Source organism: Temnothorax longispinosus, chromosome 9 (assembly GCF_030848805.1).
Source record: "Temnothorax longispinosus isolate EJ_2023e chromosome 9, Tlon_JGU_v1, whole genome shotgun sequence".
Taxonomy (NCBI): Eukaryota; Metazoa; Arthropoda; class Insecta; order Hymenoptera; family Formicidae; genus Temnothorax; species Temnothorax longispinosus.
The window spans coordinates 9,606,996-9,728,891 of NC_092366.1; the positions used below are offsets into that span (position 1 = coordinate 9,606,996).

The 121,896-nt window shown below is 36.3% G+C and overlaps 4 protein-coding genes and 1 long non-coding RNA gene across 30 annotated transcripts in view; 3 read left to right on the forward strand and 2 right to left on the reverse strand.

Annotated features, from left to right (window-relative positions):
* Window positions 1-1,193, forward strand: part of LOC139819442 (uncharacterized) — a 3,343-nt gene extending 2,150 nt beyond the window's left edge. Inside the window, exon 2 of the mRNA XM_071788783.1 lies at window positions 1-1,193. This exon is cut by the window's left edge and continues 1,475 nt beyond it. The gene's annotated coding sequence lies outside the window, so the exon portion shown is untranslated.
* Window positions 1,194-18,115: 16,922 nt separating this feature from the next.
* On the forward strand, window positions 18,116-21,853 carry LOC139818841 (uncharacterized). Of its 5 annotated transcripts, none has more exons than XR_011733536.1 (6): window positions 18,116-18,275; window positions 18,367-18,954; window positions 19,024-19,264; window positions 20,494-20,649; window positions 20,979-21,090; window positions 21,204-21,853. It is a non-coding gene; the product is annotated as an uncharacterized lncRNA (long non-coding RNA). The 5 variants fall into 5 exon arrangements; XR_011733535.1 differs by having other exon boundaries at window positions 18,118-18,502; window positions 18,764-18,954; XR_011733537.1 differs by having other exon boundaries at window positions 18,118-18,330; window positions 18,764-18,954.
* Window positions 21,854-41,294: 19,441 nt separating this feature from the next.
* Window positions 41,295-43,337, reverse strand: LOC139819254 (uncharacterized). Its single transcript, XM_071788458.1, has 2 exons — window positions 41,806-43,337; window positions 41,295-41,743 (listed from the first exon to the last, which is right to left on the reverse strand). Exon 1 carries the CDS (start codon window positions 43,057-43,059, stop codon window positions 42,031-42,033), a length of 1,029 nt encoding a protein of 342 aa, XP_071644559.1. The 5' UTR covers window positions 43,060-43,337; the 3' UTR covers window positions 41,295-41,743; window positions 41,806-42,030.
* Window positions 43,338-48,590: 5,253 nt separating this feature from the next.
* Window positions 48,591-121,597, reverse strand: Cyt-b5-r (Cytochrome b5-related). Of its 5 annotated transcripts, none has more exons than XM_071789214.1 (8): window positions 121,378-121,596; window positions 114,240-114,376; window positions 104,028-104,278; window positions 103,131-103,398; window positions 102,590-102,881; window positions 102,190-102,405; window positions 101,536-101,808; window positions 48,591-48,714 (listed from the first exon to the last, which is right to left on the reverse strand). In XM_071789214.1, the coding sequence occupies exons 2-8, from the start codon at window positions 114,313-114,315 to the stop codon at window positions 48,606-48,608; spliced, it is 1,485 nt and encodes a 494-aa protein (XP_071645315.1). In that variant the 5' UTR covers window positions 114,316-114,376; window positions 121,378-121,596; the 3' UTR covers window positions 48,591-48,605. The 5 variants fall into 5 exon arrangements, with proteins under 5 accessions (XP_071645315.1, XP_071645314.1, XP_071645317.1 ...); XM_071789213.1 differs by lacking the exon at window positions 48,591-48,714 and adding an exon at window positions 89,508-89,726; XM_071789216.1 differs by lacking the exon at window positions 48,591-48,714 and adding an exon at window positions 89,508-89,722 and having other exon boundaries at window positions 121,378-121,595.
* On the forward strand, window positions 50,491-100,192 carry Mhc (myosin heavy chain). 18 transcript variants are annotated; one of them, XM_071789208.1, is made up of 27 exons: window positions 50,494-50,561; window positions 53,589-54,013; window positions 58,327-58,470; window positions 60,325-60,481; window positions 60,757-60,989; window positions 61,466-61,529; window positions 62,177-62,275; window positions 64,254-64,357; window positions 69,159-69,296; window positions 69,831-70,100; window positions 72,976-73,146; window positions 77,934-78,113; window positions 78,473-78,894; window positions 80,441-80,558; window positions 82,504-82,767; window positions 86,021-86,230; window positions 90,821-91,194; window positions 91,482-91,710; window positions 92,301-92,584; window positions 93,628-93,706; window positions 94,225-94,954; window positions 95,072-95,433; window positions 95,565-95,960; window positions 96,054-96,398; window positions 96,635-96,883; window positions 97,653-97,717; window positions 99,172-100,192. In XM_071789208.1, the coding sequence occupies exons 2-26, from the start codon at window positions 53,807-53,809 to the stop codon at window positions 97,689-97,691; spliced, it is 5,868 nt and encodes a 1,955-aa protein (XP_071645309.1). In that variant the 5' UTR covers window positions 50,494-50,561; window positions 53,589-53,806; the 3' UTR covers window positions 97,692-97,717; window positions 99,172-100,192. The 18 variants fall into 18 exon arrangements, with proteins under 18 accessions (XP_071645307.1, XP_071645308.1, XP_071645304.1 ...); XM_071789206.1 differs by lacking the exons at window positions 58,327-58,470; window positions 72,976-73,146; window positions 80,441-80,558; window positions 97,653-97,717 and adding exons at window positions 58,117-58,260; window positions 74,146-74,316; window positions 81,343-81,460 and having other exon boundaries at window positions 50,491-50,561; XM_071789207.1 differs by lacking the exons at window positions 58,327-58,470; window positions 64,254-64,357; window positions 72,976-73,146; window positions 80,441-80,558; window positions 97,653-97,717 and adding exons at window positions 58,117-58,260; window positions 66,663-66,766; window positions 74,146-74,316; window positions 81,343-81,460 and having other exon boundaries at window positions 50,491-50,561.
* Window positions 121,598-121,896: the final 299 nt, after the last annotated feature.

Genomic DNA, 121,896 nt, shown 5'->3' on the forward strand with positions numbered 1-121,896 from the left:
ACCTCGAAATAACACCTTGTACATACTGTTTATACAATGCGTAATATTACAAAAAGGCGTGATATCTGTACAAAATTACCTTTTTTAAAAAAAAGGTAAAGAAAGGCGCCAAGTACACGCATAGTAGTGTATATGTTGTTACCTCGAAAAAAAAACAGTGGTACTATTATACCTCAAAAAAATCTAAGTAACAAGTGGTAGACGTAATCTTTGTATTTCGAAAAATCTCGAAAAAACCTAAGCAGTAGTATCTTTACCTCGAAAAAACCGAAGTAACAAGTGGTAGACGTAATCTTTGTATGTATCTCGAAAAATCTCGAAAAAACCTAAGCAGTAGTATCTTTACCTCGAAAAAACCGAAGTAACAAGTGGTAGACGTAATCTTTGTATCTCGAAAAATCTCGAAAAAAACTAAACAGTAGTATTTTTATTTCCAAATATGTTGTTACCTCGAAAAAAAAACAGTGGTAGACGTGGTAGTATTATACCTCAAAAAAATCTAAGTAACAAGTGGTAGACGTAATCTTTGTATCTTGAAAAATCTCGAAAAAACCTAAACAGTAGTATTTTTATTTCCAAAAAATTATTACTCAAGTGATACACATCACAAAATTACGTTACCTTATCAAAAATGAGTCGCGCTTCAAGTGATCTATTATTTTACAATTACAAAAAAGAAATGATATCTCTTTTTAAATTACAGCGCCAATTACAGAGAACATACACTGAGAAAAAAAATGTGTCAATCCCAAGAAATATTTAGTCCGATACGTTTAGCTAAACATTTTAGTTAGTTAACTAAACATTAGTTGAATTAATTAATTCTTGATTAAAGAAACGAAATAAATTGTTGAAACAATTAATATTTACTTAACTAACTAAAATGTTTAGTTGAACGTATCGAACTAAATATTTCTTGGAATTAACAATTTTTTTTCTCAGTGTATTTTTCGAGATACAAAGATTACCTCTACCACTTGTTACTTAGGTTTTTTTGAGGTACAATATTACCACTGCTTTTCTTCGATTAGAATAAAAGATTGAATCATGAAGAATTACACAGAGGTAACAGTACAAAATACAAATATTTTATTAAAATATTTAAACCCAACAAGGAAATACAAGGTATTTAAATACAAAGTTTATATATGTATTTTAAAAGATTTAATCGCATCGCAAAGAATTACAGAGGTAACAGTACAAAATACAAATATTTTATTAAAATATTTAAACCCAACAAGGAAATACAAGGTATTTAAATACAAAGTTTATATATGTATTTTAAAAGATTTAATCGCATCGCAAAGAATTACAGAGGTAACAGTACAAAAAATAAAAATATTTTATTAAAATACATAAATTTTTCTTGTCAAAAAACTTGGCGCTGCTAGAGAGAGAAAGAGAGAGAGACCTTTTATCCTATACTTAATCATAAGCCGCATTATTCGAGAGAGAAAGAGACCTTTTACAAATGTAAATATTACTTATTCTATACTTATTCTATACTTAATTCTAATCGCTTTAAAAATATAAACTTATCCTAACTTATCCTATACTTCATAAGCCGTCATTCACCGTCACACACACACACACACACACACACACACACACACACACACACACACACACACACACACACATACACTCGCTCGCACATACACACCAGGCTGACCTAATTTTGAGGTCTAGCAGCGCCAAGTTTTTTGACAAGAAAAATTTATGTATTTTAATAAAATATTTTTATTTTTTGTACTGTTACCTCTGTAATTCTTTGCGATGCGATTAAATCTTTTAAAATACATATATAAACTTTGTATTTAAATACCTTGTATTTCCTTGTTGGGTTTAAATATTTTAATAAAATATTTGTATTTTGTACTGTTACCTCTGTAATTCTTTGCGATGCGATTAAATCTTTTAAAATACATATATAAACTTTGTATTTAAATACCTTGTATTTCCTTGTTGGGTTTAAATATTTTAATAAAATATTTGTATTTTGTACTGTTACCTCTGTGTAATTCTTCATGATTCAATCTTTTATTCTAATCGAAGAAAAGCAGTGGTAATATTGTACCTCAAAAAAACCTAAGTAACAAGTGGTAAAGGTAATCTTTGTATCTCGAAAAATACACTGAGAAAAAAAATTGTTAATTCCAAGAAATATTTAGTTCGATACGTTCAACTAAACATTTTAGTTAGTTAAGTAAATATTAATTGTTTCAACAATTTATTTCGTTTCTTTAATCAAGAATTAATTAATTCAACTAATGTTTAGTTAACTAACTAAAATGTTTAGTTGAACGTATCGGACTAAATATTTCTTGGGATTGACACATTTTTTTTCTCAGTGTATGTTCTCTGTAATTGGCGCTGTAATTTAAAAAGAGATATCATTTCTTTTTTGTAATTGTAAAATAATAGATCACTTGAAGCGCGACTCATTTTTGATAAGGTAACGTAATTTTGTGATGTGTATCACTTGAGTAATAATTTTTTGGAAATAAAAATACTACTGTTTAGGTTTTTTCGAGATTTTTCAAGATACAAAGATTACGTCTACCACTTATTACTTAGATTTTTTTGAGGTATAATACTACCACGTCTACCACTGTTTTTTTTTTCGAGGTAACAACATATTTGGAAATAAAAATACTACTGTTTAGTTTTTTTTGAGATTTTTCGAGATACAAAGATTACGTCTACCACTTGTTACTTCGGTTTTTTCGAGGTAAAAATACTACTGCTTAGGTTTTTTCGAGATTTTTCGAGATACATACAAAGATTACGTCTACCACTTGTTACTTCGGTTTTTTCGAGGTAAAGATACTGCTGCTTAGGTTTTTTCGAGATTTTTCGAAATACAAAGATTACGTCTACCACTTGTTACTTAGATTTTTTTGAGGTATAATAGTACCACTGTTTTTTTTTCGAGGTGGTATTTTACGTTGGATGTAAACTATTAAAGGGAATACAGCATTATGCAAAAAGTACATCTCGTTTGTGTCGAGAAGTGATGTATAAACATATTTATGCCAACTAGGTCCATTGACTGGTGACACGAAATTATAAATTAATGTATCCTTGTCTCTCCTACAAGATAAATTTACTTAAACATAATTATGTATCTACATAATATTGTACATTATACTTCTTTACATGTCACAGTCACACGAAGGAAAAAATTAGCTACCGTAGCAAAAAACCCATAAAACATCCGTAGCATCGTAAAATATAGACAACTAACATTTTTTTGCTACGAGAGTTATTATTTAGCAATAGTAGCAAAACATGTTTACTTATATATAAATATTTTACGACTAGATTTGCTGCGGATGTTTTATGGGCTTTTTGCAAGTTTTTTCCCAACGCTCACACTTCGGAAACCCCAACCGCACTTCTAACATATTATTTATAAGTATAATATTAATTATTTATAATTTATAATTAATACAGGTTATAAGGTTGTTCCTGTGGCACTTCTGACCGTTTCAAAGGATCCAAATAAAAAAAAAATCCATATTTTATGACTCCCATTTTTCATGCATTTATAATCATATGCTAATATTTATATGTGTGTGTGATTACAATAATACCTAATTGTAAGTAGTTATAACGTATTTAAATACACATATTCGTCCGAGCGTGTTTCATGAATATGCCCCCCCCCCCACAATTAACTACAGTATTTTAGAATAGTTTTATTTGCGATATTCTAAACAGATAAATAATAATAGCAACTGAATACTAATTCTTTTATTTTTTCGGTCTATTAACTTTCATATTTAATTGTTATATTATATTCATGACGTTAGTTTCTTATAAGCATTGAGAAATAATATTAGAGTATAATAAGTCATTAAAAATCGTGTCTAAACAACAATCTAAACAATTTATGAGGTTGAACCATTATTATGCCATTATCTGGTAACAATGTTCAAAATAAAAGAAATACATTTTTAAGTAAATTAGCTACGGAGATGTTGGTCAAGTACCTAATCATACCTGAATCGATTAAAGACGTCCCACGCACTAGTGATTAAAAAATTACCGCAACGTTGACGGGTACTATATCTGTTCCGAAATCGGGATTATAACGATAAAATTTTGTGATTCTAAGTAGCGAAGGCACCATAAGGCCTAGTGGCTCAAACATATTCTCTATCCATCCGACAAGTTGTTTATTGGTGCTAGAAAAAACTGAAACAAATCTTAATAATTCATTATTATGTAGATTCGCATGAATTAAACTTATTGTTTGCTAAACGCGACATACGCACACACACATCCGCGATTGTTTATTATTATTTTACAATTTTAGACTTTCACAACACATAATTATGCAAAGCAGTTAAAAATTATTAAATATAAATGTTATTTAATAAATTCTTTAGCAAGAAAACTGCTAGTTTTTATAATTATGCTGTTACCTATTGCAAATCAAAATATTCCTACTGGAAATTGTCTCCGCTCTCGTCTCTGAGGTCTTCCGCAATCGCTTTTGTGAATGTATATGTATTCGACTATCGTGAAATGATTCTAGTTATAAACGATAGTTTATCTTTTATTATTAATATATTTAATTATTTTATTTATATTGAACGATATTTGCTCCTCAATTATGTTTTCGTGTAAGTAACGTGTGAACACGATACGTATGAACAGAATAATGTAATAGTTGAAGAAGTTACAAAGCACTTGAGCCTAGCATTATGTGGTGTATTTGCAGCAGCATTTGTTGTAACAATAGCGTTAAGAGAAAGTCCATTTAATAAAAAAATGTACTTTTTTTTAATCAATAAAGTATTATTAAAGGAAAGTTGATATTGAATTTGGCGAAAAGAATTCTTTTCTAATAAAGTTTGAAATTTAGTGAGAAATATCCGTGGTTGCTCTAACTTCCGCAAATTTGGAAATTTCGGACTGTAGTATAATGCGGCATAGTAACAGATCTACCTTCGGTCGCGGAATATTTTTGTGCCCGCTTCGCGACAAGAGCATTGGTCATTTGTTAAATAGTTTTTTGTTAAAGAGGCAACACGGCCCGGCAACAGGCAAACAGGCTCAGAGCCGTATTCATAGTTGAACCTCTAGTCGACACTTAAGACGATCTTGACCAAGGCAGTCTTATCCAATCCAGACGTCTTGATGTTAGCAGATGATTTCATAGTCGTAAAATAAGATGATCTTCGCAAAGAAGATTTTGTACGATTGTCATCAGTGATCTCAGACGGGCCCGCTTTTTCGCGCATGCGCCGCGTGGAGCTGGTAAATTCCAATGACGCATATACGCATAATATTATGGGCGGCAAAGTTTTGGCGGGTTCCCGTAGAAGAATAGGTTAAGCAGGTTAGATGACTAAGTAGGTAAGTAAATAGGTAAGTAAATATATTATGTAAATCGTGCAATATGGATGTAAATATCACAAAAGGAGCCAAGAAACGAAAGATTAGAGATTTTAATCAAGCATGGTTAGATGAAGACGTTTTTAAAGGATGGTTGGCTCCCCATCCCGAAGAAAATAAAGCTTATTGTAATGCATGCAAAAGAACCATCAGATGTTGTAAAACAAATTTAGTTAAACATTCACAATCGGTCTCACATACAGAAAAAATAAAAGATCATAATCAAAGCTCCGATAATATTAGAAGCACTAATTTTAAAGATAGAGTAAAACGCGCGGAAATTAAGTTAACAGCATTTTTTGCTGAGCATAATATTGCTTTTCAGATTGCAAATCATTTGATTCGTTTATTAAAAGATATTTGTGTAGAACCTGAAATTGTACAATCTCTTTCGCTTAGTCCAACTAAATGTTCTAATATTGTAACGGAAGTAATTGCAAAACGCGAAACAGAAAAACTCATAAATATTTTGCAAAATCGCAAATTTTCTATTTTAATTGACGAAAGCACGGATATAACCGATACAAAATTTATGTGCATTCTTGTTCAATATTTTTCACCTATTGATCTAAAAGTAGAAACAAAATTATTAGAATTATTACCATTAGATGGTGCAGATTGTTCTGCAAATAAAATTTTTGAAGCGTTTAAAACATTTTTTGAAAATAAAAAAATTCCATTAAAGAACATTGTAGCTATGGCAAGTGATAATGCATCAGTTATGACTGGATGCAATAATTCCTTTTTTTCTCGTTTAAAGTCTGAAATTCCAGGATTAGTATTATTAAATTGTATTTGTCATTCCTCCGCGATAGTAGCCAGTAAAGCCTGCGGAAACTTGCCTCATTCGTGTGAAAATTTAATTAGAAGCGTTGCTACATATATTTCAGGAAGTGCAAAGAGATGTGCAATTTTAGGTGAGTTCCAAGATTTTTATAATTTAGAACGAAAAAAAATTCTTAAACTAGCTAACACAAGATGGCTTGTACTAGAAAAATGCATTGTAAGAATTTTAGAATATTGGGAAGTCCTAAAACAATATTTTACCTTACCCGCACTTCAAGATGAATCACAAAACGCGAAAAATATTTATGAAATGTTCAATAATGATTCAATAAAAGCTTATTTGTTATTTTTAAAATATGTTTTAAACTTTTTTAATACCTTTAATGCCTTTTTTCAGTCGCGCAAATTTTTAATTCACAAATTATTTAATACTAGTCAACAATTAATACGTCAAATAGGTTGTAATTTCTTAACTTCGGAGGCTTTGAAAGACATTTCTACTTTAAACGTAGACAATGAGATAAATATTAAGAACTTGATCGACATTTATGTGGGACCCGAATGTGAAGATTTTTTGGCAACACTATCTATAGAATGCGCCCAGGAAATTCGATTAACATGTTTAAACTTTTATAAGACAGCAGTTAAAGAATTATTAAAACGTTTACCTATTAAAGATAGCTTTTTTGAACAATTATCTTTTTTAGAAGCAAAATTTGCACTTTATGATAAAGGCAGAAATAAATTTAAAGATTTATCTGAGATTGCAACGCGTATAGTAAATATTAATACTTCAAAATTAACATTAGAATGGAACATTCTGCCAACAGTTTTTGATGATTTAGAAAAACAAGAATTAGCTTCTTTAGAAGTAGATCACATGTAGAAAAGAATATTAAAATTTGAAAATTGTACTGGAGAAAAGATGTTTCCAACTTTAGAATTGCTAATCGAATCTGTTTTATCTTTTCCTCACTCTAATGCCGAAGCCGAGAGAATATTTTCAATAGTTACAGATGTTAAAAGTAAAAAAAGAAATAGATTATCAGATAATACTCTTTCCACAATATGTATAATTCGATCGAGTTTCCAGGCTCAAAATATTAATTGTACAAATTTTGAAGTCGATTTTGAACATTTACAATTACACAATGCACATAATTTATATTCGAGACAGTCTAGTTCATCTGATGGTACATAATATTTCTTTATAATTTCTTTTTTTTTACATTGCATAAGATTTAAGCTCCAATTTTTTCCGTTTTTGCATGCCATACCACATTTTGCTTACCATATCACATTTAGTAAACATTACCAACAATATATATACAGTATATTATATACACCATATATATTAATGAATATAGTTTTGTTTTTTTACAGATTATTTATATAGATATACACAGTATTAATTATAATTTTGTTTTATCTTGATTGTAAATTTTATGTGTTTGTGAAAGAAATATTATATTTTTGTTATAAAACTGTTAGTATTTTCACAAAATATTTAAATTTTATTTAACGTATTGGTGATTAAAAATTAGTATAAGTACATTGAAATATTTATCACATATATTTATGGTATCTTTTATTTATTAAGCTTAAGATTATTAAAAGAATCATAAAAGAAGATTATTTAAAAAATATTTTATTTATTTTAATTTAATTCAGTTTAATTTCTTAAATTAAAGATTGCAGAGTATTTTGTTTTAATATTAAAATTTTATTTGTTATTCTACGAAAGGATGTATTTTTGTTGTATGAATACTGGTAAGGTTTTTGGCAGTTTTCCTTACCCTCGCAACAAATGTTGGTATTCTTTATAATTTCTGCCAAATAAAGTATTGGTTTTAGTTTATATAAAAGTGTCTTCTATTTAAATAATTATTTAACACCTTTCCTTCCTTTTCTTCTTATTCTTTGTATCATCTTGTAACTGCGTTACAAGTAACGCGTTACTTCTAAACCCTGATTTTATCATTTGTACCATCAACAAATTGACATATTAAAATATTTTTTATAAATTATGTAATAGTGCATATATCTTGTTTTTTATTCATTATTCAAACATTTATACATAATTTTTAGAACCAATCCTACAAAACAATCATACAGGGTACTATATGGTACTCGTTTTTCCGCGGACTAAGTACTTCACTGAGAATGTTTTCGTCGCGCATGCGCGAAAAAGCGGGCCCGTCTGGGATCACTGATTGTCATATGTGCTTTGGCCCTAAGTCTTATTTGATTCGAGATTGACTTGGCGAAGATGTTCTCAAGGCGATGCTTATTCTCGATTCGGATATTTCCGTAATATTTCCGTTAGTTCCTCCAATGGAAATATTGAATTCAATGTGCAGTTATTGTTAAATTAAGACGATCTTTGTCGAAACATGTTCGATATCTTAAGCAATAGCTTCTTCGATATATATGTAAAATTACGTCCCACACAGCACATGTTTCAGAAAGCTTTCCGAAAGATAACTTGGAAATTAATATTGAAATGTAAAAAATTGAAATCATTCAGAAATATTTCTGAAACGTTTCATCAAAATAATATATATCATTGAAAGCTTTCCAAAAGATAACTTAAAAATTAATATTGGAATTAATGTAACATTGAAATCATTCAGAAGTATTTCTGAAACGTTTCATCAAAATCATTAATGACCCTTTTCACTGGAATATTTCTTAAATATTACAAAACATTTCAGAGAAATATGCAACGACGCTGGCTAGGCGGCGCATAATGGTAAGACTAACTCGCAAGTAAATTTCAGTTGGGATCTAATATAAGCAGACCTCCGGCGAAGCAAAATCATGACTATAATCAAGAATATGATTTATGAAGGACAGGAAATTGTTCCGGATTACCCAGTATATGAGAAAAAATATCTGAAAGATTTCCCATATATTTCTGAAACATTTCAGAGATATTTCCGAACCATTTTAGAGATATTTCTGAAGCATTTCAGAGATATTTCTTAAGCATTTCAGAGATATTTCTGAAGCATTTCTGAATTATTTCAAAGATATTTCTGAAGCATTTCAAAGGATGTTCTATAGGGACAGGTCCAGCCAAAAGTCATGAAAATCTTAAAAACACCGATATTAAAATTTTCTAGAGATCCAAAGACAAAAAAAATGTATACAAACAGTTACGACAAGTCTAATAGAATGTAAAAATAGTATATTTAGTGACTGTAAATAACTGTCAATACTATTTTTTTTTTTTTAAACAAAATCTCGGCAAAATACTTTTTGACAATAAATTTGCCCTAAATTCAACTTAAAAAAATTAAATCTGTAAAAAAATATAAAATAAAGTAATTGCTCTAAACTCGTAATTTCAGTCATATTTAATAATATAAATTAAGTATATCTGTATAAACATGAAAATTATATTTTTATTGTAATGATATTTGCTGTAAATATCCCAGTAAGCAAAAAATCATTATTACAATGTTATTGCAACGATATTCTAGAACTTGTAATGTTGTTAAATATGTAGTTCTTAATGTTGTATGGAACATCATTATATATGAACATACTTTGACCACAATTCCGAAATTTCAGTAATGTTGAAATGGGAGTGCCATAACGTTGCAAATAACATTGCGCTAAGGTTTTTCTATCTTTCCTGTAATGTTTTTGAGATAAAAATTTAAACGTACTATCAACTTTATTACAATATTATATTAAGATTACCGTAATATTAATTCTAACATTTATTTAAAGTTCTTATTGATGTTTTATTTCTATTACAGGCAAGGTTTTCAATAAATATGCAATAGTAATAAAATATCTCAATATTTATTGTTTAATTAATATTTAGATTGCTTTTTTATAGACCAGGCTTGGACAACTTGAGCTCCAGAACCACGACACTTCTTTTCTATCCACGGAAAGTAGTGTCGTGGCTCCGGAGCTCGAAGTTGCCCAGGCCTGTTATATACTAATCTGCATTAGAGAATAATTCACTAATTATCATAAAAAAGTTTTATTTATATAAAAATAATATCTATATACCATATATTACAGTTTTCAGTTTATCACAATAATATCTTTGGTGAAGATCACTGATCCAAGCGGAAGGTTTTGGGATAAAACTCATCTTTCAAATAAAAATATTTGTTACTATAATATAATCACTCGCGCGGAGCCACGCAAGTAAGATAATATATTTATCACTTCCTGAAAAATAAAAGTAGAATTAAATTAGTGAAAAAGTTACTTATAAATTATAACGCGGCAAACTATAATGATTTTATTTTATGGAGAGTATATACCGAAATACATTACATTACCTTTTTAATGTTTTTTTCTTTCCTTACGGACGTTTGCGAATCTGAACCACTCCATTACAAAGTGTTCAAAATCTTTTTTTGTATTTCGAAGGAATATTGCTCTAAAAGCTTCTGGAATAAGAAAAATTCAATACAGTTTATTGTTAGATGAAAGAAATAAATAGATAATGTCAATTTAACAGCAATTAAAACTTATGATAATTATTGAAATAACACAAAAGTTTCCGGAATAGTTTACATATATACTAAATCGATCAAAAGTATTAGTTTATGGATATATATTTTTCTTTTATTTCGTAAGAATTTTTAACGTGTATGTGTGTCCTGCTTTTTAACGATAATTGCCACAAAAAATAGGAGACAATTTAATAAATTTTGAGACATAAAAAATAGCATTTAATACTGCAAGTAATATATACATCTCTTAAAAAATTACTTACTTTTAATGCTCAGAATTGTGTGTGTGTGTGCGTATCTCCAATTTTATAATTATTTTTTTGGCCAGTCCATGAACACATAGATGCTAAGTCATCAGAAAATGTAGCACTCAAACTTCTTCTAATAAAATCTTTTTCATGTTTCCCTCCAATTAACATAACTTTGTTCACCTGAAAAATTTATACTTGTAATTCTATATAATGCAGTATATTATTATAAATTGCAAGAAAAATAATTCAGAAGACTTTTAAAATATAATAACACATATTATAGGATATTATAGAACATATTAAAGGACATATATTATAGATATAAGTTTGTAAGATTAAGAGTCAGAGTAACCATTTTTGGTTTTGGACGCATTGGGTGCTCCTCCTCAAGATTCTATTTAATGGTTTTACACATAAAACATACAGTTGAATACATTATAGAGATTAATACAAATACATTTTGATTTTTGAAGGACATATGACATACCATATTTGAAAACTTTACCGACAAAATTCTACCTTCTTTTAGAAAGTTTACGTATATCGTATTGGTTGCATAGAATTACAAATCCTTTTACATAATAAAAATAGGTGTAAATCAATTAGAACATTTGCTCAATATATCACAAAAATGATTAAAAAATGTCAAAGTAAAGATCTCGAGCTCTGTGAGTGTAAATATTTATCTGTTACAAAAATTGTACAACTTTTACATATTATCAGTATGTTTGCTCCGTTAAAGAAAATTGTAAAAAAATATTACTGTACCATTTCCATAAAATTTAAAAGCTTAAAAATATATGAAAAGTTTGCAAAAAGATTTTTATATATAAATACTTAAGCTTTCTGCTAAATATGGTAAAACAAAGCAATACACATTTATACATATATAGAAGATCTATATGCATAAAAGACTTGAACAATATAGTGTGAATGCGTTAGTACTTATTTGATATGACGTTTGGATGATTTTGTCTGTATGTTACTGACACTTTTAGAGTTTTTCATCTATTTTTTCATCTAATAAATTGTCATAAACAAAAAATATATGCATATGTTACGCCACAATCAAAATAACTATAAACAAAGTAGATATATCAGATAATGCGCAATTACTGTCTTTGCTATAGGCACTACATTGAAAATAATACCAAAAAATCAGTAAAAATTACAAGTACTGGTGATCTCTTTGTCGACTCTAAATTGCAAATATTATATTTACTACTCTTGGAGAGAAAGGGAGAAAGAGGGAGAGAGAGAGAGGGAGGGAGAGGAGATATCTCTTACAGTCTTTTCTCTTAATTCTTAAATTTTCAAAGTCTGATTTTATTGTGTAAATTTATATCTACTACGATTATGTAACTACTAACCGGAAATGTTATTTGTAAATGTTTATAGACTTAATTATAATTGTGATAAGCAGCTTTACTTACAACTTGCATGAAAGCTTCTTGATCAGTTTTTAGCATATCTTCAAAAGTCAGAAAATTGTCAATGAAAGATAAGGGGAGATTGTCCAATCTCTGTATCTTGTACAATACTTTTCTTAGAATATTGCTCAGCCTCGCGGTCCGAGTACATCAAGAATATGTTCGATCCTTAATACTTGGTATATTTCTTTTCTTCTGCAAATCTCTCTCTTATATAGGTCGAAAAATAGATCTTAAATCACCAGCTACCTATTTACAGCACATATAGATAATTGAGTTCTTATCATTAATATGCAAGTTTTAGAATATAATAATACTTACCCATATAAAAATATTGTATACAATTAAAAGCGCTCAACAGCACAAGCACAAACATACGTATATATGACACACTCACGCATCATACGTATGTAAGATAATGCGACTACAGTCTCCAGAACTATTACTGCATGCTTCCGATTGGCTGTCGCAACAAGCGTGCGTCTGCTTATGATCTCGACGCGCTCAAACAGCTGAAAATAATCGGCAGTAAATTGCAAGAAAATAGCAAATAATTCCACTATATAGCTTCTACCGATACCCAAAAAACGTTATTTGTAGTTAACCTAAATTATAGGTTATTTTATAGATCATCATATCAGCTACTATTCATAGCACGTATGGTTAATTGAGTTCTTATTATTAATATACAACTTTTAAAATATAATAGTTACTTATATATAAATATACTGTAAATAAAGAGCACTCCGCACGCGTGTATACGCACTCACGCATCGTACATAAATGTACGCATCATGGCTGTCGCGATGAGCGTTGCGCACAATATAAAACAATAACATTCTAACAACAGAAAATTAATATACTACCAACGTTATTTTCAAGTCCAAATTACAAGGAATTTTGAACTGTTGCATTAATCTCAAATAAATGTCAGAGTAACATTTGAAAAATATTTTCTGTAACGTTTTTAAAATATTTTAACAACATTCAGAAAAATTATATTACAAAATAATATTTTTCAAATATGTCTATAATATTATTAAAAAACGTTTAAAAAATACACATAAAGTCAATATTTCTAAACGTTAATTTAATGTTCCTTGCTTACTGGGAGCACTCTGCACTGCTCGATCCACACGCGTGTATATGCACTCACGCATCGTACGTAAAACGCATCATGGCTGTCGCGATGAGCGTTGCGCACAATATAAAACAATAACATTCTAACAACAGGAAATTAATATACTACCAACGTTATTTTCAAGTCCAAATTACAAGGAATTTTGAACTGTTGCATTGATCTCAAATAAATGTCAGAGTAACATTTGAAAAATATTTTCTGTAACGTTTTTAAAATATTTTAACAACATTCAGAAAAATCATATTACGAAATAATATTTTTCAAATATGTCTATAATATTATTAAAAAACGTTTAAAAAATACACATAAAGTCAATATTTCTAAACGTTAATTTAATGTTCCTTGCTTACTGGGAGCACTCTGCACTGCTCGATCCACACGCGTGTATATGCACTCACGCATCGTACGTAAAACGCATCATGGCTGTCGCGATGAGCGTTGCGCACAATATAAAACAATAACATTCTAACAACAGGAAATTAATATACTACCAACGTTATTTTCAAGTCCAAATTACAAGGAATTTTGAACTGTTGCATTGATCTCAAATAAATGTCAGAGTAACATTTGAAAAATATTTTCTGTAACGTTTTTAAAATATTTTAACAACATTCAGAAAAATCATATTACGAAATAATATTTTTCAAATATGTGTATAATATTAAAAAACGTTTAAAAAATACACATAAAGTCAATATTTTTAAACGTTAATTTAATGTTCCTTGCTTACTGGGATATTAATAAGCTACGTAGCTAAATGTGACAACACTGTACAATCCAAGAGGTTGAGAGGCCTGTTTTCACACACACGTCGTACTTACACAAATTTAATTAATGCTATATTGGAGATTAGTGGAAAAGCTTGTTATTTTTTGAGCAAACATACTTTATGGACGGAGCAGCTGATTGCGGTCCCAGGTAGCAAACACAAGTCATTTTGACCTGTCAAATTTTGGTCCTTTACTGACCATTCCTGACGTCACTAACTGGCGGCATAATGACGTTAAAATGACGGTCTAATGTCACAGACAATTGACGTCATCGCGGATACGTTATTTTGACGTCATTTTCTGACGTCTTATTGACGGCAAAAATAGGTCCATTGTACAACATACCGGTTTCTAGAAATGTTTTTTATGAAATTAAAATTTTAAAATGTCTACTTGATAAACGTTTATAAAAAAATGTTCTTTTTCTTTATCTAAGAAAAAAAAGCTTTTTTTAACTGTTTCGTTACATGCCATGTGCGTATAGCCGCTCTCAAGGCGGTCACCTATCCTAGTACAGTACCGCGCCCAAGTCGCTTGACTTCGATGATCCAGTGGACAGTGACAATTTTCTCATTCTTTTTTTTTATTTTATCTGTTTATTGCACACCATATAAACTGTCGGGATTACATATATTTCCAATAAACAAGAAAATTCTTATGAACTAGGGTACAATCAGTTTGGCCCAGCTTGGGCTCTCGCAATCGAATACATATTAGTCTTTGGTAATAGAAAATAAACGATATCTTATTGTGTTGTAACTCAATTTAAAAGTTTGCTAGAAAAAGGTGAGTAAAAAACTAGCTATTTTAGGTTGATCTTCTCACCCTAATGGTTCCTTATTAACTGTACTTGTCTATAACAGGTACATTTTTAAAGTGTTCAAAAATCTTGTAATGATAATTTTCTTGATAGCTATAACACTGTATGAATAAATAGTTATCATAAAACTATAATCACGCAACTACATCCACTTATACCATAAATTCGCCACTTCAATCATAAAGTTGCGAAACAAACATATTGTAGTTAATTTTGTGGTTTTTATTTTATTATTACTTTATTATACAATATTAAGAAGTAAAAATAGTTATATTACAAAAAGACCTTATTTAAACGACTTTAAGACGTCTTTAAAATGACGTCTTTAGATGATCTAAGAAATGACGTCTTATAAACGTCCATTATTAGTCGCCGATGTCATAGACCAAAAATGACTAAAAATAGACGTTATAATGACGTTACGGAATAACGTCAGTATAATGTAATTTTTAAAGACATAGTCGCTTTTTGGTCATTTGACGTCATTTGTACAAACATGACTAGTATTTGACGTCAAAATGACTTGTGTTTGCTACCTGGGATCCTCCGATGACCTTGACTTTGACATATGTTGTCAAGGTCACTCTCCTAAGTGACCTTCAGAGCTGATTGAAGTTTGGAACGTTCTTGGAGCGATTATTTAAAAATGATTTGGCCCATTTCTCCTTTGGCACAGAGGACCGTGTGAGTGCCGCACACGAAATACAAAATAGAGGAATACGATACACCCTGCGGAAGACACCTTTATATACAAAAATCCTACCCCGAGATCACTTGAAAAATTCTGCCCTTGCTAAAAATGGTTTGGCCCATTTCTCCTTTGGCACAAAGGACCGTGTGAGTGCCGCACACAAAATACAAAATAGAGGAATACGATACACCCTGCGGAAGACATCCTTGTATATAAAAAACCTACCTCGAAATCACTTAAAAAATTCTGCCCTTGCTAAAAATGGTTTGGCCCATTTCTCCTTTGGCACAAAGGACCGTGTAAGTGCCGCACACAAAATACAAGATAGAAGAATACGATACACCCTGCGGAAGACACCCTTATATACCAAAAACCTACCCCAAGATCACTTAAAAAATTCTGCCCTTGCTAAAAATGGTTTGGCCCATTTCTTCTTTGACACAGAGGACCGTGTGAGTGCCGCACACGAAATACAAAATAGAGGAATACAATACACCCTGCGGAAGACACCCTTATATACAAAAAACCTACCCCGAGATCACTTAAAAAATTTTGTCTTTGCTAAAAATAGTTTGGCCCATTTCTCCTTTGGCACAGAAGACCGTGTGAGTGCCGCACACAAAATACAAAATAGAGGAATACGATGCACCCTGCGGTCACCCTTATACCAAAAACCTACCCCGAGGTTTTTTGTATTTCGTGTGCGGCACGAGGTTTTTTGTATTTCGTGTGCGGCACTCAGGAGGTCCTTTGTGCCAAGGGAGAAATGGGCTAAACCATTTTTAGCAAGGGCAGAATTTTTTAAGTGATCTTGAGGTAGGTTTTTGGTATATAAGGGTGTCTTCCGCATGGTGTATTGTATTTCTTTATTTTGTATTTTGTGTGCGGCACTCACACGGTCTTCTGTGCCAAAGGAGAAATGGGCTAAACCATTTTTAGCAAGAGCAGAATTTTTTAAGTAATCTCGGGGTAGGTTTTTTGTATATAAGGGTGTCTTCCGCAGGGTGTATTGTATTCCTCTATTTTGTATTTCGTGTGCGGCACTCAGGAGGTCCTCTGTGCCAAAGGAGAAATGGGCCAAACCATTTTAGCAAGGGCAGAATTTTTTAAGTAATCTCGGGGTAGGTTTTTTGTATATAAGGGTGTCTTCCGCAGGGTGTATCGTATTCCTCTATTTTGTATTTCGTGTGCAGCACTCACACGGTCCTCTGTGCCAAAGGAGAAATGGGTCAAACCATTTTTAGCAAGGGCAGAATTTTTTAAGTGATCTCGGGGTAGGTTTTTTGTATATAAGGGTGTCTTCCGCAGGGTGTATCGTATTCCTCTATTTTGTATTTCGTGTGCGGCACTCAGAAGGTCCTCTGTGCCAAAGGAAAAATGGGCCAAATCATTTTTAAATAATCGCTCCAAGAACGTTCTAAACTTTAATCAGTTATTATTTTAAGTATTGAGAGGCATAAACAACCAATATTATGTCTTTTTTTTTTAAGTAGAGAATATCTCGTTTTGCGTGAAAGTTGCTGCTTTACCAAAACACAACATTTAAAGCAGTAAATTGTTGATAAATTGAAGTCTTTTTGTTAAAGCAGAGAATACCCAGTAAGCAAGGAACATTAAATTTACGTTTAGAAATATTGACTTTATGTGTATTTTTTAAACGTTTTTTAATAATATTATACACATATTTGAAAAATATTATTTCGTAATATGATTTTTCTGAATGTTGTTAAAATATTTTAAAAACGTTACAGAAAATATTTTTCAAATGTTACTCTGACATTTATTTGAGATCAATGCAACAGTTCAAAATTCCTTGTAATTTGGACTTGGAAATAACGTTGGTAGTATATTAATTTTCTGTTGTTAGAATGTTATTGTTTCATATTGTGCGCAACGCTCATCGCGACAGACAACAGCCATGATGCGTACATTATCCTACGTACGATGCGTGAGTGCGTATATACACGCGTGTGGATCGAGCAGTGCGGAGTGCTCTTTATTTACAGTATATTTATATATAAGTAAGTAACTATTATATTCTAAAAGTTGTATATTAATAATAAGAACTCAATTAACCATACGTCCCATACAGCACAAAAGTTTTCAGTTACGTTGCAGAAACGTTGCAACATTTCACGTTACAATGTAATATTGCAGAAATACTACAGAGACATACAATTGTAATATTTCGCCGAAATGATTGCAGAAATACTACAGAGACATACAATTGTAATTTTTTGCCTGAAATGATTCAGGCTGCTTGCGGAAATGTTAAATACGCAATATTAAATGTTGGCCATTTTGAAATTACGAAGTTGGCACGAGTGGCAGGAAGCAGTGCCGCAAGCCGCGAGTGATATGGTGATGATCGAGACGAGTGGAGACGAGTCGAGACAAAACAATAAAGTCAAATTACGGATGTGGCTCACTGTTAGAGCCATATTGTCCTCGGAAAAGAGCAATTAAACTAAGAAGAAGAAGGCTCACTGTTAGCTGGTACTGTATTTCATATCAGTGGTGTTGCTCGAAGTAACGGCAGCTGAATTACGCAGTAAGTATGACGAACTAAGGTTAAATTGATTTATAGAGCTCGGAATACTAGGATAACCGGGTACCCGCCCGCCCGCCTGTTATCTTTTGCACATACGGTTCCGCACCGGTTCCGCTAGTATCCGCATATTCAGGAACCTGTACGCACGAGTAAACTTCTTGGCGAAATTAAGGTTAGAGTGGTGCTACTTGTTCAAAACTTAATTAGACAAACTAATCAAAGCGCGACATTAGCGGTATGCGGCTGTTCTGTTCTTTGTCAATGCTGGAAGTCGTTAAACGAGCACGGCTAATATGCTATGAATAGTAGCTGATATGATGATCTATAACCTATAATTTAGGTTAACTACAAATAACGTTCTTTGGGTATCGGTAGAAGCTATATAGTGGAATTATTTGCTATTTTCTTGCAATTTACTGCCGATTATTTTCAGCTGTTTGAGCGCGTCGAGATCATGAGCAGACGCACGCTTGTCGCAACAGCCAATCGGAAGCAGTAATAGTTCTGGAGACTGTAGTCGCATTATCTTACATATACGTATGATGCGTGAGTGTGTCATATATACGTATACGTTTGTGCTTGTGCTGTCGAGCACTTTTAATTGTATACAACATTTTCATATGGGTAATTATTATATTCTAAAACTTGCATATTAATGATAAGAACTCAATTATCTATATGTGCTGTAAATAGGTAGCTGGTGATTCAAGATCTATTTTTCGACCTATATATAAGAGAGAGATTTGCAGAAGAAAAGAAATATACTAAAGTATTAAGGATCGAACATATTTTTGATGTACTCGGACCGCGAGGCTGAACAATATTCTGAGGAAAGTATTATACAAGATACAAAGATTGGACAATATCTCCCCTTATTTTCCATTGACAATTTGAAGATATGCTAAAAACTGATCCAAAAGCTTTCATGCAAGTTGTAAGTAAAGCTGCTTATCACAATTATAATTAATTCTATAAACATTTACAAATAACATTTCGGGTTAGTAGTTACATAATCGTAGTAGATATAAATTTACACAATAAAATCAGACTTTAAAAATTTAAGAATTAAGAAAAGACTGTAAGAGATATCTCCTCTCCCTCTCCCTCTCTCTCCCTCTTTCTCCCTTTCTCTCCAAAAGTAGTAAATATAATATTTGCAATTTAGAGTCGACAAAGAGATCACCAGGACTTGTAATTTTTATCGATTTTTTGGTATTATTTTAAATGTAGTGCCTATAGCAAAGATAGTAATTGCGCATTATCTGTATCTACTATGTTTATAGTGATTTTGATTGTGGCGTAACATATGCATATATTTTTTGTTTATGACACAATTTATTAGATGAAAAAATAGATGAAAACTCTAAAAGTGTCAGTAACATACAGACAAAATCATCCAAACGTCATATCAAATAAGTACTAACGCATTCACACTACATTGTTCAAGTCTTTTATGCATATAGATATTCTATATATAAATGTGTGTTGCTTTGTTTTACCATATTTAGCAGAAAGATTAAGTATTTATATATAAAAATCTTCTTGCAAACTTTTCGTATATTTTTAAGCTTTTAAATTTAATGGAAATGGTACAGTAATATTTTTTTACAATTTTCTTTAACGGACCAAACATACTGATAATATATAAAAGTTGTACAATTTTTGTAACAGATAAATATTTACATTGACAGCTCGAGATCTTTACTTTGAAATTTTTTAATCATTTTTGTGATATATTGAGCAAATGCTCTAATTGATTTACACCTATTTTTATTATGTAAAAGCATTTGTAATTCTATGCAACCAATGCGATATATGTAAATTTTCTAAAAGAAGGTAGAATTTTGTCGGTAAAGTTTTCAAATATGGTGTCCTTCAAAAATCAAAATGTATTTGTATTAATCTCTATAATGTATTCAACTGTATGTTTTATGTATAAAACGATCAAATAGAATCTTGAAGAGGAGCACCCAATGGGTCTAAAACCAAAAATGGTTACTCTGACTCTTTTTACAAACTTATATCTATAATATATGTCCTTTAATGTGTTCTATAATATCCCATAATATGTGTTATTATATTTTAAAAGTTTTCTGAATTATTTTCCTTGCAATTTATAATAATAAACTGCATTATATAGAATTACAAGTATAAATTTTTCAGGTGAACAAGGTTATGTTAATTGGAGGGAAACATGAAAAGAATTTTATTAGAAGAAGTTTGAGTACTACATTTTCTGATGACTTAGCCTCCATGTGTTTATGGACTGGCCAAAAAAATAATTATAAAATTGGAGATACGCAATTCTGAGCATTAAAAGTAAGTAATTTTTTAAGAGATGTATATATTACTTGCAGTATTAAATGCTATGTTTTATGTCTCAGAATTTATTAAAATTGTCTCCTATTTTTTTGTGGCAATCATCGTTAAAAAGCAGGACACACATACACGTTAAAAATTCTTACAAAATAAAAGAAAAATATATATATCCATAAACTAATACTTTTGATCGATTTAGTATATATGTAAACTATTCCGGATACTTTTGTGTTATTTCAATAATTATCATAAGTTTTAATTGCCGTTAAATTAACATTATTTATTTCTTTCATCTAACAATAAACTGTATTGAATTTTTCTTATTCCAGAAGCTTTTAGAGCAATTATTCCCTCGGAATACAGAAAAAGATTTTGAACACTTTGTAATGGAGTGGTTCAGATTCGCAAACGTCCGTAAGGAAAGAAAAAAACATTAAAAAGGTAATGTAATGTATTTTGGTATATACTCTCTATAAAATAAAATTATTATAGTTTGCCGCGTTATAATTTATAAGTAGCTTTTTCACTAATTTAATTCTACTTTTATTTTTCAGGAAGTGATAAATATATTATCTTACTTGCGTGGCTCCGCGCGAGTGATTATTATAGTAACAAAAGGGTCTTAGGTTTGATCTCGACTCAGTCTGCATCCCGCATATACAGTCCTCGTTTAACTTGTTTCCCTGTAAGGGGTTGATTAAGAGGAAGTAAATGGTTTAAGGATTGAAAGACCTGTATGTGGTTTAATAATCCGTTTTAGAAAGTTTGTAGAATGAAAAAAAATACATAGGTCTAGGCAATAGTAAAAAGAAAATTTTTATACATTAGAAATAGTGATTTGTGCTATATGATCTAAAAGGATAAGGTCGAAGGCACTAACACCCTCATTCGAGGGGACACATTTCAAATAAAAAAGGAAGATTTTGATAAAATTATTTGGTTTGACATTTTTTCTCAATATTACGTTTAGTTTGTATTCAAGGATCAACGACGAAGATGTGGAACCACATCTGATCTTGCCTTAAAATGCATTTTTTCCTGGATTTGAGACAGAAATCTGATTTTTTTATTTGAAAGATGAGTTTTATCCCAAAACCTTCCGCTAGGATCAGTGATCTTCACCAAAGATATTATTGTGATAAACTGAAAACTGTAATATATGGTATATATTATTTTTATATAAATAAAACTTTTTTTATGATAATTAGTGAATTATTCCCTAATACAGATTAGTATATAACAGGTCTGGGCAACTTCAAACTCCGGAGTCACGACACTCCCCTACTTTCCGTAGATAGAAAAGAAGTGTCGTGGTTCTGGAGCTCAAAGTTGTCCCAGCCTGGTCTATAAAAGCAATCTAAATATTAATTAGACAATAAATATTGAGATATTTTATTACTATTGCATATTTATTGAAAACATGTTGCCTGTAATAGAAATAAACCATCAATAAGAACTTTAAATAAATGTTAGAATTAATATTACGGTAATCTTAATATAATATTGTAATAAAGTTGATAGTACGTTTAAATTTTTATGTCAAAAACATTACAGGAATGATAGAAAAACCTTAGCGCAATGTTATTTGCAACGTTATGGCACTCCCATTTCAACATTACTGAAATTTCGGAATCGTGGTCAAAGTATGGTCATAATGATGTTCTATACAACATTAAGAACTACATATTTAACAACATTACAAGTTATAGAATATCGTTGCAATAACATTGTAATAATGATTTTTTGCTTACTGGGTACTTTATTGCGCAAGAAGTCGCTGCTTTACCAAAAAAAAAAATTATAGGACGAAATAATAGTATACATATATTATATATATAAGGCGGAATTTGTTTTAAGAAAAAAAATACATTTTTAACGAAAGAATTGATGCTTTCTTTCGTATTATGCGTAGAATGTATCCGCTGTAAAATTAATACACATAATAAACACTAATTAATTACGAGCACTGCCTAATTCATTATGTATATATATAAACAAGCTTGTAAAACGCGCCACGAACCCATGTGACAACTCGTCTCGCGTGGAAAGTATATGCGTGAACTATTTTGACATATATATTAGTCATTTATGCCTTCCAATACTCACATATATTCAATATACAATTTATCAACAATTTACTGCTTTAAATGTTGCGTTTTGGTAAAGCAGCGACTTTCTCGCGAAATAAAGTATTCTCTGCTTTAACAAAAAGACTTCAATTTATCAACAATTTACTGTTTTAAATGTTGTGTTTTGGTGAAGCAGCGACTTTCTCGCGAAATGAAGTATTCACTGCATTAATAAAAAAACTAATTTATCAACAATTTACTGCTTTAAATGTTGTGTTTTGGTAAAGTAGCGACTTTCTCGCGAAATTAAGTATTCTCTGCTTTAAAAAAAAAACGTAATATTAGTCGTTTATGCCTTCCAATACTTAAAATAGCTGTTATATTTTTCAAACTTTTTTTGTTAATAACTGTTTAACGAATAACGACCGCCGACTAAAAACTTCTGAAGGTCACTCAGGAGGGTGACCTTCACAACATATGTCAAGGTCAAGGTCATTGGCGAGTGGGGTTTTAATATGCATAATTACCTAAAATTGTATGATCACATTATTATCAGCTATATAAATTGATAACAAATTATATATCAGTTGTACCTGAATTTTTTAAATGTTGTTAGCACGCACAAAAGAAGGTGTAATCTGTTAAATTTTTGTCTATATTATTTATTTCTCATTTATTTTATATTTTTGTAACTAAATATTGCTTAATTATATTAAGTAATAATGTGAAATATTGATGAGGTACGATTTAGGCGGTACGTATTCGGCCACTCTTCTTTACTTGTTATGTTAATAACGAGGTTGTAAAAGTGCTGATAATAAACATATTTGTCTCAAGAAACCTTGAGTTCTCATTTCTCCACGGAAACGGCCTAGGTAGCACATAGTAGTTTCATATACATTTTTTTGAACGTATACATAGTTTCATAACCGTAAAGAACCATTAAGAAACGATTGTACAAAAATGTTTTTAAAACCATGATTTAAAGAAACGTATTTTTTACGTTTCTACAGTTAATAAAAATATTTGTTAAATTTTTCCTTCCAAAATTATAATTTGCTTTATCTATATACTAGCTGGTTACCCGGGCTTCGCCCCGGAGGACATATGTAATAAGACACGCAAATAGTCTCTCTCTCTCTCTCTCTCTCTCTTTTCCTCTCTCTCTCTCTCCCTCTTCCTCTCTCCCTCTCTCCCTCTCTTTCTCTCTCCCTCTCTCCCTCTCTCCCTCTCTCCCTCTCTCCCTCTCCCTCTCCCTCTCCTTCTCCCTCTCTTTCTCTCTCTCTCTCTTTTCTCTTTTTTTCTCTCTCTTTCCCCCTCTCTCCCTCTCTCTCTCTCTCTCTGGAAAATTTCGTAACCAATTTCCAAAAAAATATCGGTTCCCAAAAAGATCGGTAACGAAAAACTATACAGTTTATAGCACTCCCCGGGACATTCTACCCCTGTTTTATATACAATTCTTTAAAATTCGATCAATTATTTCCCGAAAAATTCGTCAAACTTCTGATACCAGTTTCCAAAAAGATCGGTAACAAAAAATAGTACACTTTATAGCACTCCTCGGGAAATTTTACCCCTACTTCATGTATAATTCTTTGAGATTCAATCAATTATTTCCCGAAAAATTGGAAAAATTAAAAAAACCGGTTTCCAGAAAATTGGCAACAAAAAACTATACACATCATGGCACTCCCTGGAAAATTCTACCCCTGTTTCATATACTTTTAGTAAAAATTCGGTCCACTAACGAATGAGTAGTTCGAGGACAAATGGACGGACGGACGGACGGACAGACAGACAAACAGTCGGGTTTTATATAATAGTATGATGATAGTATGATAATAGCATCAATAGCCTTTTTTGAAACATTTAAATTTATATTGCACAAATTATTGCGCAAAATAAATCATTTTATCCATGCGTCCACTTATTTTCTTAAATTAATTTTGTCCTATCGGTCTTAATCTATTTGTCATCGGACAAATCTCAGTTTAGAAAACTTCCAACAATTGCAAAAAAACGTTTTGCTAACTAAACCATTGAAAGTACATTTATATGTTTGTTCTGGCCATTGAAAGTACATTTATATGTTTGTTCTGTTTTGAAGAACTTCCTGGTGCACATCGCAGTAGTGTAATACCTAAGTTAGAGTGTGAGACAAGTATATATTTTGTTTCACTTTAACTTATTGCACGAATGTGCACCAGTTCAGGAATTTATTCGAAAAAGAATAGACGCGCTATAGATGGTATATGCATAATAAAGCTTCTAGAATATTCTCACGCATGTTTCAAAGACGTCATAAACACGTTTAAAAGACGTGAAAAGTAGGAATTTTAAAATTTCTTTATCATTAAAAAAACGTTTTTATAATAGTTTTTTAAACGTTATTTTATCAAAAAAGAAACGTTTCATCGAACGTTTTTCGAATGGACATTTTTACTCATGAAAAACGTTTCTAGAAATCGGTTATAAAACGTTAGGAAAAACGCTTATAAAACATTTCTGAAACGTGTATGTGCTACCTGGGGGTCGCTTAATCTTTAAAACAGCAAGTTCTCTTCTACAGTCTTCAGTCTTCGAAGTGATGTCAAGTCAAACAGATATTCGATCTAGGAAATTAAAAAATTAGATATTTATTTTTTAACTTCTATATAGTCTGTATTAACTTCACATATTTTATGAACAGTGAATAAAACATGGAAACTGAAGCACGCAGAACACCGATACAAAGCTTTATTACGCCGAACAGTCAGTATTTATTACAGATATTTAAGGTTGTATGACCCGTAAGATCTCTGCCAAAAGTTTAAGAAACGTAACATAAAGCTAATTAACATATTTAAGAAGATATTCTTTACTGGAAAGTAATATTTATATTAATATTTTATTAAAATAACGGTTGCCTGTGTTTTTAAGAGCTATAGAGACATTTTTATGCATATTTTCTCGTATTTAAACTTTCACTATTAATGATTTTTAGAAAGACTGTACCTGACTTGCAACTGACACAAACTAAAATCTGAAAGTGTGAAAATCTTTAAAAAGTAACAAAACATAGTAATTACTGTTTAAAAATACTAATGAAATTATATTACGTTATTTATTTACGTCATTTATTAATAAATTAAATACAATAGCTCTCATAAAAAAGTATTTTGATCGCGACAACGTCGCATTTTCTGTAAGTTGGTAGCATTGATCTCACTCGACATCAGCTGCGTGAACGCGAAGTGTCCTCCGAGCACGTGTAAAGCCCCTTGCACAATGCCAGGCAACAGGCAATAGGAACAGGGAATAGAAATCAGAAATCATGTATAAATGCAGAATAAACAGTGACACAGGCAATAGACACAGAGTTTCCGTCACGTTGGAAATTCTGTGCCTATTGCCTATTGCCAACCAATCATAGCATTTGAATTTTTTAGGTTGTAATTAACGATTTTTTGGTTATTTCCTGTTCCTATTGCCTGTTGCCTAGCATTGTGCAAGGGGCTTAATATACAGACGCATCGTTTGAGGTTAGTTTTTGCTTGCGTTACAAAAATGCCAAAAGTAAAACGTTACATGTGCCATGGAATTGTTACAATCATCTGGTGTGGTTTCGACTCGTGTCTTCAAATTACGTTTCACAGTATTTGTCTGTGCTAACCGTTGATTGTACACTTTTTCAGTGACAACTTTTCCTTTCCACATGTAACGTTTTACTTTCGGCATTTTCGTAACGCAAGCGAAAACTAACCTCAAACGATGCGTCTGTATATATTACACGTGCTCGGAGGACACTTCGCGTTCACGCAGCTGATGTCGAGTGAGATCAATGCTACCAACTTACAGAAAATGCGACGTTGTCGCGATCAAAATACTTTTTTATGAAACCGATTGAAACGGATTGGTATTCAACAATGTAATTTCAATCAGTTCCTATCGGTTTGAATCGTTATGATTTCATAACGATTATACTGATTGCAAGAGGAATCTTTTAAAATCAAAAGGAAAATATTCTAAGCACAAGCATTTTTACAATTAGAGGAATTTCATCTTGCATCTATAGTACGATCTTCTATTCTTAATATCAATTTTTTTTGTTAACAAACCAAACAAATTTTTGAATTTGCTTTTTCTATAATACATTTGCTTAAATGCTTTTAAAATCAAAAGGAAAATATTCTAAGCACAAGCATTTTTACAATTAGAGGAATTTCATCTTGCATCTATAGTACGATCTTCTATTCTTAATATCAATTTTTTTTTGTTAACAAACCAAACAAATTTTTGAATTTGCTTTTTCTATAATACATTTGCTTAAACGAAGGCCCCGGATGAGGAGCACACTTCGTAAACAAAAAGGGTTATGTCAGAAGCCCTGCTAGTGAGCACGCCCTGACTGGCCCTGACTGGCGAACACTGGAGAAACCCTGTCGAGATGCTCCAGATATATGAGTCGATGTTGAATCTTAATTACGCGCAAAGATACTGGCGATGCAGCGCGTAGCGGGCGCGAGCCGTACTCTCGCCCGTGCCGCGCGCGTCCCGTCGTACAGCCCGCGCTCCAAGTAAACATATATTCCTCTTAATATGTACAAGAGGAAAACCGTTAGAATAATATCTAATAGATTTTTGTTGAATAGTCCACATTATTGACAGAGGAATACTCTTTCTGTAAAAGTTTTCGCTTAGAATATGGGATTACAGGAAATTTCACTTTGTAAATAGAATACTTTTTTTTGGGTGTGGAAACGATTGAAACGGATTCGTACTCAAGGATGTAATTTCACTCGTTTTCTATCGGTTTGAATCAGTCTAAATTGTTATGATTTCGTGAACCCCGAAATCACGAAATTATAATGATTTAAACGGATTGACTGACCAAACTGATAGAATCCGTGAATTCCGGATATATAAACAGGATTATTTACTACTTTATTATAATTCCATTCTTTGTACTACAAATTTATTACAATGTGCAGTATTTATTTAACCCTTCGAAAACACACCTTTTTTTTCATTCACGGAGAACACTGGGTCAATCTGACTCTACACACATTCTGATCGTCCACCATTTTAAATTGACGAGTGCGATTAGCTTGAAAAAATTCCCAGATGTACTTGGAACATTGTTAAATCAATTGATATAAATAAAAAGTGCCATTGGAATTATCCATCCACTTCCGCGAGCTGGGAGTGTGGCGGCTCCTGTAATCCGGCTACTCGGAGGCTGGTTGTGTTGGAGGGTCTGAGGTCGGGGGCACCTGCTGGTACGGGGTTCACGTTGACTGGGCGTCCGCACTAAGCTCGCCATCAATATGGTGCCCCGGGACCAGGCCGTCGTGAGCGAGCGTGGCATAGCAGACAGCGCACTGATCTGCTAAACCAAAGATCTCAGGTTCGAATCCAGTCCTGGTAGAACCAAAATAAATAAATTATATCGCTTGTCTCTCCTCCTCGACGGAATGGCAGCCCGTCAGGAGTATCTCTTGCCTCGAAACCCCTTCTACCTTGCCGTTCGGATTCGGCATTAAACTGTATGTGTAGCTCCCATGTGCTTGTGTACAACCTGTGTGCGCACCACAAGCACATGACTTTGGGGGAGGCCTAGGTCCGACTCGGACTGTTGCACCTACAAAACAATCTGAATATAGTTTTATATAAAACTGTTGCGCCTAAGCTCGCTCGCCACGAATACGACGTGCCAGTTGGATGTCTTTCGGCATGATGGTGACTCGCTTCGCGTGAATAGCGCACAAGTTCGTGTCTTCGAAAAGACCCACGAGGTACGCCTCGCTAGCTTCCTGGAGAGCCATCACAGCAGAACTTTGGAAGCGGAGGTCAGTCTTGAAATCCTGAGCGATCTCACGAACGAGTCGCTGGATATATGGGAAAAAAATTTTTTTTTTTTAATTTTTTAAAATATGTAAATAATTCCAACGGCACTTTTTATTTATATCAATTGATTTAACAATGTTCCAAGTACATCTGGGAATTTTTTCAAGGTGATCGCACTCGTCAATTTAAAATGTTGGACGATCAAAGTGTGTGTAGGGTCAGATTGACCCAGTGGGTTCTTTTGAAGAAAAAAAAAAGTTTTTTACGAAAAAAATTTTATTTTTTTATGTTTAATATTTTTGGCTAAAAATTTTTCTGGCAAAAAAAAAAGAAAAATGGGTCAAATTAACCCTGTGTTCTCGAAGGGTTAAATAAAAACATTTTACAGTTTTGCAAATTCATGACTTTACCAAAAGGAAATCCTGTAGTAAGAACTCCATTACGTAAAAATTATGTGTTATATACAATTTTAATGATTAAAGCGGATTTAATCCGATTCACATAGCTACTTTCACTACCCAATTTAAATGGATTAAGCGCAGATACGATTGAAACCGATTGAGTAGAATTTAGATGAATCCGGAAATATCGCATTAAATTCGAATCCGGTGTCGTATTAAAATTTTACGATTGATGCGGATTCAATACGATTCATGTGGTCACTTTATTCACCTAAATAAAGTGGATTGGCATTAATACGATTGAAACCGATTCAGTCGGATTCAGATGAATCCGGAAATATCGCATTAAATCCGATTTCGGTGTTGCATTAAAATTTTACGATTGATGCGGATTCAACACGATTCATGTGCTCACTTTATTCACCCGATTAAAATGGATGTGCATTAATACGATTGAAACTGATAACGACGAATTCAGATCAATCCGGAAATGCCGAATAAAAACGATTCCGATTGATTTGTTATTAGAACCGATTCACTTCCAATCGGGCATCCGATTAACCGGATTGAAAACGCATTCATTCCGATTCAATTTCATCAAATTTAATACAAAACCAATTGGATTTAATCGGTCATTTTCAGCAGGGTTATATGGTACCCATGTGACCAACGGAGTTTGCAGGTTAGGTTAGGTTATTTGCCGTGTTATGATTTTTACGAGGGCTAACGTGTTTTCGGAAGGTGAAAGTGAAATTTTCTGCGCGTGGAAATTTTGTAATATCTGCAATAATATTTGCTCTCCAAATCTCGAGGTACGTGATTATAAAGAGTAATGCATGCTGAACACGAATCCAGTGTAGTTTTTTCATTATCGTTGATGTCTAATATTTCGTGGGCGATCAAACCTGAAACTTGTGTTTGGGGCTTATCCGTCAGTAAGCACCCGGGGCTGGTCCGGCAGTCTCGTCACTGTGGCGCGCCGGGCGCACGACTTCAACTCACGGCGATTTCAGATTAGGTTTCCCTCGAGCGTGATTTTGTCTTCCCTTGCACGTGCGTCAGTTTGTATAGGAGGGAAATGGTACGCACGTATCGTCGCAAAACGGGTGTTTTGGCCGACCGAAAAGATGGCGGTCCGTTGTTTTCGAGATCGCTCGCGCTCACGGCACGTCGCGGCGTCGGCGAGGTACGGCGAGGCACGGCACGGCACGGCTCTGAGATTCCGCGATTTCCGCGCGAGAGTTGACATGCCGCTCGCGCGGTAGATCGTCCCGGCCGCGATCGTCGTTGTTGGTCGTTGTATGAGTTGTATCAGTGACAGTCGCGCGTGCGACCGCATCGTTCAGCGTTCGCCGCATCGTCTCGGTGTCATTGTCGCCGCCGTTGTAGTGGTGGTGGTGTCGGTGGTGATCATCGTCGTCGTCATCGTCGTCATCGGCGCGTCGAGGAATCGGCGCGAGGACGCCGTCGAGTTGGTAAAATGGTCGCGCTCCACCGCGAGCTTTTCTAACCCCCCTGTCGCTATTTATCGCTCCCCCGCGAGAAACGCGGCTTGGTTAGGTTGCTCGAGGGCCCGCGCTGATCCTATGACACCGGAACGCCGTCACGCGTGTTCCCCGTGGTTGCCCGCGTTGACAATGTGACGTGTCGTTAGGGAGTTTACGATTTGGTTAACCAACAAATTGTCAGGATCTGTATTCACGTGCCTAAATTGTTTTATGGAATAGGTAAAACAATTATTTTTTAATAATGTTTCGCATAAAAATTTTAAATAAATTTTTATATTTTTCTCTTAAAAAACAGTTATTAAAATGTATCCTATCATTTTTCAGGATTAGATGTGCGTATATGTATTGAAAATGCAGTGTGACGGTTAAGCCGCGGGAGGGGGGGGGGGGTGACGGTTAAGCCCCGGCATTTTTGAGATTTCAATTTTTCCACCGTTGTCGTTTTTGCTCTATACCGGTTAAACAAAGCGACGTAGATAATAATGTCCTATATAAATTTTGTAGCTAAAGGTTCACTCTTTACAGTGGTATACCACATTTAACTAAAATTATTTATTTTGTTGTTAAAAATTGACACAGAAAAAAAACTGACGTTTTAGCCCCAGTCTCCCCCTATCGTTCATTCTTTAAAAACGTTTTTGAAATACAAATATTACAAATATTTTGTCAAAAATAAATTTGATAAAAACGTCTGGAAATAAATAAAATCAATAAAAAAACTAAAAAAAATTATTAAAATTTATTATTTAAAAACTTTTGTTGTAGAAAATTTTTACATAAAATTTGTAATACGTTTATATAATGTTTTAATAAAAAAGTATTCTCTATATAATATTTATTTTAGTTCCCTCAATAAGATATTTATTTCTCAAAAAATAAACGGTCCTTGAATTTTTTACACAAAGTATACATTTATCTTTAGACACGTGCACACACAGAAAAGTGTTCACTTACGCTAATACTTGTGTAAGTATTGCAAATATGATGGTTATTATACAATGACTCGTATATATAGTTTTCTAGCAATTCAGATATCGAACACTCTGCATTTAGAAATTGTACATTACGTTTACGTCAGCATGATGACTCAATAAGACAAATATTCAAATTAAATATGGTCGAATTTTTGTTTTTAATTTCTGCTATAATCGTATTTTTTTTTATTTATCAACTTTTACATCAGATTACTATTTAGCTACTAAAAAAACTTTTACAGAGTTTAGATAACATAATTAAAAAATGTTTCAGATTTTCAATGATTGTGTAGTAAGTCGCAACTTTGACATAATAGAATCTGCGTTAATCAGTAATATCTTTTAACTATAATCGACACCATAATTTTTTTTAAGGGCTGAAAATTCTTAACAACGTACTTAATTTTGATTGCAATTAAACTTCTCCAACACGTCATATATCGTAGTTATAATATGCCAAAATGCACTAAAATAATCCATTTTTGTTTCTTTAACTGGAAATTTCTCAAAATTGCGACATGATAGAACAATTTGGCAAGCGGGATCGTATTCAGCGTTTTTGTTCTTGTGCTTTTTTTTATTGAACAGTGCAATATTTTTAAGATAATTGATGCTATTTAATGTTCAATATTCTTAAAATGTCTTTGAAGCTAGTATTCGTTTATTATTTGTTCTCTCTTAGAATATCCTACCAAAGGATATCTTAGGATTAAATTGAGATGTCCACAAAATTTTAATTATATTTATTTTGGATGTTAATCTTGAATTTCTAAAGGGCATTTTCAAAGAACATTTTATGTTATTTGATACATATACTGATACAGGGTGTCATGTAAATAATATCCAAACCAGTGTTCGTGAGCAGGTAAAGCGGGTAAAACAGAATTGAAAAGTCTTTTATGTTTTGTAAGTTTCTTAATAATTAATGAGAAATTAATTAATACGATAACGCGAATCACACAGGATGCGTCCGTGCGATTCGACGAGAAGCTGCAGCTCAACGTTCACGTTGTTAGGCGTGTGACGAGGCATTGCTATTGGGAGGAGCACTAAGTAAATATATATAACAAAGGCTATACATAAACTTCATTCGTGAACAGCCATTGTTATTTATTAAGCTTTCGCTAATATTTCGCGTGTAGCAACGCGATACCCTGTATATACATACACGTACGTACATACATACATAAAATGTATATTATTTTATTATTTTGTTTTATATATAGGTGGTACTGGTTTTGTTGGAAAAGTCTTGATTGAGAAACTGTTACGAAGTTGCCCCGATATCTCAACGATATATCTGCTAATACGTTCAAAAAAAGACAAATGTCCCAAAAGCCGACTGGATGAAATGTTTGAGAAACCTGTGAGTATCTCGAAAACGACATCGAAACATGATGTACATTTGTAAATGATCGTTATTTAAATATGTAATCCATAGATTTTTAACCGAGTAAGAAAAGAAATACCCAATTTCCGCAAAAAAATTGTACCGATCATAGGCAATCTTGACATAGAAGACTTTGGATTGTCAGAAAGTGACAATAACACTCTGATAAATCATGCGCTCCGCCTAACCGAGTAAGTAAGGAAACGATGAAAGTAGTGGTATTTCACCGGCGATGTTGCCATCTCCCACTTATGCTACACCTCTCATGTCTCCTTACAGTGCCAGACTAGAGTCAAGCTCAACAGGGTCTTCTTTCCCCGCTAATTTTTCCAAGCCCGTTCCCGTAATTAATTCTGATTACTCATTATTATATCGCCTATACTACTACATCCCTTATAAAAATTTTTCACCGTTTTTGGACCGCGAGATCGGTCAGTTTGAGTATAGTAAAAACGTGCACTTGGTTCAATGAGTACGACCCGTTTTTGGGGCGCAAAGCGGCCCTTTTGCTTAAAAACGAGTGGTTAAAGTGGATTGCGTACGAGTATATCTGAGTAGCAATAACGTATTCTTATGAGTATTTTTGAGTGGTAAATACGTGCTGTGTTTGTAGAATAAATGTACTTCAATTTAGAGATAAGAAGGAGATAAGAAGTGGGAGTCTTTCAGAATTTATAAGAAATTTCAATAGATAGAAATCGAGCTGACTCGAAATCCCCCTGTATATTATACATATATGTGCCATAAGGGTTAAAATCGGGCGAAATCCGCGGATATTTTCTTGTGAGTAAAAAAGGAATGTACTAACGTATTGTCACTCATCAACTGAAAAATGAGTATTGAAAACGGACAACCTATTTCGTCCTCATCCTTGTGAGTAAAAAAGGAACGTATTAACGTGTTGTCACTCATCGATTGAAAAACGAGTATTAAAAACGGACAATCTACTCAAAAATACTTATACGCATACTCGCGTATACTCATCATGTTCTTTCGTAGTAGACTGCGCATGCTTGAGAGTGCAAGAAACGGACATAAAAATGATAAAACGGGCTAAAAACGGGCTAAAAACGATCTAAGGTGTAAAAGCGGTGAAATACCTTTGTAAGGGATTCTAATACAATATAAAAATGAATTGCATATTTAAAGAAGCACATATATTTTACATGTATCTAATTATATTTATTGATACAATTAAAAATAAATTCTGTACCTTTTTCTACTTAAAGCATGTATATATTTATTATAGGTATCTATAATTTTTCACTTAGCAGCAAACGTACGGTTCAACGAGAACATCAAAAGTTCTACGATAATAAATGTTAATCCTACCGCTACCATCTTAAAACTTGCAAAGCACATGCTAAATTTAAAAGTAATTCCTTTAGCTAATATGTGTTCCGGTAATAATAATAAGCAAAAATTATTTATATTTTGCAATTTTTATTAATTTTAAGAAAGAAACATTAATTACACTTAACATTTACCTTGCAGTCGCTTATTCACGTGTGCCAACAATTTATGCGAACTGTCATGTGGAACATATTGAAGAGCGATTCTACTCATATCCCATTAATCACAAAGACCTTATCATGTTCACACGTTACTTAAACGAAAACGTAATTGAAGAAAAAATATCTAGGTAATCCTTTGATGCTTAATATAGTAAAATAATTACATATATTAATAATATAAATTAAAATACATATACATATATAAATAACATACACATGGCGCAAAATGTCGAGATTTGTTCGGAGCCACAAAAGTGGCTTCCGCTGCAGGAAGCATACGGTCAAATAAAAGAAATTTTTTTTTCTTAAATATATTGCATTTGGAAGTTTTTGCTGAGTGTATTTGAAGGTGTCGCTGATTCCAATTTTGACCTTAGATTTATGAAATTTCGAGTCTAAGTGCAGTATTGACATGAATGAATATGCTCATGACTCATGCAGAGAACGTGGATATGCTTATGTCTTCGTGGGAAATACTTCAATACACATGTATAATGTACAGTCATCGGCAATGAATGGAACAACTCAGTGTGTGTATTAATAGATACAGTATTTATTAAATATCACTAACGTTTGATCACACTCAAGAGTTACAAAATATTATGTAAGTTGGCAATTGAGTTGTAACATCTAAATCGGATTTTTTACAAGTGCATACTGTGCATAAGTCGACAAATAAAATGCAGCCACTTAAAACCAACGACGTTATGATGATTTTCATTTTAGATATCTGTTAAAACGGTTCTTTTTTTATAAAAACTGTGAAAACGATCTTGTCTTGTTCAGAAGATGAAACAAAAATTCGACATTAGATGCAACTTTCAGCGCAACTTTCGTATCGACGTCAACTGTAGCCTCCTTAGCGCTCGCGTTGAAGACAACGAACCGAAACCGAAGGACGCGCGTAACTAATAATAAGGGTGAATTCTGATGGAAAAGAAATAGCGGGACGGAATCGTAACGGAAAACAGATATAGCGGGGAGTAAGCCAATCAGATTAATTTTGTTTTAATTTCGTTCCACTTTTTCGTGGTCGTGTTCCGTTTCTCCATGGCAAACATTTTACGCTTAGACCTTATATCTATAAGATTTATTATTTTACGGAATTAAAACGGAATTACTCTGACTAGTTAACTCTCCACTATACTACATCTCTTTCCCGTTGAAAGTCGAACTTTACATGTTCTTTTAGCCTTATTTTAGAAATTATTTTTATATTTTTTAAATTACAAAAATGCTTTTTTTCTATGTTATATCCTGGTCACTAGAAGGTATAAATGATGGACGGTGTGAATGATTCTAGCTGTTTTAGGTATCTAAAACACAAAAACCAAAAATTTTCTTATTCGAGAGAAGTGTGGCTATCGTCTAAAAGAATATGCAAAGTTTAACTTTGTTCGGTTTTTGCGTTTTCCTACAAAAAATTCCTTGAAAAATTTCCGCGGTGAACGTGTCCGCGTTTTAAATGGAGCCTTAGAGTTCGACAAAGCTATAACAGTGTCCTAACTCTTATTGTAGGAACTCTAATGGAGTCTATCCACTGGCGCCTCCACAAAACACGCACATTGAACTATTTACTACGTAGTCACGTATATTCCCGATGAGTAACACGTCATGTTCACGGTCTTCGATTCTGTATAATACCGTGCTATATTCACAAAATGTAATTGCTTAACAATGCTTTGCAAAAATGATAATTGAAAATGTAATTTATTAGCATAAAAAATAGGTTAAATCGCATAAAAGAGCAAATATCTAAATTTTACTCTTTATACATAGTCGTGGTTTTATCGCAAAATTTCATCGAAAAAAATTAATCTCATCTTGGAGTGCCAAAAAATAATGTCTCTTGCTTTATGTATTACTTTTGTCCAGTTAGTTTTCTTGTTACAATGAAGAAATTGCAAAAAAATCGGTTTTAATGGAGAATAAATTGATTAAACACACACAATACATATAAATATTTCTCTATAACATACATCTTTATTAAAAGAGAAAAATAAATAAACGAGAGTGAAATGAAAGAAATATGTTTGGAGGCAACGAGTCAAAACGTTTGACTGTAATATGTAGGAAACTTTGTAGTAGCAAATTAAATTCTCATTGACATTGAAAATGCTACGTATTTATTTTCTACGTAGCGAGGTCTCACGAGAATACAATTTGAGATGACAGGTACACGCCGAAATGTGCATACTAGCGAGTATATCCGGTCATTGATGGCCGCAACGACCGACATGTCGACACATCGATTTCGAGAAGGAAGGAAAGAAGGAAGAAGATTCACGTCTCGCGAGAGGGTGAAGAAAAGAAGGAGGTCGAGGAAATTGCATCTCTCGGCGATGATTGTGTTACTTGACGTCATTCGCTCGCTCGCGCATAATTGGCCCAGGGCGGATAAATGTGCATGTTAACGCGACATGCACAAATATACGCGTCACGGGAACGCGAGACGTACACGAATAAGGCGACGCTCACATCGCCGCGATCACCCAGTTGCATCCAGCTGCGAAACCGGAACGACATCGGTAAGAACGAGGGAGTGTTGCGAAATTTCGATTATTATTACGTTCGGCGTTAACTGAACCGTTCATCGTTAGCGCCTAGACATTTCCGGGCGTCACGTCTGGATATTCGTGCGAACGCGATACAGAAGTACTGAACAAGAAAACGTTCTAGTCTTGTGCCTTAATCCTATTCTCTTCAGTAATTGTAATCTCGTGATCAAAGAATATCGCCTTGCGTGCTTGCGTTATAAACGTAAAAATAAACTATAAAATGCTAATGAAAATAGAAGTAAAAAAATATACAACGGAAATGAAAAGGCGTTCCTGTCAGCGGAAGTCCCTGCACGAAAATTCGTTAAGTTATAAGAGTAAAAGTTGGAAATTCATCAAAGTGCCGTTGATGGGAATGAGTTTATTTCATTGAGCTAACATATCCTTTTATTCTTTAATAAAATTTATTTGGATATATTTTATTTATTTAGATTATTTAGATATTTGAGTAATAAGTTTAAGTTTAAGAATAAGGTAGGAACGCGGAGGTGCCGAGAACAGAAACTAGGTAAACGACACTTTGAAGATGTTCTCATTTCTGTTCTTGCTTTTCCGCTTATGCCAACCCGACTTACAAGAATTATTGAGTCTGTAACTGGGTCAGATAAGAAACAAACATTTGCTTGAACCTTTCTCGCTATTTCTGTTAAATTCATGCACCCGAAGTTACGACCACATTTTATGAAACACAGTGTACGATCGCGGGAAACGTGTTATTCGGTTGCCTTAGCCGGCGGCATTCTGCACTTCGACATAACGATGATTCATAGAAGGCGATAGTGAGCGCGAGGAAATAATTTCAGAGGTAAGGGATTCCATAAATAAGAAGCAGAAACCGCGCGCCGAAGGAAAGAGAGCCAGGGAGAGGTAAACCGAAGCTCAGCTTAGCAAGAGCGGCCTAAGCTGCTATATTGTCGCTGGGAAACGAAAATAGCTGCTGTCAGCCCCAGAAGCAAGCCATGGCGGCGAATAGGTGAGGCGGTGGTGTGGCGTTGGAGGACTAAGGTAGCATGGCGGCATAGTGTGCGACGGCGAAGAAGGTGCGACGAGGAGAAACAACGAAGAGGATGTTGTATAGGATCTGGAGTGAAGAACCCGGCCGAACGGACTTATTCCCTCTTACGTAACCTTTCTTCCTCTTCCTCCGCCTTTTCTTCTTCGTCTTCTTGCTCTCTTGTTTTTCTTCTTCTTCTTCTTCAAATTTTAAAGCTAGCCTCGAAGTTTGCCTTATGCACGCGAAAGATTGAATCTGACACAATCGACCAAAAACTCAATAACTCATAATAAAAATAAGTACTGAGAATAAGATTTTCGAAGGAAATAAGTAATGTTTGTAAATTACATCTGCCGATCCATAATTGAAACCAAGGAAACTATAGTTAAAACGCGGATATATTTTCGCGGAGGAATTGAAGGACTTGAAAGCTACACTAGATATAGTTTTTCAACGATATCGATAGCGGTTTAATGAACAGCAATTTAAGAATTTCATCCGTATGTAACGTAATACAATGTAATTCAGTGTGACTTATCTCGTCAGCACATGCCGTTCGAATGCCAGCAAAAGTCATTCGGATTCATTGAGCCGTCGTCCATCGGCGGAGTTAATTACCGGAGGTTTCGCGTATCCTGTCCAAATATCTTTGCCCGAATTAGACGGCGGCGTCGGCTACATTAGCGAATATATCGCAACATAACTCGTAATTATTATCGCGGCGGGACGTACAGGTGACGGATGCCAAAAGATGAGTCTCCCCCTCGGCGCCGAAGAAGGAAACGCGTCGACGTTCGCCGTCGCGACGGCCGATTAATAACACCAATTTGCGATACCGAGCCGCGCAAGCCTTCATCTAGCCTTCATCTAGCCAACTTAATTTCCGGTCAGGTGCGTCTTGAAAGAAGCGAGAGCGGAGAGCGGCAGAAGCGGATGAACCGGTGCACCGCGGTTCCGGTGAACTTGCACTTGACGCCGCGCGCGTCCTCGACCGATCGTGTCCCTCTTCGATTTTCATGCGGGGAGACAAAGATTCGCGAACGTAGATATACTTCGTGCGATTGTAACGAGCTCTAGGCTTTCACCGAGTTTGAAAAGCAGGCCAGAATGCTGATTTTATATATTCGCAGAATCTGCAAATAATCCCGCTGTCAAGACAGAGACTTGTTTGCCAAGGCTGAAGTAATTACAGCAACAAATTTTTGTTCCCGCGAATAGGTTTGCTCGACAAGGTCTCTTTGTTTTTTTAGCAAAGCAGATTTTGTTAGGTATTTCCGCGACAGCGAAATTTCTTTTTATGTCGGGTGACTTTCCCAGACAACACGCTTGTCCAAAATCGTGCTGTCTGGGTTTACTTTTTGATCGCTGTTCACGTGTCGGTCGATCGGCTGGCCATTTCTCACTCGGAGACGTCGTCGCGTCGGTGCCGTTGGCGACGCCGATGATCGTTCCTGGCGTAAGATAACGTTCTGCCGCGACACCTCAGCAGAACGACAGGCGCAAAAATTTGGCGCGGACCAAGGTATAGGATCGGCCGTACCATGTTCTCGTCCGTCGTCATCGTCGACCACTCCGGCCGCTGATTGCTCGCGGATACCATTTCGCGGCGCCAATGCCCCGACCGGCGATGAACGACGTCTCGTGCACTCGCGAGAGAGCAGCGAGAGAACGCCGATTTTAACCGCGCCTCGCGATAGCGATAGCGCGCATTCCCGAGCAAAGCTATCTCGGTAGCTGCCGAGCGTGCGCTTGGCATGATTCGACGGAGCGGAGTCCGCGAGATGTTGCCGCCGCTGCTGGTCTAGCAGACGGTATTCTTGGTCCTCCACTTTTACAGGCCGCCGAGCGAGCTTCCTCGTAGGAATCGCGGTCAAAGAGGTTTTCGGGAAGGTCCGTTTCGTCTCAGGCGGCATCGTACTTGGGCAGATATTTTGTATATTCGAAGTGTTTTGACACACGTCTTAGAAAGCTTTTATTACACACCTAATGAACCTCGTTCTCAGAACCGCGGTACCTATAACATGTCAGCTCTCGGGCGATTTCGAGAGGGATTAAGTACGCTTTAATGGATACCATCTTCAGTTACATTTTACAGCTGTTTTTCGGTCGAAAAAATCGACCATTTTGTGTCGCTTTTGACGGAATCGAGGAACTTAAGGGAAGAAAGAATTGATATTCGGAGAACATCACTCATTAATGTTCGCGAGTTCGTGGTCTGGAGTCTTGCTTACTTTCCGCAACCTTCCGTGTAAATATGAGCCGTACAACAGTTTCAAATATTTTCCCAAGTCGTTTCGCCTCACGTTTATTGAATCGAGCCGCGTCGTAAACTCTCGGGCGCTCTCCTTTATTGGTGAGCGAGGTGCGAGCGAGCGAATAAGATCATCAAACGCGAATATAGCGGAAATATACGAAGCGCGTAAACTAGCGCGCGTATATACAGGGCGACTCGCGGCTTAACTGGAACGTTAAGAGTATCAATCGTTTAAAACCTAAGATCTCATTCATTTTTATGTCACAGTAAAAGTTTTACCGCGTAGTTTTCTATGAGTATTTTATGCAACAAAACATTTAAAGCCAACGTATTTGAGACATGAAAAAGAAGTCTATATATTTTGTGTTGAGTTGTCCTATTTAAATAAATTTCGATGAAATACACGTTTCGATATCGATTTATTATTGCGGTCCTATCGTGGAGCAAATTTTAATATCGTAAAAAGACTATGTGGTCATATTTTTTAAATCCTTGAAGGTACTTTTAGTATAATACTTTTTATATATTGAACAAAAAATGTATTCAATTCTTAACATTTTTAATATCTAATCATTTTTGTTAATAATTGATGTGAAGCATTGAGTGTCCAACTAGACTTCATTCAATTTTGTTATAAATGTTCTCAAAAACTCACTGATGAAAAAATTACATGTTGACATTACTTATAAAAAAGTTTATATTTTAAATTTTATACAATTCTTAACATTTCTTTACAACCTCTTTAAGTAAAATGTAAAATTAGGAAAAGAAATAATAAGAAAATATACTGTAACGTATAACTACATACAAAATAAAATAAAATGTATATAATACCTATAAAACAAGAAATAAAAAAAACTAGTAATAGAAATAAATTATAATTACAAGAAGATTTACCATTTATAAATTGAGTTCATCGTTGACTTTTGAATTTAAAAACCCCAGAAAAAAAAATTATGAAATTTCATAGATTTATTTCTATAACTCATTTTAATATAGCTTACGTATCATGGTAAAAACTTTTTATGTGGAGCTGGTTTGTTTCTTTAGTTTTATTTTCTCGGACGTTCATACGTTACAGAAGCTTTTAATATCTTCTACCCGCTATTGAAAGCGATCCAAAAACTAAACGATGCGATAAATAAAACACCAAGACGTCCCAGATTAACGACGAATTATTTGAATATGATTCAATGTACCGCATTTAATCTCTTCGTCAATAATTGCATGCCTCTCTTGCTCATCTCGACACATGATATCTCCGAATAAAATATGCAAAGTGAGTAGATTTTCATTTCAAACTGAATAAAAATAGAAATTGTAAAAATAAGAAAAAAAATCTAATTTTTGTTAATAATATATCTAGACTCGTGAAAATGTCATCTATACAAACGGCGATGCGAGTCAAGCGCGGAACATGGTGCGCAATAAAAATTAAAACGTGTATTTACGAGTAAAAAACGTTTTGGCTCTTCCTTTGAGCCATCTTCAGCTTTATTAGCACACACAGGAAATTATTTCTGCAGGGCTCGAGGTAGCAAACTCCCTTCCTGGAGAGATGTCGTGATAAACGAGCTGGTACACACGATTATGGTGGACATTACCACTAAGAAACGGAAAAGGCATTATATCGTTAAAGGAAACAAAAGAAGAAAGGAGAGAGCTCACCTCAAGTTCTGCAGCAGTCAAAAATACAATATATACAATATGCATTAATTAAAAAGTCGTAGAAAAACGGTGTGGATACGGAGAGTCGCACATCTCGGAACAGAAACGAGAATATCGCAGTCACACACGTGTCGGTAGAAAACGAAGTGAGAAGCGGGTCACAAGTATGCCGGTCGGAAACGTAATTATAAACAAAATAACCAGCCGAATAGGGGAAACCAAAGGTTAAGCATTATTTATGACAGACAGGTATGCGTGGTGTAAGCAGTCGGTATCCGATTGTAAATTCAAACTATGGCGCTGTTGTCTTATGTATAGAACTTCAGAAATAAGTCGCTTGTGGTAGAATCTTTCATGATCTAATATCTCGACGCCATCCCAATCAAAATCGTGGTCATTCTGAATTCTATGATCAGTGATCACGGAGTGGGAGGAACCATTTCTATTGATGTGGTTGCGATGTTCAGATATTCTGGTTTTTAGTTGTCTACCAGTTTGACCCACGTATGATGCGTCGCAATTCCGGAAAAAAATCTTGTAGACGACATTACTCGTTGCAAAAGTCGGAAGAGCATCCTTCTGAACTTTGATAAATTTATTTAATTTATTAACACTGTAGTATGATAAGTGAGTATCTGAATCCCTGAAAATATCTTTGAATTTGATAGAAATTGAAGGAAAAAACGGAACAATAAACCATTTTTTAAAAGCAGCGTCATTGTTAGTATCATTCGGATTTTGTTTTTTGGTTTGTTTAAAAAAGAGACTTTTAAGACGTTCGTGAAAAGTGTTAAATATAAGATCTAAAGGGTAATCATTGTTCAGAAGGATGCTAACGATAAGTCCTAAATTTTTCTCGTGAAACTTCAGGTGAGAAAAAAAAGCTCGGTTGATGAGTCCCATGATGGTACCACGCTTTTGAGACGAGGGATGACAAGAATTGTAGTTTAAATAACGGCCCGAAAAAGTGGGCTTATGATACCAATCAAATTCGATAAGCACATTGTTGTTGATAATGGTGGTATCTAAAAAATTTAGTTTTTTATTACCCACCTCTATAGTAAATTGTGAGCGTGGATGGAACGAGTTAAATGTTTGCAAGGTAAAATCGACCATATCGTAGGGTGTGGCCATCGCAATGTCATCCACGTATCTGTAGAAAAACGGTAGAGAGAAATTGAGAATTCCAATCGCCCTCGTCTCAATATCTTGTAAAACTAGATCCGCAAGGTCGGGAGACAAAGGAGAACCCATGGGAGATCCGAAATTCTGTTTATATATATTATTATTGAATCTAAAAAAAGTAGAGTCAAGAATGAGTTGTACGGCAAGAACGAATTCGTCTTTAGGAATGTCGCAGTTTTTTAAAAGATGTTTCCATTTATTGCAAATACTGTCAATAGCCAGATCAGTGGGAACGTTTGTAAAAAGCGAAACTACGTCAAGGGAGACAAGAGTGTAATTGTCATCTATGCTTGAACCGTTCAGGTTATTAACCAGTTGAAAGCTGTCTTTAATGTGACTATTGGCTATAGGAATACTCGAAGAAATTATGTTGTGTAAGAATCTGGCTAAATTGTGTAAAGGACCGTCAATGGACGAAACTATGATTCTTAACGGGTAGTTTTATTTGTGGATTTTCGGAAGTCCATAGGCTCTCGGAAGTACTCCATCACTAACATAGAGGAACTTATAAGTAGCGGGTGTAATGAATTTCAAATTCTTCCATCTAGTGAGCAATGTTCTAACACTTCTTGTGAGGGAAAGGATAGGATCTTTTTTTACTCTGGAGTACGTATTCGTGTCTGATAAAAGCAACTCCATCTTATTTATGTAATCAAGAGAGTTCATGGCTACGGTTATGTTCCCTTTGTCGGCTCTGGTAAGGATAATATCAGGATGATTATGGAGAAAAGCTTTGGTTTGTGATAACATTTTACAAATGATTTTGTCCGAGAGAGAGGGAGAAAAACGAGAGTCTGAATTAATCTCGTTAATGATGGGAATCGAGCGGTTTCTAATGAATGTTTATGTAGGAAGAGGAAGACTCTTAATATTATTTTCTATGCTTTTAATGAACTCAAATAAAATTTTTTGTTTATTGTGATAAGGGAGTGAGAAATTGTAATTTTTTTTCCTCTCTCAAATTGTCAAAAAATCAGAGGTAGAGATTAGAATTTGGCTTCTGGATCGCTCGGAAGAAAGAAGCAAAGACGGGACACTCCGCTAGAGCATTTCGAGATAAGACGTGACTCGACCTGTCGCGTGGGAAGTCGCCAAAGTATGATTCAGGTAGACGATACGACGAGGGTAGGATTATCCAGAGCTCTGAACACGTCGCCCGTTGCCATTACGTTTACGCTTGTGTAATGCCAAATTCATGATCGCCGCCGATGACTCAAGCCTCAAGGCTCCGTTCACGTTTTCGGCGAGGCAAGGCAAGGCAAGGCGAGGCAAAGCTCGCTTCGTTTGTGCCCGGTCTCTCTCTCCTTCCTTCTCTCTCTCTTTCTCTGTCATTCTTTTCTCTCTGTCTCTTTCTCTCTCTTTCGCACACACGCACGACGTTGGCCCGGTTTATCTCCGCCGATCCCGAAATAATCTTTGGATTCGGTCTCTTCTGCTCCTTGCCTCGGTCTTCGCCGTGCGTGCGTGCACGCGTGTTTCGAGGACCCTCCCCTCGTACCCTTCTTCATATCCGACGTCCTCGTCGCGCATACCTACGATCTCTGACTATAGAAGTGCGAGCCGCTAGAAGAGGACTACGTTCGGAACCGCGACCAACATCAGCCGACGTCATCCGAATCGATCGCTCGTGTTAGAGTAAAGTGGAGCAAATTGCCGAAAAATTATGGGCGGAGATGTCAAATAGGGAATGCGAGAAGTAGAGTACAAATTTATTTAAGGCACGCGATGCCTATTTGCAAATAGGGTAAACTCGGGTAAGACGGCCATACAGGAAAGATGGCCAACCTACGTTATTTCAATTTAGCTCGCCATATGCATGAAACATTCAATGAACATGAGTTGGCCATCTTTCCTGTATGACTATCTTACCCGAGTTTACCCTATTTTGATCAAAATATAAACACATATGTTACGAGTAAAGACGAAGCAAACGAATTTATTTTAACAATCTATATATATAAGTACCGTCGTCATGTATGTATGTCTGACCGCAAACTACTCATTCGTTAGTGGTCCGAATTTTTGCCAAGGGTACATGAAATAGGGGTAGAATTTCCCGGGGAGTGCCATAAAGTGTATAGTTTTTCGTTACCGATTTTCTGGAAACCGGTTTTTTTAATTCTTCCAATTTTTCGGGAAATAATTGACCGAATCTTAAAGAATTATATATGAAGTAGGGGTAGAATTTTCCGGGGAATGCCATAAAGTATATAGTTTTTTGTTACCGATCTTTTTGGAAACCGGTTACAAAATTTTTCCAATTTTTCGGAAATTAATTGACCAAACTTAAAGATTTATAGATCAAACAGGGATAGAATTTTCCGGGAAGTACTATAAAGTGTATAATTTTTCGTTACCGATCTTTTTGGAAGCCGGTACTGAAATTTTTTTAATTTTTCGGGAATTAATTGACCAAATCTTAAAGAATTGTATATGAAGTAGGGGTAGAATATATTTCTCGGGGAATGCTATAAAGTGTATAATTTTTTGTTACCGATTTTTTTGGAAACCGGTTCAGAAATTTTTCCAATTTTTCGGTTCAAAAATTTTATTAATTTTTTGAGGATGGGTTTAATTGCCACTGGAAACCAGTTCGTCTTCTGTCTGTCTGTCTGACCGCGAACTACTCATTTGTTAGTGAACCGAATTTTTACCAAAAGTGTATGAAATAGGAGTAGAATTTTCCGGGGAGTGCCATGATGTGTATAGTTTTTTGTTACCGATTTTCTGGAAACCGGTTTCTCATATAGGAAGCTTTGTTTTCATAAATTTCGTATATGAACCTTTTATTGCGTATAAAGTTGGATCTAATTAACCACATTTAAATGAATTATTTATGAAATAGGGGTAGAAGAAACCAAAGAAAAGATTGGTTTTGAGTTTTTGATGCTAATAAGTTCAGATGTATAATTTTTCATTACCGATCTTTTTGGAAACCGGTATCCGAAATTTTTCAAATTTTTCGGGAAATAATTGACTGAATCTTAAAGAATTATGTATGAAATAGGGGTAAAAAGAACTAAAAATTTAGAAAAATTGCTAATAGTAAAGGGGTTTCCGATTTCTGTAAAAAAAAATTGCATGTGATTGCTCCAATTTTTGCAAACTTTGAGATATCAAGCTGAATTTTTTTTATGGATAATTTTTTGATACCGATTTTTTGGAAACCGGTATCAGAAATTTTTCCTATTTTTCGGAAAATAATTGACCGAATCTTGAAGAATTATATATAAAACAGAAGTAGAACTTTCCGGAAAGTGCTATAAAGTGTATAATTTTTTGTTGCCGATCTTTTTGGAAGCCGGTTACAAAATTTATCCAATTTTTCGAGAATTAATTGACTGAATCTTAAAGAATTGTATATGAAGTAAAGGTAGAAAGAACTAAAGAATGTAATAAAATTAGAAAAATTGCTAATAATAGAGGTTTAAAATTTTTGTTTAAAAAAATGTACGTGATTACTCTAATTTTCGCAAATTTTGAGATATCAAGCTAAATTTTTTAAATAATTTTTATTTTTATTTTTACTTTTTTGTTACCGATTTTTTGGAAACCGGTTTCATAAAAATCGGTTATAAAAACTACTATAATATAAAACCCGACTGTTTGTCTGTCTGTCCGCGAACTCATTTGTTAATGGACCGAATCTTAAAGAATTATATATGAAGTAGGGGTAGAATTTTCGGGGATTGCCATAAAGTGTATAATTTTTTGTTACCGATTTTTTGGAAACCGCCGGTTCCAAAATTTTTCAAATTTTTTGGGAAATAATTGTTCAAATCTTAAACAATTATATATAAAATAGGGGTAGAAAGAACTAAAGAATGTAATAAAATTAGAAAAATTGTTAATATTAAAAGGGTTGCCGATTTCTGTTTAAAAAAAGTGTACGTGAAAATAAAATAAAATAAAATTAAAGAGAAATAATTAGTAGCCTTACAGATATTTCAGGCATTTCTTTTATAATTTATATTTCTTTATAATTTACGAAGCTAAATTTCCGCCTCTGAGAGTACACGTAACAGCGTATGTCTCTCACTTGAATTCCTGTGCTATCTTTCATCCGCTAATTTTACACTCATCGTGAGATAAGTCATATGTGACAACAAGGGGATTAAAGGGAGACGGGGGTGGGCTTTAAGATTTTAAATGATTCAGAGGCTCTGCTCTTTTTGCCTCGCTTAGCGCACACGTTTGGCACGCACCGCGACTGTCCGATCGTAACTATCGTGGCTCTTCTGGCATGCCGACGTCGGTCACCCACGCCCGTGGAATAAGAGCGTTCTAATGACGCGCGATCACCCGTAATGATTTTACGTAATTATCGAGCGAGCAATCGGGCCTTGAGCGTTAGATAAGCGCCGCATGAATGAAAACTCGTAATGTCGTAAATGGAAATATATCTAGTATCGAAAAATAATATTTTAATACAAATATATATACAAATAATATTTTAATTATACAAATATATATTATTAATAAAAATATATCTGGTATTAAGAAGTTAAAATATATAAGTTAAATTTTAGTAAATAATGTGAATATATATATATATATATATTTATTTTACATGAAAAAATACGTGGGTGTCAATTTTACTAATTTTTTGTTCATTTTTTTTCTTCTTTTATAAAAAAAAATTTAACTACAAAGATAACAAATAAAAAATGTTCGCGCAAAATTAAATAAAATTTCGAAAAAATATTTCATATAATTAGTTTTACATATATTTATTTGTACATTTATTCATTTTTATTTGAATTGAATTTGTTTCCACACACAAAAAAGATCTTTTTATTTTCGAATAAAACAATTGTTTTTAATTTCCCGAATTTATAAAGTTATGGACTTTCAACCTTCTGACATCGAACTAGGTATTCGAATGGAATTTTATGTTCTACAACCACAAATCTGCATTTTATGTTTTATCCACTCTCATCGATTATCACGTCCGGTTGACGGAAGACGGGACTCATTAGTTTCTCAATCGACCTTACGACGAATCATCGTCCTCCGCGCGTTTTCTTCCCGTCATTAATGAGGACTGGAAGAAATTCAATTTCTCCGCGAGAAAATTGCTGCACTGCATTAAATCGTTGCATCTTGCAATCACATGATGGATGCAGAGAGAAACGCTGCGATTTGCGTCAGAATACACTCTGAAAAATTAGGATATTATGCTAGAATTATATTATCTAATTTATAAAATTTGAAATTATATATAATACTTGACGATTAATATAATACTTTACGATTAATATAAAAGTTTGGGAAGATTATAAAAATAAAAGATTGGAAAATACTTTTCGGTGATTATGTTGATTATGACTATTTTCTTCTAATTATTAAAATAAAAAACAAAATTTTGGAACTATCTTTATAAAATAAAGAAAAAGTACTTTTTAAAAGTTTTTTTTACTCTTGTACACAAATATCGAAATTTAACATCTTTGAAATAATATGTTAATTAACATTATTTTACTATTAACATTGTAATAGAAAAAACTTTATTTAAAAAGATAATCATAAAACAATCTTTTATCTTACCTTATACGTTTCTTGGATTTTATAAATGTCACAATAATATTTTCTCGCTGACGTCGATAAGAATCTGTTTATACTGCTTTGCCGTATACGTCTTTCGATTGGCGTCTATTTCGATGCACTTGGGCGCATCGTGTCGATCGGGACGATGACGGCATGGAATTCGGTTTATAGCGCTGCCTGGCAAACGTAAATATTATTTCCGCGGCGGTTTTACGTGGAAAACGCCAAGGCCCGCCGCGACCACTGCGCGTGTACGAATTCGTTTACGTTCTGGAGCCCGCTTGAAGGGACTACAGATCAAATTAATAAGAACAAACGATTACGAACAAACATTTACAGATTCAACGAGCGCTTGTAGCGATCGCTTTCCCTTTGATGTAACCCGAAAAGAGATAGAAACATTCGTCGATCGTATAAATCTGGGCTCGTTCATACTCGCGGCGAGTCATCCATGCATGTTCATTGAAGCTAGCGCGTTCGTTCGCGTTCGTTCGCGCTCTCCACTCGGTTCACTTGAAGAGAAAAGTAGCTTCGTCATTTAACCCGTTGATCGCATATATATGTATAAAAATGCTATAGGCGCCCAAGTCTTAGATACCTCGATCTTTTTTTTACAATCTTTATTGTGGTTCCACGCATTCTCTTCGCGGATATTTGTGTCCGGATATCAATCAAATGTCTACAATATAGTTCACCAGCGATTTTTTGTAAAAAGAGGAAAAAGAAATTAGAACCGCAATAAAGAAAAAATTAAAAATTTTTTTCTTACATTTAGAAAAAATAAAGGCAAAGTTTTGAACTTTATTTTATTTATGTTAAATTTGTTGAAATATATGTGCGAACTACGATTATCATTTAATATTCTAACGTATGTCTTATTTTATTTATTTGATAACAGTTTTAAAAAATTTTTTAAGTTATACAAGTATAAAACAAAATATTCTAAAGTATTTGAAAATAATATATAAAATAAAAAAATAAGAGAGAGAATCAGAGTAAACAAAAAAATTATTTGTCTATTATATATTATATATATAATTATTTTAGGAAATAATTCAAAAAATTATTTTAATCTTAATAGCTTGGCAAAACGCAGGATATTCTTTTGAAGTCTCAAATCGTCCAAGAAGAAGAATGATAATTTAAATTTAAAAAATGTATAGCACCGGTCCACACTGGAATCGTGCAACGAATCGAAAGAAGAGACGTTTACGCGGCAGTTCGATCAAAAATTGTCGACATCGAACACAAGGTCGGTCGGAGTACAACGAAAAAAGAAAAAAAAATGAGGATATCCATCGATCATCTATCCCGACTGACTGACTGTCCGATCCGTTTTGACGTAACGGATCACGAGAGAATCATCGTTCACCGGCGCGCACCCCGAGTGATGCTCGCGTCCACGTGCGCCCTCCACGTGGTGCGCTCCTTTTTCCCTTCCTCCTTCTTCTCTCTCTCTCTCTCTCTCTCTCTCTCTCTCTCTCTCTCTCTCTCTCTCTCTCTCTCTCTCTCTCTCTCTCTCTCTCTCTCTCTCTCTCTCTCTCTCTCTCTCTCTCTCTCTCTCTCTCTCTCTCTCTCTCTGTTCTTCTCTCCTCCTCGACGACCACCAAGAGCGATGGAGGAGCCGAAGAGAGAGCCGAGCGAAGCGAAGAAGCGAGCGCACCCTCCGAAATTCCGCCACCTCTTTCTTCCATTTCGAGGTCCGCGGCGGTCGCCATGGCTGGGGGCAGCCCGGGGTACCAACCCAGAGGGATGGCCGAGAGAGGGGGACCGGACAGCGGCGCGGCGTCTCGCTCCAACGTCTATTTTCATCTCACTTGCCGGCGTCGCGGCCACCCCCCTTGTCGCGCCGCGTTCTCGGTATCATCGTCCGCCTAAAAAGGTAGATTGGCCGTGGAAGTAACGCGATATGCGATTTGTCGGACCGTACGGCCAATCGACCGCGGCGTTACACTCTAGGATCACGTTGCACGCGCTTATATTGGGAGCCCCCGCTCGTTTCCCCGACAGAACGGCTCTCTAACGTAAGTGCACCACGTCGCGTCGCGTCGCGACGCCGCCGGCTTCTATTATTTTTTTTGTTCTCTTTTCTTCCTCTTCTCTTTCCTCTCGATCGACAGAAGACGAGAAAGAAACGCGAAAATACAGCGAGGAGAAAGGAAGTGGGTTCTTTCGCGTATCGGAGTAATAAACGGGGTGTAACCGCGGGTCCAAGCGTCGTCGTCACGACACCGCATCATCCACCGGAGCTCGCACACTTATCTCGCCGCGCTCACTCACAGAGAAATCAGCGGCCGACACGCCGACAAATCCACACATACACGTGTGTCACACGGTACCGGTGATAAGGAGCGGATTTAAGGGTGAGGTTTGAGACCACAAGAAACTCGCGAGAGGACCGAGTTCGGATGGTCGTGCTCCTCCTCTTCTACGAGAGGATCGCGTGTGTGTCTGTGTGCCGGAGAGATCGGGGGAGGAGGTCGCTAGGTGGGCGGAAAAGTGGGTTGGCGATCCGGGTCCCGGTGATCTTCCGAGGGAGTGACCTTCGACCTTCATCGACTTTTGGTGAAGTACTCGTGTGAGAGTCCGACGAGGTGCGACCGGAAGGACTGTGCCGGAAATATCTTACAATTAGAGGAGCTTTTTTTTACCTGTGTGTGCTTACGGCCCCCCGATAACGGTGTGCGGACACAGTGTTGCTTCTTTTCATCTCTTCCTCTTGTCCTTTTTCATCCCCGGGCCTACCTTTCTGCTCTGATCCGATCGGATTGGAAAGAAAAGCGAGTTCGAGTTCCCGGTGTCGATCGGGAAGTCGACCGACTTCCGATCGGAAGATTTTATTCTTTCGATTGAGCCAACATGATGCAAACACCAGGAATACCATTGTGCGACGTCATCAAGTTTGATAAGATATCTCCCAGCATTCACCTCCAATTTGTTTTAAACGAGTGAAAACCTATTCTTGTTTACGCTGTTTTTTTTTTAATTTTACTTATTTTTCTTCTATATTTATTCATGGTTCACAGTACTATATCAATATTTAAACAATTATTAGATAACAGTCAATAAAATTAAATCTGCTTATTAAAAACCGATTTGCTTTCTTAATTTAAAAAATAAAAAAAAATTCTACTGTTAGTAAAACTTTAAAGTTTTATTTTTTGTTTTGATTTAACAGGAAAGCGAAGTAAAACTTTAGTTTTTTTTTACTTTCATTGAACTATAGAGTAAAACTATAAAAAAATAAAAATTTTACTGTTAGTATTTTAAAGTTTTTTTTGTTTGATTTAACAATAGAGCAAAATTATAAAATTCACCGTTGTACCTTGTGGTTGTAAGAGATATCATAATTTTTTCATATAATTAATGAGTTATTTCGATGAAAACTTAATCAAGAAATGGGAAAAACAATTTTTATTATTTATAAGCAAAGTTAATTCGACTGTTATCGTTTAAAGGGCTGAAGAATGAGATCAGTTTTTTTCTATGTGAACTATTTCTGCTTAGAAAATTTATTTTCAAAAAAATTGCAAATTTTTCCAGTAGATTCTTCACTTATTAGTGAATTTTTTATCTGTTGGATAAGAAAAAATTAATAATTTCGAATTTAAAGTTTAATGTTTTCTTTCTTTTTCTCTGTTGCTTCCTTCTTCACCTAGTACTATTCTCCATGATTCACGTTTCTATGTTTCTATGTTTTATTTCTTTTATTACTTAAAGTCCGCATGGTTTCCCAATATTCATTAAGTCCTAATAAACTCACGCCCGGATGCCTTCGCGTATTCTTCATGTTTCGTGTACGCTTGAAGAAACGAAAATATCGGACTTCTTGTAACGCGATACGTCGCTCTTTTTGGTCCGGTCACCAGTGCCGCTTCGTGCCTGTTCCATTTTGTATTCTTATCCGATTATGCAACCCCATCGCACTCTCTCGACTCTTCTTCGTGACTCCTCTCTTGTGATGCACGCATAACCGTCGCGTTGAGTAGTAGTGTCAGTGATATATCGCGACATCGTACCAACCTGCTTCGAGGTGAAGCGTGTTCGATAAAATGGATCTTTACTACCTTTGCAACGTCTTTCTATAACGTTTCAGTGAAATCAGGAAAGAGAAAAGCCGGCGGTTGTCTGCGACGAATCTAAAAATCATTAAATTTCACTTTACGAAACTACGAGACTGTAATATCAGTCGAAGTGAATTTTAATAACATTTGCCTTAGTTTTTGATATTAGGTTTTTTATTGATGAATGTCTGATTTCTCATTCGGTTCTTATGACAATGATTTTCTAACAATAATATTACGAACTAATTGGGTAATGGTATATAAGAGAAATATGTGCGATTGTTAGATATTAAATGTGTCAGATCTCTGTTATTATTAATTTTTACAGATACTTTGACTAACCTGGAATTAAATTCTTTTTTTATAAATCTGTCGATAAACGAACTTTAAGTTACAAGTGGCTGAGACAAACAGCTTCTTGAGAAATAAGTTTTGGAAATATAAATAAATATCTATTTTTATATTTATTTTATAATATATTTATTATTTTTGTTTAGTTTTAAATAAATATTATTTAAACAAATGTTTTTAATTTAGAGATCAGTTAAAAAGATATATCGAGAATTGTGAAAAATGACAACAAGCATGTTTCTTTAATATTTTTATCGCAAAATAATAAGCTCTGAACTTATGTAATTCACAGAAGAAAATTTTCATCAGATCTGAAACGTTTATACAATATTTTTCATTATTTAATATTATTATTTTGAAAAATGTGTATCTATTAAATTCGATTAAAAATAAGATTTACGCGTATGTTAGAATCTCAGTTAATCGAGATAATAATTGACTGTAATTCTTTTTATATATTCGAAGAGAAATCTTTCTGAAAGACGTAAAAGGGATTGAAAAAAAAATTAATAGAAGAGATGTAACATTTTCTTGCATCAATCAACTGATATAGTCTAGATATAGACAGCTGTAGTTTCGTGAAGTGGACCCCGGACAACCGGGTGCGCCGAGATGTTCTAACCGATCGTTCCCCAGGGCCGCCCAGAACGTGCCGCCAGAAGTAGTCCGTCCGCCGCCGAACCAACAACAAGCCCCCGAAGGCAAACGACAGGAAGAAGAGGAACGGTCTTCCCCTCCCACCGAAGAAGAAAAAGAAGAAGAAGAAGAAGCAGCAGCAGCAAGACATCAGGAGGAAACCCGTGAGTGCTACGGCATCAGTTTACCGCCAGTAGAGCCGAGAAGAAGAACCAAAGATGCCAGCCCCGAAGGCCCAGGAGGGAGAGGATCCCGATCCGACCCCATACCTCTTCGTCTCCCTCGAGCAGAAGAGGATCGATCAGACGAAACCTTACGACGCGAAGAAAGCATGCTGGGTGCCCGACGAGAAGGAGGGCTACCTCCTCGGCGAGATCAAAGCCACCAAGGGCGATGTCGTCAGCGTTGGCTTGCCTGGCGGCGAGGTGTGTAATACTTGCCATGTACAAATGCATTCCTGTGACTCGCTTTTCCGATTCCCATTATTCTAAAAAGTCACTAGATTGCTCGGAAAATAGCTGACAAGCGATCCCGATAGGACTCTATATTTGAGTAATTTTATTCTGTCTCTTTGCAACAGGGAGAATTAAAATTCATGAGAATAACAATGTGGCTCAGGTGTAACATTAAACAGTATGTGATTCTAAGAAGAGAAAATTGAAGTCGAAAAAATCAGCTATTATTTGGGCAATTTTTCTCTTTGAGATATCTAAAACGTCTACGCGATTTTGTTAAACACTGAGTATACGAAAGATACCGAGATTTGTTTGGTCAGATTAGCAAAAGTTATTTACCAACTTACTCGAAATTCCCGGATGCGATTAAAATTATATTAATGCTTTGAAGTATCTCTTTTCTGAATGAAATTATGCTTGCATCCCAGACTCCAACAAAAAAAATGGTATTGTTTGTCAAGCTGGAGTTGTACTCAGTGTTTCAACATCATTGAAATAATGATACACGATATCATTGTTTTACCTTTTAGATATTTCACATATGATAGAGACACAAAATAATATACTAATTAGTTAACTTTAATCCTGATTTAATATTTTTAATTGAACAATTATTTCAGAGATTATATTTTTTATATTTTACATTAGAAAATACAACACAGTCATAATATTAATAATCTATTTCTATTAATATGCTCAATTCAGATATTTTATATTATCACGTACGCTAGAATTTCAAAGGTAAATTTTAAGAGATGCTTTACTACTTTTACAATTGTTTCTATCTTTTCTAACAATAATTTATTAAATAGTACATACGTCAGATAATCATAATTTAACAAACAAACGATCAGTCGTGTCACATCGAAAGCATCATCGGTCTGCCCATACATCTTCCTCTTCTACTGTCCGACAGCGCTTTTTCTATTGTACAAATGCGTCTTCAGTCGGGAAATTTATTTCTAAACACTTCAATGCGCGATTTTACATTATTAATTATTATTTAGGCATTAAAAAATTCTTCGCACTTTACATAAATTTTATAACATGACAGATATCATTAAAAAAAAATTAGCTAAGATATGAACTCAGATTATCAAATAAAGCTGTAAGTCAAGCTGTGTTATCTAAAAGAGACAAGTATAAAGACATCAATTACAAAATTGTTCGCTAGATTCCATTTTACCATCGCCTCTCTCTTTCTCGCTCTCTCGAACTAGACCCCGAAAGTGACGTAACAGTTTTCGCAAGCGCGATTACGCCGAAAATGCGTTCACGCGGGACATTCGCGTACATTCGAAGAAGAAGGCGTCAACGGCGAGAGTGCGTTCCGATTTCGCCGGATAAATTCGTTCGCTCGCATTTTTGGGGTGCTGAGGGGGCGACGGAAGGGGACGTCTGTTTACGGCACGGCGATTTCCATCGATCGCCATGGAAGGATCGAGACGCGATCCCTCCCTCCGCCTGGGCGATTTTTTAGCCGGCTCGACCGACCGGCTCCGAAAGAGAGACAGAAGGAGAGAGAGAGAGAGAGGGAGAGAGGGGATTCGCTGGCTTCTATATATATAAAAAGAAGGGAGAGGTACGGGGATCTCGCTGACGATCTATTTTCAGAGAACAGAAAACCGACCGCGAGTTGCCGCGGCCGCCGTCGTCGTCGACGATGGCGAGGACGACGACGACGACGACGTCGAGCACTTATGACCTTCTGTCACCCAGTCGTCCGAAGGTGTAGGCTTTCTTTTCGGACGGAAATAAAATCCCTCTCGAGCTTGAGACCTGTCAAAAAGTGCATTACGTAAAAAAGCGGTTTTCTGCCACTGTTCTGAAAATATATAACGACGACCTGTCTTCGAAGCGACACGTTTTCCCGCTGGAATCTTTTTCTCGCTTACCGTAGTGATCTAAAGAGAACAAAAAAGTCAAAATAATGTTTGGCCTTTTTGTTCTTCTTGGGGAGAAAGAGAGAGTTTACAATCGAGATTATTTTTAACTCAAAATGTATAATTACATATTATATTTTCGTTTTAACAATCTAACTTTTTGGAATCTAATTCGAAATAGAATTGAATTTTGTCTGCAAAAAAGGGTACATGTGGCAATAGTAAAAAGCTTCAAGATACAAAAAATAAAAATATACAGAACGAGCAGTAGCAGGAGTTTGTAACTTCTTAACGACAGTTTCGGTATCGTTGCGCAGGTGATAAAAAAGCTGCGCAAGAATACCGAAACTGGCGTTAAGGAGTTACAGAATCCCTCCTCAGATGTACATTAATAAAGTTAGCGAATGCGATAATTGATAAAATTCCTGAAGAAAATTGTAAATTTTTACATGGGAAATCCTAATTCTTTGAAATCTTGCGTAATTAATTTTACATTCATTCCACCTTGCAAATTCTCTCTTTGGAGAGTTTTCTTTTTGTCGATAGGTAAATCGAGAAATAAAGTTTTTAACAGTAAGTGAAAGGAAGACGTATGATTAATATGTATATAAAACTGCTCGATTATTTTCCACCAAATTTACAGACATCATATTGATACTTTCGGACAGACTCTAATAATCTTACCTAACAAATCGAATAATTTCCAGCATTTTTAGATGCTTTCAGAATTTTTTTTCTTTAGGTACGTGATATTGTTTTAAAGGGAAAATTATATGCATAAAACATTTGCTAGATTTCTATATCATTTCATCCTTCTCTCTCTCTCTCTCTCTCTCTCTCTCTCTCTCTCTCTCTCTCTCTCTCTCTCTCTCTCTCTCTCTCTCTCTCTCTCTCTCTCGCATTCCGTGTTTGAAGGATAAATAAACCTCGCTGTACATTATTGATTATAACTTTCCACGGAGCACATTTCAAACGCGTGAATAATTTTGTTCGTAATTATTGTACCGCTCTGCTATTCTCGCTCCCGAGACAAACTCGTGAACAAACAGCCCCGATATCCGTATCCCCGCGTAACGCACGTCGATTACATAATGGTTCAGCAAACTCGTGTCACCACGCGCGTCGCCTCGTTACGACTGTAAGCCCAAACGCTATTGTTAGAATCGCCGTCGCTAGCGCCTGGCATAATAATAAGCCGAAACTATACTTCTCGAAACGCGGGTCAATGTATTTTTAGAACAGCAACCGAACGCGAGGTCCGAGAAAAACGCTGCGAGAGAGAGAGAGAGAGAGAGAGAGAGAAATGAAGAGATAGAGGTGTCATTGATATCGCTGCCAAAAAACCTTTTTACGCAATGGAATCGTTGGGGGAAAATACTGCGTCTTTTTCCGCCTCTTATCGAGATTTTTAACACAGTTTCCCAAATATAAATTAACCATTTTCATAATTTTTTTTCCAACTCTAATAACGTACGAAAATCAACACATTAGGAATTAGACGGAATCCATTTTAATGTTTCCATTTAGCTATGTTCAAAAGTTCAAAATATCTGTGATAATAATATGGCTGTTAGATAATCATTTTACTTTGTTATTTTCTTATGTCATAATTAAATAACAAATCGATTTAATTACATTCATAAATTTAATAAAAATTACTTACTTTTTATCTGTTCAACAAAGCGCACTTTAAATGTTTGCTTTTATTCTTAAACTTCCTTTTAGCATATTGCAAATATTCCAGTTACAAGTACTATGTCTAATTTTAATTATTCCTATAGTTAAATCGTAAATTAAATACAATGTGAGTATATATTATTGATATGTAATTAAGTTATTAAATGTATTATGTACATAGAAGAATAATATAGAAGGCGGAGGAAAAACTGTTTTATTTTATTAATGTATTGGAAAGATTTTTCAAACATTTCCATTTTATCAATTTCTATAATTGCTCATCAATTCAATTTAACCTTCTCTTTTATCTTTGTAAATCTATAAGATTTAGATATTTTGATTTTTTAAATTTAAGACAAAATACGCCTTTTATAAAGATAATACGCAAGTTCCAAAATATGTTCTCCATCTCTCGCTTTTAATTCCGAGAGATTGACAACATGATCGTTCGTTTGGTAAGTAACGACGGCAAGAGAAAAGAGGGAGAGAAAAAAAAAGAAAATGCTCGTGCAGACGAAACAGTTCCGCAAGGACCAGCTGTCCCAAGTGAACCCGCCGAAATTCGAGAAAGCCGAAGACATGGCCGACCTGACCTACTTGAACGAGGCGTCGGTGTTGCACAATCTGAAGCAGCGTTACTACGCCAAACTAATCTACGTAAGTCGATTGTCGTGACCGTACGCCACTAACGGCCTCTTCTTTCTCTTTGGGGCTCGACGATAGACCAAGGACTTCAAGAAGGACCAGCTGCAGCAGGTGAACCCGCCCAAGTATGAGAAAGCTGAAGACATGTCCAATCTGACCTACCTCAACGATGCTTCGGTCCTCCACAACTTGAAGCAACGTTACTACGCCAAGCTCATCTACGTAAGGCTCATCTTCGCTCGCAATGGGGAGATGCTCGCACCCTTCTTTTGAGGAGGGCTTTGTCTGGCTTTGTCTGGCCTCGAGTGTCCCTCTTCTACTTGCGAGCTGCCTTAGAACTTTCCCTGTGTCTCGAAGGACCGGTTCGTCGCTCAAAACGCCAGGACGCGTCTCGCGACGTCCCGATGGATCCTTCGACTTCACATTCCGTTTGTCATCCAGCACGGATCTTGTGCAGGAGCGTCGTCATAAAGCAGGACAATCCGTCACGACGTTTCCTGGTGTCTCCATATTTTTTTTATCGACCCTTCTCCCGTTCAAACGAGAATCTTTTGTCCGTTCGGTGTTTTCGCCACCAGAGAATGCATGATTTTTTTTGTATTTATTTTTTTTTATTTTTAATGAGAGGATGACGCCGTCGTTAAAGCACCATGACGTGCTGCGACGTCTCCTTGGTTTTTATTGATTTTTTTATCACTTTGACTTTTGTATTTACTCCAGACTTCTGTCTGGAGATGCATGATTTTTTTCCTTTTACTTTTAAAAGAATGAGAGAATTGTCGCGCAAAGCACAATGACGTGCCGCGACGTTCTATGATTTTTTTTCACGTTTGCGAAAGTTACCCTTTCCCTTTCGGATTGGTAACTTTCGATCAGTGAGAGCGATCACTTTGTGTTGGAAAAATGCCCAGCAAGGAATATTTTATACTTTGCCATTTTCTCGTCCTTCACCGCAGAATGCTCATTATTTCGGTTTAAATTTCCACAACATTCTCTTCGTTTTAATTCGCACAAGATGTGCAATCGATTCTTCTTCAATCATTCTATGTTTGTTTCCTGAATGTTACGTCCATTGTATTTAATTGAGTGCGCTCCAGAATCCACGTGCTCACAAAGTGGAGATCCCGAAGGATACTCTCGTTTCGAGACACGAGTCGCATCCATCACGATGGGAGACGGGCTGTTTCTGCATCGGCATTCAACTTCTGTTTTCTTTTGTGTTTATATACATATATAATATGTACGTTTTGTCGATGGCTACGTTTCGATATTCACTGCCAGTACTAAAAATCTATAATATACGTGATGTAAACTATAGACTTTCAGTACTCGCAGTGAATATCGAAATACAGCCGATGTCGTCGATATTGCTGGATTATTTCGTCATATTAATGTAACGAATTAATATTTGTATAATAAGTTACAATAAATATAATTAAATTATATTTGCTAATTTTCTTTTGCACTTAAAAAAATTGTATGAGCTTTATAAATAATATCGATTTATATATAATAATTTTTGTGGAAGTTTGGACAAAGAAATAATCAGGCACTATCGACGATGTATTTTACAGACAAATTTCAGCTATTTGAAATTTGAGATAAAATTCCAATTATGTTATTACGAATAATTTCATATATTATATAATATTATACGATTTAATTGGAGAAAAGGGCTTTCTCTAGAATTATAATATTCAAAACTATAAAAAAATCTATGATTTTATTTTATTCATTATAATTCGTTATATTTGTTATAATTGAAGGAATCATAATTAGAAGTCTATAACATTTAAATTTTACCCTTTCATATTGTATTCATAAGTCACGTTGATTGTGCGTGATATATATAATCCTCTTTATCGAGTTCAGGAAGCTCGAATAACTGGAATCTGTCTGCAATTTCTTATGCACGTTATCATTGGATCTCGTCCAACGAGACAGATCGCACGAAAACCGAGAACCGAGAAATGTTTTGTCTTGGCGAACCGCAAAGACCGGCCAAGTCACGGAACGTTACTCGAAGCCTCGACTCGATCGATCTTTAAATGATCTTTAAATCGTTTACCTTTCCAGACCTATTCCGGCCTGTTCTGCGTGGCTATTAATCCCTACAAAAGATTCCCCGTGTACACCCATAGATGCGCCAAATTGTACCGCGGCAAGAGGCGTAGCGAGGTGCCGCCGCACATTTTCGCCATTTCTGATGGAGCCTACGTCAACATGCTCACCAGTACGTAAAAAGCCATAATTATGAAACAGTATTAATTACAATGCAACATTACAATACCATTGAGAAAAATTGTTCACTTCCGAAAAAATCTAAACATTTAATTTGATTATCCTAATAACAATTAAACTACATTAATTTTTCTTAATTAAATAGGTTATTACATAGAGCAGTCATGTTCTTTTTTTTACAGGAGATATTGATTTGTAAGAGACACGATTTTTTGTTGATTTTTATGTCATTTTATGTGAAATCTGTGCATCTCTCATTCCCGACAGACAGCGAGAACCAATCTATGTTGATCACCGGTGAGTCTGGTGCCGGAAAGACTGAGAATACGAAGAAGGTAATCGCGTACTTCGCCACCGTCGGCGCCTCGACCAAAAAAGAAAAGGAAGACACAGGAAGTCAGAAGAAGGGCTCTCTGGAGGACCAGGTCGTCCAGACCAACCCTGTCCTGGAGGCCTTTGGTAACGCCAAGACCGTCCGTAACGATAACTCCTCTCGTTTCGTAAGTGTTTCTATTTTAACGCGCTTCATATACGAAGCGTTCAATAGGATAAAATAGCCATTACTATATTTGGTCGAGATAAATAATTGCGGGGAAGTCCAATAACGATTCAAGAGACCTAAATGAAATAGAAAACAGCTAGTTGCGAAATTATTGTAGATCTCTTAATTTATAATTATATTAAAGTAATTTATATATTAATATAAAAATTACTATATAAATTAATATGTTATTATAATTGTATAATTATGCGCAATTACTATTTTATTATTTTGATACTATTATTTTAATTTTGTTATACCAGATTTTTTGTCGCATCTATTTCAATCCAAGAATGTAGGAACACTTGGTTAGAAATAGAAAATGTTGTTTACGACGACAGATCGTCGACCGTGTCCGAAAGCTTATATATAATAGTCAAAAGATCGCTCGTTTAATCAGATGGATTAATTGTGCTTCTGTTTCATCTCGAACAGGGTAAATTCATTCGTATTCACTTCGGTCCTTCCGGAAAGCTGGCTGGTGCCGATATCGAGACATGTGAGTATCTCACACGACATATTTTCGAATTGCGACGACTCATATCCCGGAAAAAGAAATCGTCACGCACGTTGTTAATTTTACGCAATTAATCACGTCCGGCGTTTTAGTAGTCACGTCAAGGTGACGGAAGGCGAACGCGTTTATTATCGTCGCGACGCAAACGCGCGCCTCCGTGAGGCGCAGTTGGCGTCGATTCGCGATTTACACCGTCCGCCGTTCTTCAATTGCGCCCGGTTATTTTTGCAACCGCTCCATTTCGTACCGTTTGGCTTAAAATCCGCTCGCGTCATCGTCGTGATTCTCTTGCTCAATCTTTGCGCTATAAACGAAAATGTATGCGCGACGCCGTCTTTTTTCGCACGATTATTTCTTCGCTGTAAGAAGAAATTATTTTATTCAATTATCAACAAGCACCATTAGTTTTTATTTAAAAAACTACTTGTATGCAAAACTGATTTTTTAATTATTACAGTCTTAATTAAAATTTTCTCTTTTCATATCTTTACAAGAAATGGATATTATATATTCTTTTTTTTTTTGTAGATATTTGTGAATCTTTTTGTAGAACTTTTTCTACAGACGTAAAATATATTATGCTTCTTCATGTAAAGTATATATTTAAAATAATATTCTTCTTTCCATAGATCTGCTGGAGAAGGCTCGTGTCATCTCTCAACAAACCCTCGAGCGTTCTTACCACATCTTCTATCAGATAATGTCCGGATCAGTCAAGGGACTGAAGGGTAAGATCATTAATATTCCGCGAGAAAGAAAATTAAATCCAAACAGGATTCGCGCATCGATTATATTCTCGTCCTAAGATCATAATTGACAAATTATTGCTACCTCGAGAAAAATGAAAAGATTAACACAATTATTTATACATAAGAAATTGCACATATTGTGCAATATCAATAGTAAAACAACAATATTATCAATAAAAAAATGAATTGTTTTTGCTAGATTAAATGTAGATATATATGATTAACCATCTTCCAGGCAGAGATAATACATTAATTTTCTCGAGGTAGCGATTATTTTCCGGAGCGTTCGCGACTATTCTCGCTGATAACGAGATCAGATCGGGAAGATGAGACAGGTGCTGCAGAGCTTAGAAGATAAGAAAGGTTTCGCGCGTGAATGATCCGGGGGTGTAATCGCCCGGAGGGTTGCCCTCTTTCCTTCCCGCGCGTCAGCAAAGTTTCTCACTGTCGAATTATCCTCATTCCACACAGCCATGTGTCTCCTATCGGACAACATCCAGGATTACTACTTCGTATCTCAGGGCAAGACAACGATCCCGAACGTTGACGACGGCGAGGAGTGTCTGCTGACCGACGTAAGGACCTGACGATGACGTTTATCGCAGGATTCTCGTGTTTACCTTTACTATCCTTGTATGAAACCTTAGACTCGGTTGCTGGCTACTGTTGGCGGTTTTCTTGGATTAACTGTATATCACGTTCCCTGGAGGAATTGTAGCGGGCAATACATAACGCCTTCAGAACGGGGTATTGTGGGAGAAACGTATCTATCGAGGTCGATTTTCTCGATCGGATTTTGGATGATGTGATTTAACATTCACTGGTAGTTTTATATTGCGTTTACTGTTGACGTCGATTTTTATTAATAATTTTAAATGGAAAAAAATCTAATCACACTTGGTTATGAATAGCTTCGAAGTAAAGAAATGTGCAAGATTTTGACAAGCTTGCTAAAATTCTAATCGATAAAGAAAGATTTTAAATCGAGGAATTTATAATTTTGAAATAAATTCAATTTTTTAAATTAGAGTTTTCTAATTTTAAATTAGATATAATTTTTAAAAAATTAGATTAGATATAATTAAATTAAAATCTAATGTTGCTGAAGAAAATTTAAATTAAAGAAATCCTTATTCGATTGAAATAAGTTTTATTTAAGATTACTTGGCTTTATTTTCTCCGAAGAAAGATGGAACAAAATTATTATTCTTAAATAGAAATTCGACAATAGGCACGTATCTCTCGTAGAATAGCGTGTACAGTAGTATAATAGATCTCTCCGGCGTGAGAGAAAGAGCTGGGACCCATTGTATATAATTTTATCCTCCTAGCAAGGCGTAATCCGCAAAAGGAGTAGCGGTATTTTGCAGAGCTATACCGTAGAAACGTATTTTTAATGTAGTATTCTGAGTACCAAACGTTGACATCGTGGACGAAGAAACTATTTCAAAACTGGTGTCCAAATTTCAGAAACTTTTATTTTCTGAAAATCCGATAAAGTACACTCATAAAATTGACGAGGAATTTAGAACAGAATATTTTTCAGAAATGTATAATTAGAAATAAAGGCAGACTTTGAAAGTTCTAAAAAAGTTCTTTTTGATCTAAATTTAATTGATTTTATTATTAGAATATCGCAGTATGAATTCATAATGTAAATAAATAAATAAATAGTAACATTGTTTGAAGAGGACGCAGGCATTTTGATAGTTTCTTCGTCGAGCTGATGAACCCCTGATGACCACAGGTGGCACCTCTTTGATGTTGCCTCCTCCCCAGCAGTGTTTCCTTCAATTTGACACAGAGAGAACCCGCGGACTCGCAAAGGTTCATAGATACCCTGTAGATACGACCCCCCTTTAGGTAGTACGATGGAAAGCCACCAGGAAACATGGCCCGCCATCGATTGTTTTAACCACCCGCATGTTTTCTTTCTTTCTATCCGGTCACCCTGTAGAGATGTGTCTGCTGTCCAACAACATCACCGACTACTACTTTGTATCGCAAGGCAAGACGACGATTCCCGGCCTCGATGACGGCGAAGAGCTTTTGGTTACCGATGTAAGTGCAACGACCTGGACCAGCCGGCGTCAGTGATCGCGCCAGCAAAAGATATTCCTTTGAGATAAGAGTAATTTAATGGATTTTTAAAAGTTATCACTTTTTGTTTAGACTTTTTATATTCTTTATAAAGAATTATTTAACACATTCTTAATAATATCTTCACATTTTTTTGACGTGTTGTTGTATTTTATCAGATTTCTCATGCTCTTCTGTAAAAGAAAACAGTTTTTTAAGTTATTTATCTATATGTTAATTATGTCTGTTTCTGAAATTGGTATAGTTACGTCAGTTTCACTTGCACACAAATCTCTCTTTTTGAAGCTCGCTGGTCCAATTCTCTAAGCACTAGCTCCTCTGTGTACGTAATTGTCGCCTTCCCGTATAGCGACCGCTTCCGGAAAAGTGTCATCGCTCATTGAATACTACGCCGAGTGACGATCCTTTTCCGTACACTTTGAATTTTTGTGTCGGCTTCTACTTACATATTCTGTATTTTGTTACACAAAGATGTTTATCTGTGCTATTATCTCTTCTTACGTGCTATTTGTACTTTTTTCAATGTTTCTCTCCCTCTCTTTCTCTCTTTCTTTCTCTGTCTCTTTCTCTTCGCTCTTTTCATTGCAGCTCTTCAATGCGCCACGTGATTAACCGGACATATTCTTACAGCATCATATGCGGACATCTGTATATCACTATAACTTCTCACCTTCTTTTCTCTGTCTTTTTTTTCTCTTCTCTTCTTCTCTATCGCACTATCATTTTTTTTTTCAGCGAGTACTCGCCGCCAATAACTTGCTATTGTTTTTTTCTGTTGCGAGCATCGACGACACAAGTCACTTTTCGACCCAAAGTATCCAAATTCATTCTATCTGTTGTTTCTATAAGTAATTATTGACCGATTCAATCGTTAGTAAAATTATTCGCTACTTATTTCGTAATAATTTACGAAAATCAAAACTTAGAATTAGACTTAGAATGTCGACGATGGTCACGATCGCTCGCTTGCCGATCACGAAATCGAGCGTCGATAGAGAAAAATGAACGAACTAATACAGAAATGACCATGCTGAGCAACCGAATCGGCGACTACTGGTACATTAGCCAGGGTAAAACCAGAATTCCGGGAGTCAACGACGGCGAAGATATGGAAGCAACGGACGTAAGTCCAGCCCCAGGGTGTCTTCGAGCCTCGGCGAAATTCAGACTCCCTTGTGATTTCTTATGAAATTGTTTAACAATATTAACTCGTATTAGATCCATTTCTTATTGCCGAAGAAATATATTAAAAATCTTAGTGAGAGAAAGAGATAACTGTGATTATACTGTTCAAAAACAATTGAAATCGATTATTTTAATTGTTACATAATTAATTTACAAAGCTGCAGTATTTAAAAATAATTAAACATTTATTTTTTTTATTCGGATAGCTTAATTTTAAACTTTAATGTAGCTTATGTAGATAAAAATTATTCGTCTGCTTTCCGTATCATGGAACGAGCAAGGTGATGCTGAAGTTTGGCCGAGGATTCGCCACCCCCCTCGCTCCTCGCCTGCGATAGCTGCCTGCCGCCGCAATCGGGGCGCGGGGAGATTGGGAGCGCGAGACTTTCTCACACTGAAGAAATGTTCTCTTCCAAGAAACTTATCGCCCCCGTTTACCCGCTCCCCGATACGCCCATCTCACTATTACCGCCCGACCCGTATATGCCAGGCTGTTGAAAAAGCGCGCTCGCAAATGTCGTAGTAATCTCTTCGTCTTTTTCCGCTCTTTCAAGACTCAATCGTCGTCCAAAAAAATCTTTTTTGTTAAATGGAAAAATTCCAAGAATTCTTTAAACCCCAAAGCTATAATCTTAATAACAAAAGCAAAAGATATATTTTTAAATTTGGAATAATATTAAATAAGAAAGTTTTTTATTATAAAATCATGAGAGAATTATTCCTTTTAAATTATTATCCAAAGTTTTTAAAAGAGCTATCGTTATTCGAGAAAAGATATTTTCTAAAGAAACATTTCTCTAGAAAATATGTTGTGTTATTAAATATATAAAAATCCAAGACTTAAATCTTTAAGAATCTTTTTGGAGAAGATATAGTCGAAGGCTTTTCTCTCGCGATGGATCTTTGAGTCTCAGAAATTGACAGCACAATTGATTTGACGATCAACTCTTGGCGTTGCAAGTCGACGACCGCTGATTGACCAAGGATGGATCGAGAGCCAGATTGCGAGGATTCTCAGAAACGAGATTGAGACTGAAACAAATTCTTAAACTGCAACTTTATTTTCCGAAATGTTTCACAGATATGTGTTACTTGTCCAACAACATATACGACTATGTCAACGTGTCCCAAGGAAAAATCACGATCCCCAACGTCGACGATGGCGAGGAATGTTTGCTGACGGACGTAAGTCCTTAGATATCACCCTGGTTGTAAAAAAGATGCCCCTCTTTTGCCCCTGTAAAAGTTCGATCCCGTATCTTTAGATCATATGGATTATATAAATCCATTCATCTACTCAGCGACGTCGATCAAGATGTCTGAATATTTAATTAATAGATCAAAAAATAATAGTCATAATGAAACTTAATAATAAAACGATAAGGATTTGTTAGTATTGAAAAGATAAATTTTTGTTTTGAGTTTTTGAAGATTGACGTCGTTGTTGTTTTTCTGCCCCAGATATTGGTTTATACAAATGCGGACGATAATGAGCAACAATATATTTTTAGAAATTACTGTAAGATTATTAGTTCTTTTAAGGTTCAATAATTTTTTTTGTTATTTAATTGTTTTTAAATTAGATTGTTCTTAAAAATAAACTTAATCGTTGGATATCTAATGATATAATAATTAATAACATTAATTTAATATATTTAACCTTAATATGTTTAATATTGTTTTTGATATTTTTTATCTTTTATTTTTTGATGCAAAAATATCAAAGTAAACAGATTGGAAATATTTATTTTAATTCATTAATTGATTTGGATACTTAAACAAGTCTAAAAATTCGATGAAATTGATGTTATATTTTTAACACAAAATTAGTATATATATATATCTCTCGTATAAACTCGTTACTTAACATAACTTTACTTTTATTACACGTTCTTTATATTAATAATTTTTATAAACAGAGTTTTAATGTTATTTAGAAATTTGAAATTAAAAATATAAAATCAAATTACATATTACGTATGTATGTAATCAATTTTTTATAGATGGATTGTTGTTGCATTATTGATTTCTGCGCAACTACTATGTACAATATTTTCGAGTTCTCTTCTGGTAGTAGTATTGCCTCTCCCCCCTTCCCCCCCCCTTTGTTACCCTACTCCAGTTATTTAACTTGGAGCAATTTAAGAAGTCTTAAAAGAAGTTCTCTACCATCTCGATTTCGATCGAGATTCAGCATTATTTCGAATATCATGTCCCAGTAGTTTGCAACTCCGTAGTAGTTGACTCCTCCGCCCCTTCCCCTTCTACAGTAGTTACTGCTCCTGTGAGAAGTTCCGTTTTCACACAGGTTGAAGATCTATCAAAGTTGAACTTTGATAGATTTGATTAGAGACGCAGCTCGAGCAAGCGTTTCTTCATCGATCGAGTGCGACGTTAAATTTCGTGAAGAAGATCCAACCTGCCTCTCAAAGGAACGAGGGGGTTGGAATCAAAATCGCGAGGAATCGTTCAGGCTGACCCTGAAAACTTCTTTACCACAAAGAAGGCAGTTTGCGACGAGTGCGATCTAGAGATCAAGCTCGCAATTTTGTCTTCTTCTTCGTATTTTCTTCTTCTTCTTTTTCTTACTCTTTTTCTAGCACTTCGTGATCTTGAGAGATTACGTAGGCGGTGTTAATTCGCGTTGACACCCGGAGCTTAAAGAAAAGAAGCTATCGCCACGTAACACGAGCTTCGCTTCCGCTTTTTGGCTATTGCTGCAAAAACGAGCTTCGCTTCTGGTCGGTTTCACCAACATCAGTCGACTTTCTTTCAGAATTATACAACTGGAAATAAACGAGGAAGCGATTGATTCGCGATTAAAGTTGAATTTTTACGATCGATTAATTTTAATCCTGGTTCAATTAGTTAAGAATTAATTGATCTACGATTGCAATAATTGATAGTCGTCAAATTCAAGAGCTTAAAAAAATAAAGTTACAAAATTAGAGAATGTTTTGGAAACATTCTTATACAATTTGTCAGAATTTCCATTTTTTTTAAACAAAAATAAGTTATTCAATTGCTCGTAAAATAATTTAATTTTAATTGACACTGTGGTGAAACCGAGCTTTACGCCACGCTGACTTTCTTTCTCTTTCTCTTTCTCTTTTCTTTCTTATACAGCTTCCACGCACATAGCCGAACGATTTATAACATAAGTTATATTGATAGTTCATTGTGCTTGGGAGCGTTTGTGTTGTCCTTGTTCTTCCACTAATCCTCGCTCGTATAATACATGTAAGTTTATCGAAATTGATAACGAGAATCATCAGAGGAGTGATTAGGGATCGTCGTTCTTTTTTCCGATGATCCCTTTTCTGAATTTGAATCGCAAATGAACAATTATATAGTATTATTAATTATATCCCAGGATCTCTGAATTCGCCAATAAATGTATCGCTCGGTTTTTCGTCTCTGATAAAATGACACAGAATTCTAAACGACAAAAGACGTGTAAAATATGTCTGAAAAATTTATAACGTTTTTCGCGAATCAACTCCTCGTAATTAGAACAATCTCTGACGCGAGAACATCGGCAAGACGACGGTTTAACGGGGCTTTTTTTCGATAACAGCAAGCTTTCGACGTGCTGGGCTTCACCCAGGAAGAGAAGGATAACATCTACAAGATCACCGCGGCCGTCATGCACATGGGTGGCATGAAATTCAAGCAAAGGGGTCGTGAGGAACAAGCTGAAGCTGATGGCACTGAAGTACGTACCTTTGTATTACTGGAGAACTACTTGAACTATAGAGACCATAATTATCATTAACATAACGATTTAATAGGTTTTTATTTATTTTTCTTCTTCTTTTTATAGAAAGTAATTTTCTAATTAAGAAGACTAATCCAAACCAACACCCTGTAGAGCCACGAAGTCATTTTTCCTCAAATTTCTAAATATACCGTTTTTATCCCAAGAAAGATTCTAAAACAATTTCTGTAAATTTAGAACGTTTCTAAACATTTTTTGGGATTCTCTTCTCGATGCTTTAAGCAGAAAAAATTAAAACATGTACGGGCGCGTAATCGATTTTCCCAAACTACATTTTCACACAATTATAGATATCCCAACATTTCTTTTTCTTATAGTACCTATATATGCTGAAATATGTGTTTTTCTTCAGTCAAAAGTTACAGGCATTGAAATATATTTTCATCAAAACGCTATCGTCATTTCGTTGTTCTTTTGGCGTAATGAGAAGAAATAATCGCTGCAAAAAAAAAATCATGTTTTGCACTTCAGGAAGGTGAGCGCGTGGCTAAACTGCTTGGCTGCGACTGTGCCGATCTTTACAAGAACTTGCTGAAGCCAAGGATCAAGGTCGGTAACGAGTTCGTCACCCAGGGTCGTAACAAGGATCAAGTAGCCTATTCCGTGGGCGCCATGTCAAAGGCGATGTTCGACAGGGTGTTCAAGTGGCTGGTGAAGAAGTGTAACGAGACCCTGGACACCAAGCAGAAGAGGCAGCACTTCATCGGTGTACTGGATATCGCCGGTTTCGAGATCTTCGACGTAAGTTTCCCCCGAGCCGCGATCCACAAATATATAGACACACATATATGCATATATGCAACGTGATCGTCGACGATTTTTGCCCAAAATTCTCGCAAAAATTTCAATAATTTACATTCCGTTATCTTGTCGTCAATTAGACTTTTTGAATAATTAAAAAATTAATAATTCGTCTTATACAAGGTACCCTAAAAAATTTTGTATAATGACAAAACAGTATTTTCTATCTATATTTTACACAAGTTAAAAAATGCAAATTGCAGTTAAAGATAAACGATTCTTGCAAACTAAGTTTTACGAGTGCAAATTTAATTTCAGGTGAATTTTAATTGATCAAATTTATTTGCATTTTAATTGTCTAAATATTTAATATCAAGAATTACCAGAAAGAATTTTTTTACCATTATTATATAGTTTTTTCGGTGGTCTCTGTATAATATAAAAAAAAAAGAATTATAAGATACAGAAAGTAAATGCTTGCGAAACTTTCGAATCGTCGACGTGAACGAAAATATAATCGAATACACGGAAGAAGAAGAAACCGAGGGTGCGAAGAACTCTTCGCACTTTCGTCCCATACTTCACTTTTTCCCACGACGAAGTAAAACAGGAAAGAAAGATACTCAAAATCGAGCGTGACGAGAAGTGAATCGTGATTCACGAGACGTCTCACGAACCCCTCCGGTCGAACGAGTCGCCGAGAAATCTCCTTTGAAAGCCCGTAATCATATATCTCGTTACCCCGGTATCTCGCAGTATAATGGGTTCGAGCAGCTCTGCATCAACTTTACCAACGAGAAGTTGCAGCAGTTCTTTAATCATCACATGTTCGTCCTCGAGCAAGAGGAGTACAAGAAGGAGGGCATCGTCTGGCAATTCATTGACTTTGGCATGGACTTGCTAGCTTGTATCGAGTTGATCGAGAAGGTGAACGATCGATCCGCCCTCCACTCTTTCGTTTTTTCGATCTCCCTAGGAGGTCTATAGATCTTTTTTAGGTCCCGCACGTTAATCTTGTCGTTAATCTCGATGAAGTATGAATTTCTCCAAAGGATTGATTTAGATCTTCATAGACTGTATTCCTCTCCTTAGATATGTATCATCGTCCCTTGGAGGTTGCCATAAACCTTCATAAACGTAAACTTAGACCTTAGTTAAACCCCTGAATGAATTTGTATCCTAAATGGGAGAATTTTATTTTTATTGAGTAATTTCATCAATGATTCCTTAATTGTCCCTTTTGGGATATTGTGAAATTCAACTGGATATTGTGAGTTTTGGACTCCGTTGATCTCCTGAATGATTCCGTACTGCCCTGAACAAACTGTGAATTTTTATTAGATGTCATGAGTAATTTGTATTAATATTCTCACAATTTTATTATTTATGATATCATCAATTAACATAAAAAAAGCAAAGGGAGAAAATTAATATTTTTTTAGTTTTAATATAATTAATTATAAATTATTGTATTATTTGTTTTCCTGAGAAGCGCATGATTTCGAAAAATCCCTCTTCGATTGCCCCGAATATTTCTGCACGCCTCCATAGAAGTAGCGGAATTTCTCTGATTAGATAGGGATCATTTTATCGAGAATGCTCTTAGATGCTCTTAGATTCCCCGACGAACGCTCATTCGCTCTATCTGGTTCAAAGTGGGACAGCGTGCAGGTAAAGGGATAATTTTTTTCATTCGTCGAAGGGACATTTATTGTCATCATTATCATCATCGAAACAGTGGACTTCACGTAGAGTAAACATGACGTAGAGATGATTAACCACTCGTCCATACCCTGCCCCCCCTTTTTTTAAATTACGTACGTTTAATTACGTACGTTTAACTGTCCATTTAGCAAACAGGACGGTCAGGATCGTGCAGCACCGTGTCACCCTTTTACGGTGGTTTTCCTATTGATGTAATTGACAGAGTTGGTAACGGCAGTAGTTGTTGGCCGTAGACTAATACTGTTAGACCCTGTATATTTAGCATTCATATAGACATCTAGTCACAGACACGAGAACTAACAAAAGTTCAAAACTAAAATCGTACACGGATATATTTGTATTTATTATACAGATTAAATGTATTTATTGTTTTATTGTTTGTCTATGATCCGACGTCTTATATACTATCTGAAAAAATCTACAAATTGTCCAGATTATTAACAATATTTCGACAAAAAAGATCGGATGAATAAATAAGATACATTTTCAATTGACTTTGAATTTAGCATAATTTCGTATTTTTGAATTTTGTTTGATATTCCGTGTTCTGTTTTACGAATGAATCGACCAATATCCTGGACACGAATCGAGACACTGGAACATTCTCTGACATGATAAGTTTGAACCCTGAAAGAACGACCTCGTGCTAGGTCGCGATGCGATTGATACCAATCCGTCCCAGCAATAAACGGTGCGCTACACCACCGATTTCGTATTAAGTGCTCTGTAAGAAAATTCCTTCTAATGAGACTTTGATCAGCCCGAAGTTTCGAGTCGATCGACAATAGAATTTGAATTTGTTTTTTTATCAATTTTACAATAATCTTACAATTAGTAGAAAAAAATAAATAATATAATATTAATTAAATGATAGAATTATACCCTATCTTAAATCTTGGTGAAGAAGATTATTCTTTTAATGTGTGTTATCAGTTACATCAGAAAACAGCTTTATCAAGAATATTTTTACGTACGTTAAAACCGTCTTGAAACTTCGGGTAATTTTATAATTCCAACCGTGTGTAAGAAATTCCTTAAAAGAAACAGGACACAAAAGAAACACGAAAGCTAAAGAGAAGTGTTCAAGAAGGAAAAAAAGAAAGAGAAAATGACATACACATACGCATGCCTGTTTCTTGCTCTTGAACAGTTCAACAGCTTCGAACAGCTCTGCATCAACTTCACCAACGAGAAGCTGCAGCAGTTCTTCAACCATCACATGTTCGTCCTCGAACAAGAAGAGTATACAAAGGAGGGCATTGAGTGGGCCTTCATAGATTTTGGCATGGACCTGCTCGCATGTATCGATCTGATCGAGAAGGTACATTAAGACGGATCGATCGATTCCTGGCTGGTAAAAACCCAGACAGACGGGCACGGCCGGAAGCAGAAAAGAACGAAGTAGCTCAAGGCTGAATAACGAACGAATGACGTGATACAAGAATTGAAATAGTTACTAAGCACGCGGATATCCCTGACGATTTATCACGGATCAGAGGACATTGCTACTCTAACGCTTACCCCCTAAAAACAAAGTGATCGTCCACTGTTTTCTTATCGTTAATCATTTATATTCATCCCTGATCCTACTTTCTCCTTTCTTTTTTTTTGTATCATTTTTGGATCCTGCGGTTTCGGTCGCACGTAGCGCTTTCGAGAAGCAAGCATTCCTATCGTATTCCGCTTAGGCTAGTTCTACTTTCCTCCTCTACGTCAAAGGCAAAATTTTATCAAAAATATTAATGCCGAAATCTTGTACAGTCTAATTTTTGCCGAGGAATATATTGATTTTGAATTAAAAGGAAGTATATTGGTTTGTGTAAACATATTTTTTATCACTCATATAGTTTTGTGAGAAATTATGAGAATTTCTCATCAAATATCATAAAAATTAGATTTTAAAAATAAGAATTATGTCATTGAAAACGAGTAAAAAAACGAGAAAATTTACTCGATTTATTTGAAAAATTTATTTATAGATTAAAATCAAATGTGACAATCTTCCGAGTAATACATTTTGTTCTTTCTCAAATATCAAAATTAAAAAAAAAAATTAGAAATGTCAGACTCAACACACACATATGACACACTTATTTGATTCTGTATTTCTGTCGGAGTATTTGTGTCACTGATAATGATTTTTGTCTCTCTCTCTTTCTCTCTCTCTCTCTCTCTCTCTCTCTCTCTCTCTCTCTCTCTCTCTCTCTCTCTCTTTCTCTCTTTCTCCTTCCTCCACTTCATTCTGTTCGGCTATCTACCGTCTTCTGTCCCCATTCTCGTTCCCACGCCTACGCATTATGCAAATGCAAAAAAATGGCAGTACAACGGCTTTGAGCAACTCTGCATCAACTTCACCAACGAGAAATTGCAGCAGTTCTTCAACCACCATATGTTCGTTCTCGAGCAAGAGGAGTACAAGAAGGAGGGCATCGATTGGGTGTTCATTGATTTTGGCATGGACTTGCTAGCTTGTATCGAGCTGATCGAGAAGGTATTGTCAGTTATTCCGAATCCAAGGTTTGAAACACATCGATCCGGCACTCTGGGAGTTGATCGACCCCACGGACGACGAACGAGCGAGACATCGAGTGAGCTTGAGCGAACCGATTTCCGGAAACTTCGCAAGAATTATAAGCTATCAGTGTTGCTTCCCCGGTTAATGTTAACCGGGTTTTCACGCTTATGTCTCTATTGTAATCTCTCCGGCTCTTCGAGGATGACGAAGACGCCGATCGCAAGTCTTCCGAAGGTACTTAATACGGGTACCTGAGCCACTCTTTCCCATTCTTTGCCCCCTGATGATGTCCCGTCACATCCCCAACGGCACTAATATCGTGCCCGTGAAACATTTCCACGAAATCGTTCAACGGATTGAGCGACAATCAAACATCATTGTCTTCGACGATCCACCGCGCGGGTCCGGTTCGCAATCCTGAAGAGACCGGGACGAACCGTGAAGTGAAAAAGAGAAAGAAACATTCGGCGTATCAACGAAGCTTATTGATATAAACTTATTGTGCCGAATCAATTACGATTGACATATTGTAATCGTAATAATATTATCAGACTTCAGTAAAGCTTCCGCGATGAGCACTGAATGTCAACCTGTTAAAAATTTGAGAGCTCGATGATTAAGAAATACACCGTTCAGCGTGACATTAATCAACGAGTTTTAGAATAAAAATTAGATACGAGGTAATTATATATTAAAATTAAGAAATTAGCTTGTTTGGAAAATGATGGTTAACTCTCAATGATAAATAATGGATCCAGCGATTGTGTTCTCCCCTCCCCCTCCCGGCCCCATACAAAGGCACATTGAGTGTCGATCCTAAAATTCATCTTTGAAAGTTTACCCACTTAATTAAATTCTATTTAGGTAAACTTAGCTAACACAGACTGTACAGTGTTCATCACGATACCATTTTTAATTTACCACACAACGACACAAGCGAGTGTCTTTTCGATTCGTGCGACGAACTTGACAAGCATAGCTAGTTATTTTTATTCAAACTCAATAATGAGATTTATCTCAACATACTTATATAAATTTAATTATTTATATACAATTGAGGTTAATTGTTATTCACGCGTGTGTAATATTTAATTACAATCTTAAATAATTCTATTCAAAGATTTTGATGTTTAAACATGTCACTACTTAATGTTTTTAATTAGGAATCTTAAAAATGATTTAGAAATTTTTCGAGTTTATCGCACATTCGAGAATAAATCCTCAAGGGCACATCGAGTGCACCCTGACACCCCTGACTACCCCAGTTACCCCTCCCTCTGTTTGCCCCGGAATCGAACGATGAAAGTTACGGGTCGAAGTCATCGGTCGAACGTTCTCCACTCGCGTCATCAGGCAGCACTAATGACGGGCTGTTTCCACCTGTTTCTTTTTTCTCTGTTCTTCGCTTAAACCCCCCGTACGCATGGGTCCCCCGTCCACTCCGCTGCGCTACTCGGTCGAGCAGTTCAACAGCTTCGAGCAGCTGTGCATCAACTTCACCAACGAGAAGTTGCAGCAGTTCTTCAACCACCACATGTTCATCCTCGAGCAGGAGGAATACAAGCGCGAGGGCATTGAGTGGACATTTATTGACTTCGGCATGGACCTCCAGCAGACTATCGATTTGCTCGAGAAGGTATCACCCAACCAAGGCAGATCGACAGATCGCGGGCCCGATTGCCAAGGAGACGCGAGATTTCTCCGAATAGCATACACGCTCGAAACATACTACGCTGAATGTGTTTCCTGTCTTGACTGTCTGCTCGATCGAACACTAACACCGTATCTTATCGTCACACTTTTACTCGAGCTCTTACTATCTTTTTTTACCTCTTGTTGCATCAGTCGAAAGGTGAAACAATTTGTCTACGCGATGGAATCCATACAATATTTAATTACATTTCTTTATCTAGATTACGTAATAAAAATTTCCATTTTCTCTGATCGATCGATCGATCGATTCAAATGATTTTGAATGCCGCCTTCGATTGCGCCGCGAGAGGTTTCAACTGATCGAAAGATCAAAGGACCCTCCGACTGGACACGGATGCTGTCCTGCCGATCACGCACCTCCTCGCTCTGTTTTCTTCACTGTTTTTCTCTCTTTCTGTTTCTTTTTCTCTTGCTCTCTCCCTCTCTTTTTCTCTCTTCGCCTGTGTGCCTGTGTGCATCGTGGTGCATGAACGAATGCAGTACAACGGCTTCGAGCAGCTCTGCATCAACTTCACCAACGAGAAACTGCAGCAGTACTTCAACCACCACATGTTCGTGCTCGAGCAGGAAGAGTACGAGCGCGAAGGTATCGTGTGGACCTTCATCGATTTCGGCATGGACTTGGAGCCGACGATCAATCTGATCGAGAAGGTAAAGGGACGGGTCCGCGCAGGACACGGACTCGATGTTCTGGATCACCCGGCTGTGATCCAGTAACGCAACGATTCGCAGCTTGAGTTTAGCTTGCCCGTTGAGTTCGCAACTGTATTGCCGATGTTGTGTGCTTCTCGCCAATATTGTGCTTCCTTGCCTGTGTGTGTACTTAATTACGTACGTATCATCGTTTTTACACGCCGTGGGTCTAACGCGTGAAAATTTTGGTCGCGGACTTTTCATTAGCTTAACTGTTTTTTATGTTAAGGAATAATCACTTTAAGATTTTTTTTTAATTTGACGCTGAAATAAAAAAACGAGCCTTTTAAGCAAATTCTTGTATTTCTCACGTTTAAATAAATTTAGTTAAAGTTTTTGTGTCTTTTTATTTAGATAAATTTTACTCTTTTTTTAAACAAAGAGTGTTTAAAATTATAATATTTTTGTATAAAATCTGGATTTTTTTATTTTAAATTGAATTTTGACACTCACGATTGAAAACTTACGCGGTGGACCCAGAACCCAGAATATCATGTACATTGCTCTAACTTGTAATGAGTGAAAGATCGATGTGTCGGAAAAGATAATTGCGCTTTCAAGATGTAGAATTTTACAGACAAAATTAAGTATCCGTGATGCGCAATAATCATTACCGAGACATTGCACCGGTAAATCCACATTGTAGAATTACAGATAACGCAGTACTAAGAGTAGCGTTGAGATTTTTCTTTTGTACGTAGTCTGCAAGATTAATTATTAATCGGCAATTAATTCATATGAATCTTGTATCACGCTCGAAAGTATAATTGATTAACCGTCGCAAAAGTAAAGGTACATTAATGGCACAATATCGAGCAATTAAGTATCAAGCAGTATCAAGCATCAGTATCAGGCAAATAACAAAGTATATCAACGAGGTATTTAGCACCTGTTTTCAGTAAAAGTTGGGGCACTAACGAGATTTGCTACGCGCGAAATATTTTGCAGACACTTTGTTCCGCATATCGAGAGAACGCCTCCATTTCTTTTTTTTTTTTACTGGTAGAACCTTGGCGCTGAGAATCAGTCTCGCGATTTAACAAGAAAAATGTTCACGTATAATTAACGGTGAGAAAGAAAATGACAATTATCTGTACTTGCGTAACGCTACTCTTGGAAAATGCGAAACTTGTCGAGACGTAACAGATCCTGATGCGTTCCTTTGTTTCTTTTTTTCCGCGACACAGCCTATGGGTATCCTCTCCATTCTTGAGGAAGAGTCTATGTTCCCCAAGGCCACCGACAAGACCTTCGAGGAGAAGCTGAACAACAACCATCTCGGCAAGAGTCCCAACTTCCTGAAGCCCAAGCCGCCCAAACCGGGCCAGCAAGCGGCCCACTTCGCTATCGGCCATTATGCTGGCAACGTACGAATCTCTTATCTTTATACAAAAAAAATGGCCTAACTTTTACAAAAAAATTAACACATTACCTTATTTTTAAGAAAACGTTAGAATTAATTTTTTGCTAAAAGAAGATAGTATTGATTTTATTTTTAGGCATACCTAATATATTAAGACTCCATTTACTTTACTTTGCACAAATAACATTAGCAGTTACATCATTTTAAAGGAGAAGAATATCTTTGCAAGAAATTAATTCTGTAAAATTTAAGAAGCTTAGTTTGACCTTCCAATAATTTTATTTATCAATTTTACTTATCGCACACGTAGATTCTCTATTATTCTTAAGAGGAGACAGAACTGAAAGTTTCTCCCGGTTTCAGGTACCGTACAACATCACCGGCTGGCTGGAGAAGAACAAGGACCCGCTGAACGACACGGTAGTCGATCAATTCAAGAAGTCCACTAACAAGCTGCTGGTGGAGATCTTCGCTGATCATCCCGGTCAGTCCGGTGACGCTGGTGGCGGCGGCGGCGGCGGCAAGGGCGGACGTGGCAAGAAGGGCGGTGGTTTCTCCACTGTGTCGTCCTCCTACAAGGAGCAGTTGAACAACCTGATGACTACCCTGCGTGCCACCCAACCCCACTTTGTCCGTTGTATCATCCCCAACGAATTGAAGCAGCCGGGTGTGATCGACTCCCATCTGGTCATGCATCAGCTCACCTGTAACGGTGTGCTTGAAGGCATCCGTATCTGTCGTAAAGGTTTCCCCAACAGAATGGTGTATCCTGATTTCAAGCTACGGTGAGAATCCTCTTTATCTTTCTTTTGCTATTATATAATTATATGTTTTTGGAAAATTGGAAAGTCGACGGCTCGAGGAATTAATTTTTTTTTTTAATGAGATTAATTTTTTTTAAGATGTCTTTGTTTTTTAGAAATTGAAAGTACAATCTGTAAGTTTTATTTGATATTTTATAAAAATTGTCTATTATCTCGATCTTCAAGCATTCGCAATAATTTATAGTTTACAGAAATCTGTGATGTCTGTCGAGTTCTTCTGAGTTTACTAGGCTCTAATTATTAAGAAAATTATTTTGTTACTTTTTTTTCATTATATCAGATTAATTTTTATATTATTACATCAACCTTACTATTAAATCTCATAATCGACGTAGCAAGTTTTTCTAGTCATTATACTATTTAATATTTTATTACCGATAACTTCTAATGCAATTATTTAATTTAATCAGCTTCTTTATTTCATAATGAACAGGATCAGTTGGAAATGACAGATTTCAGAATGCTACGGTACTAGAACAGTTATTTATTTGGAAAAATTTTTTTAAAATATTCAAAAAGATTGTCTTTTTATTTCTTTTCTCTTTTTCTGCATATATTTTTATAATTTCAATTTTTTGCGAAAAACGACATAACTTTTCCGACCCATTTCTTGCGCGAACGGGAGCGTCGGGAAGGATTATTCTCCTCAGATTCGACGCAAATAGTAACCGGATTTTTATGTTGTGTACCGTGTAGTTACATGATCCTAGCGCCGGCCATAATGGCGGCCCAAAGCGATCCCAAGGTCGCCGCGGCTAAGTGCTTCGAGGAGATCGGTCTCGATCCGGACAGCTATAGGATCGGTCACACCAAGGCTAGTTGACGTACTCTCGATAGGAATGGATTTGACAATTCCACCGTCCCATTGTTTCTAAACTAGTGGACTAGCCACTTTTCACACCCCACATTCGAGGAATTAGAGACAGATTTCTCCACGTGGATGATCCGGAGGTTCTTGTTCAGGAATCGCGACAAGAATATTTCTTCGACAAAATGCCAAATATCAATATTAAATTATATATTAATTTGTTGCCTCGTTGGATTTGAGATAGAATCTATGTATTTAAAAGTTATTTTTATAAATCAGGGAGATTTAAGGATGATCCACAATGGGATATTGGCTCGTGAATTCAGCACGTTGCCCCCCCCCCCCTCATAGAATGCAATATCAAATGTAAATATATTCGAATGTCATTCAGTTTTGCCCACCCCATGAGTCGTTTCGTAAAAACAGATATCCAACCAGATGTCCGAAATTTGTTGCTCGATTTTTTTTAAATACCCGATTAGATTAGAGGATCAGTCCCCCGAACAGTATTACACGCACGTGAAGTGGGCCCCGATTTTTCCTTTTAAAAATTGTATAAGATTTAGCGATCGAGGAGGAGCGAGAGCAGATCGAGAGACAGGAGGAAGTATAAATCTACGGATATTCGTGTCTGAAACACCCGTACTAATTAGTTTGCACGTTTGCCCCCGCCCCGTGTACCCCGATACCCCCCTCTAGGTACAAGATCCTGGCGCCCGCAGCGGTCGACAAGGCGAAGGAGCCCAAGGACGCGGCCGCGGCTGTTCTGGAATCCACCGGTCTCGACGCTGATATGTACCGTCTTGGACACACCAAGGCACGTTTTACCCCCCTTTTCCCCTGGCCGCAACTTTCGGTCTGGCTCCGGCCGACCGATGATCTTGCAACGCGGCTTTAAGCGCGATCGACGATGCTCGACGAGCGAGATCCTCGCCTTAGTTTCAGATTGTTTAAAATCTTTTCGTGGTAAAGTTAATACCTTAACGAGGCTTCCGTTGCTCGAACATCGTCGACGTAAGCGACTGTCTTTCTACTGTCGTTGATGTATGTACTTGAACCCTTGTTACGTCGATGCCCCTTAGCGACTGGGCGGTAGACATAAGTAACGCGTCTTAAAGCGCGAGTATTCGAGAGAATCAGTCTCAATAGACATTTAATTTTACAGCACTATCGCTTTTTTAATTTTTGGTGAAAATTATTTGTCTTGTGATGCTGTAGTTATGATTCCTTTTCTGTCAAGCTATCGCGGTTTCTTCTGGTTTTACAAATTTTTGGTAGCAAAAATGATTCTCCGAAGATCTCGCGTTTTAACTGACGCCTTACCTTGTACAAGATCGACATGAAGTGGATCTCCCGAATCAAAGTATCCTCGAAGGATACCACTCGTTACCCTTTGGACCTCCCTCCCCTCACTCCCTCCCCCTGATGTATTCTCGACAGCAGCGAGAAGTAATAATACGACAAACCTCTAACCTAGCGTGATGATTTTTTTCTGTCTGTTTTGTGAACACACACACACATCGTCAAATACCAATATGTATCCACCATCAACACACACCGAACCGCAAAACCCTTGACGGCACGGTCGGCCACGAACACAGATACAAAATTCTGTGCGCCAATGCCGTGCGAGAGCCTTGCGAGCCGCAAAAGGCCACCCAGATCATCCTGGACGCGATCAATTTGGAGAACGATCAGTACCGCATGGGTCACACCAAGGTATTGGACACCTGCTGTGGTCCACGTCGTGGCAGTAGTATCACGATGTGCAGCAAAAACGCTATCGCAGATTTGTCACAGACAGCGCGAAAGGTCTCGAAGACGTTCGCAGGATACGTCAAACGTCAACCGGCGGATATTCTGTGGACGTTTCCTGTGGAGCTTTCGCGTTGTTCTTACAGCGTCGACAATTTAGTCGCCAACATCAATACAAAGGAATAAAATTAAATACTTTAATTTTCTTGAATGATCTTGGACAAATTTCAAAAATGTTTAGATGACAAAAATCACAAATTCGAAGATTGAAGTAGGAATCGATTTTCAGATTCGAATCTTCCGGGTTTCTGGAATCCCGGAATATTCTGCAATACATTTTCCGAAAATACGCGACACGCTCTTTGTATATTTATATATTTACAATCTTCGAGCAGTCATACGAAAATGTTGGCCATTAAATGTCAAAGACGTCAATTTAACACCGCGCGGCTTCGGCGATTAACTGTTTACAGCCTCGTGCGAGCAAATTAATGACGAGCTATCATCAAACGCGCTAACAAAGGATACCTTTGCCAAATCAATTTTCAGCATGGTGTAATCCCTCGAGAAGTGTGAGGCAATCTCTGTCTACCTCCTATCGTCGAATAACGACCCTCTTTCCGAGCTAAAAGCGGCATGGAAGACCAGTTTATCGACGTTGAGTGATACGATGTACCGCGATTATCTTTTTAGTGATACCGTAAATTAAATAAAAATTAAATTAAACCATCCATAAACCTAAATTAATTATACATGTACGACAATTATATACATATAATTTTTAATCGTTAGTTTTTTTAACTTTGATTATTTGTATTATCTCTCGTCGGAGATATTTAAATTAATTATTATACTTATCTTTGAGTACTGCGAATTATGAATCGATCAGCGTCAATTTCATTATCACGTTCGATAATCGCGATAGATCTTAAAGATCTGTTACGGCAAGCGATTTCTCTCTCTCTCTCTCTCAATGTTTAATTCCTTCTTCGCTTCTGAAAAAATAGGTATTCTTCCGTGCCGGAGTTCTGGGTCAGATGGAGGAGCTTCGCGACGAGCGTCTCGGTAAGATCGTGTCCTGGATGCAAGCTTACATCAGGGGTTACCTGTCCCGTAAGGACTACAAGAAACTTCAGGAACAACGCTTGGCCCTCGTGGTCGTCCAGAGGAACTTGAGAAAGTACCTCCAACTCCGCACTTGGCCGTGGTGGAAGTTGTGGCAAAAGATCAAGCCTCTGCTCAACGTCACTCGCATCGAGGACGAGATGGCCGTAAGTGTCTCTTCGAGATCTTCAACACAAGTCATTTCGTTGATATAATTGTTAAAATAATTAAATTAATAATTCGATCTTTTCTCCAAATTTTTACAATTACTATTGTTTTTTTTATTTGATATTTTTATTAAATTATTTATCTGTTTAAGTGCAAAAATTAATATTAGAAAAATTAGAATTCTTTCTCTATACATATATAAAAAAAACACGCACAAAAATTCTTGTGATAAAGTTCTTTTTCTTTCTGTTTTTGAATCTTTTACAATTTTACATAACAGAGTAATTGTGATATATTTTTGAAAAATTTGGTATACTTAGCAGATATATTGTCAACAAATTAATTTATCTATTTTAAGCTTTAGGGGAATAAAATGTACGATTCTCGATCAGCACCTTGCGAATTGATTATAGCGAAAACAATACAAATTTTAGTACTGTTTATCTCAATTAAGCAGAGCAGAAATGTTATTTTTATTTTAAATTTCTGGATTATTCCTTAATTTTACTTGCTACAATTCTCAATTATATCTATATCTTGACTCTCGAATTAATTTAAACTTTATTTAATTTTTTTTTTTCAAGTATAATTTATAAAGTCCACTTGAGATCCACTTTGCATTTCAAGTGAACTTTACAAATTATATGCCTAATTCTGCAATTTTATTCTTTGACTATCTCTGACGATCAAATTATACTTCTCAAAGAAATCCTGAACTCGTGCATGTTGCAAAGTCGTAATGTTCGTTCCGCGAAAATCGAAAGCTCGCGAAAGGCCGCGGGAACTTGGCAAAATAAAGCTTTGACTTGACAGTGATTTACGACCTGGGCTTCGTGCTTAACAGTGCCGTCCGCACGAAATCGTCCGTGGAATTTGTTTCTTCTTTCGCGCGGACCGTAACGGCTCCAGTTTCCAGACGCGCACGTTTATTTATCCGCCGCCTGGTCTTTCCGTTTTCACGGTTTATTCGCGCACAAACTCACGACCAGCTTCAAATAGGAATTTTCACGAAATCGAAACTTTTCCCACATATTTTTTTTACTCTCGTAATACTTTCATAACTCGAATACGCCGTAACACTTTTGTTTTTAAATCCACATTTCTTCATTGAATTTATAACCGTCGAAATCTCCACACACCTTTGTCTTATTCATACATTTATCAAATTCGCAAAACTTAAAAAAAGAAATTCTGTTGAATTAATGAGAATGCGAATTAATTATGGCGTTAAATATTTAGATTTATGTTTCTTTAACAGATTTAAATCTACAAAATCCACGGTTTATTTTTCGTAATTTATTTATAAAATTTAATTTTGCAAATTGATCACTTTTTTAATACGTATGTTTATACAGAAAGCAAGTTTTATAAAATTTATATTAGCATGGTAGCAAAGGGTTTCACTCGATCTGGAAGAATTTGGAAAGAAGTCTCGCTCGACCCTTTTGGAACGCCGACGCTTCTAATTCTGTCAATCTCCCGACCCCTCCTCGCTCTCGAACTATCTATATTTTCGACTCTATAACTGAATTAACAAGGATTAGGAGAATCCGCGCACGCTCCCGTTCTCAAGTCCAGTTCACTGATACCGCTCTGGTGTTCCAAATTAGAAGCATAATAAAGGCAGCCGGCGGTGAATCAACGTTCGATCATGTTACCGAAGCCGCCTACTTATTAATAGACTCGGCTCTTCTGAAAAGGATCATACAATTATTCGTCCTTCAGAGAGACTCAGGAGACACGGTTGCTCACGTATTCTTCGAATCGCGCTCCGTCTTCTCCGGAATGCTGGCGCTTCTAATTTCGTCTACTCGTTTTTACGTCATAATACCGTCACTTAACTGCTGAATCATTAATACGAGATGCAGCAACGAAATATAATATTTGGCCCGAAGGTTTTCTTGAAGAAATTTAATATCAATCTCAAGTTTCTTTACTCTCGTTGAACTCTTACTAAAACAGTAAAAAGAGTTAGCTTTGTATTGTCGACTATTATTATGAATTGTTTTATAATAGTATTACTAAATAATTTTATTCTTTAATTTTCTTTTTCTATTCTATTAGTTCTATTTTTCATAGTTGAACTTAAGTTGCATCTCTATTTTTATAGAGATATTATTTATATATTATATATGTATAAATTCATATGTTATTTGTGACAAAAATAACAAAATTTTCGTTACAGTTACACTTTTCCAAAAATAGAACTTTCAGTTCTAGATATAATATGTATTTGTGATAAAATCTAATTAAAGAAATAGAGATGACTAAGAAAAAGAAGAGAGTACGTTATCACAGACTTAAAAAAAATTTCTAGTTTACATCACCAAAGTCTCTCCGTTCGCTTCGATATATCTCCACAGATATTCGCTCACTCGAGCGAATCTCTTTGCGATCCACTTATCCACTTTGCACCTTCTGGAGCCGCCAAAAAGGGGGTGGCGATTACTGGAGAGAGACAGAGAGAGAGAGAGAGGGCGGCCCTTCCGGATCGCTTCTAATTTCGGCCAAGACCGGCCCCCCTCCGCGGACATAAACCGCTCTCCGGCTTCTCTGCTCTCACCCCCCTTGAAATGTAGTATCGGATCGGTTATAAATATTTTTACACGTACAGTGGCGAAGCGCCACTGGAGTGGGGACGCCCACGATCAAGATCGCCGCGGCTCGCTCCTTACTGGCTGCCGGAAACGGGCACGGGTAGAGGGACCACGGGCACGGGTAGAAAAGTTGGGCTTCAACCGAATCCGGGACCAGTTGGACCCGCGACCTCGCGCCGACCCCTTCGAAATTACGCGAACCCGTCCGACGAACAAAAGAGGGAGAAGCCTCGCCCTCGTACCCCGTACCACGCATCATATTCACGCGGGTGTTCGAAGCCTCTCTTCGATATCTCGAGACGTAAGTAGGGACCGGTCGTACCCCCGAGTCCCGCGCGCTGTTTCCTTCGTCATCGAGCTGTCGACCCCCTTAAAGTTTGAAGCTTTTCGTGAACCCTTCGTACCCTCCTTCGACCGATTCTCCTTCTCTCTCTCTCTCTCTCTCTCTCTCTCTCTCTCTCTCTCTCTCCCTTGAAAAATCCCCAACCCCGCGGGTACCTACGAGAAAAAGAATCGAAATCGAGTGCATTCCTCGCGCGTGTATCCCTCGGTATTTCTCCGAGGGTGATCAATAATGGGCGACTCGGTGCTGATCGAGAATCCGACCCCGCTGGTGAACGGCGGCAGGCTCGAAGGTGAAATGGCCTCGTTACAGGCGCTGGAAGAGAAAGCCAGGAAGGCGCAGGAAGCCTTCGAGAAGGAGGAGAAGCTGCGCAAAGAGTTGGAGGACCTGAACGCCAAGCTCCTCAGCGAGAAGACCAATCTACTGCGCCAGTTGGAGGGTGAGAAGAGCGGACTATCCGAGTACCAGGAGAAAGCTCTGAAACTAGCCGCGCAAAAGGCCGACCTCGAATCACAGCTCCAGGTGAGACTTTTATTCAAGTCAATATTTTTTAATAACAAATTTTTTAACGACAATTATTATTAAATGATCAAACCTTGAGAATTTTTGCTATTGAAATTTATTAGCATCAAGTTGTCACGAGAAGCTATCTCTGCTAAAGCTTATTAGGTTAAATTATTGCGAACTTAAAAATCTTTTCCTCTAAAATTGATTAGTATTTATTATCTTAAATTTTTATATTAAAAGTTTGCTTTGTATAAAATGTTGACTTATATCCAAAAGAGATTAAAAAGCTTTCAGAATAATAGCGGTTTAAATGCGCGATATTTTCAGCTCTTTTAATCTTGCCTATTGTAATCTTCGATAGCCAATTAAAAACTTAATTAACTAAAATTTATTATTCAAAAAGATTTATGATAAAGAGGATTATATTGTTGGATTAAAAATAATGACATTAATTTTATTTTTGTTATTATTGAAGAAGATGGTAGAATCGTAATTACCCGAGAATGAAACGCTAGTATTGAAAAAATTTTTCACCAAATCATCATAAAAATTGCGATATGAAATTATTTTCGATTATTTGGCGCAAGCCGCAGTCACTCAACTGCGAAGGGCAGAAAGTAATATAATTAGCGGCGTAATTAGCACAGTGGCGCAAGTCGCGCGCGGATCGATGTCGAAGGGCGAAATGCTATATAATTAGAATCATCACTCATAGAACTATAATTTGTCGCTATATAACATTTATTAATCATGTTTAACTAAACTTCTGAATTAAATTAAAATGTATTAAATATCTAAAAAAAATGTATTAATATATCAAGTATTAATATATTAATAGTAACTTTTGACAAAATATAACATTAAAATAAGCGTAACAAGTAGAAAAGTTCTCAACAGCAGAATTTTAAAACTTCGTTTACTTTGAGAGAAATTTAAAAAAATTTAGATTGAGATCTTTCTCATCGTTAAAGTTATGTCACGTCGCGAATCGATCGCAATTTTTCAACAGTGAAAGAACTTTTTGCGAGAAGAGAAAGAAGGAGAGCGATTTGGGGGGGGAGGGGGAAGGAATCACATTTTACGTGATTTAAATCGGCTCGAGTTACGCGCGGCGCGCGATTTTGCAAGCTCGCGAGCGCGACAAAGTAGCGAAGGCGCGGAATTAGTCAGACGCGCTATTTTTCTTCGAGCCGAGCGTGGCGAGCGCGGACGACAACTCATCCGGTTACGCGGTCGACGCTTATATGTTCGGTCATATTTCGCTGCTAAAATTACGGTGCATACCCCGTTACGCGCAACCTTGTTACATCTTTCCCCGATTTCACCCACGGATGATGTTTTCCGAGGGACTCCAGCCGCCGCGCGTTGCTTCTCGGCATGTTTTTTTGTGCTTCTTCAAGGAGAAGCATTTAACATTTTCTGAGAACGACATGGTTATGAGCTAATAAACAATTTTAACATATGGATAAATTCTTTCTATTTTAAAGTTTATTTATAAGATTTACTCAAAATTGTTAAAAAAGAGAGAAAAAAATATCTCCAGGTCCGTCTAAGAGAATGCAGATTTCTTGTGCAAGAAATAACTAGCAGCTTTGAACATGACCTATCATAATTAATTGTGCCAAAAAAATTATTATCAAGATATTATTAATAAGAGTTTTATTATTATTTTTTTATCCCTCGTACTTTTATTCGATGGAAAATTTACGATAAAATCCAGATGTTTTTTATTTTTGAACAATTAGAGCTCCCCCCCATGTGTCCAATAAAATATCCAATAATAATTTTGCGACTGTTTTACGATCGTCTCATTTATTTACAATTTTTTCAAGGATCTCTTCAAAGTTGCTCTTTTCTCGTAACAGCTCTAAAATTTTTTTCAAAATTACGTTACTGACTCGATTTTCTCAAAATTTTCTCGCATTTATTCTATACGATCGCCGTATTTCTCCAATTGTTCCCGCCCGTCGTAAATACTCGCCGGAGAAATCTGAGAGTCTTCGAAATTCTGGACGATCGCATCAGCATGGTGAACACCAGTATTTTTATCCGGTTGTTAAGCACGCGCAGAAACACGCGCTGGAGAAAAGGCAACGGTAATAACTTCTCGAAGGCGTCGCGCTCGCAGAAAATAGACGAGTCGTGATCGCGACTAGAATTCCAGATTTCCTCTGTCTCCCACTCTCTTTCTCTCTCTCTCTCTCTCTCTCTCTCTCTCTCTCTCTCTCTCTCTCTCTCTCTCTCTCTCTTTTTCTTTTTAACTGGATTCCAAACTGACTATTTTTAACAGTACCTTTTAAACATCCACTTAGAACCACGGCTACTACATAGTCATCCCCTATCATCGCAGCGCCCGTCATCGGCTCGTAATGTCTACCGTTCCTTGTTTTCCAACAAACAACTTGATACTCCAGCTTGATAGAATTAGAATAGAAATGACGATTAAATAAAATATGCGACGTACTAAAGAATCAAATATAAAAAATGTTTATTAAATAAGAAAGATGAGTTCTAAATTAGCTAGTTGTTGATTGGGGGAATATAAAAAGCAATATTATGTAGTAATGTGATAACGTGTTGGTAAATCACTTTGCATCAAATTAAATTATAATTTATTGGACAAATGTAACGGTGAAATAATCGCTATCTTAAATTTTTCTTAAAAAAACTATTAAAAGTGTTCAGTATTTGCGATTTTTAATACTTATTGAAGAATTTGCTTGATTCATTAGTCGTACCGAGCCTTTGGCAGTTGGCTAATATTCTGCATTTATTTATAATTAATTTTGTTTTATTCTTGTTTTATCCGATTTCTGTTTTGCTTTTCATTATTTTTTACTTACGCACTTTAGATTATTATTGTAATTGCCCTAATTATAGTTGTTATGTCTTCGATTTATCTTTCAAATCGTTGTAGCCATTAAGAGCGGCTCTTTTAGTTCGTTAAGCGAGCTTAATATCGCGATCGCGAGGTGCGCCTATTAAAAGCTTTCGCATCGAGTGCATCGCGATTGGCCCGGTCGGTGTCGAGGGCGATCCTCTCATGATTAAAGGCGGCCGGAAGACTACGGCCGGCTTCGACGTTAAACGCCACCATTTACGGTCAGGCGATGTAGGAAGAAGGAAGAAGGAAAGAGAACGGGAGACAAAAAGAAAGAAAAAAAGAGGAGAGAGAATGAGAGAACGAGAGAGGGCAACGGCAACAAATTTAGCAGATCCCAGATTCCAGGTTATTAAAAGTGGGCGGCGGTTTTAAGCTCGCTGGAGCGGAGGCGAGAGAAAACGAAGGAGGTAACAGGTGTAGGGTATATTTATATGCCGTCATATGCTGCGTGCATGCGCATGCAGGCAGGCAGGCGTGCGTCATAATCATACAGCCGTATCTCCTTCGCGGCCTCTTCATCATCGTCGACGAGACCATGTCGTTTCTTCGCTGTCGCCACCGATTTTTCCTCCTCGTCTTTCCACCTGCCCGGGATATGGTTCCGGTGCACTGAACCAGATCATCTTACTTGGAAAGAGAAACAGAGAGAGAAAGAGATGATTCTGGTTTCCATAACGTTGATCTATCTATCTATCTATCTATCTCCCTCTTTTTCCTCTTATCTATTTCGCGAATGTTTTGTTTTCTTGAAAATTTGTTATTTGTTTTAATATTCTTTGAATATCGATTGATAACAAGATTGACTTGAGCATTGTTGTACTCTTCTTTCTTTCATGTCTTTCTTGTTTAGTTTCTCACGGAGTATCTCTTTCGAATTTTTTAAAATACTCCGATAAAGAGTTCCGCGGAAATTCCGAACTTTCCTGCCGGCAAATATAGACTCCGGTCGCCGAATCCAAACGGAACGCGCGATGAAGAGATAAACGTGATGAACGGAAAGATTGATCGCGCCGGCCGGGCGAGATGTTGTGCCAATATTTTTTGCCCCCGCATTAACTAATATTAGGCGCCCATGGGTATGGGCCGTCTCGTAATTGTGCGTCAATGCCAATTAATCGCGTGGCCGTGCAGAGAGGAAAAGAGATGCGTTCGACATTCTCGACGAGGGACTTGGCGCACGCCAAAGGATACTCCAGCGAGAGATAAATTCCATGTGCAGACCTGTCATCGACCCAAATACCTCTTCGGCAAACAAGATTCCGGAGATTATGTCATTTTAAAAAAGTAGATAAACTAACTGCCGAGCTACAGTTTAAATCGCCCGCAGAGCTGTTACTACAATTATCTCATGACTCATAAACGGGATACTAAATGAAGTAATATATCGAATATATATGATAAAATAATATATGAAAATAGAATATTAAAAATAGATGCGGCAATATTAATGTTAAAACAAATATATAGGTAAAATAAAATATAGAATTCTGAGCTTGGAACAGAATAATGAAATAAAAAATAATGGAAGTAATAGATATAATATTAAAAATAATAAACATAATTTGGTAATACTATAATAAAATCTCGACAAAAATATCGACAAATAATTAAAATTCTTAAATTTATGAATGTATGCACATAATTATCTAATGATAATTAATACGCTCTATTATATATTCAAAGAAACATTGTCGATACTTATCCAAATACTTCTCACATAGGATATCAGCGACAGATTTAAGGAAGAGGAAGACGCGAGGAACAATCTCTTCCAGACCAAGAAGAAACTCGAGCAAGAAGTATCCGGCTTGAAGAAGGATATCGAGGATCTCGAATTGAACTTGCAGAAGTCCGAGCAGGATAAGGCGACAAAAGACCATCAAATCAGAAACCTAAACGACGAGATCGCCCACCAGGACGAGCTCATCAATAAGCTCAATAAGGAAAAGAAGAACCAGGGCGAGGTCAATCAGAAGACCGGCGAGGAGCTCCAGGCTGCTGAGGACAAAGTCAACCACCTTAACAAGGTCAAGCTTAAGCTCGAGCAGACCCTCGACGAGCTTGAGGACTCTCTCGAGCGTGAAAAGAAGTCACGGTAAGGAAATTCGATGCGTTTGATTATCTAAGATTATATAATTTGACCATGCAAGATTAAGATTCAAGAATCGCAGTTATTCAATTATAATTCTTTCAAATTCTTTAATTTCTTCTTGAGTTTCTTTCTCGGGAAAGAAAACTAAAAATGGATTAAAAATAGATTAATTTAAGTAATAAAATTTTTTCGAAATTAATTCTATATAATAGTATAAAATATTTTTATAGAACGAAGATGAAATACTGTAGCGAGGATACTTATGCAACATGTTAAAATCTAATTTGCAGTGCCGACGTAGAGAAGGCGAAGAGAAAGGTGGAGGGTGATCTGAAGCTCACACAGGAAGCCGTTGCCGATCTCGAGAGAAACAAGAAGGAACTCGAACAGACTATCCAACGCAAAGACAAGGAACTCTCGTCCCTAACTGCCAAACTTGAGGATGAGCAATCCTTAGTCGGTAAACTACAGAAACAGATTAAGGAGCTGCAGGCCCGCATCGAGGAACTCGAAGAAGAGGTTTGTATAAAAAAATTAATCAAGAAAATGTGTTTTTCCCAAAGTTTTCAGCCTTAAAAAGGAAAAAAGTATAAAAATATTTTAATCTGTTAAATATTTTTAAATGGATGTTATTGAATAGTATATTGTGCACCAAGGGGTGAAAGTAGCGTTTTTCAGACGAGTGTGAAGTTTGCCGCCCGAGCCGAAGGCGAGGTCGGCAAATCACACGAGTCTGAAAAAGCTTTCGCCCCGAGGTGCACACGATATTTTTCACAATATCTTTATGGAAAGTTCGACCTCCATGCCTAGAGAGAGGCGAGAGTGGCCATTTCACGCCAGGACGGCATAGCGGGACGAAAGTAACCACTTTCCCTAGAGAGGAAAGTGGTTACTTTCATCCCGCTAATGCCGTCCTGGCGTGAAATTGGCCACTTTCGCCCCTCTCTACAGGCATGGAAAGTCGAACTTTCCGTGGAGGTGTTGTGAAAATTATTTTTCAGAATTGATTAAGAGACGTTAATTAGAATTCGATTATAAAAGTATGTTTATTGCTGTCTTATGCTCTTTTATGTGATGATAAAATGACAATGTGCATTTCCTTCTTCAAGATCGAGGCGGAACGCGGCGGACGCGCCAAGGCCGAGAAGCAACGTAGCGATCTCGCCCGCGAGCTCGAGGAGCTCGGTGAACGTCTGGAGGAGGCCGGTGGTGCCACTTCCGCTCAGATCGAGCTGAACAAGAAGCGAGAGGCTGAACTCAGCAAACTCCGCAGGGACCTCGAGGAGGCCAACATCCAGCATGAGTCCTCGCTGGCCATTCTGCGCAAGAAGCACAACGATGCCGTGGCCGAGATGGGCGAACAAATCGACACTCTCAATAAACTTAAGGCTAGGTGAGTTTGCCAGGCTGATTTTCTTTTTTTCAATAAAAAAAATATGAATAAAAAAAAAGAATTATTTCTTTTTTTCAATTTAATATTGAAAAGAAGATAGGGGATAAAGCGGTTTGAAAATTTTGTTAAGAATTGCTATAAAAAGCTTGAACTCTTTGACAATTAGTAGAAAATTTAGCACACGGTCGCCGAAGACAAATAATTTTACGACGCTAAGATATATAGATTTGGCAAGATCGGCAATTAGATATAAATTTCGATTTTTCGGTATAAATGGACTATTAGACTTTTGTTGAAAAAAAAAAGAAGATGGAAAAGCAGCGGGATTATAATATAATATTTTAATAGAGCCGAAAAGGGCCGACACGACATCCACGCTGAGCTGAACAATTCGCGCGCTCTTGTGGATCAGATTTCCCGGGAGAAGGTACTTGAAAAAGAAAAAGAGGAATGACAGGAGTGTTTCTTTCATCTCGTGCATCTTTCAAACGTAGTTTCGAAACCCTGTGCGCTGTTAATACCCTTCGATAATCCTTTCGATTTGTAAAAACACATGTGATTACCAGAATGAAGTTACTCCCCGAAGAGATATAATATATTGTGCAATGTCGAATCTTATTGCTCGAATTGTTATGTTGTGTCATGAATGCTGGATTAAATATCCTTTTTTCCCCTCGTCAATTTTGCGTTGCAAGAGAAATTGATTAATATTCTCTACTTTTAAAAATATTTAATCAAATAAAAATATGCGTATTATTACATTTTAATTAATTTTTTTAATTCGGATTGAATTAATTGAATTTCAATTCCCTACTTTAATTCAATTTTGAGGTAAAGGTAAATTCCGTATAATGATTATTTATATTATTTCTTATTTATCTCTTTGCCAATTAAGTTACTTATATTCCACTGACTGCGTGAAAAAATAATCATGAATTGCGAGGTAGTTTAATCCGGCATTCCGGAATGCAAACCAAACAATATCATCATTCGTGCCATCGTCATTCATCTGTAATCCCTTCACTGTTTCCGTGTCCGATCAGGGTTGAGAAGGAGAAGGTGCAGTACTATAGCGAGTTGAACGACTTGCGCACGTCCTGCGACCACCTGAGCAACGAGAAGGTAAGGCCGGTCCACACGTTAACAATACCCGGATTAACGCGACTAACAGCTTCCGCTAGGTGCAGAGACGCAGAAACAGATCTATGGATTGTCTCCCCTCTCTCCCCAGAATTATTCACGAATTATTTATCTGACGTGTGAGTCGATAATCCCTGCTTGCTCAGCATCGCTTTCGTATGTGTGCGTTATTAAGTGACTGGAGCTCGCTTTTCGACGATTTCTTCTTAATGCGTTATTGTGATTGAGAAATTAAAATAAGAAGCTTTAGAGACACGGAAGCTACACTTCTTGTGTAGTCTAAAGCCATTTAGCCATTTCTGTCTATTTTATCTTGAATTATTTAATCCGTATAGTGTTGCGTTTCCCTTAAATCCACGTTGAAGTTGCGTATTTAAAGTATTTGAAGAGAATGATATTATTTTTACATTTTTAATTATAATTATCTAAAGGCGAGCTCAGACTACAAAGATACCTGCATTGATCTAAAATCGATTGATATAATGTTCTTCGAAATTCAGGCCGCCCAAGAGAAAATCGTCAAGCAGCTGCAGCACCAGCTGAACGAGACCCAAGGCAAACTTGAAGAAGTAAACCGCACTTTGAACGACTTCGATGCCGCGAAGAAGAAATTGTCGATCGAGAACAGCGACCTGTTGCGCCAACTGGAAGAAGCTGAATCGCAGGTCAGCCAGCTGTCCAAGATCAAGATCTCGCTCACCACGCAATTGGAAGACACGAAGAGGCTCGCGGACGAGGAGTCGCGCGAGCGCGCCACTCTGCTCGGCAAGTTCCGCAATCTGGAGCACGATCTGGACAACATTCGCGAGCAAGTGGAGGAGGAGGCTGAGGGTAAGGCCGATCTTCAGCGTCAGCTCAGCAAGGCCAACGCCGAGGCGCAACTCTGGCGCACCAAGTACGAGTCCGAGGGTGTCGCCCGGGCTGAAGAGCTCGAGGAAGCGAAGAGGAAGCTGCAGGCCAGGTTGGCCGAGGCCGAGGAGACCATCGAGTCTCTCAACCAGAAGGTCATTGCTCTGGAGAAGACCAAACAGCGGCTGTCCACCGAGGTGGAGGACCTGCAAATCGAAGTGGATCGCGCAACCGCCATCGCCAACGCTGCCGAAAAGAAACAGAAGGCCTTCGACAAGATCATTGGCGAATGGAAGCTCAAAGTCGACGATCTCGCCGCCGAGTTGGACGCCAGTCAAAAGGAGTGCCGCAACTACAGCACCGAACTCTTCAGGCTCAGAGGTAAAAAGAAATAAATTAATTTTTTTAGTTTTACGCTTTATGCTTGTTGGGGTGTAAATTATTATACTATTATTAATTATATCATTGATTTATAATTATCGATGTTTGATTAATCAGGCGCGTACGAGGAAGGCCAGGAACAGCTGGAGGCAGTGCGTCGCGAGAACAAGAACCTTGCCGACGAGGTGAAGGATCTGTTGGACCAGATTGGCGAGGGTGGCCGCAACATTCACGAGATCGAGAAGGCCAGGAAGCGCCTGGAGGCTGAAAAGGACGAGCTTCAGGCAGCCCTGGAGGAGGCCGAAGCCGCTCTCGAGCAGGAGGAGAACAAGGTGCTGCGCAGCCAGCTCGAGCTCAGCCAAGTCAGACAGGAGATTGATCGCCGCATCCAAGAGAAGGAAGAGGAATTCGAAAACACCAGGAAGAACCACCAGCGTGCTCTTGACTCTATGCAAGCCTCCCTCGAAGCAGAGGCCAAGGTGAGCGTGGCGTATTTCTGGAAAATCTATTTCCTCATTCTCGAAATTGCTGGACAACAATTGTATACAAACAATAAGTTACAATAATAAATTAGGACACGTCTGATCTTGGGATATAATTTGATTTTCAGGGTAAAGCTGAGGCGCTGCGCATGAAGAAGAAGCTGGAGGCGGACATCAACGAGCTGGAGATCGCGCTGGACCACGCGAACAAAGCGAACGCCGAGGCACAGAAGAACATCAAACGATACCAGCAGCAGCTGAAGGACGTGCAGACCGCGCTCGAGGAGGAGCAGAGAGCGCGCGACGAGGCCCGGGAACTCCTCGGCATCTCAGAGCGCCGCGCTAACGCTCTGCAGAATGAGCTCGAGGAGAGCCGCACTCTCCTGGAACAGGCGGACCGCGGTCGTCGCCAGGCCGAGCAGGAACTCGCCGACTGCCACGAACAGCTGAACGAACTGAGCGCCCAGAACGCGTCCATTTCCGGCGCCAAGAGGAAACTTGAGGCCGAACTGCAGACCCTCCACGTGAGTATCGATCGCTTTTCGATAATTCAATAGAACGTTTCCCCAGAAGGAATAAGTGGGTTGTATATCTTCTTGCGTCTTTCTTTCTCTTAGTCCGACTTGGACGAGTTGTTGAACGAGGCGAAGAACTCAGAAGAGAAGGCGAAAAAGGCGATGGTAGACGCGGCCAGATTGGCCGATGAGCTGCGCGCCGAGCAGGATCACGCCCAGACCCAGGAGAAGCTGCGCAAGGCCCTGGAGACGCAGATCAAGGAACTGCAAGTGCGCTTGGACGAGGCCGAGGCAAACGCTCTCAAGGGCGGAAAGAAGGCTATTCAGAAGCTGGAGCAGCGCGTGCGCGAGCTGGAGAACGAGCTCGACGGCGAACAAAGGAGACACGCCGACGCCCAGAAGAACTTGCGCAAATCCGAGCGTCGTATCAAGGAGCTGAGCTTCCAGGTAGAATCCCGATTTATCATAAATCTATTCAAACGGAAGTCCAATCTATGTATATCACTTTTACTAAATAAATTAGTATTTTTATAATCGATAAAAGAGATGTTGGATCAACATTTATATAATCAAGATACTGAACTTTTTATTTTTAAATTTAATTATTTTACTTTTGTTTAACTGATTTACTTCCAAAGAAGTTTTACTGAAATGATCACGTTTTCCGTTTTTTCGTTTTCCAGGCGGACGAGGACCGTAAGAACCACGAGCGCATGCAGGATCTGGTCGACAAGCTCCAGCAGAAGATCAAGACGTACAAGAGGCAGATCGAGGAGGCGGAGGAGATCGCCGCGCTGAATCTCGCCAAGTTCCGCAAGGCGCAGCAGGAACTCGAGGAAGCCGAGGAAAGGGCGGACCTCGCCGAGCAGGCGATCACCAAGTTCCGCACCAAGGGACGCGGCGGAAGTGCCGCGCGTGGACTCAGCCCAGCGGTAGGCTATTAAATCGTGTCAACCTTATCATCATCCTCGAACTTAATCTTTAATTCGCGACGTTGATACTGCGATAACACATACTTGTTTCCATTTTCTAATTCTTTTATTGTTAAATATCTTTCACGAATATCTCTATTGACTTAATTTCATGAATGATATTATGGAAGAACTTAGGAAAACAATAATGTTGCAAATTAAAGATTAAGAATGGATCTTTCGAGAAGATTCCGATCGATCGTCTTCGACGTCTTCCGGTAATTTCTTGATAATATTGTACAATTAGATTCTTTATAAATTGATGATATATTGTTAATAATAAAATAAAGTAATCGATATATTTATCTATTCGTCCAAAGAAATAGTCTTTAGTTAATTTTAAGTAAATTAATTTTTAAATTACATTTTACTTCATTAATTTTACTTTATTTGACATTGTTTCAACTTTGAGATTAATTTAGCAACTTGTATCTTATAATATTGCTACTTCAAATACAAAATATATTACATCTTGCGAGATCGAGAATTGTTTCAGGTTTTCGTTAGCCATTACGATAAAGAAGTAAAGTAAATTCTTACTGAAAAGGTCATTAAAAATCGTTGATCGTGCTTGCATTAATGTTGAATCGATATCGCGCGGTCGAGAGGTGGGCTCGGTGAATATAAATCTCGAAGCTCGATCGGGGGGTTGGGATTAAGGGAGAGCGGTGCGGGGGACAGATCGAAGGTGATGGTGTCTAATTAGCCATCTGTGTCTTCCTGTGTGCAGCCGCAACAGAAACGTAAGGTGCCCTCCGCGATGGAGTAGACGCACACACACCGCGCTTGGTCCATGTAAGTCCGTGCACGTGGGGTGTCGTAAGCGCGTGGGGTGTGACGATTACTTAGAAAAAGAACAAAATAGTTGACTGAATAGCTAGAGAAAGAGAGAAAGTGAGAAAAAGAAAGAAAGAAAGAGAGAGAGAATGATTATTAGTTTTACGTAAGCAGGAGTTTACGAAACGCGAGAGGAACACGCACGGTAGATGAGACTCCCTCTTGCATTCGTCACTGTCTCGTTTGCACCTGTGTGTCCGATAACACTCTCTCGGGTGGGACCCGAGCTTGTTCATCGTCATTAACTCTTTATAACTCGCACACCTCGTCCTTTTCTCCGTACAGTATTCACTTGCGAGTTAGTAGACGTCGTAGAAATTAGAGCAGTTAGAGGCCGAGCAAACAACAGTTGTGTGTGAAAAAGTAGCTAACGGAATTAGCCCCAATATGTAGGAAATAAATTTATGTAATTATTGAGTATTAATTAAATTAATAACTGTAAGAGCGGAAAATTAAATGGATAATCCAAGAGATAAATTTATCACGGAGATATATACTTATTGTTTTTTTTATATATATAGATAAGTTTGAAATTTTAATATTTAATACGGCGTGAAATTATTATATAATATATTATACCAGTTTTAATCTCTAAACATAATATTTAGCATATTTACTTCTTAATTTTTAATTCAACATAAAAATTGGAAATTTTTTTTATGAATAACTTTCTTCGAAATTATCCGTAAAACATTCTATATTTCCCTATTTTTTTTAATTTGTACCAAAGATGCTGATTATACGTATCGATTTTCTTAGATTCTCATAATTTATTTAAGTTTTTTTTATTAGGCTATCTACAAGTCCGGATAGTAAATGGTGTTTTTTTTCTTGATTATTTAATTAAGTTTCTTTTATTTACGATGACTCTCACTCCGGTTCGAGTGAGGCTTTTGTTAATTTAATTTTCCTTTAATCCAGAAAGGTTAACCAGTTTCCTCGCCGATATACGTCGCCATTGTTGACCTTTACATTTAACAACACGCGGACAGTTCGTCATCAACAAGAACTGCGATTTAATTCTGATTAAAAAAAAAAAAAAAATGGTAACTAACACTCACCCCAATTACGAGTGTCTGAGATAAATCTCCCCTCTCTAAAAAAAAAAATGCATATTCCGTGTTTATCACGCGGCGAAATAGAGGTGTCACGACCCTTGGTGCGTTATCGCGATCCCACTTGCGTATTTCGAGTGCAAGGGGTCAAAAAAACAAGAAATGTTGGATCACGATTAGAAACGAGCAGAAACACAGAGAACGTGTCACTCGCCCTCTCCCCTTCTTTTTTCATTGAACTGTGTTTTCCGAATCCGGAAAAAAAATTGCACCTATTAAAATCCTCGCGCGAATATCTCCTCACATTTATTTAGTGACTCACGTGAGAGTTTATGCTTTGTATTTCTCTTCTTTCAGCCACACCGACCTGTGTTTAAACCCGAATTTGATGGTCCCCCATTCCCTCGCCGTTTTCCCGGCTTCGACCTGCAGCCCGATGGTGAACTGTAGGGCTTCTTCCGAGGTTCGCGTAAATAATTAGTAAAAAAACTATCAAAAAAAAGTCAAAAATTCAACAGCACAAAACATCCGGAGAATAAAGAAGATGGGTAAGAGAAGAAAGAGGAGGAGGAGGAGAAGGAGGAGGAGAAGAAGGAAGAACATCGTCGCCCTCATCGAGTCCATCGTCGAACGAAGACACGAATATATACATATATATGTAACGAATCCGAGAGCTCATTCGGAGCTCTCAACGGCATCGTCATCTTGCAATCGAGGGATCGATCAATCAAACATCATCACACATCCGGATCATAGAATTCTCGTCATCTTTTTCGATAATAATTTTTTTCTGTTTAATCGGCCAAAAAGGGAAAACGCGGAAAATCAGCGCTCGCTCGGGAAGGAGAGAATTAAGAGTGAGAGTGGGGAGGCGGAGGTGCGTTTTTTTACCACCTCAAGCTGACAGTCGAGGGAGAGAAAGGGAGAGAGAGAAAGGGAGGGAGAGACTGGGAGAGTGAGAGTGGGTGAGAGCGAGAGAGAGATCGAGCGAGAGGGCGCGCGAGCGGATGATGAGAGGGCGAGAGCCAGCGCGACAGATATATTAATATTTACACACACGCATACACAGAAGACGAAAAGGGGGGGAGAAAATAGAGCAACAAATACAGAAACGTTTATGCTCTCGCGAGTTGCACAATAACACGTACCGAGCAAAAGTCGAGCTGGAAACAAGATCGTGGAAAGAGGAGAAGGATCACTCGCGAGTACATAGTAGAACGAGAGAGCGAGTTGCGATGAACGTTTGATCAGAAGCGCGTATCATTACACGTGTCATCCGAATGATATCGTATCCTATAAACTTAATTGTAATTTATAAAGAGAGACGAAGTATGTATTTATTAAAGTAAATAAGCAATAAATAAAGATAAGAACTAAATCGCTCCGTTTGCCGATCACCCACCCGTGAGACTCGACGATTCCAGGACAAGGATTCGTTGGACGTCACGTGTCGATCTTCACCGTGAACGCAAAGAAATTATTTATTTGTTTAATTGTCAGTTTAATTTATTGTACAATATAATCCGCAGTCGTACGAAACAGTGGAAAATAATTTTTTCCTAACGCGAGCGTGAAATGGGCCGCTTTTCGCGCTTGTTTTGAGTGAACCAAACGATCCAGTTCGCAATAATGACTTAAGGGGATCCTAAAGCCGTCTGTAATACCGGCTTTTTTTCTTAGCACTAATCTTTTAATTGACTTTATAGAAATGCAAAATTCTTGTCTAGAATTAAAGTACGCATCAAAATCTAGGTCATGGTGGTCAAATTTATATCGAAAACGAAAAAAAATTAATATTTTTGTTAATTTTTGGTATACGTGACGACAATATTTGCTTTGTACAAAAATTCCACGATAAATATCCACAAAATTAGACCGGCATGACCTAAGGACAACATTTAAGAACAATATCGTGCAATTAGATCTAAGATTGAAAACCTAGAAAAAAAGATTACTTTATATAACTTTTATATGTGCAAAAGCACATTCAGGTTGACAGGATAAGCAATATTGCGTGTGGCAAGAGATGGCGCAGTAATCGAACAAAGACAGATGCCTCTCGTTAGACAAGGACAGATATAGATATATGACAAGAAAACAGAATTAGAAATGTTGACATTACCGACGTCGAGGAAGTTCAGCCTTCACTTTAGGATCCCCTTAAGCGTTGAAACATGGAGCAATTTCTCAACTAGTGGAGAAATGAAATTGTAAAACAAGCGCGAAAAGCGGCCTGTTTCACGCTCTTGTTAGAAAAAATAGTATGAACAACACTCGTGGGAAGAGTGGTCGAGCCCAAATGAGTGTGATGGTCGCACTCGCTTCGCTCGTGCGACCAACTTTACACTCATTCAGAATCGGCCACTTTTTCCACTAGTTGTACAATATACTATTGGCTTTCATGCATCAAATACTTCTTAATGCATCAAGTACTTCGCGTAACGGTAATCTCGCGAATTTTGTCTTTTCTTAAAATTATTTATCTACTTTATGTGTAGATACGATTTTAATTTAATTCGTAAAACTTATCTCAAATTACGCGCATAATTTAATGAGTTTCTACTTCAATCGTCTCATTTATATTTATTATTATTCGCCTGAGGTATTTACGTCCCAAATTGACACGTAAAAATTTAGAAGTGCGTAGAAGCGCGTAGAAACTTAGTGCCTAGGAATTCAATATTTATAATAGAGCACGTTTCGCCGAAGGCTGAGTTCTACCTGTGATTCTTCTTAGCGTCAGTTCGCGTAAGCTGCCTGAATTGTCCTTTCATAAGCTCCCACTGCGTCCACTTGTCCGAGCTGATGCGGAATTCCTCGCACGTTTGCAGAAAAACAGGCACGCATAATTGCAAATAGTGATGGTCCACGGTGGGCAGCAGATGGTGTAATGAGTGTGAGCCGAAGTTGGTGAGCGCTAGGAAGGTCGAGTCGTCGATCACCTCGCGGTCGCGCACGGCGTCCATCTCGAGCAGACCCCAGTCCAGGTCATTCCTTGGAGACATTGCAATAATTAGAGGAATTTACTAAATTCTTCAGAAATATTTTACCATTAAAAAATTAAAATTACGTTGAGATTAAAATTGGAATTAATATCGAGCAGCTCGACGTTAAAAACAAAGTCAATTAATTAAAATCAAAATAGCAAAAATTACATCGAGATTGAATTAACGTTAAATCTATGTTTGAAGTGAGTGTATAGTTAAATCAATATTCTTTTTTTTTCCTTTAATTAACTTTTTTTATACTATTTTACTTTATTTAAATTATTTTTTAATAGAGAGAAAACAAAATAAATCTGATCGGTTAAAAAATGCTTTAATAATTTCAGGGAATAAAAGTTTCCTTAAAAAAAAATGTATAGATATATGTAACCTGTAGGTATCGCCGTCGTGGAAAATATTAGGGTGATGATGAGCCGCATTGAAGCCAATTAGACCGAACAGGGCGCTACTAATTAGCACCATTATCAGCCACAACTTGAGAGCCACGAGAATCTTAGGTGCCATAAAACACATCGATAGGGGTAGCACGAGCGGCACGAGATCGCGAAACTCAAAGACCCCGTACACCTTGAATACCGCGTAATATCTAAAAGTAATTAAATCTTTCATCACGACAAATAGAATTGGAAATCCATTTGGTAAATTTTTCGATGTCAACAGACGCAAAAATTAAGAATCTAAAGTGAAGATACAAGCTAAACCTTTCTCTTAATTTCAACGAAAGGGTGTGGAATGTTATTGTATATACGTTAAAATTAAGTTTTTATTACCGTTTCAAGCCTTCGGAAACGAACAGCAACATCCAGACGATGGGACTTATAATCCTGCTTATCATTCCCGCTAAGTAGGATTTATCCTTACGAGGCATCCACTGCAAAAATGGCTCTAACACGTAGATCTCGTAATCCCATATGGTGTTGGTATACATGTGGTGGCTCATCACGTGCGTGATGCGCCAATCTTTCGAGGATACCATGCTAAGATCGAAGTAATACATACGGAAATTGTCTCTCATGTGGAAGTAATTGTGTGCCGCGACGGTCGTCCATGTCAGAAAAACGCCTAGAATTATCGTCGAATAAACCAATCGATTAATACGTTTGCTCTTAATAATTGTAATTAATACAAAAATATATTAATTAATAAATATATTCATAAATTTTATTTTTATCGTTCTATTGCGATTGTCGTCATTTTTATTATACTGTTAATTAACGAATATCTTTAATCTCAATTATTTATAATTTTAATTCTTTCTCTAATAAACTATTTATATCTTAATTATATATAAATAACTTCACGAATGCTCACTGGCTAGGACGGTAATGGCGTAAGAGTTGACGAGAGCGGCCGTGAGACTCAGCGCGAAAGTCGCGGTCGCCAAGGAATCGGTGATGAGATTCGTCGTCGTGGACGGTTTATGGAAATTGACGTTTTTCAAAGCCTCGGCCGCCCGTCTCTTGAATGTGCGATAGAAGCCGTCCGGGAGAAAGGTCAAGGGCACCGATCGCGGACACGTGGCTTCACGGACGTAGAATTTTGGCAGCAGTCGTTCGGCTTTGTCAGTGATGTGGTGACTCTAAGTGATAGAATTCGGTTTTAACATAAATTTTTTTTATTAAGCGGTCTGATAGATCATGGCATACTTTCTTTGTAAACTTTTTGAATTTTTGCAATATCTTCAAAATTGAAGAAAATATAGTACACGAAAATGTGCGTGACGTCATAATGTTGTTGCGAAATCTTTTGAAGTTGCCGTCATCAAAGAAACTTTAGAAAGCTATAACTTTCTCAAATTTAGGTTTTTTTTTTAAATTCAAAAAGTATTAAAAATCGGCTTAGATTCTCTACATTAATTATGGATACCGCTTAATAAAAAAATTTTATGCAACGACCCTATTGACTGTTATAAAATTTAAAGTTGCCTTCGAATTTACCTACACGAAAATCATAGCGACAGACCCGAAAATTTTTAAGGAAAACTGTGAAAAGAAATAGGATGATATATGTAAATAGTAAAGACACACATACTTCGTTATTTAATACATATACATATAAATATAAAGTTATGGAAAAATATTCATAGAAATGCTCACAAAAAATGATAATAATAATCTATATATAAAAGTACGGATAGATGATTGATGCTTCCAAGCAAAAAATTGACTGATAATAAATTGTTAATTCCAACTTTGATTTAATAAGTACCTCGAATAATTCGGTGATATCGGTCCCTTTCGTGAGCCGAATCCATTCAGCTCCACCTGGATGCAATTTCGCGAAGGTTTCCAAATCGTAAAGCTTATTTCCGATTCTCCACAATCCTTCCGCACCGTCGATTTTTCTCCTAGCCTCGAGAAAACCCGCCGCGGTTGCTGCCGTCATATCTCTCGCTGGCAGGTAAGCTAAGCCGGGTACCGTGCTAGTTTTCGACATGTTAAAAGTTTTCTTGACCTCGTCTAAATAAATAAGACACAAAAGTTTGGTACTTCTGGTGAATGGTGGATTTATCACAATTAACTTTTACACGTAAGTAATAATACGTTGATTTACATCTATAATTTATATATAATTTTCTATATAAACTTTTTCTTCAATTTTTTTATAATATTTCAATCTTTACTCTTTTTAAATTTTGGTTTTAATCAAAATCTTTAATTTCAATTTCGTGATTTTGTGGAGAAAAAACGGCCAATTACCAGTTATCGAGCGTTAGTAAGGTGTTAAAAAGAAAATCTCATAATTTAAGCAATTTGTTTATTCTAAAGTGAGCTAACGTTTCGACTGTACTTACAATTAGTCATCTTCAGATTATTTAAGAACAATACAAAAATAATGAAAAAAAATAATAAAATATTGAAGATTATTGAAAGCGTTAAAATAAGTATATATTAAGTTAAGGTCGAAGTCAAACACGGTAAGTCAAAAAGTCAATGATTAAAATTAAAACTTAAAGGAAGAGGGTCCCTAAGGCCTGTTTTCGGCACCCCTTCAAAATTGGGCCAAAATGGCTGGAATCACTTCCTTATACCCTTGGAAGTAATATTTAGTCAATTCCAGCCTAAACGGAAGTATTTAGAGTGTATACTTCAAGTATACATGGTGCATCAGCGCGCCCGTATCAAGCATTTTTTGGAAAACTAAGCGTTATTGAGAAAAATGTTTCAGATAAAAGTTGTATGGTTTCAAGGGGGACATAAGATGGTGTCATTGGTTTGACCTTGGATAGTCATTTCATCAGACTCACCTTAACGAAGCACCCCAAAAGGTGAGAGGCAAGGGGACTCACCTTAATCAAGCACCCCAAAAGGTGAGAGGCAAGGGGACTTACCTTAACCAAGCACCCCAAAAGGTGAGAGGCAAGGGGACTCACCTTAATCAAGCACCCCAAAAGGTGAGAGGCAAGGGGACTCACCTTAACAAGCACCTCAAAAGGTGAGAAGCAAGGGGACTCACCTTAATCAAGCACCCCAAAAGGTGAGAGGCAAGGGGACTCACTTTTTTAATCTAGCACCCCAAAAAGTGACAGGCAAGGGGACTCACGTAAATCCAACACCCCACTCTACGTGGCTTCTTAAAGGAAGATTACGTTTACGATTTTACTGTTCACGTGCGGAGAATCAACAAGAATGAATAATATGATTTCAATCTCGGATCTCCTTAAGTAACGTTTCTACAAATCTATCTGTAAGAAGCCTCATAACTCGCAAAGTACTTAATGAAAAATGACTTAGTTATGAGTGTTTTGGAAAGCTCTTGAAATAAGCTACAATTAAAGATATGTAAAAATAGGGGGTTCTATATAAAATATTGAAATCGACATTTACGTGACCTTCAAATGACTATCCAAGGTCAAACCAATGACACCATCTTATGTCCCCCTTGAAACCATACAACTTTTATCTGAAACATTTTTCTCAAAAACGCTTAGTTTTCCCAAAAAATGCTTGATACGGGCGCGCTGATGCACCATGTATACTTGAAGTATACACTCTAAATACTTCCGTTTAGGCTGGAATTGACTAAATATTACTTCCAAGGGTATAAGGAAGTGATTCCAGCCATTTTGGTCCAATTTTGGCGGGGTGCCGAAAACAGGCCTTAGGGACCCTCCTCCTTTAAGTCGAAGGTTAAAAATTAAAACCTAATCGAAAATTGTTTTTGGAGAAGTCTAATAGTGAAATGGTAGAAATCCTTCGCAGATAATTCGAGCAGCCGCCATCCTCGTTAGAGAGCACCAATGTAAGTCCAAATGTAAAATGTCCGGTGTTTAGCAAATGATAATGTAAATTTCTAACCAGACTTAGTGGTAACTATAAAGAGAGAAACTCTATGAATAGAATTCAAAAAGCATATAGAAGAGAAATGGACAACTTTCATAAGTGGTCATTCGACGAAGTTTGATATTATAATTTCGTATTTTTGAATACGTGATGTTTATCAGTGCGAAGATGTACGGCTTCTGAGAGGGAGATGTTTGTTCGGCGACTGGCATAATAATCCACAAATTAATGTTTATAATTAAAAGTGACAGAGAGTTCGCTCAGAACATTAAAATAAACCTCGTTCAATAATTCCGTGTCTTTTTAGAGCTGATTCCATTGTATTGATCCTTAATGTAAATCATTTCGGAAATTAATCCTTTTTTGGTAATTGCATTCATGACCTAATATGCGAGTTCTATCTCACAACTAGTCAAAAGAATGATTATATTGTGTAATATGTTTGGTGACCATTAAATACTTGGACGAGTCTAATGTGATGTTATATACTTATGTTCCTTGAGCCTAATATGTAAGCTGTCGTTTAGTTTGGCTAACATAAAAGGCATCGCAATTCTTACAATCAATTTTGTAGATAACTGTTATTCATAAAGTGGGAGTTCTTATCTTTTTGGACTTTAATTATTCTGCTATAAGTTTATTCAAAATACGGTATTTTATAGAGATCTTAGACTTATCCCTAGACTTATCCACTAGACGATGACTTCAGAGGTAGATTTTAAATAAGGGAGGACGATAAAATTCTTTTTTTGTTCTGACACATCGACGTCGTTCCTTCTGTCTCTGTCGTCACTCGAAGACTGTATTTCGTTAGATTGAATTTTTTAATCTTAGATTAATATGTCTTTTTGCCTTAGGGAGGCTTTCTGGTAGAATCTTTCTGATAAAAGCTACTAAAAAGTTTGTGACTTTTATTGTAACATTAATTTTTAGTTTTTTGTATAAGTAACTCTCTCAATCTTATTACTTTTAATCAAAAAATCCTTTTACTGCTCTTATGAATCAGTAAAAATTCCGTTAAATCAGTTACAGATTGATTTTATTCTGCTAAATTATAGCTACAGAGATTTCATCGATAACACACTGGTCGTCATATCAGATGCGGATTAGGTTTCTCGAATCGTTTCCTGTAGATTTTTAGCCGCTAAATCCGAGTCTGTCAGTAAAATTTTTCTAACATATTTTTCTGTCACAAAAAAACGTGTTTTTTGTCACTTTTGACAAAGTATAAATGATGAACCCGATGTGTTAGAAAATTTCAAAAAATGCTTGTAAAATGAAGGTTAGACAATATACTTTAGACTAAGCAAACCCATAATTAAGGGGATGCTGGAGCCGTAGCCGAACTCGATCGGCGTCGGTAAAGAAGACCGGCGAACTATATCTGTCCTTGTATAGACAAAGATATAGACAAGGATAGCACGCTACATTGCACGCACACATACGCACGATGCACGTCGACATTATACTTTTATATTACGCTTCCAAATCTTGATTTGGAGGGTTTAAAGATGTTTTTCTTGTTGTGCAATTCGGGGGAACTTGTTTTCGCGTTCGTACCAATGGTATATCTCTTATATGAAATACATCTTGTGACGAGCTGACAGCTCGCCGCAACTCGAGACGCCATATTGGGATAAAAGTAGGATAAGGAAATATGTACTTCCGTAATTTTTTCTCGTTTTCTATATAAAATCAGAGTTTCCCCGAATCATTAATGTATGTACTGCAATTCTGGAGAAGGATTTTTAATTCTGTCAAATTAATACGACGCTACGTGCCGACAAAAAATGCCGGTAAAACAGACGGCTCCAGCATCCCCTTAATCCGTAATTATTTATCGCGGGCTAAAACGTTTCTTTGTAGTGGTCATGCCCCGCCGTTGATTGAAAGGAATCAGAAATAAATACTTTAAGGTGCTCTACATTCAGAATTTTTATTCAATTCAAGTTTATTTTTTAAATTTAAGAGCGTTAAATTTCAGAGATTTTTTTAGTCCAATTTTGAAAAAAGTTATTTGCGAGGTTATTTGCATGTTTTTTTCTTAAGGGGAAACTGTTAAAAAGTCGCTATTTTTTGTTTAGGGGCGAAAAAAGGGGAACCTGTAAACATGTTTTGATGTTTTGTCACCATTTTTTTGTTATTTGGACCGATCCACATGAGGACACATTTTTCATCTTTTCATCTTTTATTAAACCGTTCAAACACAGATATTTTGACAGACGTTTTAAAAACATTCATTATCGCTTCTAAAAGTTGCCAGTTTCTTGATTAAAGAAACCCATTATTTCCGTCTAATTTCAGTTTCAAATGAGGTGTGGCGAAACATGTCTTACGGATGCCTCGTTCTAGGCGAAAAGTAGCGATCCGACTTTCTATTTAAAAATAGTGTAAAAACTGGTCAGTCACATATGTATATTAACAAAATGTAAATGATAAAATTTCCTTTTTTTTTGCTATTGCTTTGGACAGGTTCTTTGTATTTATAAAATAATTTATGACTGGTTTTGATAGTATTTAAATTGTATAATATTATACCTTTTTATCCTCAAACTTGCTGTGCGCAGCCCTGTTTAATATCATAGCTGTTTAATATCATTAAACTGCTATGATATTCTTCACTGTTTTACAGTGAATATACTAACTCCAAATCTTAATATAGATCACGTATCGTTTACGTTATGTTTACACGAACCTTTTTCATTTAGACAATGTAACTAACGTAAATTATTATAAATTGAATATTGATTGATTAATTAATTTGATTTCTTTAAATAGTATTTTTGCCTACAAAAATAAAAAGTAGTTTTAAATTAGATTAGATTATATATAGATGCATATCAATTTTAAATTTATTTATTAACTGCAATGTACAGTGACATAAAAGTTGCATGATATTAATATAAGAAATATTATTATTTACATTAGACGTTCATTTCATCGACTACAATTGGCAAGTAATCATCGTGACGATTCGACCATTGGTTTTGGTCCGATTGATCGTCAAGACGTTAATAATCTTTGATATTTATATATTTAAGCATCTCATTTTTTAAATAATTTAAATTAAATTAAATTATTAAAATTGCGATAAATATTACCTCAGCCAGAGTTCAAACCTGTCCAGGTAGCAAGCACATGTCATTTTGACGTCAAAACTAGTCATGTTTGTACAAATGACGTCAAATGACCAAAAAGCGACTATTTCTTTAAAAATGACATTATACTGACGTCATTCCATAACGTCATTATGACGTAATATTTTGATTCTGCTTTCTGCCCAGCCCGCAAGTAGCAAATAAAGTGACATCAGAAGACGACATAGGCTGCGGTCCACTTAACGCTACAAATACTTCAAAGCATTCCTCTTCTCTTTTCTTTCAATGAAGAAAGAAGGAGAAGGACGCTCCAAAGAATTTGTAGCGTCAAGTGGACCGCAGTCATAATGACGTCTATTTTTAGTCATTTTTGGTCTATGACAAATTTGGTCGGCGACTAATAATGGACGTTTATAAGACGTCATTTCTTAAACCATCTAAAGACGTCATTTTAAAGACGTCTTAAAGTCGTCCAAATAAGATCTTTTTGTAATATAACTATTTTTACTTCTTAATATTGTATAATAAAGTAATAATAAAATAAAAACTACAAAATTAACTACAATATGTGTTTGTTTCGCAACTTTATGATTGAAGCGGTTAATTACCACCTGACAACGCGTGTAATCTGATCATAAAAAGCATCTTTTGATGTTTCGTCGAAATACCGACTTTTGGTATTTTACTCTATACATTGGAAGGAAAAAACTCTGAACTAGTGCAGCCAGTTCAACGATAGAAAATAGACCCAATGTGAACGCATGACCGGTTCGCGGCGAGATTCAGCTCGCGGTTCGGCTCGATAATCTGAACGCGGTTATGTTCAAAGCCCGACATGCGAGCAATCCTAGCCCTATTCACTCCAACGTTTTTTTCGCCCCAATAATCCTCCAACCATGCACTTTCGAGTCCCACGTGTTTTTTATAATGTTAATAGCTTTGAAAAATTCCCCAAAAATTATTATAATATCTTTGTACCTTCGACTAAAAATCAATGTAAAGAACATTTGAAAATCATTTATTTAAATATTTTTTTACAACAATTATATGTTGACAAACACACGTTACGACTCGTTTTACTTAAAAAATCATAACTCACGAACAAATTGACGAAGCTTAATGAACCAAAACGCAAATTAAAGCTAAAAGTAGTGCAAATAAGAAAAAAAATATGAGATAATTATTAATTAAATAGGAATACTTAATTTCGTCGCCGCAAATTTGGTAATTTTTAAATGGTACAGAAGGACTTTAAGGACTTAAAGAATGCTAGAAAAAGAATTTCTGAATAAGAAAAGGCGAATTTGAAGTGTGACAGATATTTTTTATGTAAAAAAATTAATTTTTTTTTTATAATCGTAGCTCCTCCCCACCTTTTCCACCTGCCTCTGAGCCATAATAGACCTCTGTGGAATGTTAAATTTTTTTTTTTAACGACAAAAATATTTTAAATATGGTTAAATTATACACAAAAATACATTTTTATCGAAAAAAATGCTCATTTACCTTTTACACAACACTGACGTAATCCTCCAACCATACACTTTTGTGTCCCACCGAGATTTTGATTGTTCCCCGTTTCGAGAGTAAATGAGCTAGGACTTTGAAATTTTTACCTGAGGTTCCTTGCCACAATAACTTTTTTCCGGCGTGGAGGAGATTCTCCCACGATCATTTGTTTTCCGGAACAAACGACTGTTAGAAATTCGTGGGACACGAAAGGCATGGTTGGAGCGAATAGGGCTAGGATTGACTAATCAATTCTGCCGAACGGCTAAAAACGTCTTGGTCAAAGTTTTGTAGTAATTTGCTGATATGCGTATAAACAGTAGGTACACAAATAAGCGGGGAAGGGGCTCCGCCGCAGGCTCCCTAGCGAGGTCGCATAAAAAAATTAATCTAACTCCCAGGCTATTCCTACAAACATTTTGGATGTTAATCTTGAATTTCCAAAGGGCATTTTTAAAGAACATTTTATGCTATCTGGTACATATACTGATACAGGGTGCCATGTAAATAATACGCGGACCAGTGTTCGTGGGCAGGTAGAGCGAGTAAAACTGAATCGAAAAGTCTTTTACGTTTTATAAGTTTCTCAATAATTAATGAGAAATTAATTAATAAAAAGAAACGCGAATCAGCTAGGATGCGTTCGTGCGATTCGACGAGAAGCTGCAGCCCAGCAGGCAACGTTCACGTTGTAGGCGAGACATTGGGAGGAACGCTACGTGAATAACATTGCAACTATATAACGGCTATACGACGGATATTTGTAAGTGTGCAAATTTGGAATTACATCATCAACATTTTATTGCGCTTACAAAACTCTTTTTATGAGGAAACTTGTATTTTATTTATTGATGCATAATTATTATAGTATTTATTATTTAGTATAGTATAGTTTGGCTTCCTTACAGAGAAAGTTTTATGAGCGCAATAAAATTTTGACGAAGCAATGTGCAAATTCCTGATTTGTACACTTGTTTATTTTTATATTTTGGCAGAAATTTTACGGGTTTCATCCTCTTCCGGGTGCCGTTTCATTGAACTTAACGACCCGGGGGCAGGTCTTTAATCAATTCTTTTACTCAATATTAAGAAAAAAGAATCTCTTTTCACCGATTATCGTCAAATTCAATACTTTAATTCAATACTAATTTTTCTTTAATGATACTTTATCGATTAAAAAAAAGTCAGTCCAAAATTTCCAAATTTGCGGAAGTTAGAGTAACCACGGATATTTCTCATTAAATTTCAAATGTTATTAGAAAAGAATCCTTTTATTGATTATCGCCAAATTCAATATCAACTTTCCTTTAATAATACTTTATTAATTAAAAAAAGTACATATTTTTTTATTAAGTGGATTTTCTCCCAATGCTATTGTTACAGCAAATGCTGCTGCAAATACATCACACAATGCTAGGTCTAGCTGTTTTGTAACTTCTTCAAATATTTCATTATTCTGAGTCAGAACATGTGTCCTAGTAATATGTGTTCTAGTAATAATAATCGGCAAAAATTATTTGTATTCTGCATTTTTCACTAATTTTAAGAAAGAAACATAAATTACGCTTAACGTTTGCAGTCACTTATTCATGTGTCAACAGCTTGTACGAACTGTCATGTGGAACATATCGAAGAGCGATTCTACACGTGGTGGGTATCCTATTAATCACAAAGACCTTATCATGTTCACACGTTACTTACACGAAAACATAATTGATGAAAAAATATCTAGGTAATTCTTTGATGTTCTATATAACAAAATATGATTAAAGTGGCGAATTTATGGTATAAGTGGATGTAGTTGCGTGTGATTATAGTTTTATGATAACTATTTCATGCGGTGTTATAGCTATCAAGAAGATACCATTAAATTAATACACTCTAAAGATGTACCTGTTATAGACAAGTACAGTTAATAAGGAAGCATCAAGGTCAGAACGTCACTGTCCACTGGATCATCGAAGTCAAGCAACACGGCGCGGTACTGTACTAGGATGGATCACCGCCTTGAGAGAGCGGGCTATACACACACGATATGTACAGAAACAGTTAAAAATGCGTTTTTTTCCTAGATATAGAAAAAGAACGTTTTTTTATAAACGTTTTATCAAGTGGACATTTTAACATTTTAATTTCATAAAAAAACATTTCTAGAAACCGGTATGTCGTACATTGGACATATTTTTGTTAATAAAACGTCAGAAAATGACGTCGTTGTAGATGTGACTTAGGACCGTGAAAAATACGTCATTTTTACGTTAAACTTTAGGAATAAATGACGTAACATACGTCATAAAATGACGTAAAAATCACGTCATTATGACGACTGTCTGCTACCTGGGGATCGTCGCACTGTCCACTGGATCATCGAAGTCAAGCAACACGGGCGCGGTACTGTACTAGAATGGGTGACCACCTTGAGAGAACGGCTATATATACGCACACGATATGTAAAGAAACAAGAAACAGTTAAAAAAGCGTTTTTTTCTAAATAAAGAAAAAGAACGTTTTTTTATAAACGTTTATCAAGTGAACATTTTAACATTTTAATTTCATAAAAAACATTTCTAGAAACCGGTCGTATGTCGTACATTGGACCAATTTTTGCCGTCAATAAGATGTCAGAAAATGACGTGTGGATGTGACATATCGACGTCATTTTCGGGTCTCACGAGATCTATTTAGGACGTCTGATTGGTCATTTTGTGACCAAAATTTACCGTCATTATGACATCATTTTGCTACTTGGGATTGTATTTGTTTTACGTGTAATGCCCAACCCTGATTCATGATCTTATTTATCGTCTGATAATACTCTAAAATACAATTTTGAACGATAGTGAGATAAATCTAATTGCTTGAATGTATTTATGTCTGTTATCATTCTCCAGTTAAGATAATGATAACTCGTAGACAAGAAGACATTGACCGAGATATACATATATATGTTTGTATTCGTTGAATTCTGGTCTCTAAATATCCAAATAGAATATTTGAATATTGCCTGTGAAACTGTCTGTACAGATTAAGAGTAACATGTCATAATAATAACAGGAACAACCAAATTAGAACTACAAATAATACAATTATTTTTATAGCCGTAAACAATTATATAAAAAGTAATAATTACTATTTAACAGTTGTTAAAATAATGTTAAAAATAATGTAATAAAACCCATACAACAACATATTTTTAATGTTTGTTAATAAAATTATGTGTAATATTTAATATTATAATATGTATATGTATACAAATATTTTTACAAATGTTTTAAATATTATGTAAATATATATAATATTTACAGAATATTTTAAATATTATGTAAAATAACCGTTAATCGTTGCAAAATATGGTAAAGTGTAATTATTACAAAGCATAATTATTCCACTGTTCACGATTGTCGCAAAAGTGATAAATCGCACATTTCTGCGAATATTAAACATTCAGTCTTTATCTCTTCGTTTGCTTGAACTTTGTTAGCGTGAAAGCTCCCACCACCAATATTTGATCACCGTGTTTCTTTACTCACAACGCAACGCATCGACGATATTTCCTTTCAATCGTAACGCATCCATTATTTTCGGCGCGTAAGTTGTATTCTTCATGATGCGATTCCTTATAGCGATCTGCACGACTTATTCTTCAATAATCCGGTTACGTGGCAAGCTGTGGTCAAGAATATCGAGTCATGTATATTGTGGAAGGGATATTAATGACCAAACACATCACTCTCGAGTGCATATATACTCTTCCGCAGAACTGCCGTCATTAATAATAATCACGTCGTCTTTGATATCGCAAACGCGATATCGAGAGCACAAGCATGGCAAACATTATTATGTAGGCTGCATTAATTAGCTGAGCGTTTAATAATGTATAACGCATTTAATAATGTATCTTCTTCGTCAAAAGAAAATGAAATGTGACTTATACTTTTTACTTAATAAAATGTCAATGTAGTTTAATCATTAATCAGCTTTTGTAGAACGATAAGAACGTCATAAAAAATGTCAGATTTGCTCTAAAAACCTCTCTGAAAGACCGCAACAAAGTTAGAAGATATAAATTAAGCAAAATTAAAGTCGAATACAATGAAGTAAAGACAAACTAATATATTCTAGAACACTTGTTTCCGGTAAAAGATCTATATAATAAAATTCGAGGCAGCTAGAAAGCAGCTAGAAAGTGTCTCGAATAGTTCTTGCAGTTTCTTTCAACTTGCACTGTACGTCGAGAAGTATCGCGTCATCATATAATTATTTATATCAAGTAAAAAAGTCGTGCGTACGTACGTAAGAAAAAACGATGGAAAAATCCGGTGCAAAACGATGCTGCAATAGACTCCAGCGATCGCCCGGTCCGTGTTGATTCTCTCGGTTCGCGGTAACAGTGATGCACGATGACACTGTGCTGTGTTACAAAATCGAGTAAACTGCGGAGACGAAAATTCTAATGCCCCGCTAGAAGACCGAAACCTCGCAAAAGCACGACGATAAGTACTAATTGCCGGCCCGATCGAAAGGCGCGATGATGAACTGCCTCATCTGGCAAGCAGCAACTTTCGTTTCTTGTTTACGGAGCGATAAGCCAGTCAAACCAGATCGGTTCAATTCAGGGATTGATCTCTGATATTTAATTCTCACGGTCACGGTCGAATCAACAAGTACAACAACGTCATACATACAAGGACGTTTCGATCCAAGGACGTCTCAATATAAGGACGTCTTATAAATAACGCGCTTTGGAAGAGTGCTCTCATTATCGTATGAATGTCGATGATTTGTTTTCCATTTGATCTTTGCAGACAATAAATAGGAGTAGCAGAAAATAGAGGAGCGATAATTGGAGAAAAAATCCGCAATCAATCGAGGAGATTAATTATTATGAATATATATCATATATATCATATTTTTATTATTCTCTGTTTTCTCGTAACAATCTGCTTATATAATAAATACAAATCCTAAATCAAGATTGATTATTCAATGCCTTACGAAATCCTATTATTCGTGGTGTATTTTTTAGCCGCATTATTCCTACCTTGCACGCAACGAATGATTTAGAGGGAAAAAGAAGGAATATATTGTCGATAAAACAAATTAATAATTTTGCATTTTTAGGTAAATCCTATCTCGAAAAATATATGTTTTCTGTAATTGGCGCTGTAATTTAAAAAGAGATATCATTTCTTTTTTGTAATTGTAATAATAGATCACTTAAAGCGCGACTCATTTTTTGATAAGGTAACGTAATTTTGTGATGTCACTTGAGTAATAATTTTTTGGAAATAAAAATAATACTGCTTAGGTTTTTTCGAGATTTTTGGAGATACAAAGATTACGTCCACCACTTGTTGCTTAGGTTTTTTCAAGGTATAATACTACTACTTTGTTTTTTTTTCGAGGTGAAGTTTTTTCGAGATTTTTCAAGATACAAAGATTTCGTCTACCACATGTTACTTAGATTTTTTTAAGGTATAATACTACCACTGTTTTTTTTTTCGAGGTAACAACATATACACTACTATGCGTGTACTTGGCGCCTTTCTTTACCTTTTTTTTAAAAAAGGTAATTTTGTACAGATATCACGCCTTTTTGTAGTATTACGCATTGTATAAACAATATGTACAGGGTGTTATTTCGAGGTATAATACTACCACTTTGTTTTTTTCGAGGTAACAACATAATACATATATACTACTATGCGTGTACTTGGCGCATTTTTTTACCTTTTTTGTGAAAAAGGTAATTTTATACGGATATCACGCCTTTTTGTAGTGTCATATAAGACGTCGGCGTTAGAAGTAGATAGAAGAAGAAGTATCTTAATAAAAAATTTTCACATTTAGACTTTGCGTCGCAATATCTCCGCTCGTAGGGCACGGAGCGGGATATTATAAGAGAAACCCCCCCCCCTAATTGGACCCCAAGCTATCGATCAAGCCTACTTAGAACTTGATCCGTTCACTCGTTATTGAGATCTCAACATCTCGGGTACTCGCAACCCGTCGCGTCGCGTAAAAGAGTCACGGTCGGTCTCGCTCCGCGTGTACTTGGCGCGAGACACTACCGTGTCTCTTGATTCTGCCGCTAGGGAATTTTTAAGTCGATTCTTATGAATCAAGCTTGAATTTGATGTCTAGGTGTCCCAGGTTGCCGATGACGAGGTTCACATAGTGCGCTTCATAGTTTTCGGTATCCAGGTGTATTAATACCTTGAATTCGATGTCCACGTGTTCCAGGTTGCTGATGTCGGGTTCCAGATAGTGCGCTCTATAGTTTTCGGTGTCCAGGTATAATAATACGTTGAATTCGATGTCTAGGTGTCCCACGTTTCCGATGACGAGGTCCACATAGTGCGCTCTGTAGTTTTCGGTGTCTACGTGTATTAATACCTCGAATTCGATATCTACGTGTCCTACATTCAGATTTAAAGTTATTAATACACCTAGACACCAAAAACTACAAAGCGCACTATGTGGACCTCGTCATCGGCAACCTGGGACACGTAGACATCGAATTCGAGGTATTATTACATCTAGACACCGAAAACTACGGAGCGCGCTATCTGGACCTCGTCATCAGTAATCTGAGACACCTAGACATCAATTTCAAGATATTAATACACGTAGACACCGACAACTACGGAGCGCACTATGTGGACCTCGTCATCGGCAACCTGAAACACCTAGACATTGAATTCAAGGTATTAATACACGTAGACACCGAAAACTACGGAGCGCACTATGTGGACCTCGTCATCGGCAACCTGGGACACGTAGACATTGAATTCAACGTACGATTACACCTGGACACCGAAAACTATGAAAACTATGAAGCGCACTATCTGGATATCGTCATCGGCAACCTGGAACACGTGGACATCGAATTCAAGGTATTAATACACGTAGACACCGAAAACTACGGAGCGCACTATGTGGACCTTGTCATCGGCAACCTGGGACACCTAGACATCGAATTCAACGTACGATTACACCTGGACACCGAAAACTATGAAGCGCACTATCTGGATCCCGTCATCGGCAACCTGGGACACGTGGACATCGAATTCAACGTACGATTACACATGGACACCGAAAACTATGAAGCGCACTATCTGGATTCCGTCATCGGCAACCTGGGACACGTGGACATCGAATTCAAGGTATTAATACACGTAGACACCGAAAACTACGGAGCGCACTATGTGGCCCTCGTCATCGGCAACCTGGGACACGTAGACATCGAATTCAACGTATTATTACACCTGGACACCGAAAACTATGAAGCGCACTATCTGGACCTCGTCATCGGCAACCTGGGATACCTAGACATCGAATTCAAGCTTGATTCATAAGAATCGACTTAAAAATTCCCTAGCGGCACTTTCTGCCAAGCGTAGAGAACCTTCTTTTCCCTTGACTTAATATATATTATATCAAGCTTGATTCATAAGAATCGACTTAAAAATTCCCTAGCGGCACTTTATGCCAAGCGTAGAGAACCTTCTTTTCCGTTGACTCAATATATATTATATATTACCTAATTTACCTAAATAGAAATCTTCCTCCTGACCGATAAGTCTATCGACCTAATTTCGAAATACGCGCGCGATATCGAAACTGGCGATACCTGCGCCGCCAGCGTCGAAAAAGTGAAAGGGACGTTTCTCTGATAATCATAATAATATTGAGACGTCGGCGTTAGGAGGAGGAGGAGGAGGAGGAGGAGGAGGAGGAGGAGTATCTTAAAAATAAATTTTCCCATTTGGACTTTGCGTCGCAATATCTCCACTCGTAGGGCACGTAGCGGAATATTATGAGAGAAACCCCCCCCTAATTGGACCCCAAGCTATCGATCAAGCCTACTTAGAACTTGATCCGTTCACTCGTTATCGAGATCTCAACATCTCGGGTACTCGCAACCCGTCGCGTCGCGTAAAAGAGTCACGGTCGGTCTCGCTCCGCGTGTACTTGGCGCGAGACACTACCGTGTCTCTTGATATTTCTACTGTGTTTATACGTATAAATATTTTTCTGCTGATATATGTATTAATGTATTGACACAGATTAATGTATGTTTTCATTGCACAGATTGATAAGATTATACATATGCAGGATATCTAAAAAAAGATATCTATAAAAGATTGGAATTAAATTGATACAATCTATTAAAGAAATCGAGTAAATTAAAAAAGTTTATATAAAATTATACTGTATCAAAAGTTCGCCGGAACGGCGAATTATCTCAGAAAATATTGGTTTATTGGAAAAATGTATCAGATAAAGGTTAAAGGATTTAAAAAAAACTAATATAGATGATCTTATTAGAAGTTGGGTCCGGGACTCGTGTTGGGCCCAGTAGAGCCCAAGTTAAATTTTTTAAAATAAAAACTGCCATTTTTTATTGTATTATTTTTTCTACTAATTAATTTGAACATTTTTTTGTCTGAAACATTTTTCCAATAAACCAATACTGCCATGCTGAGAGAATCTGCAACCATTTACATTTTAATTTATAAATCGATTCTGACATTTTCCACCTCGAAGAATTTATTGGACTAAACAAAAAAAATCATATCTGCAACCATTAGGGTAAACTCGGGTAAGATGGCCATACCGGAAAGATGGCCAACCCATGTTCATTCGATGTTTCATGGCGAGTTAGATTGAAAGAACATAAGTTGGCCATCTTTTCTGTATGGCCATCTTACCCGAGTTTACCCTATTCAAATAAAAAGGTATCATTTGCCGTAGAACTACTATCAGAAAACTGCAGATGCGACCGTTCTATAATGAGTACATATAAGTATATCTAAGCAAAAAAACAGTATTGCCTGCTTTTATTATATTTTACAATATAAGTATTGTGATTTTTGCTTCACGAAATAACTTCTAAAAACAGTTTATTTCAGAAAAGTTAAAAAAATTAATAAATTAAATAGACATAGTGACGGCTGCATTAAGGCTGTTTTTCTCAGTTTAAAGTTTTTGCAGAGATACCAGAGATACTGTACTTTTTCTTAAGAGAGAAAGAATACTTTCGGAGATTATTGGCCGGAACTTTTGTTACGCACGGTGTATGAAAATAATGTAAAGAAAAATTATGAAAGGTAAAAAAAATTATAACAAGTCGGTGATTTTATAGCGAAATTGTTTTCGCTAGTTTCATAATTCCTTGGATTTGCCTGATCTCGACTTTTATTTATTCAGTTTTGCACAATAACAGTTTTACGATCGATGTAAAAAGACAGCATTCTCATGAAGGATACGCAATCGTCATTTTTCTTTGACCAATCAGAAATTGGTCCGAGATACAAGAAGAAATATGGCCCCTCCGCTATATAATATCTTTATTATGTAATTTATTATTTAAGTTAACCATTTTTTAGATTTTATACAGTTGTATTTTGTTCGTTTTATTGGCATGGAGAAGCCATGCCAAAACGTGTCAATTCTAGACCAAAATTTGACTTTCTGTCTTATTCTTCGGCTGCCATTATATGCAGTGCTACACCATATGTGTGCTACGTTACCTGTTACCATAATAAAAAAGCCATGATAAAAAGCAACATAGAAATTGGGATGTATTAAATTAATAACTGCGTTGACTATAGCATTCATTAGCCGTTAGACGTGCTTATACTTTAGTCGCAGAATTTATGACACGTCTTTTGCACGTCACCACGACATAACGTATATATACAACTGAAATAATCAGATTTTAATCAGCTGTCTGTTGGATATTATGCGGTTTTATGATTAATATTTCGGAAATAAATATTTTATTTCTTATTTTGAATTTAAATTTTACACGTATCTAATAAGAATTATACCAAAAAAGAGACACGGCAGTGTCTCGCGCCAAGTATACGCGAAGCGAGACCGCACCGTGGATCTTTTACGCGACGCGACGAGTTGCGAGTACCCGAGATTTATAAATGACGGAACTGCACAACTTTTTTTGCATTAGTTGCATCGTGGAGTCCATTTTTATAATAAAATGTGGCACACTTTTGGACTGATAATAATTAAATAAACACAAAATATAAAATTAGTAAATAGATAAATAAGTAGATATGTGTTTTATAATAACACACATTCCGTTTCTTAATTAATTATAATTTTGTATGTATAATTTCAATTTTCACAATCCTCTATGTTATAAAAATGTCATTAAAACGTCACTAAAAGGCCGATATAAAAGTCATCATAAAATCACGTCTTTTTAAGATCTTGAAGTGTCATCATCTGTGACATCAGTCCGTTATTTTTGGTCATCTACATTGGTCATTTTTACGTATACTTGTCTGTTCTAATTTTTGCTACAACTAGGTACAATAATGCATTTTGTCTATCATGTATTTTATGTATGTACATATTATAATAAAAACTTGATTTTTCAAGACTGGTCAACTATTTTAAGGCTGTCAATAGGTGCTCAACACGTCGTATAAAGTCACAAATACACGTTACTGCAACGTTTTTATCACAAGTAGCTCTATTCTTTAACTTTAACGACAGTATCGGTATCGTTCTATCGTTGCGGCTTTTTTCCATATAGTATACCTGCGCAACGACAACATAACAATAACTCGTTAAGAGTTACAGAATAGGAGTGGAACAGGAATTTGGCTGTTAGTTACGTAACAGCGACGTATTAATTACCTTTCGAACCCCAGTTGAGACGTTATATTAGCGACGTGCTTGCTACGGTGTTGTCAGAGCATTAAACTGTCAAACTCACAAGTGTTTACAGTGATTAGCGTATAATATTTAATTTATCAAAATGTCAACTGAGTTATTAGGTGCGATCAGCATATATTATCAAATTTCACACTTACAATATAACACGCCTAACGCCAGTGTTGTACTCTACTAACAGTTGAAATATTTAATTTAGTATATATAAGAAACTTTCGATTTTCTGACGTCAGTAACCGCCAATAAACGCCACACTACTACTGCCAGTTTATATCAATATACATTTTTACTGACCCTAATCGGCTGACGTCACTATAATCATTGCATGTGTAAACGCCAAATCGCATTATCGCATTATTAAATTTCAGCGTTTGTGCTGCGTAATCTATTTCCTGCAAAAATATAAGCGACGCATTATCTCGATATTAATTTTCGAAAATAAAATGTTAAAATGTTGACAAATAAGTCTGTATAATTAAGAAT

Excerpts from the sequence above, each read along its gene's own strand:
- LOC139819254 (XM_071788458.1), bottom strand. The coding sequence starts at position 43,059 with ATGGGTTCTCCTTTGTCTCCCGACCTTGCGGATCTAGTTTTACAAGAT.
- Mhc (XM_071789206.1), top strand. The coding sequence starts at position 53,807 with ATGCCAGCCCCGAAGGCCCAGGAGGGAGAGGATCCCGATCCGACCCCA. Across the intron at positions 60,990-61,465 it reads ACGATAACTCCTCTCGTTTC|GGTAAATTCATTCGTATTCA; the intron begins GTAAGTGTTTCT and ends CATCTCGAACAG. Across the intron at positions 78,895-81,342 it reads TATCCTGATTTCAAGCTACG|ATACAAAATTCTGTGCGCCA; the intron begins GTGAGAATCCTC and ends CCACGAACACAG.
- Cyt-b5-r (XM_071789212.1), bottom strand. The coding sequence starts at position 114,315 with ATGAAGAATACAACTTACGCGCCGAAAATAATGGATGCGTTACGATTG. Across the intron at positions 104,279-114,239 it reads TATCGTCGATGCGTTGCGTT|ACGAGGTCAAGAAAACTTTT; the intron begins GTGAGTAAAGAA and ends TTATTTATTTAG. Across the intron at positions 102,406-102,589 it reads GTTTCCGAAGGCTTGAAACG|ATATTACGCGGTATTCAAGG; the intron begins GTAATAAAAACT and ends AATTACTTTTAG.